Raw genomic sequence first — 128,436 nt, 5'->3', positions numbered from 1 at the left:
GTAATAGATGTACAGCTTGATGACATATATTGTAGCATACGTCACAGTATAGCATTCAAATGTCTGAGGAACTTTGAGAGGTTTTTTTAAAGTACCTACTTTACCAGTTGTGAACAGTTTTTGATATCTACTTATGTTTAGCCAGTGTGTGTAGTATACATTAACTCATTCAGCGCGTAAGGTTAAAGAAGAATTACAGTTGAATACATAATGGAACTCGTCACCCATTACTTGGCAGTCACACAATGTTCATATCTTTTGTTCTCGTCATATAATTCCCATCGACCTGTTTCTATTGGTAGTTTGTGCTTACCAGTTTCAGAAACAGTAAAAGTTTAGAAATATAATCAGTGAAAAGTAAATAGTATATATCATCCGGTTCAAAAAGACAACACTAAATATTGGAAAAACGTGGACACTTTTAATTTACTCAATAGATGTACATTTGACAAAATCGTCAATTCTCACACAAGATCCTCCAAACACAGCTGCCAGATCTCTCAATCCACATTTCCCAGTTTCAGAAACAGTAAAAGTTTAGAAATATAATCAGTGAAAAGTAAATAGTATATATCATCCTGTTCAAAAAGACAACACTAAATATTGGAAAAACTTGAACACTTTTAATTTACTCAATAGATGTACATTTGACAAAATCGTCAATTCTCACACAAGATCCTCCAAACACAGCTGCCAGATCTCTCAATCCACATTTCATCTTACTCAATGAAAGCTGCTGGCCGAACGACTGATTCTGATTTGGTGTGGTTGTTGTTGACATCCTGTAGGCTGGCGCCAGCACTCTAAGAGTTGCAAAGTAGTTCTTTCTGAAACCAGTTCAGACTTCAGATAAAATAATATCCATTTACTTCAATGGAAGTAGTGAATATATTGTCAACAAGAAAAGTAAAAAAAATACCCAAGCATCTTGCAAGTGTTAATTGAAGTGGTTTGTAGTTGTTTGGTAACAAAGGCTTACCTTTCTTATAAATTGGCTTAATTACACCCCATTTAACCCACCATTCTTCTAGTGTCTTACCAGTATGAAATATTATTTTGAAGAATTTAATCCAAACAGTCATATTTTCGCCTTATAATGCCGACGTGCCGTCAAATTTCAGGTTGACACAAGCCGACTTGGCGAGGTTCCTAGCTGTCGGACGGGCGCTCGTCTGAGTGATTGGACCCAAGCCGGGTCGGCTGGTCCCTCGCCGGCGTAACCCGTCGCCGGCGTTTCCCTCCCCGGCGTTACCCTCGCCGGGTGCTCCCTGGCGAAAATCCGTCTTTGTCCGGCGCAGGCGCACTCGTGGATTTTGGGGTTACGCGAAAAGCAAATGTTTTCCCAGGGACCTTTTTTATTTATTTTCCCTCTCTCTCTCTCTCTCTCTCTCTCTCTCTCTCTCTCTCTCTCTCTCTCTCTCTCTCTCTCTCTCTCTCTCTTATTACTCGACAACAACCATCGGTGGTACATGAGTTGTACAACAACAAAAACTACAGTAATAGATGTACAGCTTGATGACATATATTGTAGCATACGTCACAGTATAGCATTCAAATGTCTGAGGAACTTTGAGAGGTTTTTTTAAAGTACCTACTTTACCAGTTGTGAACAGTTTTTGATATCTACTTATGTTTAGCCAGTGTGTGTAGTATACATTAACTCATTCAGCGCGTAAGGTTAAAGAAGAATTACAGTTGAATACATAATGGAACTCGTCACCCATTACTTGGCAGTCACACAATGTTCATATCTTTTGTTCTCGTCATATAATTCCCATCGACCTGTTTCTATTGGTAGTTTGTGCCTACCAGTTTCAGAAACAGTAAAAGTTTAGAAATATAATCAGTGAAAAGTAAATAGTATATATCATCCGGTTCAAAAAGACAACACTAAATATTGGAAAAACGTGGACACTTTTAATTTACTCAATAGATGTACATTTGACAAAATCGTCAATTCTCACACAAGATCCTCCAAACACAGCTGCCAGATCTCTCAATCCACATTTCCCAGTTTCAGAAACAGTAAAAGTTTAGAAATATAATCAGTGAAAAGTAAATAGTATATATCATCCTGTTCAAAAAGACAACACTAAATATTGGAAAAACTTGAACACTTTTAATTTACTCAATAGATGTACATTTGACAAAATCGTCAATTCTCACACAAGATCCTCCAAACACAGCTGCCAGATCTCTCAATCCACATTTCATCTTACTCAATGAAAGCTGCTGGCCGAACGACTGATTCTGATTTGGTGTGGTTGTTGTTGACATCCTGTAGGCTGGCGCCAGCACTCTAAGAGTTGCAAAGTAGTTCTTTCTGAAACCAGTTCAGACTTCAGATAAAATAATATCCATTTACTTCAATGGAAGTAGTGAATATATTGTCAACAAGAAAAGTAAAAAAAATACCCAAGCATCTTGCAAGTGTTAATTGAAGTGGTTTGTAGTTGTTTGGTAACAAAGGCTTACCTTTCTTATAAATTGGCTTAATTACACCCCATTTAACCCACCATTCTTCTAGTGTCTTACCAGTATGAAATATTATTTTGAAGAATTTAATCCAAACAGTCATATTTTCGCCTTATAATGCCGACGTGCCGTCAAATTTCAGGTTGACACAAGCCGACTTGGCGAGGTTCCTAGCTGTCGGACGGGCGCTCGTCTGAGTGATTGGACCCAAGCCGGGTCGGCTGGTCCCTCGCCGGCGTAACCCGTCGCCGGCGTTTCCCTCCCCGGCGTTACCCTCGCCGGGTGCTCCCTGGCGAAAATCCGTCTTTGTCCGGCGCAGGCGCACTCGTGGATTTTGGGGTTACGCGAAAAGCAAATGTTTTCCCAGGGACCTTTTTTATTTATTTTCCCTCTCTCTCTCTCTCTCTCTCTCTCTCTCTCTCTCTCTCTCTCTCTCTCTCTCTCTTATTACTCGACAACAACCATCGGTGGTACATGAGTTGTACAACAACAAAAACTACAGTAATAGATGTACAGCTTGATGACATATAGTGTAGCATACGTCACAGTATAGCATTCAAATGTCTGAGGAACTTTGAGAGGTTTTTTTAAAGTACCTACTTTACCAGTTGTGAACAGTTTTTGATATCTACTTATGTTTAGCCAGTGTGTGTAGTATACATTAACTCATTCAGCGCGTAAGGTTAAAGAAGAATTACAGTTGAATACATAATGGAACTCGTCACCCATTACTTGGCAGTCACACAATGTTCATATCTTTTGTTCTCGTCATATAATTCCCATCGACCTGTTTCTATTGGTAGTTTGTGCTTACCAGTTTCAGAAACAGTAAAAGTTTAGAAATATAATCAGTGAAAAGTAAATAGTATATATCATCCGGTTCAAAAAGACAACAATCACGTTGTTATGTTGAAGAGAATCCTGAACAAGTCGAACAATATGAGGCCTGGCACTGTCATGTTGAAAGGTAATGCCGGTGCCATGACGTCGCAAAAAACGGTAGAACAACAGGGCTGATAATGTCGTCGCGGTAGCGCTTTCCATTGAAATTTCCCTCAACCACTATCAAACGATCCTCTGTCTTGCTGTAATCCCACCCCATATCATAACGCTGCCGCTCCCGAACCGATCTTCTTCCATGACACAATGATGCGTTTGGTTTTGGTTTGGTTTGTTGTTTAACGCCGCACTCAGCAATATTCCAGCTATATGACGGCGGTCTGTAAATAATCGAGTCTGGACCATTCAATCCAGTGATTGACATCATGATCATCGATCCACGCAATTGGGATCGATGACATGCATCAACCAAGTCAGCGAGACTGACCACCCGATCCCGTTAGTCGCCTTTTACGGCAAGCATAGTCACCTTTCACCTCGACGTCGGTACACTCGAATCCGTCCATCGCTGTGGCTGAGGTGAAAACGAGACTTGTCACTGAATAGAACGTGTCTCCACTGCATGGCCGTCCAGCGTAGATGCTGTCTGCACCACTGTAGACGTGCTTGGCGGTGGTTTCCTGTCAAAATGGGACGTCTTGCGGGTCTTCTGGCGACAATCTCTGCAGGCGACGGCGTACGGTTTGTGAAGATATTCGTCGAAGGCCAGAGATGTTTCTTGCAGTCACTGTTGCTGGCTGGAATCGATTTCGTAGGTGTGTTGTTCGAATCCAGTTGTCTTGTCGATTATTGGTTACGCGTGGCCTGCCACTCCGAGGATGGTCTCTGAATGCATTTGTCCGTTGCCAACGTTGCAATAAACACCAAATAGTGTTTCTGTGGACGTTAAATTGTCTTGCAATATCACGTTGACTCGATCCTGCTTCAAGCATACCAATGGCTCGCAGACGCTCATTTTCGGACAGGTGTGGCATTTCGTAATGTTGAATATTTGCATAATTTTGTTGTTTTTTTTCTGATCGATTGTTGTCAGCACGATGCTAAACAATGAATAAGGAATCCCATTAACGCACATGTTTTTATACCCATTCTTGGGTAGTGAAATGCATAAAAGTCAACTTTTGCATGGAATGCAAGCTTTCCTGTAGCAGTTGCGTTTTTGTGACTTGATTCCATACATTTACCACAATATTGAAAACTAAAACTAACTTGTTTAAAAAATACACTAAAATATTGGTGTCACAGAAACTTTTGTTGTTGAATATATATTAAAGTGAAACATTAGGTCTTTCATGATGGAAAACGTTTCGTCTGAGATTAATTTGTGACTGGCAACCTTTGCTCTCCCCTTATAATGGCGTCCTTGTGTTTCCCCCTGAAGTGAAATAAACGCGTAGTAGATCATGGGGAATGCACGACTGTACATTGTCCTCCAAAACATGAAATCAATGGAATAGTGTTAAATCTTCCCCTATCTTCCCACCAGGGCCTCTGTCCAGCCTGCTGATAGAGCAGTACGGGTGCCGGGTGACTATCATCGTCGCTGGTGTGTTGGCAGCTCTTGGCTTTTTCGTCAGTTCTTTCGCCCCTAGCTTGGCTTTCCTGTACTTCAGTTTCGGCGTGCTGGGAGGTGGTGGGGGTGCTACGACAACGCTCGCCGTAAAAGGCGACTATGCTTGCCGGAAAAAGCGACTATGCTTGCAGTAAAGGGCGACTATGCTAGTCGTAACAGGATTGTGGGTTCACGCTCGCTGACTTTTGATGCATATAAAAGTATCCCAGTTGCGTAAATCGATGGTCAGAATGTTAATCACTGGCTTGTCTGGTCCAGACACGATTTTTTTTACAGACAACCGTGATATGGCCGGAATATTTCTGAGCGCGGCGTTAACAAAAAACAAAAACTCGACACGATGCCCTACAGTGCGTATGTATCCAATCCTAGGTAATCTGAAATGTGATGTTTGTTCTCTGTTTCAACGCCCTGATTGTACAAGTTTCGGATTGACGAATACTTACAATAATCATCCGTAAGGTGTGCTACAATATAATCTTCACAAGACTGTATGACAAGAGGGATGAATTCAAGTTTTCAATGGTCAACTTCCTCTTTGTGGCGGGCAATATTCCTGCAGCTCCCTCCCTTGGTGTCTTCATGTCACAGCTGCAGAGGTACAATCCAGTATGTTCGAAGATCGAAAATATCTATGAGCGTCATACGACTCTGGCTCCAAAGCTGTTTTATCAGGGTTACAATATTCAAATATGAACCATAAGTGGCAAATATTATGTCCGATGAATTTACCAATTTCGACTTGGACAGCATGTTCTCGTGAGTTGTTTTATACGCAAAGGAATAAGGCTTGTTAATTTAGTTTTTGAATGAATGAGTGAGTGAGTTGGGTTTTACGCCGCTTTTAACATTATTCCAGTTATATCACGGCGTGTCAGCTGAATGTAGGAAGAAAGCCCCAAGGGATGCAGGTCTCAGACGTTTACCACTTCGGTGAAACCCACGAGCACAGGTATTGTGCTGACAAACCTAAAAACATAATTGGGGCGAACCGGGATTCGAACCCACAATCATAGGTTTCTGGCGTGCCCAAGGGACGCAACTCTGCACAGCGAATCGCGGCGCCTTTGACGACTGGGCCGCCCGTGCCCCCCAGTTATTGAATGGAATTAGCTATTATTATACTAATATATGAATGACATAATGATATATCAAATGGATTTGAATACTTATGCACAGTGTTATTCATTCTTTAGGAAAAATAGCTTTCCATAAATGAATCCCGTCCTTGGTCCAGTGGGAGTGCGTCCGCCCGAAGATCGGGAGGACGGCGAATCCCGGAAACGTCATACACAAAGATGGTACTTGTTGTTACCCTGTCTGTCGCTCGGCCTTGAGGGGCTAAAACAAGGGCCGGTCGGCAAGTAATCGCGAGACGGATGGCTCTATCTGACATGTAAATTAGTTATTAGATTCCCGTAGTCACTTTATCTACGTTCATATTAAAACAAACCTCGACTAGTAAACCAAGTTTGAAGCTTTTCCGACATGTTACAATTGTCAGAGGGGTACACAAAGTACGCGATCTACACGACGAGATGTCGGACTTTCAGCCTCGGAGGCTGAGTGGTTTAGATCGCTGACTTTGTGTGCTGGTGATAATGTGCCTCACTGTGGCAGTGTGGGTTCGATCCCCGGTCTCGACTCAACCCCCAAAAGGTAATACCATCCATACCAGACAATCCTGTGATGGACATCATGAGGACCGATCTACGCAATCGACCAAGTCACCGAGCCTGACCACCAGATCCATTTAGTCGCCCTTTACAAGCATAGGTTGCTTAGGCCATATACTGTTACCCGGATGCCTATCGGACCGACTAACATTTCCAACTTTTAGAAAAGTATCCAGACATTGCAGATAATATACGCCCGGAACAGAGAGTAGAACATTGTACATGATCATGACACTGGTTTCTTTGTTTGTTGTTTAACACTATATGCAGGTGGTGAGTAAATAATTGCGCCTGGACCAGACAATCCTGTGACTGACATCATGGTCATCGATCTACGCAATCGCCCAAGTCACTCAGCCTGACCAACAGATCCATTTAGTCGCCTTTTACGACAAGCATAGGTTACTGGGGACATATATTCTTACTCGGGCTCCTAACGAACCGATCATCATTCCAAATTTATTATCTGAAAAATGCAGTAATATATTATGCCGTTGTAGGACCATCGCTGTAATGACAACGTGATGGAAGGATGGATGCATGCATCGTGACACACGTGCACGTGACTTGCAATAACCCTGGCAAGCGATAATGTGCAATAATAACAGTACCAATCCATACAATAACAATCTATATCTTCTTTGAGAGGCATTTATAATGGTGTTATAACCTACACCTTGACATCGCCTCTTATTTTTATGAAGTTGTTCCTCCATATATCCTATCCTTACTTAACATTCTATATGATGGCAAAAAATCGCGATATGTAATCCTTGGATAATCGTGTTGTTTCTAAGAATATATGATTATGAAATCCTGCACTTCGCACCTTGCTGCAACAGTAGCTATATCGCTGCGGCCTGTAAGGAATTGACCCTGCATTTTGTACTTATTCAAATAGCCACAAGTTATCTTACATTATGCACGAAGACCCTCTACTGTCGTTACTTTCAGTTACTCTCGCTGATAATGCTTTTACTGGTCCTCGAGGCATCCACCTAATTACTCTATGAACATTAAGTATGTGTCGAATGACTGTAGAAAATGTATGTATTTTACTATACAGCTACATTTCAATGTTTGGTGGGTTTTAGTTTCATTTACATATTTTAATCCTTTACCACGCTGGATATTGTACTTTATTGCTTAAATAAAATGATATACGTTTTTTATGCACAATATGTGACAATCTTATCTTATCTTATCTTATCTTATCTTATCTTATCTTATCTTATCTTATCTTCAATGCGGGGGGCACGGGTGGCCCAGTGGTCTAAGGCGCCGCGATTCGCTGTGCAGAGTTGCGCCCCTTGGGCACGCCAGAAACCTATGATTGTGGGTTCGAATCCCGGTTCGCCCCGATTATGTTTCTAGGTTTGTCAGCACCATATCCGTGCTCGTGGGTTTCACCGAAGTGGTAAACGTCTGAAACCTGCATAACTTCGGGCTTTCCTCCCACATTAGGCTGACACGCTTGATATGACTGGAATACTGTTAAAAGCGGCGTTAAACCCAACTTACTCACTCACTATCTTCAATGCGATACAGGGCATTTCCATTGGACGAGAGATCAGTCACATGAACGCGAAATTGACATTCATAAGTGTATGAACGAGTCCATGTTCTTGTAATGACGTCCAGCTGACGAACCACTTCCACTTCCCTTGGGGAACACCTGGGAATTCCCTAGCACGAATACATCCAGAGGCCTTTTTCTGATCATTTTAGGCCCTGTTATTAGTATACATTGAGAAACGATTGAGACTTCGACTGCACGATCGTTTCCTGATCGTTTCCTCGCTACGACCAACCCAGGGAACAAAACGAATAAATGCACCTCCAAACTATCGTAGTATCAACTCGATCCGTGTCTAGGCTAACAGTTACAGTCAACAATCTATATATTTACATGCTTTCAGCATCTGAAATGATGAGGGGCGGTCGGGTAGCCTAGTGGTTAAAGCGTTCGCTCGTCACGCCGAAGACCCGGGTTCGATTCCCGTCATGGGTACAATGTGTGAAGCCCATTTCTGGTGTCCCCCCGCCGTGATATTGCTGGAATATTGCTAAATGCGGCGTAAAATCAAACTCACTCACTCACTCACTGAAATGATGAAATAGAAAAAAAATGATTGGTGCACGGATTTGATGAAGGTTGAGATAATCGGCAGTTCGTGTCATGCATGTTAATGACTATAAATATGTAGAGCCTATATCAAGGAACTGCCCAACCCGCGGACTGGACATGACTGCGTAAAGTCAAAGAGTTAGCAGCGACTTCCGTTGGTGAACCCCCAAAACCATTGTTATAACAGTCTATATATAAGTATTCCAGTCATCCGGTGTAAATGTTGAGTGCCAGTAAGCAGATCGTTTGTAGAAAACCTTGGAAGAATATCTACACACCTTGCTTTGACATGATTGGAGTGAGTTGGTGAGTGTATTTTAACGCCCCTTTTAGCAAAAGTCAAGCAATATCCACCAGAAATGGGCATCACACAGACAGTAACCATGTGGGTAGTCCAACCCGGGTCTTCGGCGGGATGAGTGAACGCTTAACCTCTTGGTGAGCCCCCACCCCAACCCCCACCCCCACCCCCCACCCCCCACCCCCGACACACCCCACACATCGTGATACCTCTGGCCTGAGTAGTATACTGTTAGACCACCTCTTGGAAATTCATCTCGAGGCCGAAAGCGTTTGGTTGAGGGGCTCGAATGAAAATTTCCAAGACACACGCATAGTATTTTTTCGATATTGTAAACCTATTGATTTATTTAGAAAAAAACAAACATGCGCACTCTTTAACACTTCGTACATCGAACGTCGAACATCTGTTGTTGCTGTGGTGATTGTGATTTTGGTAATTAACGTACACCGGTAATAAGACGCAAATATCATGATGTATACTTCAGCTGCGATACCTACATCCTTGAACTCCTCATATATTTTAGAATCAAGTGCCAAATGGTCTTTGTCATTAATATCAATTGTCTAGATGTAATGAAGAGCAAAATAAATGAGGTGTGAAAACGAACGCTGAAAAAAAACTGCACTTGCTGGAAATGTAAACAAAGCCATTCGTCATTGGCTCGAGATCTGCAGTTTCAGAATATACACGGGAAGAGAATCGTAGAAAGAATTTGGGAATTAAACATATATACATTGCAATAATTGGATATTTTCAACAGAACTTGTCGAAGTTCCCGTCCTGTGTGACGCCATGACTGACGCAAAATCACGCACAACGACAACGGTAAGTATAGGAATTTCTAACTAATTTCGTTGGTTTCAATGAAGTACAACAACAAAAAACAGTACACAGATTGTCAGAATGTTGCTGATTACTTACATGTCATATCTGATGAAAATACGAACCCTGAATCAACGAAAGTCCCCTCGTAAAGTCCCGCGCACTATTGACAGTCAACTCGCCATTTTGTAAAATTCGGTCACAGGTAGTGATATCAAACTTCAACATACTTGTTGTACATATTTAATAATTTCTCTGAGGTGAAGGTCCTTGAATGAAAGTACACACGATCATTGTTTATTGCTTTTTACTGTTTCACGATGTAGATTTTGCATATCTTTTGTACATTTGTTCACACAATTAATTTCACTTTGGGATATTAATCAATGTTCAATATGATATCATACGTAGAGGGGCGGTCGGGTAGCCTTGTGGTTAAAGCTTTCGCTCGTCACGCTGAAGACCCGGGTTCGATTCCCGACATGGGTACAATGTGTGAAGCCCATTTCTGGTGTCACTCACTCATACGTAGATATAGGCCACAACATATATGGAGGTTTGATAATCTCCTGTTTGTTTGAATAATGTTCACATATGAAGTTGATAAGTTTATAGTGTCGTATACAATATTTCTTTAATTTGAACAAGTGTTACAGGATGAAATGTAAATGTACCTGTCACATGTATGTATTTCTAGGGAGTGTAATAGTCAATATTATAAGTTCATATAATTTTTTTCCATGAATAGTCGTTTCATTTTATTTTGTAATTAAAACTGACGATATAACTTAACCAAAACGGATATTATTTTGCGTTAAATTATATGCACACATTTCTTGAAGAATTGGATTGGTCTTGGAAATTTTATGCCGTTTGATACAGAACAGTGGTATCTGAGGATTCGCCAGGTGTGCGTTAGTCGCTATGGTGATTGTGATTTTTTTTTAATTAAAGATTTAAAATACCAATAATTCCCAAGAATAGAGAAAATCAAAATATGTGTTATGAATGTTAATTTAGTATATTTAAATTTGCGTCAATTGTTCATTAGTATGCAAAAAAATGCTGAGTAATTATGTATTCCTACACAGTGATTCGGTCGCTTGCTTCAGGGAATGCAAATCATATTTTCACCCTTTGACATTCGGTCATGTGACCCAAATTAGCCAATCACAACACTAATCTCATTAAAATCAGATCTTAGTTCTCGCTCCCGCTAAACAAAGATCTGAGGACATCCCATTGCGGGTCACGTCAGACCGACCTTTCGCAAACTCTGACCGACCAATGGAATTACTGACAAGAAGTCGACATTAGCCAATCAGAAGGCAGCTTTCTCGTGCTTTACGGCACTAATTTCGAATTGGCGACAACGCTTCGAAACATATTTTGACAAATTCTCGCTTAACAATTTGAAACCTGAACAAAAGAACATTATTGAATGGCTAATATATGATCTTGATTGTATACATTCAGTCGCTAAGCCCGTAACTATCGTTCGGAGTACTCCGTTATAAAGTTTTCGAGGCTGCATGATGAGAAATCACATTCCGACTGTCACTTTCATGATTTGGTAAGCGACGCTCTGGTTGGTCGGATGAAAGGTCGTTCTGACGTGACCCCAAATAGCGGTAGCGGTAGTGACAACTAAGATCTGATTTTAATGAGATTGATCACAACACAGAACACACTTTCTATAGGTTTACAATTATGAATATTGTCCAACCATAGAGAAATACTTGCGTTGTAAGATTTGATAAAATGTCTTGTTCTCCAAAGGAATGTCCAAAGGCACATGGCCTGGTAAATGTACATAATCAGATGCGACACAACAGGACGTCATGTCACATCCAAACGCAAATGTTACGCACCAACCATAAAGCAAATATGACTGACATATATGAACTTAATGTTTCACATCCAAGTAAAGCAAGAACAACACTGCTGAACGCACACATGTCCCAAATGGATAGGTACAGAACGCAGAAAAAAACAAAAACAAAAAAAAAGAACGTGCCGCATTAGAGTAGCAGTTGTAGAAAGTTTTGCAAATGACACGTGCTATTTATTGTATTATTTGATCATAATGAGTCGAAATAAACATGATATATTCGTCAAACGTATATATGATTTGGGGGTCCTCCCATTTGTGAGACACCAAGTTCTCAGACAATTGAATATTTTTTAATTGTCATACACCCCTTTATTCATTATGATATGGCCCACACACTGGCAATCACTTTGATGTTTTAAGCACCTTGGTTTACACAAGACCAAATAGCGTCCATTCCAATTTGGAATGAACGTTGGAATGCTTCGGAAAGATCGCTCATTCCAAACTTTCCAAAGCTTGGAAAGATCGATCTTTCCAAAAAATCCAAAATTGGAATGGCAACATTTCCAAACATATTTCCAACACTGGAAATGTTTGGAATGACTTGGAATGGTTTGGAATTGTTTGGAAATGTTTGGAAATATGGTTAGAAGGAACAAGTTAAAATATGTTTTATCAGTAATTTGAACAATAAAAAGACTATGAATTAGGGGCTTTAGGGGTTGCTTATACAGTAATTTTGAAATTTTGAGATTTGAAAAGAATGCCAAGAGTGGGTGGGGGACGAACTAAGGGAGCTGTGTGTTGGGTGGTTTTGGTTTTATTATTTTATTTGGGGTTTAAATGCGACTTATTAGTCCTGTTTTAATTAGGTATAAACCTAAGACTTTGAATTTTTCTAATTTATTTTATGGATTTAGGATTGATTCTAGTGTAAGTTCGGTTTTAAGATTTAGGGTGGTCTGTAGTGTTGTTCGGTGTGTTTGGTGGTGTGTGCAGTGAATGAGTACGTGTTCTGGTGTTTCTTGTTGTTTGCAATGTGGGCAGTTTCCTGTTTTGTGTAGATTAGCTATTTTACGGTGATTATTTAGTTTGGTGCCGCCTGTTTGTAGTTTAGTAATAATTCTGTCGATTGTTTTGGATGGGTGTAGTATTTTTGGTTTATTTAGGTTTTTTTTGAGTACTTTCCTGATTTGGCTATTTAAGTTTTGGTATATATTTTGCCATTTTTTGTTGATTTTTTGTTTAGTGAGACCTTTGATTTCTGATTTTGAGCTGGGTAAGTTTAAGCTTATTTCTGGGAGTTAAAGGGATAATTTTGCTGCTTTATCTGCCTTTTCATTTCCAAAGATTCCTACGTGGGCGGGGGTCCAAAGGAACTCTATTTGTTTCCCTGCCCTAGTTAAGTTCTTTGAGCTATTGAGTATTTGATTTATTAGTTTGGGGTTGTTTTTTAGTGTTTTTGAGGGCTTGTAGTCCACTGAGGTAGTCGGTTAGGATGAGGATTTTTTGTTGTTTTTTAGATTGCTGATTGTCTAGTGCTGAGACAACTACTGACTGATATAGAAGATTTAACGTGCGCTTTCCGACTGCAGCGTATTTCGAACACGGGCCTGGCCGGACCATTTAGTGTATTCCGAAAAGGGTGAAAGTGGTGTGTACAACCCAAGAGTGGGTTTTAGGGGTTGCTTGTATTGAATTTTTGAGATTTTTAAATTTGGAATAAATGCCGAGGTGGGTGGAGGAGGGAACTAAGGGAGCCGGGTGAGGTGGGTGTTTGTATGTTTATTGGATTTTGGATTGGTAGATTAACTAGTTTTTAGATGCGCTTAATTAGGTCTGTTTTGATTAGGAATACGCCTAGGGCCTTGAAGTTTTCTAGTTTATTTTGAGGGTTTAGTAGTTCATCTAGAGTAGGAACCTTATTTAGATTGAGGTTGGTTTGTAGTGTGGTTCTGTGTGTTTGGTAGTGGGTGCAGTGGATGAGTGCGTGTTCTGTGGTTTCGGGTTGTTTGCAGTGGGGGCAGTTGCCTGTGGTGTGTCTTTTAAGTTGTTTTAGGTAGTTATTTAGGTTCGTGTGTCCTGTTTGGAGTTTTGTAATTAATCTGTCAATTTTTTTAGAGGGGTGTAGGATTTTAGGTTTGGCTAGTGGTTTTCTGAGCACTTTTTGGATTTGGCTATTTAAGTTTTGATATTGATTATGCCATTTTTTGGTTATTTTTTGTTTGTTTACACTTTTAATTTCTGATTTTGAGATGGGTAGGTTTAGGCTTATTTCTGGTATTTTGAGAGATAATTTAGCTGCTTTATCGGCGCTTTTGTTGCCGTAAATTCCTACGTGGGCGAGGATCCACAAGAAGGTTATTTGTTTGCCTGCTTTTGTTAGGTCGTTGGAGCTTTTAAGTATTTGGTTTATTAATTTAGGTCGTTTTTTTGTATTTTTGTTTTGGAGGGCTTGTAGCCCACTAAGCGAGTCAGTGAGAATTAGGATTTTATTGTTGTTTTTTGATTGTTGGTTATGCAGGGCTGAGGCAATGCCCATAAGTTCGGCCGTGAATATAGATTGGTTGTTAGGGAGTCGGTAAGATTGTGTGGATATAACTGGTTGTGTGGTATGGACTCCGAAACCTGTGTGGTTGGAGATCGGGTCTGAAGATCCGTCAGTGTATATGTGACACCAATTTGGCCAATTTTCGTGTATGTAAGAAAGTGTGGTGGTTTTAGCTATGTTTGGGTCGGTTTGTTTATTTATTTGGTTAGTTAGCGTTGTGTCTATTTGGGGTATTTTGAGTTTAGGGGTGAAGATATTTGAATTTTTGCAGTTTTGTTTAAGATTTTGAGTTTGGTGTTCATTGAGGTAGTTAGTTATTCTTTGGGATATTGGGGTGAGTAAGGGGTGTTTGCGAGCTAGAGCTTGGTTTCTTGGGCTAATGTTTTGGTTAATTAGGTTTTGGATGAGAGGGTTTGTTTGGGACGCGGCCCAGAAATTAAGGCTTAGATGTTCCCTGCGTAGATTTAGTGGCATTTCTCCTGTAAAGGCCTGAAGTGAGGTGTAGGAGGTGCCATGTTGGGTGCGTGTAATTAGTTTAAGGGCTTGGTATTCTATTGAGTCAAGTTTTTTAGATAGAGAGTTGTTTAGGGTATTGTATATGGCGCAGCCGTAGTCTAGTTTTGATCTAATTAGTGTTGTATGTAGTGAGAGGAGGGTATCTTTGGAGGCTCCCCAGTTAGAGCCGGTGAGACATCTTAATGTGTTAAGGTCTTTGCTGCATCTAGTTTTTAGGTTTTGGACGTGAGCCTCCCAGGTGAGGTGTTGATCGAAAATAAGTCCTAAGAATTTGGTTTGTTTTTGGAATTTGATTGTTTGGTTGTTTAGCTGGAGGATTGGGTAGGCAGGTTTCATGTTTTTATGTTTGAATACAATTCCTGTTGTTTTATCTGAGTTAATGGAGAAGCCCCATTTGTCTGCCCATTGTTGTATTTTATTTAGAGATTTTTGGATTAGGTTTTCTGCCATTTTAATGCTTTTAGTGCGGATCCATAGGGCTCCATCATCCGCGAATTTTGAAGTGTTTAGTTTAGGGGATAAGCCCTCGAATAGATCATTTATCATTATATTGAAGAGGGTTGGGCTGAGAATGCTGCCCTGGGGAGTGCCATTTTCTAGGGGACACTGGTCCGATAGCGTATGGTCTATACCCACGGTAATTTTGCGATTGTTTAGGAAATCTTGGATGAAGTTTATTATTTGGCCTTTTAGTCCTATTTGTTTTAGTTTTTGTATTAGCCCGTGGTGCCATACCATATCGAAAGCTTTAGAGAAGTCGAGGAATATGCCTATGGTGTATTGCTTGTTTAGCTGTCCTGTTTTTATATCCTGTTCTAGTCGGGCAAGGTTATCGAGAGTTGATCGGCCAGGAGTGAAGCCGCTTTGGTCGGGGTTTATGATGTTGTTTTGGTCTAGGTAGTGCTGTAGCCTATTTTTAGTCATAAGTTCCATTATTTTGCAGAGATGTGAGGTTAGGGATATGGGCCTATAGGAGTTTGCCTGATCTGCTGGTTTATTTGGTTTAGGTATTGGGATTACTAGAGCTTCCTTCCATGAGGATGGGACATGTCCGTTTAGGTAAACTAGGTTGTATAGTTTAAGTAAAGTTTGGAGTAGTTTGGTAGGTAAGTGTTTGATTATTTGGTAAGAGGTGAGGTCTAGGCCAGGGGCTGTTCCTTTTTTTCTATTGTTTAGTACGTGATTTAGTTCTTCTATGGTGTAACTATTGAACTGCATGGCAAGTATTTATAAAACGACCGGGGGAGGAAATATTCTGGGGGGAGATTTTATTTCGTAGGGAGGGGGAGAATTTATTACGAGAGGGGCGGAACTGTACCGGTATTATTGACACCGGCCACATGGAACTCTGGGTTGGAGAGTGTAGTTGTCGCAGCGCTCATTGATCCGGGAACCAGACCGGAAGTGACAGTTTGGACCGTCGCTTATGTCATTTCAAAAGGAGAGTTATTTCCCTTTGGAACAAAAAGATTGCCCAATAGTCAGTGTTGATAAGTCAATAATGATCGGTTAATCATCACACGAACAGTGATGATGGCGTTGAAATATGAGCACATACAGCCGTGCTGTGACTCGTTTGATTGAATTTGTTGTTATTTATTGTCAAAAAAGAAAGACGATATTTGCAATTGCAATAAGCTCCCAATTTATGCATCACACAATATGTTATTGCAAATTTCCATTTCATCTACCCTGAGCCTTTTTCCAATATTAAATGTTCAGCTCTTACAAGGAACGTCACAGAAAGTAGTATAGGTAATGGTGATTTGCCGCAACCCCACTGGAGCCAGATTTATATACCTATACTGCTACTACAGGGGGGATTTTTTATGTGTAAACGCTGATGCGATTCAACGATCGTCATGAGATTAAGTTAAATTGACTCTAGCTCACCACTACCTTGAGTCAATCAATGATACCATAGAGGGAATTCCTTTTGGCGTGAACGTTGACAATAGCGGTACAAATATATTAATGGATCACTGAACATCTGTTGCCTCCGATGAATAGATGAAGTTATGCCGCAACAGTAAGCTCTTAGAAGTCTTGTTTGCCAGCTGGGACCATGTCAATATATCAGGTATGAAATACATTTACACGTTGAACGCATTTGACAGAGAGTATTAGTTATCTTGAACGGTTGGTGAAACCGCGCAAATCGAAACAGTTCATGTATGGTGTAGTATTGTCCACATGTTGATATAAGACTTTATCACTGACTTCAATTCAAAAATGTTAGATATAAACTTTCGGACCCAACACAAGCCAAACACAAGTATTTATAAAAATCCCTACGAGAATTTATTTCGTAGGGTGGGGGAGAGTTTATTTCGAGAGGGGCTGAACTGTACCGGTATAAATTCGCCGGGAGGGGTGGGGGTGGGGGGTGGGGGGTGGGTAGGTGGGGGGGAGTATTCTGGGGGCGAATATATTTCGTGACACCGGAACTACTGATGCAACTGATTTCAGAGATCTTATTAATCCTCGCAAACATTCGGTTTTAACACTAACTACGTAAAAACTGTCAACATATCCACGCCGTTATACTCTGATTAAAGATCTAAAATATATTCCTTAATACAGGCTACCATTTGAAAATGGTATCAGTGTAATACCAGGGCCTAGAATATCATGGTGCAACCAAGTTTCTGTTAAACATACAACATCATAACTATCTAATTCAGCACTGATTAAATCTACTTTAAAATCTACTAAGACTGCGTACGTTTACATGTATAATCTTTATAAGCAAAGTAACCCAAAATATAGATAATGTGTATCATCTTCCCGAAATGATTAGCATGAAGAATAGATTCGAAAACACCTGTATTGAACAACATCAACCGGCATCGTCAAAGCAAAGTGTACATGTAATTGTTACAATGGTGCTGGCGGTGAATATTAATGAAGAACATCTTGTTAAAAAGACATACCGAAACTGATTTGCATAACTGATGACCACAACATATTGCAAAATATCAAAATAGTAAAAATGATACAGTTTAACCTAACACTGAAGAGAAAACAAGAACGACACAGAAAAGTAAAATAGTACGTCATATAGAACTGAGATAAAGTAATCTGAGAAGGGATTCATACGTTATATACAACTTAAAAATATAATATTATGAAAAACGAAAGGAAAGGTGGGACACCCCCCACCACACACCCCACACAAGTAACTAAATGTATAATTCAGAAAAAATAAAGGAGATAAAAAAAAAAGAATAAAAAAACACATAAACAAATGAACATTAAAACTATTGGCAACTGCATGGCAAGTATTTATAAAACGACCGGGGGAGGAAATATTCTGGGGGGAGATTTTATTTCGTAGGGTGGGGTAGAGTTTATTTCGAGAGGGGCGGAACTGTACCGGTATAAATTCGCCGGGGGGGGGGGGGGGGAGATTTTATTCTGGGGGCGAATATATTTCGTGACACCGGCCGGGCCCTGTAGTGGTTGATCGGAATGTCTGACTTTTCCACTAGTAATTAAAGTTCTTTGGTATGACCTCTTTTATCCCTGCTGACGTTATCCTAATGTTCAATTTCAGTCTGCCTAACCAAGCGTAAGAAAGCATTGTACATGTTCTGATAAACCACACTGATGCAATTAAGCAAATGAATATTTGCTGTGGGCAAATATCTATTTTCTATATATATAATTTTTGGATATGAAGCATTCAAGTTAATTGTGGATACACTGGGCAGACAGAATTGTGTTTATTTCCAGGCCATCCTGATCGTCGTTTACTACTATAAGGTGTATGTTTTGAGGCAAGATCAAAGGCGCCGCACAGCATTTATTAGATAACAGACGGGGTCGTCCGTTTCGCTTTAAACAACCACCCCACCCTGTCTGTAGGAGTTATATAATCGGTGCGCAAATAACTGTGTCAAGTCCACTGCCGGGCTGATGCGGTGTCAGTGTCAGCAATGAACATGAATGCTCAAATTATAGTCCTGTAGCACTCACAAGTTGCTCAGCCAAAATATTTGAAAAGTGTATATTCAATTCTCTGATAACAGCATATATAACCTTAGAAATAGATTCAACATACAAACAATCAAATGTAGAACACAGACCTATGCTTAATAATAATTTCTTCTGGATATGATCAACCTGCGGAACCCTCTATCCGATGAAGTAACTAATGCTCGCTCATTAAAAGAAATCAAATCATTAATTAATCGTTCTGATGCAATTACTAATAATTTTGACTTCAAATATTTTCATAGATCATGCCAAATTGTCCACTGTCGACTTAGGCTCGGATGCAGTGACTTAAACGCTGATAAGTTTAGACGACATGTATCAGACATACCAGACTGCACTTGTGGATATCACCTTGAAGATGCAATTCACTTTTTCTATAACTGTCAAAAAATACGATAATATCAGAAACACTGTATTTCTACACACATGGGTATGGTCTAAAAATGATACTACGTGGCAGTAGTTAAGCAGTTCTACGAACATGACTCTTCTTAAATCAGTTCACGACATCATTGTCAAAAGAAAAAGGTTTGAGTAGCTTAATTTTATGCATGTAGTAAAGGAAAACTGCATTACCTTATTTCACAGACACCACTTGCTTCAGTGTATTGGCTTCGTGTATTTCATTTGTGCATTTTGTATGTTTATGTTCATCACTCTCTTATATATATCCAGCTGTTGTTAAGTTGTTACCTGGAGAGGTATTACATAAGCAAGTTATGCTTGTTTACCGATCCAGATTTCTTTTGAAATAAAAATACGTTTAAGCCAACACAGCTAACCCTAAAACACATGATTGTAAACTATTCAAAAAGGGGCATTAATCTCTGGCTTCTTCTCGGATGTCGGACTCAAACTCAAACTCATTTATTCTTAGAATAACATGACATACAATTATCTACAATTTTTATTATGTACAATTTAACAAAAATAATAAAAATAGGATACGTGGATACTAATACAATTTACCAATTGTAGTGTACACATTGTTAAGGAATTTAAATAGGCCTTTTAGATTTCTTACACTGTTAGTGGTCATAATTTTCTTAAATGTTTGGAAACTTAAGATATTGCTTATTTAAGAGTTCATATCGCCGTTGGTGAAAAGCTTCACATTGGAATAAATAATGCAATTCATCTCCCACAGCGATAGATTCGCAGAGTGGACACTGGCTGTCTTCCCTGGGAATGTTCAGCCATCGACCTGTTTCAACTGGTAATCCTTGGTTAGAAAGTTCTGACTTTAATTTTGAGAGCAGTAGATATTTCGCAAATAAAGGTTGATTCTTCAGGTAATACGACCTTTGGATTTCCGCTTGGGCTTTCTAGCTGCCGTGAGTCAATTTGCTCGTTAACGCAACCGAGCGTGACAAGAGACTGGGCTACCAGTCTGCAAGGACAGCTAAATAAGCTTACGCATTTTTGAAAACTGATTGGTTACCCGTGATCTATGAAGATTTCAACAAAGGGCGCATGGTAATTAATTTCATCAGCCTAAACAAACAGACAAATAACGGCGAAAGCTCATCGGATGTCGTTATTTGGAAATACCCCTGATGGTTACAGTTTAATAATAAAAAAGTATCCCTGAGTGAAAGCATTTGCGGATTTCGGATTGCGTGGATGATACAATTACTACTCCCTTGTTGTCATCCACATTTACTGGTATAACCCTACACTTGTGTATTTGTCGTAATTCACTTGCTGCTCAGTTAATGACTTTATAACATGTATACTTAGTTGTAGCACCACTCAGATTATAAAGGTTCAAATTTGGTCTTTCTTGTACCTGGGGTAATTATTCAATCTAAATCCAGGTTTGAAGTGAGGTGGAATGTGAGTTATGTGATATGCACGTGGCAGCCCAGCAAGAGATGTATGGTCAGTTGCTTTACTTTTTTGTAAATCAACTGATCATTCCCAGACATCAAAGGATCAACAGGAAATACGTTGATTGATTAATTACTGTTATCTTGCACAGTGGATATGTCAAAAGTAAGTGTTTACATGTGAAGGTAGGTTTACTAGACCTAGGCAATACACTCATATCATGGCGTGAAGTACAGATGTAAAAACAACATACTTTGTTCAAAGAGTAACCGATATTACACTGACTGGTTGTTCATTGTTATCTAACACAATGTATGTTTTTAAGAACCGAGGACATTATAAAAATAGTTGTCACGTGGGCTTTCTCAGCAAACTTGGCACCTATGTGAAACAATTGAAACAAACTAAGTCATCAGTTAAGAAACAAACACGGGTTATAATATTCGATACATTTAAATAACGTTTAAAAACGATATATTTAAATATTTTAATATATTTCATATATATTCCAAATATTGTTTCCAAATAATTATTATTAAAGTATTTGATTCTCACATAGACATTTGACATCGGATAAGTATTTTTGTACAGCTGCAGACGCAATGGATATTGTTCCTTTATGTTGATATTCCCGGATACATTATAACTTTGGTAGGTTGTAATAATTATATTTGCATTTTGTTTTCATTCATTCGCTGCAGCTTTGAACAGAATCATTCTTGTTCCTTTCCGTTTGGTTGGGAAGTTTTTCGATGCGCGATAGACGTTGTTTTCGCAAGTATTTTCTTTTGTAAGCGTGTATATGTTACAGTCAATGTGTAAAATATGATTCACTCAGGCAATTTTTTAAATATCTAAATATTTCAGTCATTTTACAAATTGACTGAATAATCCATTCATTTATTTAACCGACTGACTAAAAATGATAAAGACGATCAAAAGAGCTTAAACACATCACAATATATTAATTATGCTAAGAAAAGAAGCCCAACAATACAGAACTGTACTTGGTGATGATATTAAACATAAACAAATATTTGGAATTCGTTATCATATTAACAAAGATGGACATATTTTTCAGTTAATTTGTAAAATAAACTGAATATTTAGGCGTTTAATAAATTTCCTTAGTGAAATATGTTTACATTTTGAATGTAAACATATACACACGGTAAAATAAGCAATGTTCAGATAAAATATTTACTTAGTGTTGCAAGTCAAAATAGTGTACACAAAGATCGCACAATTACCAAGCAAGTCACTTACCAAAACTGCATCACCATTACCGATGCTCCCCACAAATGTACCTACATTTCCAAAACTGTATTTCATTTTTGTTGATCAATGTCACCATACGTCCTTCTACTATCAATAAAAATGCGCTTACGAATGGCGAGCACAGGTCGCGAACAAGTCTAGATTTCTGCTATATCATCCGGGTACTCACTGGGAAAATACAGTGATGCACAGGTAACAACTACTCCCGCGGAATTGCTTTAGATCAGTGCTCCTTTGTACGTTGAAATACTATATATTGTGAATGCCAAAATGATGTATCAAGGATCAAGTAGAAGATACATTGACCGTAGCGCTGGGAGTTTATTCAACAGACCCGTGAAAATAACACTGCTGTATCTTACTATTTATTTTAGATGACGCAGTCAAAGCTCACTTCTCCTGGCGGCCATTATCGAACGGCCAGCTAAAACACAACCCCGCGCTTACGTCTACAGGTCTCTTCCTGTAGTACGGTAATTAGTATTCTCTCCCTCAAGTGTATCCTCAATGATATAACCCACCCTCATTAATTACATGCTGCTCTTTTCCAGCCTCGCGGCTATGGAGCTGAGATAAAGAGTCCAAGTCATCATAAAGTAATTAGGGTCCAATAAAAACAATGCGCCGCCAAACCTCATACGTATTATCACTGAAAGTCGTACTACAGACGGTTAATGTCAAATCACAAAAAAAGCATTTTAATTGCAATAACATGTTCCAGGACCATGTATTCTCTTAACACCATCGGATTTAGAAGCAATGGTCGTATAAAACAAGACAGATCTATTTAAACACAACAGTATTCATGTTATTCCCACAAAATCACATAAAGAAAGGAGACATTGGCAAATACATGTGTATTATCATTTTTCGTCAGGATAACAAAATTTTCTCTCCTTGTTACCACCTCCAGGTTCAGCTTAAGACGGGTCCTCCTTTGGTCAAAAGTTTGTTCCCCCTCTAATGAGTGTGTCACGCGTTGCACACGAGTGGCGGTCGGGGTGCACACCCGTGTGCAACGCGTTGCACACGGGTATCACACGCGTGACCAACCCGATGCACATTGGTTGCGTAACGCGTTGCCTATGCGTGTAAGGGGAATGGACTTCTAGGCAGTAGTGTACACGTACACAGGAAGTCGGCGCTGTCGGAGGCTCCAGGTAAATAAACATCGTGGTTTTATGACGGGAGATCAGACGAACCGTGAACCAGGGGCATGCGACGTAATTACACCTAAAGGTGGTAGAACCAGGGTATTGTCTCTTGGACTTGCTAATTGACCGTACGTATAATTGGTAAATATATTCGTTTTGACACCCGTGTTTCATGCGCATCCCGGCTCATAAGCAGAATACAGACAAATGAGGCCCCGTGATCAGCGGAGCGTGAACAACATGGATGCCGCCTTTCGGCCGTACCGAACAGTCAAGCTGCGATCTCGGAACTGAATCCAATTGCAAGCGGAGACAAGATTACATCCTTTACCCAAACATGATCGTTGCTCAGAAATGTTCAAATCTATCTTCAGTAAATCATGAAATTAATGCGAGCATGACATTTATGCGAAAAATGCGATCGTCAGTCCCTCTGATTATTTTAATATGTTTCATTTCATCATGATAATACAGTTAGTCACTTATAAGGTTACCACGTTGAAAATGGAAACGATCATTTACAAAAACAACAAAATGTATTCTCTCATCACTCAGCCTAACAGTGATATAACTGCAAATTAAACAATCAAGTACGCTAAAGTATTACACATGGTGGGTGGAGGACCAGGGGCACTTTGAGTTTGACAGGTGTCATCAACTGGTCAAGTAACATCACGGTTTGTATATTCACGTTGATTGGACAGTCTAGACTGGCGCCAACTAATCATGACGGCGTCTTCAGAACAGAACACAACTATATTTCTCTCAGGTTTAGGCTTCCGGGGATAACGGAAAATTTCGTTTAAGTGATAGCAGTTTTGTAATTCAATCTAATATACTTTCCTTGATTGATCATATGGCTGCGGTCGTAGATCCGGATGTATCTAAATATGCTCAGTATATACACAGGGTTTATTGTTATACTATTAGGATTAATAGAAACAATTGAGTATTTATACCCTTGATCATAAAGTTAGTCACTACTTTCACACTTTGATTTGTATGATTTGGGTTATGATTAAATTGTCAACAACAAAAATCAATCCGTGTATATGTGTATTATATAGTGTACCCCAATACGTAATTAAATTGTGTATAAATAAGGACACTAGGTTAATTACTGTAATTGATTATTTGATAAACATATTCACATTTAGTTGTGTGATATGTCACAGAAGTAAAGCTAATTCATAACAACTAATTGTCCCATTTATTTGGTTTCTATCTTTTATATGAAACAAATGCTATAACATGGGGTGATAAACTTCATTGGAAATAGACGTAGCATATAATTGTCCACATGAACAGTCTACTCTGTTCCAGATATGTTTATTCATTTTTTCAGCATTTAAATCGTTGCATTCCTGGCTCAATAATTCATTTGACGAAATATTGTTCCCTGTTTTGAATTACAGTCAGATAGTTCCAGAACAATTATACAATTTTCAGCCCTATGTGTTGCGCATAATTCCGAGATAATTCGCATTTCATATTCTTGTACTAACACTTATCAAAATTCATTTATACCTAGTACTATTATGTACATATGTATATTAGTTCAAATTATAATAATGAGGCCCTCTATATTCTCGAAACGGTCTTTGTTCTACGACAACCGTAAGTCGGTATGGGAAAACAAAATATTTGTTTAATTGTTCAAAGTTCAAAGTCAATGTCATATGATTATAGGCAAGGAAGATAAGAAATTAGATATAAAGAGTAGCCACTTTAAATGACAGAATTTCTTTTAGTTAAATTTGCTCATGATTTGGTCTTTTTCGTGGAACATAGTGCCAAAATACTCTTAATTATTTACTTTCATGTCATTACTAATCTCACATAAGGTCAAAAGTTGTACAACGTTTAACAGATATGATTATGACATGTTGTATCCAAATATTTCCAAACATTTCCAAACAAATCCAAACAAATCCAAGCTTGGAAATATGACCTTTCCAAATATTGGAATGGTCATATTTCCAATTGGAATGGTGGTATTTCCAAGTTTTGGATTTTTTGGAATGGATGATATTTTGTCCAGTGTTAACTGTAAATGTTGGTTGTCACTGCAGTTGGTGAGATTGTGCTTATTGCTTGTTTTTAATAGGCTTCGTTAAAATAACCAGTTTGTTTTTGCAAGTAAGTAGGCCAATTAAAAGTAATCTGTAATGCATTTGAAGTGTGTGTGCTTTATATTTTACTGTTTCACGGTTTATTGTCATTGATATGTTCACTGAGCAGAGCTGTCTAGTCTCATAGCTAAATTCATCCGAGTTGTTTTTACTGAAATTAACGGTTATATTATATAAGGCACATGATCAGAGCTCACGTATATGTTCATGGAGGTGACAAGGACAACTGATGACAGGGACGTCCCCTGATTCAATGATGGAGATCTCAAGGAGATCCTATCCTTCTCCAGCCTGGAACAGCTGGATGGAACCATCACATCTGTCACCTACTTACTTGTCTTCGTCCTGCTTCCTGATCACTAGGCCACATCCTACACCAGGCTGTTGAACAGACTGAAAGCTGACATCAACAAAGACCACATCGACCCTTGCCTCCTTGAAGATCCAGACTTTAATTTGCTGCCATTCGAGCCGTTCAGACAGAATTCCCTCAGGCTGAAGTAAAGGGATGCTCCTTCCACTTCACTCAAGCTATCTGGAGGAAGACCTTAGACCTTGTATTGACTGTTCTATACCGAGCAGACCCCCAAGTGAAGAGTTGGATCCGGAGAGCAGGTGGTTTGGCCCTTCTCCCACTAGGCATGGTTCAACAGTTGTGGCTGGACAACATACCATCTCAGTCCATATGCAACTGGTTGACAAATGATGTCATGTCAATAAAGAATACTCTTCCCTCTTTTACATGTCTATGGCGGTCGGGTGGCCTAGTGGTTAAAGCGTTCGCTCTTCACGCCAAAGACCCGGGTTCAATTCCCGACATGGATACAATGTGTGAAGCCCATTTCTGGTGCCCCCTGCTGTGATATTGCTGGAATATTTCTACAAAAGCAGCGTTAACACATACTCCCTCGTTTACACAGTTTTACATGTCTGTCACTGAAAGTCTTTCGTCATCACGGTACAAAAGTACTGACAGAAATGTTGGACAAAGTCCCTGCAGAACAAGATGATGATGGCGGGTGCGACTCTTTCGATTGTGCCGTGCTGCGTGATCAACCCACAGCTATGGATGAAGCCGATTACTCAGTGACTCGGGATGAAGAAACATCAAAGATAAGACTCATTAGGTCAGATAGGACTCCACTCAAGTATGACTGTTCAGACCAGAACATCAACATAAGGTCATGTTGTACACACGTACACATACAAGTGTATGATTTATCCATTGTTTTAGGGGTTGGGAAGAAGACACAAAATATTTCGTGAACACCACTTCCTAGCTTGTCGTCCCAACCACAGCCAAAAAAGTGTAGGTTTCTGTTCTCCGGAAATCTTCCGGGTACCTAACCACTTTGGATCCGGCCCGCATACCTTACAAAAAAATGTCAAAATTTTGGGGGTGCATTTTGTTCAATTAAGTGTAAAACACATACAATTATTTCTGAAAATTACCAAGAAAATTGAAGGTTGCTGAAGGTATCTTGAAGTTTTCCGGATGCAATTTTTCTTCATGTCTTGTTTCTGGTGAATAGCGTTAGTCTGTGCATATCAGATAGCTTTAGTAATATTCATTGTTATATTAGTTGTAAATATCCTCCTAAAACTGAGATCTATGGACATGCATTTTTCAATTTCATACATTGTTCTTTTCAAATATTAAGCGTATTTAACGAACAAACATCAGTTCTCGTAAAATGATATCCTTAAATGTCATGTTCGGACTTCTAGTTTGTACTGAGAAAAAAGTTAAAAGTCATCGACAATGTGCTCATTTGGTCCTTTGGTCCTTGTGAGAAGACAATAAGATTATTTGTATCGGCACACGTACTTGTTATATCAAAACATACTACGTCATTAAAGTTTGCCCCACCCTAGTTTCATCGTACTCAGTTACTGTGAATTCTTTTACTGAAAGAGATTGAAAGTTTAACACTGTGAGTTGTGTGAGACTATTTCCCACGGGCATTTTGTGAGCCCTAACAACTGCACTGGATAGTCGTGCAACTGCAATGCATAATTGACCAGCTCAGCAGAATAATAATTGGTCAGCTGGCGTACTTATATAAGCAGTATAATTGCTGTCATAGCAAATGTCAAGTACTTATATAAACATCAAACTTGGTGACATAGCGACTGTCAAGTTGATCATAAGTGACTAGCTCAGCAGAATGATGATCGGGCAGCTGCCTTTAAAAGCAGCAGGTTGTGTTAACAATGGAGAACCGGCAAACCATCGGAGGAGCGCAGTCACAGTAGTAGAGAGGAAAACCAGGGACAAGGATAGACCAGAACTGACCAGCCAGTCCAGCCCTCAGCTGCCCAAGTGTCAACGTGACTTCCTCGTCTTCCTATGTTCGACTCTATAACTACTCGTCCGGTTCTGTAGTTCTACTGAGTTTTTAAAAAAACAAAAACATTCTTTGCCACCACCACGACTTGTCGTTCTAACTGCTCGGAGGTGTCAGTTGTAACCGCTGCTCATATATGTGTATTCAAATAATATAACAACTGCATGCTTAATACAAATGTCACCAGAAATAAGCAGTTTAGTTACGAGTTCTGGAGAATTATGTATAAAGATTTTAGCTATCAAAAATAATTGTTGCCACATGTACTTACACATAGAAGGCAGCCAAATCACAAATCAAGATTATGTGTGTGTCTTGTTAGATGCCAAACATTTAATATATATATTTTTTCCATGTTGATGAGTTGAAACAATCCTTAAATCTCTTAAAAACATTCCCAGCAACATATGCTTGTTATACTAGCCAAATTAATAGATCAGGTAGTTAGTAGGCTCGTTGATCGCACCCAATCATACCACAGTGATGTGGGATAGTGTCCATCACAGTTATCATCGGTTTGTCTGGATTGAGTTCATAACATTAATCACTGGTTTGTCTGGTCGAGATTTGAGAGGTGATTATTTACAATCCTTGTCATAAAGTCAAATTATTGCTGGATGCGGTGTTAAATGAGTGAGTTGGGTTTCACACTGCTTTGAACAGTATTCGAGTTATATCACAGCCTGTCAGCTTGATGTGGGAAGAACGCCCAGAGTGATGCAGGTATTTCATGAAAACCACGAGCATGATTATAACGCTGACAAAACTAGAAACATAATCGGTGCGAACCTGGATTTGAACCCATGACCATAGGTTTCTGCCAAATCAAAGAGATGCAACTGTACACATCAATTTGTGGTGCCTTAGATAAAAGGGGCACAAACTGAAGAAATATTTGCAAAATAGCCATATGCACCAAACAGAATCATTTCTGAATATTTATCACTCACTGTTGCACTTCTCTTGTTACTCATTGCTTCTCTTCTATGGTCTTCTTTCTTTCCACTGATGCGGCGCAGATGACCGTCTCTTTTATTCATCCAGACATTCTACAAACATAAGTAGCATTCACATCACAGAAATGTCCAAACTGTATATGTTGTACATTTGATTCAAATGAAAAGTCCCCAGTCCTGATTCCCGACTTAGAATTGCCCTTATTAAAATATTTCATGCAGAAACATTCAGAGATAACATTTATCCCCATAATTAATAAATGTCAAAACAATATTTTGACAACGCAGACGGGGTCATTCAACACATACATTACATAGGGAATCACTTCGACGATGCAGAAACATTCTTACAAAGGTAAATTTTCTTGAAATGCAGATTAATGCAATGCAGTATTTACTTTTAGTTCTAGGTTGTTTGTTTGGCTTTTCCATGGCACTGTTTTGACAGAGATCTAACCTTACTATGACAATATGTTCAGAAAGGATATGGATAAGATGATACTTTATTATTCTCAAGGAAATTTAGGTTACCTTGTGAAAGCACAGAAAAACAAGTAACAGATTCATGATTTAAGTTTAAATATTGCTGAAATATTGCTAAAAGAGGCGTAAAACCTCACTCACTCACTGACTCACAATATAATACGCTTGTTTGTGCCACAACACAATAGCAATCTAACCTGGAGTTCGTTTAACAGTTGCCCAAATAAGTCTGGAGCACAATCGAAGTTAATTCAACTTTGCATCGTTTAAAATTTACAATTGGCCCGAAAACTTCGAAAATGTGAAAAATGGATACATTAAAAAAATATTATCATATATGTTGCATATGATCAACTGCTTGAAAAACACATTCGTGATAAGTGATGTCTGCAAGGCAAGTTCTTTGAACAATGAAATTATAGCCAATACTGCATGATAGTACAAACATTATATATGGACAATTTGGATATCAAAGAGGTAATGTGTGAGGTATCTGAAGCTACTAGCGGTAATTAGTGTGTTCTGAGATGAAAAAAATATATATACAGATAACAAGATAACCTTTTCCACGCTCCATTGACGGTGATATTAAACACAATTACCGTCAGTGTAGGGAGAGCGAAGCTTTGGAGATAATTGGTGTATTCTGAGGTAATAACACAAGGTCACAATATCATATTTACAGAGATAGTGGATCATATCTGTCTCAGGCCAGATTCATTTTGTTCTGCCTGTATTGTATTTTCTGACGTCTGTGTTTTGAAGTCGGTATATTATATTTGAAAGGGAAGACGATATAGGGATAAGGACTGGCTATGTACTTTGGTGTGCTAACTGTATTGGGCTTGCTGTGCTTCAAGGTAAGTGTGCTACAGAGGTTTTTGTCCTCATTTCACTAGGTCTCGAATGTCTCTCAATCTTTCTGTTATTTAATTGTCTGAACATACGGATAATTGCATCTCTTCATGTCGATTCCTTGATCTACTTATTGCCCTCACTCACTCACTCACTCACTCACTCACTCACTCACTCACTCACTCACGCACGCACTGGCTCACTCACTCACTAACCCCCCACCAACGCACGCACGCACGCACGCACTCACTCACTCACTCACTCACTCACTCACTCACATCAACTGTGTAACACTGTTATTCTATGCGACCGGGTGTTATCAGCTGACTTTCACTGTCTGCTTCAGTTCAGAGTATAGGCGGGTGTGAACAATCACGCAGAAAGACATTTCACAAATGAACTTGTACGTCATTCCATAGACGTCACATAAATAATGGTGTGTGGTATTCCATATTCCATTTGAAAAACCAAAACAATTCAAACTGTTACGTATGTTTTTTTTATTCTCCAAAAATCAAGGTTATAAACACACAATGATAATAAAGTAAACTATTCAGCAAATGTTGTTTCTGTGAGAGGAAGAAGGATGTACGTTTTAGTGGCTGCTGTAGTTCTTGGTTCAGGTCATACAAGTAGTCGGGTATGGACACCCACGCATTAAGACAAGTTGAACTTTATCTTGTACTTTAAGTTGTAGTATTATTCCACTTAGACATTCAGACGCATCGAATGTAAACATCAAATAAAAGGAACAAAACCCGTCACATATTCGGGGCGGTGGGGTAGCCGGGTGGTTAAGGCTTCGGCTCGTCAAACCCCGGGTTCGATTCCCCACATGGGTACAATGTGTGAAGCCCATTTTCCGGTTTTGCTTGAACATTGCTGAAAGCGGCGTAAAACCATACTCACTCGCTCCTTTCCATATTCATAAGAAATCTCTGCTAAAAGCGCGTCGATTGTTTGATTCCGACTATAGCATGAGCATGTGGCTTTTTCATTTTGTCGCTATGATGGACATCAGACAGCATTCCGCCATGACAGGTCCGGCAAACTCCGCGATAGAAGGCTAATTACTCTGGCCGGCGGACTGACCGATTTCCGCAAAAGGCGATCACTGATACTGGAAAAAATATGGAGTGGGGTGGGGGGTGGGGGGCAAGTGTTTTGCCCCCTACCCCATTTATCATGACCCACCTCATACATGTAACAGTTGTTTTCATTGACCCAACTATCATAAATGACCAGTACCATCTATAAGGTTTGTTTGTTTAACAAAACGGACTGTGTCATGTTTCCTAACACACCCTAATTAGCCACGCCGTGCTTCAACTGTACAGACATGGCTCGGGTATATTGTTATAGCTCCTGATGGTGTCATGGTTGACAACGGCCCATAGCACAACAAGTAGCAGTAACACAGAAACACAAGTTTAACGTAGGACTATCAACGAGTACTTGGGAGGTGAAAAGGTATTTTCCTTTGCGATCGGGATTTGAACGTCATTTGTAGTGCGCGAAGGCATAAAAGGTGAAGAGAATGTTACCACGAATACTCTGCATAAACATTAAGACAGCTTCCCGATAAATCGCAAAAAAAATTGACGAATAAAACGTGGTATATTTCATGATAAAACGTTGTTCTGTCATTTCTGGAGATTCGAACATACGCTCGCAACATGATGACGTCGCATATTGGAGGACGTCAATGTTTTAAGGAATGTGTCTAGTTGTTCCCCAGGATGTAGCTGGGCTACACAGGTAATGTCAATGGTCGCACGATCGCGTCCTAAAGTGGGCGAGATAAGACAATCGGTTTGGGAGAAACGGTACAGATAATCGACGTCACAGTTCTGAGAATATCTGGTAAATACCAAACTTCACTCCCATGATCAAACTGTGTCCAAGGAGTCATCATTATTTAAACAGGGGTAAATATTTTCAAAACTGGTACATCTTTTTAACGTCTTAGGTTCGTGGTCGTTGGTTATCGTACAATGAAACACTACAGGTAGAATAATCCCCCACCTATTGGAAGATTATATATAGATCTGATATTATTTAGACCATAGTCCTTTCAACAAACCATAGTGCACTGGAGTTATGCAAATGATGTAATTTTCCTTTAAGCTTTTATGTTTTGAACATCTCTATAGAGGTTGTAGATAATGTTGATATTTGATATACAAACTAAACGACTCGTGGTCGGTGGTTATCTCACAATAAAACAATACAGGGAGAATAAACCACTACGAGAGAGAGAGAGAGAGAGAGAGAGAGAGAGAGAGAGAGAGAGAGAGAGAGAGAGAGAGATTTTTTTATTTAGACCATATTCTTTTCAACAAAACATTGCGCACTGGATGTAGAGTTTAGAATACAATATTAACAAAATACATACATTGTACCTCTTCTCTGTACACAGACAGGCATTTACAGTCAACCTCGTTTCACATGCAGCACGTTTGCTAGTTTGTTTCTTTGTTCGTTTGTTTGTTTGTTGTTTGCTGAAAGAGTAGATAATGGAACCCAGGTTAGAATAAATCTTCAGCAACCCATGCTTGCCGTTGTTGATGCATGTCACCCTATCCCTATTGCGTAGATCGATGCTCATGATGTCAATCACTTGATTGTCTGATAAACACTCAGTTATTTACAGACCGCTGCCATGTAGCTGGACTATTGCTCAGTGCAGCAATAAACAACAAAACCAAACAAAAGATAATGGAACACAAGAAGCAGAGTAACACAAGCGAATTATGAGACATATCCATAAATTCTAAGGCTATATAATGTTATATACTAGCATTTACCGAATAGGACCTATAGTTTACGTACTAGCATGTATATAATACTAGCTTACACACCAATAAATAAACACACATGACTACCATGAGTAAACGTGGTAAGAAATTCCGCTGCAGTGGGCAAGTTTGTTTGTTTGTTTGTTTGTTGTTTAACGCCGCACTCAGCAATAAACCTGCTATATGACGGCGGTCTGTAAAGAATCGAGACTGGACCAGACAATCCAGTGATTGACATCATACGCATCGATCCACGCAATTGGGATCGACGACATGCATCAACCAAATCAGCCAGCTTGACCACCCGATCCTCTTAGTCGCCTCTTACCACAAGCATAGTCGCCTTTTCTGGCTAGAACGGGTTGCTTAAGACCTCTTCACGGGGGAAAGACAAGCAGGGATTGCTAAAGACCTACCGGATCTTCATGGGGTAAGACAAGCATGGGTTCCTGAAGACCTAATCTACCCCGGATCTTCACGGGGGAAAGACAAGCATGGGATGCTGAAGACCTACTCCACCCCGAATATTCACGGCGGAAGACAAGTATGGGTTGCTGAAACCCAATCTACCCCAGACCTTCACGGGGGGAAGATAAGCATGGGGTGCTGAAGACCTATGCTACTCCGGACCTTCACGGGGGGAAGATAAGCATGGGGTGCTGAAGACCTATGCTACTCCGGATCTTCACGGGGGGAAGATAAGCATGGGTTGCTGAAGCCCTATTCTACCCCGGATCTTCAAATCTTGAAATAACAAAAAAATAGAGCTGGAAAATGAACAGGAGGCTTTGAAGTTACAAACCAATTATTACCAAAATAGTTAGTCGAAATCAGGAATTGCATCGGTCATCATTTTTGTCACTGATGCGTCAAATTTTGAAATGTCCCCCACATGTCTATCTAAACCGTTTGAAACCGAGGCCCTAAATGTAGCCTTGCTTTAACAACGTTTGAGCTAGCGTTATATGACGCTGTTTGAAATGATGATAGAAAGAGCATGCTCGATTGTACCTAGACACCAAAGGTTGGGCCTGCTGGAGTATTGCTCGACATAAAGGGAAAGTTGACTGTTGAAAAGTTGAAGTCATCCACCCCTCTTGTCTCGTGGAGTGTGTTTAGTCACTCTGAATCTTCACGAATAGATCTAAATATGAAAACTATGAGGCGACCTCACTGGTCTCCTTAAGTGCCAGTTCAGGTGGGTAAATCTGTGGAAGGAAATTGGCTTTTTTACCGTAATTAAAAAAATCAGACCACCAATACACCAGAAACTAAATCTTCTTGGCCAAAACACCCTTTTTTGACTTTGCCCAACCGAGCAGGAATTCTGATTCCTATGCATATTGATTAACCAATCAGTCTCGAATGTCTGTCGAAACAGTTTCCATTGGGCCGAAAAAAAAAGTGAGTGAGTATGATTTTACGCCGCTTTTAGCAATATTCAAGCCATATCACGGCGGGGGACACCAGAAATGGGCTTCACACATTGTACCCATGTCGGGACTCGGACCCGGGTCTTCGGCGTGAGGAGCGAACGCTTTAACCACTAGGCTACCCGACCGTCCCGAAGAAATAAGTAGCAGTGACGATTGTAAAAATGGATCGCAAAACAATAAGCCATGACGCCAGGTGTTCGAGAAAAGGCTAACCGTGTTAAGTACATCTGGTAGCACCCACCGTTCATACATGTTGCACGAAGAAACAGATCAACAAGAAGGGAGCACAGTGGCTTCCTATGGCACTTTTTGCCTAAATGTCTTTTCCCAAATTTTCATGAAGATGTTACCAATGATGGAAACTAGCATTTCAAATGTTGTTTTCTCTGTCAAGTTCAGGTGACATTTGCTTTCATTTTGATTGCCCTGAACCTTTCAAAATAGAGCTGTAACTACAAAACATATACACTTGGCGTGTATCGATATCTAATCACTATTTACCTTCGAATAAATAAACTGCCCATGAATGAGGCACATGACATATATACTTGCCTCGTAATATCAAAGTATAATCAGCATTCTTATCTATGCTTATTGGACGGCAGATATTATTTGTTATAGAAAACATAGGTATACATTACAATGCCCCAACACCATGCCAGAGCTTTTAAAAAGGAATTTGTTTGTTTTGTCGGGTTGTTTTTTTTGCTGCTTAAAGCCGCTCTCAGCTGTATGACGGCGCCCTGTAAATAGTCGAGTCTGGGACGGACAATCTAATGATTGACATCATGAGCGTCGATCTACGCAACTGGGACAGCGTGTCATATTTTATAAGACAAACTTGATCTGTGCATGATCTAATTACTCGCGAATGACTGGTCTTTGTCTATACACAGGGACACACGATGAAGCTGACCTGGCTGATGCTAGCAGTGTGTGTGGCGCGGGGGACGTTCTACTTGGTAAGTAACACAGTGTGTGTGGCGCGGGGGACGTTCTACTCGGTAAGTAACACAGTGTGTGTGGCGCGGGGGACGTTCTACTCGGTAAGTAACACAGTGTGTGTGGCGTGGGGGACGTTCTACTCGGTAAGTAACACAGTGTGTGTGGCGTGGGGGACGTTCTACTCGGTAAGTAACACAGTGTGTGTAGCGTGGGGGACGTTCTACTCGGTAAGTAACACAGTGTGTGTGTCTCGGGGGACGTTCTACTCGGTAAGTAACACAGTGTGTGTGGCGCGGGGGACGTTCTTCTCGGTAAGTAACACAGTGCGTGTGGCGCGGGGGACGTTCTACTCGGTAAGTAACACAGTGTGTGTGGCGTGGGGGACGTTCTACTCGGTAAGTAACACAGTGTGTGTGGCTCGGGGGACGTTCTACTCGGTAAGTAACACAGTGTGTGTGGCGTGGGGGACGTTCTACTCGGTAAGTGACACAGTGTGTGTGGCTCGGGGGACGTTCTACTCGGTAAGTAACACAGTGTGTGTGGCGTGGGGGACGTTCTACTCGGTAAGTAACACTGTGTGTGTGGCTCGGGGGACGTTCTACTCGGTAAGTAACACAGTGTGTGTGGCGTGGGGGACGTTCCACTCGGTAAGTAACACTGTGTGTGTGGCGTGGAGGACGTTCTACTCGGTAAGTAACACAGTGTGTGTGGCTCGGGTGACGTTCTACTCGGTAAGTAACACAGTGTGTGTGGCTCGGGGGACGTTCTACTCGGTAAGTAACACAGTGTGTGTGTCTCGGGGGACGTTCTACTCGGTAAGTAACACAGTGTGTGTGACATGGGGGACGTTCTACTCGGTAAGTAACACAGTGTGTGTGGCTCGGCTGACGTTCTACTCGATAAGTAACACAGTGTGTGTGGCGCGGGGGACGTTCTACTCGGTAAGTAACACAGCTTGTGTGTTGCGCGGGGGACGTTCTACTCGGTAAGTAACACAGCTTGTGTGTTGCGCGGGGGACGTTCTACTCGGTAAGTAACACAGTGTGTGTGGCTCGGGGGACGTTCTACTCGGTAAGTAACACAGTGTGTGTGGCGCGGGGGACGTTCTACTCGATAAGTAACACAGTGTGTGTGGCTCGGGGGACGTTCTACTCGGTAAGTAACACAGCTTGTGTGTTGCGCGGGGGACGTTCTACTCGGTAAGTAACACAGCTTGTGTGTTGCGCGGGGGACGTTCTACTCGGTAAGTAACACAGTGTGTGTGGCTCGGGGGACGTTCTACTCGGTAAGTAACACAGTGTGTGTGGCGCGGGGGACGTTCTACTCGATAAGTAACACAGTGTGTGTGGCTCGGGGGACGTTCTACTCGGTAAGAAACACAGAGTATGTGGCGTGGGGGACGCTCTACTCGGTAAGTAACACAGTGTGTGTGGCTCGGGTGACGTTCTACTCGGTAAGTAACACAGTGTGTGTGGCGCGGGGGGGCGTTCTACTCGCAAAGTAACACAGTGTGTGTGGCTCGGGGGACGTTCTACTCGGTAAGTAACACAGTGTGTGTGGCGCGGGGGACGTTCTACTCGGTAAGTAACACAGTGTGTGTGGCTCGGGGGACGTTCTACTCGGTAAGTAACACAGTGTGTGTGGCGCGGGGGCGTTCTACTCGGTAAGTAACACAGTGTGTGTGGCTCGGGGGACATTCTACTCGGTAAGTAACACAGTGTGTGTGGCTCGGGGGACGTTCCACTCGGTAAGTAACACAGTGTGTGTGGCACGGGGGACGTTCTACTCGGTAAGTAACACAGTGTGTGGCGCGGGGGACGTTCTACTCGGTAAGTAACACAGTGTGTGTGGCGCGGGGGACGTTCTACTCGGTAAGTAACACAGTGTGTGTGGCTTGGGGGACGTTCCACTCGGTAAGTAACACTGTGTGTGTGGCTCGGGGGACGTACTACTCGGTAAGTAACACAGTGTGTGTGGCTCGGGGGACGTTCTACTCGGTAAGTAACACAGTGTGTGTGGCACGGGGGACGTTCTACTCGGTAAGTAACACAGTGTGTGTGGCGCGGGGGACGTTCTGCTCGGTAAGTAACACAGTCCGTGTGGCGCGGGGGACGTTCTACTCGGTAAGTAACACTGTGTGTGTGGCGTGGGGGACGTTCTACTCGGTAAGTAACACAGTGTGTGTGGCACGGGGGACGTTCTACTCGGTAAGTAACACAGTGTGTGTGGCGCGGGGGACGTTCTACTCGGTAAGTAACACAGTGCGTGTGGCGCGGGGGACGTTCTACTCGGTAAGTAACACAGTGTGTGTGGCTCGGGGGACGTTCTACTCGGTAAGTAACACAGTGTGTGTGGCTCGGGGGACGTTCTACTCGGTAAGTAACACAGTGTGTGTGGCGTGGGGGACGTTCTACTCGGTAAGTAACACAGTGTGTGTGGCACGGGGGACGTTCTACTCGGTAAGTAACACAGCTTGTGTGGCGCGGGGGTCGTTCTACTCGGTAAGTAACACAGTGTGTGTGGCGTGGGGGATGTACTACTCGGTAAGTAACACAGTGTGTGTGGCGTGGGGGACGTTCTACTCGGTAAGTAACACAGTGTGTGTGGCGCGGGGGACGTTCTACTCGGTAAGTAACACAGTGTGTGTGGCGCGGGGGACGTTCTACTCGGTAAGTAACACAGTGTGTGTGGCGTGGGGGACGTTCTACTCGGTAAGTAACACAGTGTGTGTAGCGTGGGGGACGTTCTACTCGGTAAGTAACACAGTGTGTGTGGCGCGGGGGACGTTCTACTCGGTAAGTAACACAGTGTGTGTGGCGCGGGGGACGTTCTACTCGGTAAGTAACACAGTGCGTGTGGCGCGGGGGACGTTCTACTCGGTAAGTAACACAGTGTGTGTGGCGTGGGGGACGTTCTACTCGGTAAGTAACACAGTGTGTGTGGCTCGGGGGACGTTCTACTCGGTAAGTAACACAGTGTGTGTGGCGTGGGGGACGTTCCACTCCGTAAGTAACACAGTGTGTGTGGCGTGGGGACGTTCTACTCGGTAAGTAACACAGTGTGTGTGGCTCGGGGGACGTTCTACTCGGTAAGTAACACAGTGTGTGTGGCGTGGGGGACGTTCTACTCGGTAAGTAACACAGTGTGTGTGGCACGGGGGACGTTCTACTCGGTAAGTAACACAGTATGTGTGGCGTGGGGGACGTTCTACTTGGTAAGTAACACAGTGTGTGTGGCGTGGGGGACGTTCTACTCGGTAAGTAACACAGTGTGTGTAGCGTGGGGGACGTTCTACTCGGTAAGTAACACAGTGTGTGTGGCGCGGGGGACGTTCTACTCGGTAAGTAACACAGTGTGTGTGGCGCGGGGGACGTTCTACTCGGTAAGTAACACAGTGCGTGTGGCGCGGGGGACGTTCTACTCGGTAAGTAACACAGTGTGTGTGGCGTGGGGGACGTTCTACTCGGTAAGTAACACAGTGTGTGTGTCTCGGGGGACGTTCTACTCGGTAAGTAACACAGTGTGTGTGGCGCGGGGGGTGTTCTGCTCGGTAAGTAACACAGTGTGTGTGACGTGGGGGACGTTCTACTCGGTAAGTAACACAGTGTGTGTGGCTCGGCTGACGTTCTACTCGGTAAGTAACACAGTGTGTGTGGCGCGGGGGACGTTCTACTCGGTAAGTAACACAGCTTGTGTGTTGCGCGGGGGACGTTCTACTCGGTAAGTAACACAGCTTGTGTGTTGCGCGGGGGACGTTCTACTCGGTAAGTAACACAGTGTGTGTGGCTCGGGGGACGTTCTACTCGGTAAGTAACACAGTGTGTGTGGCGCGGGGGACGTTCTACTCGGTAAGTAACACAGTGTGTGTGGCGCGGGGGACGTTCTACTCGGTAAGAAACACAGAGTATGTGGCGTGGGGGACGCTCTACTCGGTAAGTAACACAGTGTGTGTGGCGCGGGGGACGTTCTACTCGGTAAGTAACACAGTGTGTGTGGCGTGGGGGACGTTCTACTCGGTAAGTAACACAGTGTGTGTGGCTCGGGGGATCTTCTACTCGGTAAGTAACACAGTGTGTGTGGCGCGGGGGACGTTCTACTCGGTAAGTAACACAGTGTGTGTGGCTCGGCTGACGTTCTACTCGGTAAGTAACACAGTGTGTGTGGCGCGGGGGGCGTTCTGCTCGGTAAGTAACACAGTGTGTGTGGCGCGGGGGACGTTCTACTCTGTAAGTAACACAGTGTGTGTGGCGCGGGGGGCGTTCTACTCGGTAAGTAACACAGTGTGTGTGGCTCGGGGGACGTTCTACTCGGTAAGTAACACAGTGTTTGTGGCGCGGGGGACGTTCTACTCGGTAAGTAACACAGTGTGTGTGGCTCGGGGGACGTTCTACTCGGTAAGCAACACAGTGTGCGTGGCGCGGGGGCGTTCTACTCGGTAAGTAACACAGTGTGTGTGGCTCGGGGGACATTCTACTCGGTAAGTAATACAGTGTGTGTGGCTCGGGGGACGTTCCACTCGGTAAGTAACACAGTGTGTGTGGCACGGGGGACGTTCTACTCGGTAAGTAACACAGTGTGTGTGGCGCGGGGGACGTTCTACTCGGTAAGTAACACAGTGTGTGTGGCGCGGGGGACGTTCTACTCGGTAAGTAACACAGTGTGTGTGGCTTGGGGGACGTTCCACTCGGTAAGTAACACTGTGTGTGTGGCTCGGGGGACGTACTACTCGATAAGTAACACAGTGTGTGTGGCTCGGGGGACGTTCTACTCGGTAAGTAACACAGTGTGTGTGGCACGGGGGACGTTCTACTCGGTAAGTAACACAGTGTGTGTGGCACGGGGGACGTTCTACTCGGTAAGTAACACAGTGTGTGTGGCGCGGGGGACGTTCTTCTCGGTAAGTAACACAGTGCGTGTGGCGCGGGGGACGTTCTACTCGGTAAGTAACACTGTGTGTGTGGCGTGGGGGACGTTCTACTCGGTAAGTAACACAGTGTGTGTGGCACGGGGGACGTTCTACTCGGTAAGTAACACAGTGTGTGTGGCGCGGGGGACGTTCTGCTCGGTAAGTAACACAGTGCGTGTGGCGCGGGGGACGTTCTACTCGGTAAGTAACACAGTGTGTGTGGCTCGGGGGACGTTCTACTCGGTAAGTAACACAGTGTGTGTGGCTCGGGGGACGTTCTACTCGGTAAGTAACACAGTATGTGTGGCTCGGGGGACGTTCTACTCGGTAAGTAACACAGTGTGTGTGGCGTGGGGGACGTTCTACTCGGTAAGTAACACTGTGTGTGTGGCACGGGGGACGTTCTACTCGGTAAGTAACACAGCTTGTGTGGCGCGGGGGACGTTCTACTCGGTAAGTAACACAGTGTGTGTGGCACGGGGGACGTTCTACTCGGTAAGTAACACAGTGTGTGTGGCACGGGGGACGTTCTACTCGGTAAGTAACACAGTGTGTGTGGCACGGGGGACGTTCTACTCGGTAAGTAACACAGTGTGTGTGGCACGGGGGACGTTCTACTCGGTAAGTAACACAGTGTGTGTGGCACGGGGGACGTTCTAGTCGGTAAGTAACACAGTGTGTGTGGCACCGGGGACGTTCTACTCGGTAAGTAACACAGTGCGTGTGGCGCGGGGGACGTTCTACTCGGTAAGTAACACTGTGTGTGTGGCGTGGGGGACGTTCTACTCGGTAAGTAACACAGTGTGTGTGGCACGGGGGACGTTCTACTCGGTAAGTAACACAGCTTGTGTGGCGCGGGGGGCGTTCTGCTCGGTAAGTAACACAGTGTGTGTGGCGTGGGGGACGTTCTACTCGGTAAGTAACACTGTGTGTGTGGCTCGGGGGACGTACTACTCGGTAAGTAACACAGTGTGTGTGGCACGGGGGACGTTCTCCTCGGTAAGTAATACAGTGTGAGTGGCTCGGGGGACGTTCTACTCGGTAAGTAACACAGCTTGTGTGGCGTGGGGGGCGTTCTGCTCGGTAAGTAACACAGAGTATGTGGCGTGGGGGAAGTTCTACTCGGTAAGTAACACAGTGTGTGTGGCTCGGGTGACGTTCTACTCGGTAAGTAACACAGTGTGTGTGGCGTGGGGAAGTTCTACTCGGTGAGTAACACTGTGTGTGTGGCGCGGGGGAAGGTTTACTCGGTAAGTAACACAGTGTGTGTGGCTCGGGGGACGTTCTACTCGATAAGTAACACAGTGTGTGTGGCTCGGGGTACGTTCTACTCGAGAAGTAACACAGTGTGTGTGGCGCGGGGGACGTTCTACTCGATAAGTAACACAGTGTGTGTGGCTCGGGGGACGTTCTACTAGGTAAGTAACACAGTGTGTGTGGCTCGGCTGACGTTCTACTCGGTAAGTAACACAGTATGCGTGGCTCGGGGGACGTTCTACTCGGTAAGTAACACAGTGTGTGTGGCGCGTGGGACGTTCTACTCGGTAAGAAACACAGAGTATTTGGCGTGGGGGAAGTTCTACTCGGTAAGTAACACAGTGTGTGTGGCTCGGGGGACGTTCTACTCGGTAAGTAACACAGTGTGTGTGGGGCGGGGGACGTTCTACTCGGTGAGTAACACAGTATGTGTGGCGTGGGGGACGTTCTACTCGGTAAGTAACACAGTGTGTGTGGCGCGCGGGACGTTCTACTCGGTAAGTAACACAGTATGTGTGGCGTGGGGGACGTTCTACTCGGTAAGTAACACAGTGTGTGTGGCGTGGGGAAATTCTACTCGGTAAGTAACACAGTGTGTGTGGCGCGGGGGACGTTCTACTCGGTAAGTAACACAGTGTGTGTGGCTCGGCTGACGTTCTACTCGGTAAGTAACACAGCTTGTGTGGCGTGGGGGGCGTTCTACTCGGTAAGTAACACTGTGTGTGGCGCGGGGGACGTTCTACTCGGTAAGTAACTCAGTGTGTGTGGCGCGGGGGACGTTCTACTCGGTAAGTAACACAGTGTGTGTGGCTCGGCTGACGTTCTACTCGGTAAGTAACACTGTGTGTGTGGCGCAGGGGAAGTTCTACTCGAGAAGTAACACAGTGTGTGTGGCTCGGCTGACGTTCTACCCGGTAAGTAACACAGTGTGTGTGGCGCGGGGGACGTTCTACTCGGTAAGTTACACAGTGTGTGTGGCGCAGGGGAAGTTCTACTCGGTAAGTAACACAGTGTGTGTGGCTCGGGGGACGTTCTACTCGGTAAGTAACACAGTGTGTGTGGCGTGGGGGACGTTCTACTCGGTAAGTAACACAGTGTGTGTGGCTCGGCTGACGTTCTACTCGGTAAGTAACACAGTGTGTGTGGCTTGGGGGACGTTCTACCACGTAAGTAACACAGTGTGTGTGGCTCGGCTGACGTTCCACTCGGTAAGTAACACAGTGTGTGTGGCTCGGGGGACGTTCTACTCGATAAGTAACACAGTGTGTGTGGCTCGGCTGACGTACTACCCGGTAAGTAACACAGTGTGTGTGGCTCGGCTGACGTTCTACTCGGTAAGTAACACAGTGTGTGTGGCTCGGGGGACGTTATACTCCGTAAGAAAAACAGTGTGCACTATCGGAGGACCTATTGAGTACCTACATCAAAAATGTTGTTTATCCATCACAATGGTATTGCAATAATAAGAACGTCATCGCTATTCAGCCCTTTTGTTGAACGGTTGTCGTTACCACTGTACGTGCGACTGGCGTCTCGCTGCATCTGGATGTGGGAACTGTGTTACAATGTGTTGTGTGGATCTGTGACGTGAAGGGATGAGACTTGTGCCACGGCCTCCCCACCTCAGTGTTTGTTTCAATGTCCTTCCAGAGTGCATCCTCATCACCAGAGAGTCACCGAGTTCAGAAACGTCAAGCCACAGTCGTCGTTACTCACGGCGTCGTCAACATCGATAGGCCAGGCAACTCGGCTGATGTAAGCTAACTTTTAAACTGCGCCCCACTGTGTTGCAAAACGACTATATTTCTTAACGTTTCTCTTACTTATAAGCAGCAATTCTCTGCACTTGTACACAGCAGATTTAATTGAATATACCGTTATTATTAGATTCAACAAAATCAGTGATGGTACTCTCGTGTCACATAACTTTCATGTCCATTGATCACTGGATTGTCTGGTTTGTTTACAGGATGACACTGATAGGACGTGTGGCAACACAATGAGATTCAGAAAGCAAACGATCTGAAACATAAACAGGATGTGTGGCAACAGAATGAGCTTCAGAAAGCTAACGATCTGAAACATAAATAGGATGCGTGGCAACAGAATGAGATTCAGAAAGCTAACGATCTGAAACATTGATATGATATGTGGAAACACAATGGTATTCAGAAATCTAACGATCTGAAACACTGATAGGATGTGTGGCAAAACAATGGTATTTATAAATCTAGCAATCTGAAACATTGATAGAATGTGTGGCAACACAATGGTATTTAGAAATCTAACGATCTGAAACACTGATAGGATGTGTGGCAACACAATGGGATTCAGAAAGCTAACGATCTGAAACACTGATAGGATGTGTGGCAAAACAATGGGATTCAGAAATCTAACGATCTGAAACACTGATAGGATGTGTGGCAACACAATGGGATTCAGAAAGCTAACGATCTGAAACACTGATAGGATGTGTGGCAACACAATGGGATTCAGAAAGCTAACGATCTGAAACACTGATAGGATGTGTGGGAAAACAATGGGATTCAGAAATCTAACGATCTGAAACACTGATAGGATGTGTGGCAAAACAATGGGATTCAGAAAGCTAACGATCTGAAACACTGATAGGATGTGTGGCAACACAATGGGATTCAGAAAGCTAACGATCTGAAACACTGATAGGATGTGTGGCAAAACAATGGGATTCAGAAATCTAACGATCTGAAACACTGATAGGATGTGTGGCAACACAATGGGATTCAGAAAGCTAACGATCTGAAACACTGATAGGATGTGTGGCAACACAATGGGATTCAGAAAGCTAACGATCTGAAACACTGATAGGATGTGTGGCAACACAATGGGATTCAGAAAGCTAACGATCTGAAACACTGATAGGATGTGTGGCAAAACAATGGGATTCAGAAATCTAACGATCTGAAACACTGATAGGATGTGTGGCAAAACAATGGGATTCAGAAAGCTAACGATCTGAAACACTGATAGGATGTGTGGCAACACAATGGGATTCAGAAAGCTAACGATCTGAAACACTGATAGGATGTGTGGGAAAACAATGGGATTCAGAAATCTAACGATCTGAAACACTGATAGGTGGTGTGGCAACACAATGGGATTCAGAAAGCTAACGATCTGAAACACTGATAGGATGTGTGGCAAAACAATGGGATTCAGAAAGCTAACGATCTGAAACACTGATAGGATGTGTGGCAACACAATGGGATTCAGAAAGCTAACGATTTGAAACACTGATAGGATGTGTGGCAAAACAATGGTATTTAGAAATCTAGCGATCTGAAACATTGATCGAATGTGTGGCAAAACAATGGTATTTAGCAATCTAACGATCTGAAACACTGATAGGTTGTGTGGCAACACAATGGTATTCAGAAAGCTAACGATCTGAAACACTGATAGGATGTGTGGCAAAACAATGGGATTCAGAAATCTAACGATCTGAAACACTGATAGGATGTGTTGCAACACAATGGGATTCAGAAAGCTAACGATCTGAAACACTGATAGGATGTGTGGCAACACAATGGGATTCAGAAAGCTAACGATCTGAAACTCTGATAGGATGTGTGGCAAAACAATGGGATTCAGAAATCTAACGATCTGAAACACTGATAGGATGTGTGGCAACACAATGGGATTCAGAAAGCTAACGATCTGAAACACTGATAGGATGTGTGGCAACACAATAGGATTCAGAAAGCTAACGATCTGAAACTCTGATAGGATGTGTGGCAAAACAATGGGATTCAGAAATCTAACGATCTGAAACACTGATAGGATGTGTGGCAACACAATGGGATTCAGAAAGCTAACGATCTGAAACATTGATAGGATGTGTGGCAACACAATGGGATTCAGAAAGCTAACGATCTGAAACACTGATAGGATGTGTGGCAAAACAATGGGATTCAGAAATCTAACGATCTGAAACACTGATAGGATGTGTGGCAACACAATGGGATTCAGAAAGCTAACGATCTGAAACACTGATAGGATGTGTGGCAACACAATGGGATTCAGAAAGCTAACGATCTGAAACACTGATAGGATGTGTGGCAAAACAATGGGATTCAGAAATCTAACGATCTGAAACACTGATAGGTGGTGTGGCAACACAATGGGATTCAGAAAGCTAACGATCTGAAACACTGATAGGATGTGTGGCAAAACAATGGGATTCAGAAATCTAACGATCTGAAACACTGATAGGTGGTGTGGCAACACAATGGGATTAAGAAAGCTAACGATCTGAAACATTATTACTATGTGTGGCAACACAATGGGATTAAGAAAGCTAACGATCTGAATGGGATTCATATTTGTTCATTTCAGTTTGACAATCTAAGCAACCACGTACAGATTATAGACACCAGATGCCATGACGACACAAAGGACCACAATGTCACATTCTATAATGTTTCAGTAGTCTTCTTAGAACTTGAAATACACAGAGAGGGTATACTGTGGCGGTGCATGTAGCACTAGAAGGATGTGAGGTTGGCTTGTCTTGTTATATCCAGATCGAGTGTGAGTCTTGTTCTCCTGGGGTGGGTGGGGTTGGGGTGGTGGGGTTGGGGTGGTGGGGTATTGTTTATACGTGTGGATGGAAGGGGTGTGCGGTCAGATGAAAGGTAAATACCCGACGCTGTGATAGAGTTGAACTGTTCCTGACCGCCATGTAAAACAACACCCAAACAAACTTATCTCAACTTATTGTCTGCCCTTTCGCTCAGAATCCAGTTTCAAATATAATAATCCGTAATAATAGCCCTAGCGGAACAGTAGAAATATTCCTCACTCATTTTTGCGTCGAACCAATATGGGTTGCATACTCCTCGGGGAGCTGAGAATGCTATTTCAATGCCACTGAACCGTTGGTCAGTGTCCGGTCAGATTGAGGATAAATAACCGCCGCAGTGATAGAGTTGAAATATTCAGAATCTAGTTTCAAATAATAATAATAATCAGTAATAATAGCCCAGTTGATAAGAATATAGATTCTTTTCACTCATTCTAGCGTCGAACCAGTATGGGTTACATACTCCTCGGTGAGCTGAGAATGTTATTTCATTGTACTTTGAGCATACGTTAATGTGATGATGATGATGATGATGATGATGATTGTTGTTGTTGTTGGTGTTGTTGTTATTATTATTATTATTATTATTATTATTATTATTATGTTTAATCATTATTATTAGTATTATTTTTAATCATTATTAGTATTATTTTTATTCGCGGTAGTACATGTTTTTATTTTTCTCAGGATGATTCAGTTGATGAAGCGGAGGATCCTTCCCATTTCAATGACACGAAATCAGAAGAGGTTAGTATTCTGTGCCCCTTCCACAAAACCATCGTAGCGCTACGACTCTCACAGGTCTATGTTAAAGTATGGGAGGTATGATCATCTTAGCGCTAAGATCGCATTGTTGTCCCTGACAATTTAGGCGTGTCAGTTTACTTCGTGAGAAGGTCCAGGGTGAGTGAGTTAAAGGCATTACCTCGGCACAATGAAGACCCGGGTTCGATTGACAACATGCACAACATGTGTGAATCTCGTTCTGTCGGCCGCCGTGATATTGCTAAAATACTGCTTACAAAGTCCAGCTAACAAACAGACGTAAAGTCCAGCTAACAAACAGACGTAAAGTCCAGCACAACAATGGGAATTGTTTGTCTTCTCACGTATACGTCACAGCTGCCCGGTGTATTTGAGGTTTTTGTGTAGTCTGATTAAACTGAAAGCGATCTGCAGTTCGGATCAATTGCAGATGTTCTGCCAGGCTACAGGGAAGACCCGGGTTAGAATTTATCTTCAGCAACCCATGCTTGCCGTAGCGGGCGACTATGCTTGTCGTAGAGGCGTCTGACGGGATCGCGTGGTCAGGCTCTGTGGCTCGCTGACTTGGTTGATTCATCTCAGTGTTGCCCAGTTGCGAAGATCGATGCTCATGATGTCAGACTCAGACTCAAGGATTCCCAATTTACAGTATTGCTAACTGTGGTGTTTAACACTCACTCACTCACTCACTCATTTACTCACTCACTCATTCACTCACTCGCTCACTTGCTCTCTCACTCACTCACTCACTCACTCACTCACTCACTCACTCACTTTGTTTATTGCAGGAAGAGAATGAAGACGAAGAATTTAGCAATGGTTCAAGGTCACGTCGACTTATTTTCAAGGACAAATCCGACCTGTGGCCTAAGGGCATCCTTCCATACATCTTTGAGGATGATCTAGGTACGTAACTACAGCACGACAATGGCTTCTATTCACGGAAAATATTAGCAAAGAAAGCCTTGGTCCGTGTGAGATGATCTTGGTTCCCTACTGCGATATATGTCTGCTACAATAAATTGAAAATCATAAAATGTAAATAGTGTGCCCGGATTACCCGTGTAGAGTTGTTTCCCTTTGTAAGAGTCAGATGTTGTTATCCAGATGATATTCTACCTTTGTCAGCACCATTCTCATGTCCGTGGGTTTCTCTGTTGTGATTAATGTCTGCGTCACTGTAGGCTATCCTCTCTCAATAAGCTGTCACGCCGTTTAAAATACAGAATACGGGCCACGGTTGATCTCGCCCATCACTCACTTGAACAACAGAGAGCACACACTCACACAGACACACACACACACACACACACACACACACACACACACACACACACACACACACACACACACACACACACACACACACACACACACACACACACACACACACACACACACACACACACACACACACTCACACACACACACTCACTCACTCACTCACTCACTCACTCACTCACTCACACAAACACAAACACACACTCACTTGAACGTATAACGCAGCCATCCAACCCACAGGATAACAGAGAGCACATACACTCACGCACGCACACACTCACTCACTCACACAAACACACACTCACTTGAACGTATCAGGCAGCCATCCAGCCCACAGGATAACAGAGAGCACATACACACTCACACACACACTCACTTGAACGTATAACGCAGCCATCCAGCCCACAGGATAACAGAGAGCACACACACACACACTCACTTGAACGTATCAGGCAGCCATCCAGCCCACAGGATAACAGAGAGCACACACACTCACACACTCACTCACTTGAACGTATCAGGCAGCCATCCAGCCCACAGGACAACAGAGAGAAAACACACACACACACACTCACTTGAACGTATCAGGCAGCTATCCAGCCCACAGGACAACAGAGAGAAAACACACACACACACACTCACTTGAACGTATCAGGCAGCCATCCAGCCCACAGGATAAAAGAGAGCACACACACACTCACACACACACTCACTTGAACGTATCAGGCAGCCATCCAGCCCACAGGACAACAGAGAGAAAACACACACACACACACACACTCACTTGAACGTATCAGGCAGCTATCCAGCCCACAGGACAACAGAGAGAAAACACACACACACACACTCACTTGAACGTATCAGGCAGCCATCCAGCCCACAGGATAAAAGAGAGCACACACACACTCACACACACACTCACTTGAACGTATCAGGCAGCCATCCAGCCCACAGGACAACAGAGAGAAAACACACACACACACACTCACTTGAACGTATCAGGCAGCTATCCAGCCCACAGGACAACAGAGAGAAAACACACACACACACTCACTTGAACGTATCAGGCAGCCATCCAGCCCACAGGATAAAAGAGAGCACACACACACACACTCACTTGAACGTATCAGGCAGCCATCCAGCCCACAGGATAACAGAGAGCACACACACTCACACACTCACTCACTTGAACGTATCAGGCAGCCATCCAGCCCACAGGACAACAGAGAGAAAACACACACACACACACTCACTTGAACGTATCAGGCAGCTATCCAGCCCACAGGACAACAGAGAGAAAACACACACACACACACTCACTTGAACGTATCAGGCAGCCATCCAGCCCACAGGATAAAAGAGAGCACACACACACACACTCACTTGAACGTATCAGGCAGCCATCCAGCCCACAGGATAACAGAGAGCACACACACTCACACACTCACTCACTTGAACGTATCAGGCAGCCATCCAGCCCACAGGACAACAGAGAGAAAACACACACACACACACTCACTTGAACGTATCAGGCAGCTATCCAGCCCACAGGACAACAGAGAGAAAACACACACACACACACTCACTTGAACGTATCAGGCAGCCATCCAGCCCACAGGATAAAAGAGAGCACACACACACACACTCACTTGAACGTATCAGGCAGCTATCCAGCCCACAGGACAACAGAGAGAAAACACACACACACACACTCACTTGAACGTATCAGGCAGCCATCCAGCCCACAGGATAAAAGAGAGCACACACACACACACTCACTTGAACGTATCAGGCAGCTATCCAGCCCACAGGACAACAGAGAGAAAACACACACACACACACTCACTTGAACGTATCAGGCAGCTATCCAGCCCACAGGACAACAGAGAGAAAACACACACACACACACTCACTTGAACGTATCAGGCAGCCATCCAGCCCACAGGATAAAAGAGAGCACACACACACACACTCACTTGAACGTATCAGGCAGCTATCCAGCCCACAGGACAACAGAGAGAAAACACACACACACACACTCACTTGAACGTATCAGGCAGCCATCCAGCCCACAGGACAACAGAGAGAAAACACACACACACACACTCACTTGAACGTATCAGGCAGCTATCCAGCCCACAGGACAACAGAGAGAAAACACACCCACACACACTCACTTGAACGTATCAGGCAGCTATCCAGCCCACAGGACAACAGAGAGAAAACACACACACACACACTCACTTGAACGTATCAGGCAGCCATCCAGCCCACAGGATAAAAGAGAGCACACACACACACACTCACTTGAACGTATCAGGCAGCTATCCAGCCCACAGGACAACAGAGAGAAAACACACACACACACACTCACTTGAACGTATCAGGCAGCCATCCAGCCCACAGGACAACAGAGAGAAAACACACACACACACACTCACTTGAACGTATCAGGCAGCTATCCAGCCCACAGGACAACAGAGAGAAAACACACACACACACACTCACTTGAACGTATCAGGCAGCTATCCAGCCCACAGGACAACAGAGAGAAAACACACACACACACACTCACTTGAACGTATCAGGCAGCCATCCAGCCCACAGGATAAAAGAGAGCACACACACACACACTCACTTGAACGTATATCAGGCAGCTATCCAGCCCACAGGACAACAGAGAGAAAACACACACACACACACTCACTTGAACGTATCAGGCAGCCATCCAGCCCACAGGATAAAAGAGAGCACACACACACACACTCACTTGAACGTATCAGGCAGCTATCCAGCCCACAGGACAACAGAGAGAAAACACACACACACACACTCACTTGAACGTATCAGGCAGCCATCCAGCCCACAGGATAAAAGAGAGCACACACACACACACTCACTTGAACGTATCAGGCAGCTATCCAGCCCACAGGACAACAGAGAGAAAACACACACACACACACTCACTTGAACGTATCAGGCAGCTATCCAGCCCACAGGACAACAGAGAGAAAACACACACACACACACTCACTTGAACGTATCAGGCAGCCATCCAGCCCACAGGATAAAAGAGAGCACACACACACACACTCACTTGAACGTATCAGGCAGCTATCCAGCCCACAGGACAACAGAGAGAAAACACACACACACACACTCACTTGAACGTATCAGGCAGCCATCCAGCCCACAGGACAACAGAGAGAAAACACACACACACACACTCACTTGAACGTATCAGGCAGCTATCCAGCCCACAGGACAACAGAGAGAAAACACACACACACACACTCACTTGAACGTATCAGGCAGCTATCCAGCCCACAGGACAACAGAGAGAAAACACACACACACACACTCACTTGAACGTATCAGGCAGCCATCCAGCCCACAGGATAAAAGAGAGCACACACACACACACTCACTTGAACGTATCAGGCAGCTATCCAGCCCACAGGACAACAGAGAGAAAACACACACACACACACTCACTTGAACGTATCAGGCAGCTATCCAGCCCACAGGACAACAGAGAGAAAACACACACACACACACTCACTTGAACGTATCAGGCAGCCATCCAGCCCACAGGACAACAGAGAGAAAACACACACACACACACTCACTTGAACGTATCAGGCAGCTATCCAGCCCACAGGACAACAGAGAGAAAACACACACACACACACTCACTTGAACGTATCAGGCAGCTATCCAGCCCACAGGACAACAGAGAGAAAACACACACACACACACTCACTTGAACGTATCAGGCAGCCATCCAGCCCACAGGACAACAGAGAGAAAACACACACACACACACTCACTTGAACGTATCAGGCAGCTATCCAGCCCACAGGATAAAAGAGAGCACACACACACTCACACACACACACACACACACACACACACACACACACACACACACACACACACACACACACACACACACACACACACACACACACACACACACACACACACACACACACACACACTCACTTGAACGTATCAGGCAGCTATCCAGCCCACAGGACACATTTGTGTGACCAGTGCAGGCTTAATACGCCTGAAACATTCCATCATTCCATCATTATGACAACATAAGACACAATCTTAGAAGTACAGTGCTGGAGAAAAGAGAAACGATTATCCTTGCTGCAATGTTGGGTGATACATGGTATATAATTCAAATCAAAAGACTCTCCGAGCGTAAGTGACTACATCGGGCTACAATCTAATAATATGTCTCTGACAGAAATAGCAGTAAATATTAATACAAAACGTATGTCTCACTTTTGAATCGTTTTGAGGTTTATTTTTTCTGGTTGATATTTTGCTTTCTTTTAATTAAATATATTTCTTATTAAACGAACTTGTGTTTGCTTGATGTATTAATCCATGTTATTAAGCAGATGATTTAAATTCACAAGAGAAATGGTGTTTAATGCCATACATTTAAATAAATGGTAACTTCCTATGGTGTGGTAAATATACTTGTATTTTTGATTGTTAATCATCATTAGATGTATTGACCTTGTTTTTAGTCTAAGTTGCTCCTAAACAGTAGCACCACCGATATCAAATTTCATGTATGACGGTTGGGTCACAAGACCAGTGTAAAATGTGATTTCACAGCTAGTGTTTCGTTAAAGGCAGCGACGCCCGCAACGAAATCTCCATAACTCAGCGACGGATCGAGAAGTACACCTGCATCCGGTTTGTACCATGGGTCAAGGGCGTCACCAAGGCAACGTACAACCTATCCCACGAGGGTCATCTAAACTTTGTCGATGATAGCGGGTATGTCTAAGGCGACTTTTACCACGTTGGCAGAAATCTGTAAAAGGTAAAATAACCTTGTGTGAAAACAACAAACAACAAAACAGTGGTATACAATCAACAAATGTATTAACTAGGTTTCCAAAAAAAATACAAATTACTGCACAGCAATTCAAATGGCAGAAGACAATAGAATGGTAGTACAATATTCAACGGCAATAAATAATATGATCGCAGTGGTCAGTATCAAATTCAGAAATACAATGATGATAACAAAAGTCAATGATAATGATGGGTTGGGTTGGGTTAGGTAGGGAATTATAATTAGGGATGATGAGTGATCCTCACATTAAAGCTGGTCCCGAAGTGATGAAAATGCGTGAGAACTCTTGTCCAACTATAATATTCAACCTACCCAGCCAATGGAAAATTCTACAGTGCCCCCACAAGTCTAGCAGTACTGGGACATTCCAGATTCGCCCATGACCATCGTCACGATGTACACACCACACTAACATCTACAAATAGTAACTTCCTGGCGACTGAACACTGCCCAAACAAAATGCATTATCATTGTCAAGTTCAAGACGTTTTCATTGGTGACTGTGAAGTTCAAGACATTTTCATTGGTGACTGTGAATTCCAAGATATTTTCATTGGTGACTGTTAAGTTCAAGTCATTTTCATTGGTGACTGTTAAGTTCAAGGCGTTTTCATTGGTAACGTTAAGTTCGAGATATTTTCATTGGTGACTGTTAAGTTCAAGACATTTTCATTGCACTTACAAATGTAACATTATTGTTGTGGGTAATACTAAGAAGAAAAAAATTTGAATATAGCAGTGTACCAACGTACCAGCATCGGCCAATCTTCTATTTCTCGACTTGAAAATCACATAATGAAATTGACTTGTCAGGATCTTCTTTATGAAAATTTCGTGAGTGGCGGGAGCTTGACAGGAGATGCTAACCCTCTTCGCGAAGCCCTGGTTTCATCGCTGATTCTCAGTGACCGATTTATGGAAACTGTTTCGTCAGATAATCCAGACTGGTTATCCTGTGGCGTTGTCGTTTTCTATCATGAAGGTAATCATGGCTCATATGTTATTCATTCATTGCTTCAGCTGCTGGTCGTATATCGGATTCGGGTCCAGCGCGAGTGGCAGGAACATCAAATGTTGCTCCAGGGTATGGCACGCTTTTACCATTATTACAGTTCCAAATGCGGCTTCCGGGTCAGAGTTGGTCCAAGCAACCTCTGGTTGTCATGGAGACAGCTCATGGATCGGATGGTGGTCATTCTGGTTGACTTGGTTGATTGCGTGTCATCGCACCCTGATGGGCGGGACGTTACAGCTCGTAATGCGTATCAACATAGATTCAATATGTCCCATGCCCCGCCCCTATATTTTCTTACTTTTGTTAAAACGAGTTTAAACTAATATTATTTCACTTTTTATAAATTTAAGGTGTTAAAACATAATTACAATTCTGATATTTGCGAATGGTTCTGAACCTGGTTCTGGGTATCATTACATTAATATCATACAAATAGGCAGAATATTAATTTGACATTTGTATTATTTCCAGCACTACTGCACGCACGAGTTGGGTCACGCTCTTGGATTTCTTCACGAACACACGAGCCCAAAGCGAGCTGGATATGTCCGTCCCAATTTCCAAAACGTTGATCCTTGTGAGTAATTTAAGTGATGTCATTTTAAGGAGTCTACAACATGAAGCAATATTTTACTTTATACCTCGGGTGGCAAGATTTCACTGCAAACCGCATACCGACCGATAGTAATATTCGAGCAATATCACGGCACGGGACACCATAAATGGGTCCCGATTATATTTCAAGGTGTGTCAGCCATACCCAAAGGGTTGTTCAACCCAGCTCACTCACTCACTCAAATATAATCGAACAAGACAAACCTGCCAGTGAGAGCACAAGATTATCGCAATCGCTGCATGACAGGCAAACAGCCAGGTCACACAGCCTGAACCCCCATATACCCCTGTTAGCAGCTCCCGCGACCATCATGACACACTGGGGATTATACCGGGACCTCGAAGGGTTCATTGTACTGTGCAGGGGTGGTTGGACGTTGCATTTTCACGCACCCTGCGACCTAGATCACATGGCATTCTTGATACTCTCACATATGTCCGTCACTCTTACACAAGTACTTGCAAAAATGACGTTTAACAACAACTAGCTTGAGTTTTGTCTCTCGTGTTGGCCAAGTGCGTTAAGATGGTATTCAATACTCTGGTATTTTCCAATGATGTTTAATCATGAAATACCTCTACAGATAACAGATAAACATCGGTCTCCTTTTTTGTGGTGAAGGTTAGACTCTGTCACATATCATAAACTAAGAATAAGTGTTTTTAATCTTTGTTGTGAATCATCTGTCGTTAAATCTGTAACAACCTTGTCATCTCCTGTGTAGATGTTTTGGGACACAATCAGATATTGACCTGTTGTCAGTGTCACAGGGGACAGGCGGGGATCAGCTGGGCACTGGAGCATGTAATGTGGGAAGTTACAGGGGGACACCGCCATGAGGCAGATGGTGGTGATTGGCACAGTGTGGGTTGCGTGCTTGTGTGGTGCTGAAGTCTGGGTTTAAATCCAAGCAATTATAAATCAATCACCTTGTATCCCCAGTAGAGATATGTGCTATAACTGCTTTTAATACTTGCCCGTGAAGAGATCACCCGTTTAATAAACATACAGCTGTATTACACATTGTGTAATACCAAAACGCGTGCATTTGTACTCTTGGAACACGTTTCCCAAACAAATATGGAAAGCTCTCAACATCCCTTGGCTTACTCAACGACATCGCTCGTCAGATACCACAACTATTCACTCGTTTCATAAAATTGGTATGACACGGGAGTTCCTTTAGTATTTTATATATTATCCTCTATTCCATCTACTTACCAAGTTTGCCAGACACCTGTCTGTGCCATCCGGAGGTCAATGGTTATGTTTCACATGTCACATGATATGTGTTGATTGTTTTCTTTTTGTTTGTGTTTCCACAGCAAACTGGGGAATATACGACATTAAAAGTCAAAGCGACTATGAGGACCTGAGGTTTGACATGACCAGCCACATGCATTATAACCCTACGGTATGTGAAAACTGCGGTATTCTCCTTCCTATAATGTTTCAATAATATATGATTGCTTCCTTGAACCAATACAAGGGCAGTGCTCGGTAATCCAGTAATACATGGTTGCTTCCTTTAACCAATACAGGGGCATAGATCGGTAATCTAGTAACACATGGTTGCTTCCTTGAAGCAATACAGGGGCATAGATCGGTAATCTAGTAACACGTGATTGCTTCCTTGAAGCAATACAGGGGCAAATATCGGTAATCTAGTAGCACATGGTTGCTTCCCCTAACCAATATAGGGGCATAGGTCGGTTATCTATCAACACGAGATCACACATTTTAAAGAACATAGTTCAATATTTACATTACATATTGCGTTTCTCAAACGATTCCTTCAGGGTTACTCCAAGAATGGCTGGTACACCCAGACAGTGTTGTTCCGAGACCTGCAGCCTATGCTACAGAACAGGGGCAACGTCTACTACTCCTGGCACGCCCTGGCCCACGCCTACACCTGCACGGGTACGTCCACACATGACCCCTGGGGGTCAGGTCATGATAGGCCCCAGAAACCTGGTGAGCTAAGGACGGCGGGTAATATTTGAAAAAAACATCTGTACCTGAAAACACTCGAAATAAAATAAAAATTATATGCGGTTATGCTAAACGAAAAACTAAATTATTTGTTGAATATGCTGGAAGTTCTAAAAAAGAAAGTGTTGTGGGTAAACAAAATAGCTCCTCCTATCTGTAACAATTGGTGGATGTTTTGAAGCAATCAGAGTTAAGTGGAACAACCAAACGTTAAATTCTGTGATTAAGAACATTTATTGAGCACGTGTTGTAGCTAGGGACACATAATGCAGTTCATACCATGGCAATCAGAGTTTAGTGGAAAAACCAAAGGCTAAATTCTGTGATTGAGAACATTTATTGAGCACGTGTTGTAGCTAGGGACACATAATGCAGTACATACCATGGCAATCAGAGTTAAGTGGAAAACCAAAAGGCTAAATTCTGTGATTGAGAACATTTATTGAGCACGTGTTGAAGCTAGTGACACATTGATATCGGCGACACTTGGTCGAGTGAGTGAACTAGTAGGGTTTTACGCCACGTTTAAGCAGGTGTGATATTTGCATTTTTCAGTGACACTGACGCATGTTTGATTCTGTTTGATCAAAATTAATTTTCATTTTCACAAAAAAATTCAAGTGTGAAAAACAATTTGTCGATAGCCTACGCAAAGATGCATAGATCAAATGCTGTCCATAACCTATTACAATTGTATACATCTGATATCGGAACAACAACTCAACAAACATGATGAAATATGTTATTTATACATTTGTTTCGGCTTATCTTAATTATACCGCTTTCAAGGCAAATCATTAATGTTAAAGATGTAGACCTCAAGGTGATGGAGCCTCGGTAATACAACAGTTAGATGCTTAGTGTACTGTATTCTAAGTGCGGTCTATTTTCAGAGGAGAAGTGTCCAAGTGGGGCAGCTGTGACTTGCGTCAACGACGGTTTCGTCTCTTACATCGACAACAGCACGTGCGCATGTATCTGCCCACCAGGTCTGGATCCAGCTAAGGGCTGCTCTGACGTCATAAAACAGGGTGAGTAGGGAATCATGGGCTTCTATTACGGCATAAGACTGTTATGCAGGGCTGCGTGTGACTTAAAACCTTCAGATCAGCCTGAGAGTGTGCGAGATACGCTAAAGTGTAATTTATTACATGCGGAAAGCGCACGTTAAATCCCCTAAAATCCAATCCAATCCAAGCCTGAGAGTGGGGGAAATCATGATACGTCTAGAAGAGTGCTAAACGTTGCGTAATGCGCACCTCACTCACACGTGGCTTCAACAAATTCCAAAAATGTTGACCAACTATTTCGGACATAATACAGGGTGTGTAGACAATCAAGGCCTGCTGTTACCTCATAAAACAGGTGAGGAGGAGATCGATGTTTTTTGCTGTGATATAAAAGATTAGGTAATTAGGGGCACTATTGCAGTCATACCAGTCCTATGTTGTGTCAACGCACGGGCTCTCGGGGGAATAAAGGACAAATGGACATCACTGCCCCGGAACGCGTTATGCACAACATGTAAACAATAAACAACAATTGCACATGAGCGGAATACCTGCTCTGACAACACAAACACAGCAATGAGCGGACCTTCCAGCTCAGGCGTACAAGAGGTGAGCGGAGCTCCAGCTCACCCCAGGGCGTTTCCTACGAGCGGCACATCCTGCTCGAGGTCATCCCTATGCCAGCACTCAGAATACCAAGCCTGACTAACCCCTAGTAACTGTGTAATGGTAGCATATATATAGTAATGAACAACAATGGAAATACAATGACGTTGCTCTGGACATGGGACTTCCGGGGGTGACGTACCGACACTGTACTTGCATCACCCTTGCGAGCTACAAGTCAGATAACCCCGAACCTCTTCCATTCAAGAAGTGATGGTACAAGTGTCATCAGATTTGAAGGTGTTTATTCTGTTTATGAAGGTTCTCATAAAGGGTAAAAGGCTGTAAGAAATACAAACACAAATGATTACTTAACCTGGTCGCTAGCATAAAATATCATGTGTTTAACAAAAGGTGTCCACATTTTAAAATCATTACGGTAATTTGCTATTCAACAAAAATAACAACTTTTAGTCCACAATGCGCTAAAACAGACTTTAAAGACACACCTAAACAACGTAAGAAATATCCATTTACATATAACCTTATGCGACAATAATTATAAGGGTAACTCAAACACATAAATTGAATGCGTCAGCATATTCAAAAACCGCGCGAAAACTTAGTCACATTACAAGGCTTGTCAAAGCGAATTCCCGACATATCATCCTATGACAGCCCAATTAAACTGTACACAAACAATCTTAACCATACTATCATAAATATACTGCCAATACTCACACTGTGGTGTGTCACAAGTGGTCAAAACCTAATTTTCCTGATTGCGAGAGCGAACGGCGTGGTTTGCCTCGGCTACCTTTACGCAACGACAAATTTGACTCGTGCACAGGAGAGTTCCAACAGCCAGGGAGCATACATTGCGGGAAACTGTTACGCTGTAACAGCACACTCCCCGCCTGATATCTCACCGAGATATCACCTCTAGTTCAGCAACTAAATCTAATAAATCAAATCTACATCTAAAATAACTAATATAACACATGAAAAAGTACTTTGGCACTTGAGAGTTCATCTTGAACTGGACAGTTTGTGAAGTATCAGAGTTTGGAGATAGCAGTGTTACCAACTCTGTAACTGGACGAATGTACCTCGTAATCTTTCCTCCTCTCATTATTCGAAGTTCAACCTTTCGTACTTTCCCATCACTGCTTGGGAAGGCTCTCTCGACAACTGCCATTGGCCAATCATTTCTAGCACTGTTCTTCTCATTCAGTAGAACAAGATCACCCTGTAACACATTACGCTGGTCCTGAAACCACTTTCGTCTTGGCTGTAGAGTGTGGAGATATTCCTGTCTCCAACGATTCCAGAACGTATTTGCGAGGGATTGAACTCTCTGCCATTGCGATCGAAGCAAGTCCTTGGAGTCACAAAGTTCCATCTGTTCCACCTCATGATTAGTCTTCTGAGTCAAGAGAATGGCAGGGGTAAGAATTTCTGGCGACTGAGGATCCGAGGAAATTGGGACGATAGGTCGCGCATTCACAATCGCAGATACTTCGGCCATGAATGTCGATAGAACTTCATGAATTAAATGCCTATGGCGGGTTTCTGCCAACATAGAGTCCAGAATTCTTCTTGTGACTCCTATCATCCTTTCCCAGACGCCGCCCATGTGTGAGGATTGTGGTGGATTGAAAATCCATTTGGTCCTTTCATCATCTAGGAAACGCTTGATAGAATTGTCCTCAACATTCACAACATTTACCTTGAGGGCATCTGTTGCTCCAACAAAGTTTGTTCCGCGATCCAACCTCAGTTCCTTCACTGGTCCCCTTATTGAAATGAATCTTCTGAGAGCGTTGATGATTGAAGAAGAAGATAATTCTTCAACAACTTCGATATGGATAGCCCTTGTGGTAAGACATGTGAATAAAACAGCCCACCGCTTGTTATTAGCCTGACCCCCTCTAGTGCGACGTGTAACAACAAACCATGGTCCAAAGGTGTCTAATCCAACGTAAGTGAAGGGAGGACTTGGCATTAGACGGTCACTAGGGAGATCAGCCATCTTCTGGTATTGTTGTCTTCCACGGAGCTTCCGACATGAAACACATTTGTATATGAGCGAGGAGATCACCCTCTTAGCTCCAGTGATCCATAAACCAGCCGACCTAACTGCTCCTTCTGTGAACGTACGACCCTGATGTTTGACCCTTGAGTGATGGTGATGCACTAGGAGCCTCGCAAGGTGAGAGTCACCAGGAATAATGGTCGGGTTTTTCAGGCGAGCATCAAAATCTGATTTGTTTAGGCGTCCGCCAACACACAGAATACCATGTTCATCCAGCTTTGGATCCAAGCTCAATATAGTGCTATTCCTTGGGATGGGCGAATTTGCCAGCAGACAGTCAATCTCTGCTCCAAAGGTTCTGTACTGTACCGTCTTCATTAGAAAGCGTTCAGTCTCTTTCAAGGTGTCCGAATTGATTCCCAATGGATCTTTGTTTTGGATTTTGCGAGCCATGCACTTGAGTAGAGTGAAAGCGCGTACAAGACTTTCCCATGAAGAAAATTTTTCAAGGTAGCGTGTGTCCAAAGATCCACTAGTGTCGCATACCTTTGTCTTCATGGACGAAGGTGCAGGTCTCAGTTCCTTGTCGTTTTCCTCATCAGTAAGGATGAAGGTATGAGCACAGGAATCTTGGGAAATTGGCGTTGGACCTGAGAGCCAAATTGATGAATTCAACTGCGAAGCATGGATGGATCTGGTACCAATATCAGCCGGGTTCTTATCCGAATGGACATAATGCCATTGTTCTGGTTGAGAATATTTCCTGATACGGTCAATCCTGTTAGATACATACACATAAAACCTTCTTGTTTGATTGTAGATGTAGCCTAGGACTATCTTGCTGTCTGTGTAATACTGAACAACATCAAGAGGAAGTCCGAGATGTTCACAAACCAGATCCGCAATTTCAACTGCAAGTACTGCAGCACAAAGTTCCAACCTTGGTATGGTGTGCCCATGCATAGGAGCAACCTTTGCCTTGCCAAGAATGAAGCCTGTCCTTTGGTCTTTATCTTTATCAACAGTTCTCAAGTAAGCCACCGCAGCTACGGCCTTCTCTGATGCGTCTGAGAAGACATGTATCTCTTTTGTTATGACACCCTGAAATGAGACAGGTACATACGTGCGTGGTATCTTCAGTTCCTCAAGCAATGTTAACGAGTCCTTCCAATCTTCCCATTCTCGTTCACTGGCAGAAGGTAATGGTTGGTCCCAGTCTGAATTTCCAGATATCAGATCCCGAAAGAGAATTTTTCCACGAATGGTCACAGGAGCAGCAAATCCCATAGGGTCGAACAGACTGTTGATTGTTGATAGAATTCCTCGCTTGGTGTAAGGTTTTGGGACTGCAGACACTTTGAAAGTAAAGGAGTCAGATTGCAAGTCCCACGCCATTCTTAGGCTACGCTGCACAGGAAGCAAGTCTGACCCTAGGTCCAGGTCTTTTAGGTCTTTCGCCAAGTCGTCTGATGGGAATGTTTTCATAACCTCTGGATCATTTGATGCTACCTTGTGTAGTCTCAGATTTCCTCCTGACAGCAATGCTTGCTGTGTTCTCTTTATTAGGTCAATTGCTTGCTCGGTAGTTTGTAGACATGTTAGCCCATCATCAACATAGAAGTCTCTTTCGACGAAGAGCTGCACATCCTTTCCGTATGTTTCTACAACAGACTTGGCAGATCTCCTCAGTCCGTAAGTGGCAACAGCTGGTGAAGGGCTGTTTCCAAAGACATGAACTTTCATCCTGTATTCCACCAACTCTTGTTTTATGTCATTATCCTTATACCATAGAAATCGTAGGAAATTCCTGTGTTCCTCTTTAACGAGGAAACAATAGAACATTTGCTGAATATCTGCCATTACAGCTGTCGACTCTCTTCGAAAGCGTAGAAGCACACCTACAAGACTGTTTGCTAAGTCTGGTCCTTTCAGCAGCACATCATTAAGTGATGTCCCCTCATGATTTGCTGAAGAGTCGAACACTGCTCTTAACTGGTCCGGCTTCTTCGGGTGGTAAACCCCAAATAAAGGTAAATACCAACGTTCCTCATCTTCCGTCAATGGTGGAGCCAACTCTGCATGATCATTGTCAAGAATTCTCTGCATGAATTCCAGGAATTGTTGTCTTTTGATGGTGTCTCGTTTCAGGCAGCGATCTAGAGTCTTGGCCCTGTTCAAAGCTTGGCTCCTATTGTTTGGGAGCCGCCTTCTGCCATTTCGGAAAGGAAGTGGGGCAATCCAGTTACCTTCTGATGTTTTGACCATTTCATTATCCATGATTTCAAGGAACTCTCTGTCCTCCACAGATAATCCTAATTTGTCATCCTCTTGAGTGGTAACAAATAGCTTGTCCTCATTTTGTCCATTTCTTTCACGTGCTGTGAAGATAACCTTGTTTTTCTCATTTCCTGATGACCAGCCTTCCTTTACTTGAAAGTGATTGTCACAAGGCTTAAATATGGATGGGCGTCCATCTGACAGAATGTAAGTCTTATTTACCGTGACTTGCTTGGGCTGATGAACTTTGCCAAGGCAAGTTTCGCCTACAATCACCCACCCAAGAGAGAGTTTTTGTCCATAGGGAGTCTTGTTTGGGCCAATCCGTTGGTCCAAAACATGGTGGGCCTCTATTAGGTCCCTACCAATCAGAAGGAGAATTTGTGCGTCATTGTCCAGAGGGGGTATGCAATTAGCAATGTCCTTCAGGTGATTATAGTGCATTGCAACCTCAGGTACAGGTATCTCTTCTCGGTGATCCGGAATCTGATTACATTCTATCAGTGTGGGAAGCTGTAACCTGGAATGTCCATCAAATGACTCTACGATGTAGCCTTTGGCCCTCCGGCCAGAAGTATCTTTGCGTCCAGCACAAGATGATAGTGTGTAAGGGATTACTTCACCATCTGCCTCCATGTTCGTAAAGAATTCAGACTTCACTAAAGATGCATTGCTCTGATCATCAAACATAGCGTACATTCTTGTAGCCATATCAGGTCTTCCCTCTGGATAAACTTTCACTAGGACAGTTTTTGAACAGGACTTTCCAGCAAATCCATCTCCACATATCTGAGTGCACTTTGAAGCAATAGGAAATTTGCTTGTGTCTGAAGGTGAATCTTTCCTCTCCCCGCCATCATTCACTCGGGGAGAAGGTGTTCCTGTTTCTGAGTTCTGTTGTTCCCAATCAACAACATGCAGTGCTGTAGCATGTCTTCTGCTTCCACAAAATGCACATTTAACAAATTCCCTGCAGGCTTTGGCTAGGTGTGTCGATGTCAGGCAGCACCTGTAACAAATACCAAAGCGCTTGATTAGTGCCTTGCGGTCTTCAATAGTCTTGAGCTTGAATGCCTTACATTGATTTAAAGAGTGATCAGTCTTGTGAACAGGGCACAGTTTTGACCAGTCCTGGTTTCCTCTAGTCTCCTGGGTGACCTCTGTCTTCCGATTTGCTACGACCAGAGGTGGTTGTGAGAAAGGCGGTTTAGATCTGTCTTTCCTAGGGGAAGCTGTGTAAGTTTCATGTGCAAAACTTGGATCATTTTTCTCCTTGCTTATGTCTCTTACAAAATCCACAAAAATTGAAAATGGGGGGAACGACACTTTGTTAGTTCTTTTGTATCTGGTGGCATGAGATGTCCATCTCTCCTGGAGGCCGTAAGGCAGTTTGTTGACAATTGGTATCACCCCAGCTGAGGAATCAAAATAAGATAGAAGTGCCTTGTATTCATCCTGACCCTTGATGGATTCAACTTCCGAGAGGAGGTCTGAAAGCTCGTATAACAATTCACTATTCTTGTAAGTCAACCTCGGGAAAGCAGCCAGTTTATTCTTCAGCGCAGCCTCAACCATCTCTGGGCATCCATATCTTTCATCCAGCCTTGCCCATATTCTTTCAAGGCCTCTTGAAGGGTTTTGCACATTAGCAGCTCTCAAACTGTTGGCGTATTTCGAGGATGCAGGGCCTAACCACTTCACCAATAAGTCGAACTCTTCAACGTCTGTAGCCTGCAGTTCGGCAATGATCCTGAGAAAGCTTAACTTCCAAATGGCATATGATTCAGGCCGATCGTTAAAACTTGTGAGCCTTGTAAGCAGTAACTCTTTCTTCAGCAGGAAGCGTGACAGTTCAGTAGCAACAAACATGTTGTTGCCCTCATCCCTATGAATGTTCTCAATTCCATCTCCTTGATGTGCCACTGAGTACACTAAATCTGCCTCTGCACATGGAATATTAGTGTCCGGCAATACATTAACTGGTCCCTGTTGAGCCAGTGGGGGAGAAGGTGAAGTCAGACGTCTGTTGGCTTCTCGTTGAAAGTAGTGCCGAGGCACAGATATGTTACTCGTTTGGTTTTGTGAGTGCCTCGCTACGTAATCCCTTGTGCGATCCTTGGCACCTTCAACTGGTAATGAGAAATGACTGCTTGATCCCTGAGAATCTTCCTCTAACTGCAAGGCCCTTACTTCTGCTTCAGCCCCAGCTACTTCTTTCTGTTCTTTGAGAAGTTTGAGGTCAGCATCCATGTCTGCCTTCTTACGAGAGGCATGAGCAGCAGCAAGTTGTTGCTGCTCCTCCAGAAGTGCACGCTGCTTAAGAATCTCTGCTTCCTTGACAGCATATTCTGCCCTTGCACGTGCTGCCTCTGCCTTAGCACGCTTCCTAGCAAGCGACGAACTGGTGTTGCTTAACCCAGATTTGCTGGTGCGCATAATTGACTTTGATTGATAGGATGATGAATCAATGAGTTCCCGGACGTGATGATCTAAAAGTTTGCCCGTGATTTCAATTTCACTTTTCAGTACCTGGTAGTTCTGCAGATGTAGATCTAGGTCATTGTTGCTATCAAGAGTGTTTGTACGACGTAAGAAGTCTATATATCCCGATGACAGTTCACAGTAATGTGTATGCACTTGAGCCAAGCTCCGTTCAGTAAGTCGTAATGACTTGAGGTCGCCTTGGTATTGACTACAAGCTTTAAGAATTCCCTTAAGTTCCTGTTGGGCTTTAGCTAGTTTAGCACAGTGTGCATCCTTGGTCTCCTTATACATTCCACTTCCTTTTTCTGTTAGAGTTCTTAATCTGTATGAAGTTCCAGTGAGTTCCTCTTTTTTAATAGTTTCCGTCTGCTTCAAACTCATAAACTCCTCAGACCTTTCTGCTTCTGTTTTGTCTATGTCAGACATGATGAATTTTCTCACAGTAGTTATTACTGTATGTTGTAATCAGCTTCTAACTCCTGTTGTTGCCTGAAGAGGGTTCCTGTCCTATTGCACAGTGTAGATATACACAAATCCCTGTGGTGGTTGCATTTTCCTGTTAACGAGCTTGCAGCAGTCTTATGCTAGTCCTTTTACTGTACTTGCATCACCCTTGCGAGCTACAAGTCAGATAACCCCGAACCTCTTCCATTCAAGAAATGATGGTACAAGTGTCATCAGATTTGAAGGTGTTTATTCTGTATATGAAGGTTCTCATAAAGGGTAAAAGGCTGTAAGAAATACAAACACAAATGATTACTTAACCTGGTCGCTAGCATAAAATATCATGTGTTTAACAAAAGGTGTCCACATTTTAAAATCATTACGGTAATTTGCTATTCAACAAAAATAACAACTTTTAGTCCACAATGCGCTAAAACAGACTTTAAAGACACACCTAAACAACGTAAGAAATATCCATTTACATATAACCTTATGCGACAATAAATTATAAGGGTAACTCAAACACATAAATTGAATGCGTCAGCATATTCAAAAACCGCGCGAAAACTTAGTCACATTACAAGGCTTGTCAAAGCGAATTCCCGACATATCATCCTATGACAGCCCAATTAAACTGTACACAAACAATCTTAACCATACTATCATAAATATACTGCCAATACTCACACTGTGGTGTGTCACAAGTGGTCAAAACCTAATTTTCCTGATTGCGAGAGCGAACGGCGTGGTTTGTCTCGGCTACCTTTACGCAACGACAAATTTGACTCGTGCACAGGAGAGTTCCAACAGCCAGGGAGCATACATTGCGGGAAACTGTTACGCTGTAACAGCACAGACACAACTCAGGGGATGAACAATTAAGGCAATAAATGTCATACTATAAATAACAGTAATGAACGGGAAGTGATATAGTAGCCCAGTTTGGCTGTCAGTCAATATACAATGAAATGTTGGTGAGGATTAACAACGGGGATTAGCGCCTAAAACGTACTGACAATTAAGTTATGGAGACATGGCTACAGGGTAATTTGCCTTTGGAGTCAAATGTACTTCAGACAATGGTAGTCGTAAATCAGTCGCTATGACAGTTGTAACCTTGCTGTGTCTCTCCTCTGTAGTGCCCGCTCCCACTAAATGGCCTGCAGGGACGTACGCCATGCCGTCAGCTACGGAAGGATGCCCCGGAGATGTATTCCTGGACGGCTATGTACAACACACCAGTGATGGGGGCAGCACACAGAGCGCCACCGTGCACGTCAAGGGGGCGTTCACACCCAGCAGCTCCAAGTACCACTTCTGTGTAAAGAACAGTTCCACCAGTGATGACGCTGACACAGCAGAATGGGGACCCGGTAGATACTGCATACACAAGAAAGGAGATTGTCCTACAGGTAAATGTTATATTCAAATTAAAGTTTAACATACAATGGAGACATGAGTGGCATGCATGGCGGTTCAGGGTCCTGTGTTCATAGGGTCTTATCCCTTTGCTTATGTTCTAGTTTTGCAAGGACTATTCCCATGTTCATTGGCTCCACTAAAGTGGTAAACGTCAAGAGCCTACATTACTTCCCCCCACATTAAGCTGACACCCAGTCATATAACTGAAAGAGGGATACAATACAGATCCACGTCAAACACACAATTTCATGAGGTCTTGATATCCCCGTGTTAATAAACTATGTGCCAAGCACCCTGATACCGTACCATGTGATGTAAGTCTGTAATTCGGGCACCGTGAAAGCGGAAGGTCTGTGGTTCGATGGCTGACAGCGTCTTACCAAAGGTAAAAAAATAGACGTATTGTTACCCTGCCGGGCGCTCGGCATCGAGAAACAACACGAGGACTGGTCGGCTCAGAGTCAGTACACCGGGCAGTACATGATGATCTGGTATAAGATGGCGCACACACATGCACGTCATCATATGAGTTAAATAATGTTAAATGCGACGTTTAACCCCGCTTCACCTCACCTATATTCCGCTGTAAGGCATCAACACTATTTTCCTTATCTGTATTTTGGGAGTGATGCTTTTTTTAGCAAATTTAGAACAAAACACGTCCATTCATTTATGAAAAAGACACGTCCAGGTTATTCCTGTGTGGTATCTCAACATGTCCACAAAGCTGACAAGCCGTGATGTAAATGACATACTGTCCAAAGCAACGTAAAACCCAACCCACTCACTCATAATAGTTTCGAATTCACCCCTTGTATCGTCATGAGGCTCATTTTCACAACCGCCTTTTCAGGTTTTGAAAGTGGATACGTCAAATACGACAACCTTGCCGGAACCACAACAACGACATCTGGGTCCCTACCCGACGGCGTCTATGATGCAGACACTCGTCTTGATTTCTGTTGCCGTGACGACGGCTACCCTATTGTCCCACTCAAACTCCCCAACACTAAACCCTTCATCTTGTTCCGCCACAAAGGAGAAGCCGACTCCTGTCAAGAAGTTGATGGTAATACGGCGTCTGATCATCTTCAGGAGTTTGTGTCATGTTTGTGATGGAGCTGTCACGCCACTAAATCAGTAGTGAAATATCAGATTACTGTTGATGGGCAATTATTTTACTTGTGACATATACCAGAATGGATATTTACAAACAGCAAAGATGTAGCTACTAAAATGGCAAGTTCACACGGAAATGAACCTATTTTTCTTGTATCTTTTCTACATTAAAAGAGTTAACATAGAAGTGTCATAGACAAAAATATAAAAACATCATAATTAATTAACATATTTTTTGCATTAAAACGATTTATATTTGTCACATTTACCAAGTGTTCTATTTCCATAACAAAAACACCATGGCTTATGCCCCTTGCAACATGACGTCATTGGTGCCAATTGATAAACATTATGACGTCATCATGCTTTGTTAGAGCCGCTTCACGTAGTGTAGGTACAGTTTTGTGATTCTAGCGTCTCAGATGCCAGCCAGCATAGTGTTATGCTGAGTCACAACTGCGCCGGAGTGTGTAGTAGGCCATGTTGTTTTACCGTAAACTGGTACTTGATATCGTTTGCGTTGAGAATAGACAGGGACCCAGTTGAATTGGCACCAATTACGTCATAATCTAAGGGGGATAACTCAGACCTGTTTCGCTCGAAAAACGAAGGCCTTATAACGGCATATCAGTTTCACACTATTGTGAGCTTCCTACTTTCACTGTGAAAAAAATGAGTGTATATTTTCAAACACAGATACTAACTAATTCTAAAATTGCGTTTTGTTTAGAAAAAGAAAGAAAGTGATTTTTGCGTGTACACTTCCCCTTTAATGGTAAGAGTGCGCTAATGAAATAAGGATTGTCTGTTGACGGTGAAATTTGCATCCACGGAAAACATTTAATATTACCCACAACCACAGAGTGATCGTATATGATGTTACAGTGTGTCATTGTTATTAAAATAAGACATGATATACATCGCTTCTTTTGTGTCCATATGGAAATTCAAATAAATAAGTTTTTTAGTCTTTGAGTGTCATCACTGTGTATGAATTGTGCGTGTGTGTGTTATAAGGTAACATAGTAAGGTAACACATTTGGAGCTTCTTAGCTTCAAAGCATGCATGTGTGCATGGGCAGCTTTCTTGATATTAATGTTTAAATCCCAAAACTAACAAATGCTATGTTTTCTCACGATCCCCACATATCTTACCGTCTCGATAAATATATATATACACCCATAACGAATATACATAGTTTTCCTTATCAGTATCATTGAAACTATAAAGTTATTCCCTCTTTAAAAATAACATCTGTAGATAGCAATACTTATTAGTTGTGACACAAAACATTTCGAGTTGTACATAACCTTTCAGAATACATATACATATATATTTATGTATATGTATTCTGAAAGGTTATGTACACCTTCAAAAGATTGCATAAAAAAGTATAACTTGTAAAAACAGATATAAGTTGACTTAAAATAAGAATAATCTATCGGAGAGTGAAACATTATAATGATATTCTTAAACGATACCGTTTACCTTAAATTATTATCTAAAACTGCTGCTCCCGCAGGGATGTTGGCGAATCCGGAGTTCCTGCAGTTTGACGATGACAGCGAAGGCCAGGCAGCCTTCAGCCCGAGGTTACTGGCAAAGAGATTCATTTACTGCTACTATGTGCCAGCTGAACGAGGTTCGTCAAGCCATTTCCTTCTCTTCTGTACCAGGGGCTACTCAGTTTTCTCAAATCCACCCTAGATATTATTTCGTATTCTATAAAGAGAAAATGTCATTCACTCACCTTCCTTTAATGCTCACGGTATTGCCATTGAGAGATTAAGTATGACAGTGTTCGCGGATATACATACTTTTCTCCACAACTCCGCAGCTTGTGGTGGCCTGTATACCTTGACTAAAGAGAACCCCACACAGACCATCACATCACCTGGTTATCCCAGCTTGTACCCAAACAACTTGGACTGTTTCTGGATATTTAAGGTAAGATCAGAAATAAGGTAAGCCGTGATATACATGAAATACTGTCCAAAACTGTCACTCACGTCTAGTTATAGAAAAGCACTCACATATAAAGCCAGTTTCATTTTTTCCACATTTTGACATCTATTTTCCTTTTGTTAGTTCGTCAAAAGTCCCTGTTTTCTCTACACCTAAAAAAATCCGAAGAAGTGATGTATCACAATATTTCATAATACAAAGTTAATATTGCCGATGCGATGTAAACGTTTACCTCACTCACTCACTAATACAAAGTTACTAAAAGAGAGATAATAGAACATTATTCTGGTTCACCGACAGAGATTTAATGTGTCCATCAGGTTAGTGCACTTTGGCCCAACACGGACATCTTCTTACACTTCTACATCGTGGGTTGGAATCCGGGTCCGCCCTGATAATAATTCCTCGTTTCCACTTTTTACCCTGGTGTCACCAAAGTATCAAGTCTTCATCACTCAGGCTTTCCTCCCACTCCAACTTGATCTGTTTCTTGTAAAAAAGTTTGAAGGCTGACGGCATTGTACTGTACAGGGTTACTATTATTTAGTACAGTGTTACTTTCAATTAAGACAGAGGAAATAAAAAGAGCATAATATTCACTAAAAGAACATGACTGATTTAAACAGGCACCAGAGGACTCAACTATTCTGCTGAATTTTGATGACTTTGAGATCGCTACTTCATCAACATCGGAATGTGAAGATGAGCTTTGTGTTAGATCTGTACTGCTCGGCGAAAACCCCTTCACGTAAGTTAAGCGGCAAAATTTGAAATCAGCACTGACCAATCGCAGAACTCCTTGGAGAGTGTGTTCCTCATTGTATTGCCGATAGGGGGCAGGGGTGGCACAGGCGTCAATGGCGCTATGTTGTGTGACGTCCCTAAGGCATGCCAGAAGCCAACGATCGTGGTTCTCCTTGATTATCAGTCTTGGTTCGTGGGCACCATACACGCCACCGGTGGAGCAGGATATATTCACCTTTTCGCAACTACCTGGTGTCGTCATTATTTGTTAGTGACTCATAAACATATGTTATAAATGAAACAAGGAATATTTATTTCCCCCTCCTCCATCACTTGTGTCTTTCTTCCACATTAAGCTCTGATGCCACTGAAAAGAACTAAAAGGAAACGGCATAAAAAGAAAGCCGAAAGAGAATATCAGCTTGACTTCTTTATCATAATAATCTTCTTTACATTCTCTGCATATTCATTACATATAGTTTCAATAACAGGAACTGTTAAGCAAGTTGCCAAAACGGCAACTAAATATACTGTGGGGTACCGTAATTACTGTAAAGGAATATATGTACCTTGTCACCTCTTTCATCTACAGATGCTGTGGTGTACCGTAATTACTGTAAAGGAATATATGCACCTTGTCCCCTGCTTCATCTACAGATGCTGTGATGTACCGTAATTACTGTAAAGGAACATATGCACCTTGTCACCTCCTTCATCTACAGCTAATGTGATGTACCGTAATTACTGTAAAGGATTATATGTGCCTTGTCACCTGCGTCTTCAGATACTGTGATGTACCGTAATTACTGTAAAGGAATATATGCACCTTGTCACCTGCGTCTTCAGATACTGTGATGTACCGTAATTACTGTAAAGGAATATATGTGCCTTGTCATCTGCGTCTTCAGATACTGTGATGTACCGTAATTACTGTAAAGGAATATATGTGCCTTATCACCTGCTTCTTCAGATACTGTGGGGAGTCCCTGCACCGCACTATCCGGACTGTACGGAACACGCTGTCTCTCAATCTCCGGACTACACCCGAGGGGCAGAGGAAGGGCTTCCAGGCCCAAATCAGTCTGGTCACACGTACGTTTGTTTATACATTTGTTTGTTGTTGTTTTTTTTCTAAATATATCCCTGTAAACTGTATTTAATCGAGTTATTGTCAAGTGTTTGGTGCTACTGACTATAACTATTTCTACATTTACAACAGTCTCTACTGCCACAGCAATGTTTCCGAGCACGCCCAAACATAATGAGATCAGGTCATTTGATTAGGTTCACTTCTTTTACACGCGTTCATGTCAAGTATTCCTTCTGTGAATTCTTCAGCTGAAAATCACTGCTACAGGATGGATGACAAGGGCGTCACGTACAACGGGAATGTCTCGTTCACGCGAGGTCGCAAGACCTGTCTTCCTTGGAGTGAAACAACCACGTGCCCACATCACCTGTTTAATCCAAGGTAAAATCCCTCTTTGAACTGAACATGAAAGTATCAACTGTCACAATCAAGAATGCAATGTAATAAAGCTTGCTCGCACAGTCAGGCTGGTTAGGTTAAGAATCAGGTCAGGACCCTTTCCCCTTGCACGCAGTCCAGACAGCGAATGCTGCCTTGTGGAACCCACAAAGAGCTTTCTCGGGGTATGTGAAGACTTAACAACGCTGCAGCTTTCGGCATTACCGACAGCGTCAGACGGGCTCTTATCCTGACAGACTCTCCCAATGCCAGTCAACAGATTTGGAGGTACCCCGAGAACAATGGAGTCGAAAACATTGATACTTGGCATGCAAGCGAGGTCAGCACATTTGCAATGTTTTTCCCTGAATCTTGTCAATCACATTAGTTTCAGATTGGACAGAGACTTCAATGATATGAATGATTCCATTTAGCTTTATCAAAAGGGACAAGATCAGGTTTGTTGGCTGGATACGTCTGAGGCTGTATACGGTCCTATTCCAAATAATTTTATAATTATCATTTTCCATGACGCCCTCTACACATTCTGGGTCGTACATGGATGGAGTCACAAGCATGGCAGTGAGGGTAATACAAGAATCCAGCAAAACCAGCATGTCCTTTAAGATACTGTGTTTGTGCCAGAGCTAGGCATCCACTGACAATGTGTTGGACAGTCTCATTAAATGCATTGCATGATCTACATTTCATATTTCCATTTTGATGTAAAATCACACATTGACGGTTTCGATTGGGAATTCACTGGTCTTGAGCAGCAAACAGAAAGCCTTCTGTGTCATTTTTCAGGCCGGCCGATTTCATCAAAGTGAAGGACTCTGCAGGGTTACTTACCTTCTCAAACGATGCAGTGGTCGTTCAGAGAGCCACAGTAGCAGTAGTAGTAGTAGTAGTAGTAGTAGTAGTAGTATTAGTAGTAGTAGTGGTGGTAGTGGTAGTAGTAGTAGTAGCATGGTTGTTAATATTCTCAATAGCAGCATCGTCATTGTCGTTTATGTTAATATTATTATTATCATCATCGTCATCATTTGTTCAGTGACTTTGATGCCAACTTGAAAGAGAATTATTGCCGTAACCCCGACAACACGTTCCGGCCGTGGTGCTACACGGGAGTGTACGAGGGGCAGTGCGACAGGGACTACTGTGATGTGTGTCAGCTGGGTGAGTGTCCAGTGTTTGTCCATCAGGGACTACTGTGATGTGTGCCAGCTGGGTGAGTGTCCAGTGTCTGTCCATCAGGGAGTACTGTGATGTGTGCCAGCTGGGTGAGTGTCCAGTGTCTGTCCATCAGGGAGTACTGTGATGTGTGCCAGCTGGGTGAGTGTCCAGTGTCTGTCCATCAGGGAGTACTGTGAAGTGAGCCAGCTGGGTGAGTGTCCAGTGTCTGTCCATCAGGGACTACTGTGATGTGTGCCAGCTGGGTGAGTGTCCAGTGTTTGTCCATCAGTGTGATGTGTGCCAGCTGGGCGAGTGTCCAGTGTCTGTCCATCAGGGAGTACTGTGATGTGTGCCAGCTGGATGAGTGACCAGTGTCTGTCCATCAGGGACTACTGTGATGTGTGTCAGCTGGGTGAGTGTCCAGTGTCTGTCCATCAGGGAGTACTGTGATGTGTCCCAGCTGGGTGAGTGTCCAGTCTGCCAATCAGGGAGTACTGTGAAGTGTGCCAGCTGGATGAGTGTCCAGTGTCTGTCCATCAGGGAGTAATGTGATGTGTCCCAGCTGGGTGAGTGTCCAGTGTCTGCCAATCAGGGAGTACTGTGAAGTGAGCCAGCTGGGTGAGTGTCAAGTGTCTGTCCATCAGGGAGTAATGTGATGTGTCCCAGCTGGGTGAGTGTCCAGTGTCTGCCAATCAGGGAGTACTGTGAAGTGAGCCAGCTGTGTGAGTGTCAAGTGTCTGTCCATCAGGGAGTACTGTGATGTGTCCCAGCTGGGTGAGTGTCCAGTGTCTGTCCATCAGGGACTAATGTGATGTGTGTCAGCTGGATGAGTGTCCAGTGTCTGTTCATCAGGGAGTACTGTGATGGATGCCAGCTGGATGAGTGACCAGTGTCTGTCCATCAGGGACTACTGTGATGTGTGTCAGCTGGGTTAGTGTCCAGTGTCTGTCCATCAGTGTGATGTGTGCCAGCTGGGTGAGTGTCCAGTGTCTGTCCATCAGGGACTACTGTGATGTGTGTCAGCTGGATGAGTGTCCAGTGTCTGTTCATCAGGGAGTACTGTGATGGATGCCAGCTGGATGAGTGACCAGTGTCTGTCCATCAGGGACTACTGTGATGTGTGTCAGCTGGGTTAGTGTCCAGTGTCTGTCCATCAGGAACTACTGTGATGTGTGTCAGCTGGATGAGTGTCCAGTGTCTGTTCATCAGGGAGTACTGTGATGGATGCCAGCTGGATGAGTGACCAGTGTCTGTCCACCAGGGACTACTGTGATGTGTGCCAGCTGGGTTAGTGTCCAGTGTCTGTCCATCAGGGAGTACTGTGATGTGTGCCAGCTGGGCGAGTGTCCAGTGTCTGTCCATCAGGGACTACTGTGATGTGTCCCAGCTGGGTGAGTGTCCAGTGTCTGTCCATCAGGGAGTACTGTGATGGATTCCAGATGGGTGAGTGTCCATTCTATGTCCATCAGGACTACTGTGACGTGTGTCCATCGCCCTATCTATCTGTCTCAGGTTGATACACTTTCAACTCCAATACAAAATACTGTATAAGGACATTAACAGGGTTTATGTTGTCTTACAAGAGCTGTAATATTTCAGAAGTCAGAAGATCCTTTCCCTGGTGTATCTAGCTACTCAACACATAACGAAGATTAAGGCCATATACCTGTAAAGTGATGCATGTCGAAGCAGCTCGATATTGGGAGAAACGTCTACGAGCATCTTTCAGGAAATGTAATGTCTGGGCTGTTCAGAAACATTTCATATCATAATGTCCTGTGTTAAGTGATCTCCGGAAACTATATATCAAACCATATTGTCAGAAGAACCCATGTCGTCATACTTGTACCGTGCCTACATCTATAGTCCACCAACTGTTTAATTAAGGTAAATGTATTCGGACTGACACTGATAATTGATGTGGTGTGATTGTGTACGTTCTCCATCTCATGGCCCACCTGTATTATGTATCTATCAAATCTGATGAGCTGTAAGCAGAAATTAATTTAATTGATATTTCGAGTGTGATGCTTTTCAAGAGAGCAAGTTCGACAACTACCCTGACTGTGCGGAACTAAAGGAGGCAGGCTTCTGCGAGAAGGATCAGACGAAGGCGAGGGCTGGCTGTGCCAGAACGTGCGACACGCCCAATGTACCTGTAACCCCAGGTAATATTTACCTGTCCAAGCCTCACACCTGTGTGTCCATACTTCACTGACACTTATACATAAGACCCATGCAAGAAAACGAAGTCCCACAACCATGCTTGATCCTAATATATCGTGATCCTTTCATCATAAGGTTATAAGTAAGGAAAGTCTTAAACGTTTTTCGTGAATGACTCTGCGTATAACGCAGTCTTCACCAGCATGTCAGTCAGCTTGATGTAGGAGGACAGCTTTAAGAGATGCAAGTTTTAGACGTTTACCATTTTGGTGATACCCGAACACGGTTATTGGGCTGAAAAAGATTTTTTAAAAACAAGTAGCAGGGCGAGCGAGAGTCGGATTCACAAATGTCATCTACACTATCACGTATGTTTGTTCATATAATTGCACATTTGAATCTTACAGTAACGACATGTTCTGCACCCAACGTTGCTGCTGACGCTGACCCTGTGACGACGCTGAATTGCAGCTACAACCCCGGGGATACCGTCCAGTTCAAATGTAAATCTGGTACAGACACCCTCACCAGGACATGTTTGACAGACGGGACGTGGTCCCCCGGAGGATATGTGTGTGGAAGTGAGTAGAACTGTCTTCCTAGCATCTATGCTTTTTATATACTAATGTTGGTATGCCATGTATACATGGATATATCTGGGTTTTCTGTGTATGTATTTTGCAATGTTGTTTAACGCCGCACGTTGCACTATTTCACCTTCATGACTGTGTCTTCAAATACTCGAGTCTCAACCAGACAATTTTTGAGTGATTGTTTTGGCAACTATTCAGGGTACGATGACAAGTCATTAGCGAGAAACTGGTAAGAAGTCATGATATCGTCGAACAATCAGCCATCATCTATTGTGACTTGCTTTAACAAACAGACAGTCAGACAGAAAAGCATTGTTGACACAAGCGAAAATCAATTTCTGGTCATACATGTTTGTAAAAAGTAAGTATTGCACTGACGACGAGGATGCTGGCAATTCATAAATTGTAGATACATAAATATTCAAGGATATTGTGCTCTAAAGTATACACTTACAGTCTATATGTATAAATTATTGAGACCCGTGAAGATCCGCGGTAGAGTAGGTCTTCAGCAACCCATACTTACCGTAAAAGGCGACTATGCTTGTCGTAAAGGCGACTAACGGGATCGGGTGGTCAGGCTCGCTGACTTGGTTCAAGCATTACATCGATCCCAATTGCGTGAATTGATGCTCATGATGTCACCTACTGGACTGTTTAGTTCAGAATCGATTATTTACAGACCGCCGTCACACAGCTGGAAATACTGCTGAGTGCGGCGTTAAACAACAAACAAACAAACACAAGATGTTTTTCATGAGCATACTTCAATACACTCAAAATATCGCATGAACAAAGCATCTATGCTTTTTGTTTTCTAATGTTGGTCTGCCATGTACATATGGATATATCTGCGTTTTCTGTTTATATGTTTGTTTTTTTGTTGTTAAGCGCCGCACGTCGCACGATTCCACATTTATGACTGCGTCTTTAAATATTCGAGTCTGAACCAGACAATTCTTGATTGCTAGTTTGGGCAACTATTCACACCGTCAAGTACGATGACAAGTCATTAGCGAGGAACTGGTTAGCAGACATGATATTGTCGTACAATCATCTATTGTGTCGTGCTTTAACAGACAGACAAACATACAGACAGACAGCTTTATTAACACTAGCCAGAATTGGCTTCTTGTCATCCATGTTTGTGAAAAGTTATTATTGTACTGATAACGAGGATGAGTGAGTGAGTGAGTGAGTCAGTTGGGTTTAACGCCGCTTTTAACAATATTCCAGTTATATCATGGCGTGACAGCTTAATGTGGGAGGAAAGCCCGAAGTGATGCTGATCTCAGACGTTTACCACTCTGGTGAAACCCACGAGCACGGGTATGGTGCTGACAAACCTAGAAACATAATCGGGGCAAACCGGGATTCGAACCAACAATCATAGGTTTCTGGCGAATCGCGGCGCCTTAGACGACTGGGCCACCCGTGCCCCCTGATAACGAGGATGATGGAAATATATATATATATTGATTAAATGCCTACCTTTGAATTCTATACATATACATACTAAAGTAGATATGATATTGTTTTTTTCATGATATGCGTTTCATAAGCATACTCGCTAAGGGACTTCAATACACTCAATATATCGCATGAAGAAAGTTGTATAAACTTATTGCAGATAGTTGTACATGATAGGGCTTCGGAAAATTTGTAAATCTTCAGTTTCAAACAGAGGTCAGAGTAGAAAATGATATTCATCCTCTAAATCACAACTAACAAAATACAATATATCATATCCTTTTAATCTGCTACTCTGTACTCCCTACTCCCATGTGTAAAGAGTGTGAGGAAAGTCTCAATCTTGGTTGTACAATTCTAATGTTTGTGTTACTTAACTTTGTGCAGATATGGTTCTATTCTCAACTTTAGTTTATTTGTTTATATACTGGCATTGAAGAAAGTTCTCGGACATTTCAGAATCAATCCGAAGTGAAATGATCTTGTAAACTATGTTTCAAAATATTAAGGAAACATTGACTGTTGACATCTTGTGGGTGTAACCATACATCTAAAAACATTTCTCTCATATACTTCATATTTCATTTAACCACTGACTTCTTGATTCAACTGATGCCTTATGCATTTCTTGCAAACTAACATTGGAATTCTGTGAAGAACTGAGTAAAGTAACTTAGTAAAGTACAGATTCTAGTACTTTTTTAGGTTGAGTCCATGTACTTGACAAAGAAAGTGTTATCTCAAATATAACGTAGAATTAATGTGATATTTTAAATAATCTAAAGCCTAAAACGTTGGTAATTAATAAATAATTTCTCAAAATTGCTCAACAGAGTTATACCCCTTATTTTTTCCAGTCACCCACACTTCCCTTCTTTATGTAAAGGTACCACAGCGCCAACTGACCAAACTGATGAGAAATGACCACTATTTAATAAACAATTAAAAAGGTTGCTATATTTGTGTCTGACTTTCCCAGGTTGCCCCAATGGCTGGAAGTTCTACAACGGCGACTGTTTCGTGTACGTCAACGTGGAGAAGAACTATGCTGATGCCGTTTCCCACTGTCAGACGCTGGGAGCTATAGTTGCCCCCACCAAGGACATGAAGGAACTAGAATTTGTATCAGGTTTACGGTAAGAATTAGCCAACAGGATTGATATAGCCGGCTATGATCCTCTCAGTAACTCGCGAACTATTGGCGATCTCGTCGCGATCTATTGGCGATCTGGTCGCGAACTACTGGCGGTCTGGACGTACAGACGAGTAAGAAAATATAAGATAAATAAAGAATATTCGCCTGTTCTCGTCAAGCAACATTCTGGCCACGCTTTCCAATATCAACTTTGGCAGGTCACTCCATGAGATTAACATGCTTTTTGTTAAGAAAAGATAAATATATATCATATATATAACAACAACCGAGCTTCGCTTTACAATAAGTGTTAGTCACAGTCACCTGCATGAATATAAACAACTGCTGAAACGATGACACATGGGTTTCAGGGAAAAGAAAAAATTGATTTGGATCGGTGGCACAGATATTGACACTGAAGGGTCGTTCAAGTGGTCGGATGGTGCCCCCTTTACCTGGACCAACTGGGAAGGTGGTATGTCGGTGCATCTTTATTCATTTCAAGGATAGTATGCAGTATGTGCAAGGAAAGTACGAAATGTCAATGCAAGAAAAAACCCAGCAAATCACTGATGCGTCAGTTTTTGGAAATGTTTTAAGCTTTTTGAAACAAGCTATGCACATGTATCTAAATATGAATGCTGATGTTTCACTGGTCCCTATTATTTCTAGTTCAGGTGGGTAAATCACTCGAAGGGACTTGGCCATTTGACAATTATTCAACGATAACAGATCAGCCATATACCGGAAGCTTGAGTTAAACGTCTTGGATAATTTCCTGTGTCTTGATTTTGCCAATCCCTGCAATATCCCGATTCATATGCATAAAGAAACTATTCAGCAAGAAGGGGAGCCAAAGTGATGCCAATGGGGATATCTTATCCCAAATTTTACACATATGTTTTCAACAAGGAAGTCCATTATTTCAGATAATGTCTTCTTCTTCTTCAGTTGTCATTTGCTTTCATTTTTGACAAATTGTGCTGAACCTTTGAAGAGGTGCAAGTGAGTGACAAATGTCCCATGGATCAAGAATTTAACTTACGTGTTTTCTGAGATTACACAATTTCAAGATGCTTTCATATTTTTGCAAATTCACATGGCATTATTACAATTTATTTCAAATACATTAAGTTAATATATTGAAATATACAACGTCAACGACAGAGTATAATCAGCCTCAAGTAGGTGTAAAAGGCAAAATAGTGGTGACAATTTCGCATGAATGAATCACTGAAAATCAGTTGTTTGATGGGCATTACTTAGAAGTTGACGGATGACAAGATAGACACAATTTAATGGATAACAACGCCCCATTTTAATTCTGGAAACCCATTTGTCCAGAAACTCTCCACGCTGTGGCCAGTCTCTGTCAAAGGTAATTACAAAATTGAACATGCTTTTCTCATTGGTACATACAAAGGAAGAAAATAATCTTCAAAAAACTAAAAAAATAAACTATGTATTTAAACTTTGATTAACACGAGCTTTTGCGCAAAGGAAAATATTCTCGCCCATGTTCCAAACCTTTTCGCCCATTTGCGAAATATTATAATAACGTCTCAAATTAGTTGGATTAAGTAAAAATGAGTTAAATCATGTGTCACGATGCTTGTAGACAAACCTTTATGTATTTGCCAAAGAAAAAGATGAGTTTTGAGCAAATGAAAATATTCTCATCCATGGGCGATATAGTTTTAATTTTGAGTTTTCAAAAACAAAATTACATTTTTTCTTCCTTTTTATGGACCAATGAGAACAGCTTGTTCAATTTTGTAAATACCTTTGATAGAGACTGGCCACAGCATGGAGAGTTTCTGGACAAATGGATTTCCAAATTTAGAATGGGACGTGTTTTACGTTAATTTAGAATTACGTCCTTTCTTGATCCATACCTCAGTCGTCGAATTTATCTTGATTCACTTCTATCACTCTCAATCACTTGATTGTCTGGTCCAGATTCCATTAATTACAGATCGCCGTCATATAGGTGTAATAAACCCAAAAAACAAAACAAAACAAAAACACTTTCTGGGGGTAATAATAAATGTTGACATTGAACAAGCACAACTATAACATGTAACTGAATACTGTTTAAAGCGGCGCTAAACACTCACTCACCCACTACTTCTGTCCAGGTAAGCCGAACAACTTCGCCAACAACCAGGACTGTGTAGAAGCTTATACAGAGAAACACCAGCATCTGTGGAATGACATGTACTGTTTTTCTGAGCGTACGTTTGTCTGTAGCAGGAAGAGAGACAGTGAGTATATAACACCTTGACTTAACTTTGGACCATAACAATACTAACGGGCGGAACAGCACACCGCAGTGTACATATGTACTTTCCAAATGCATAGGATGAACCTTTTGCTGAAAGTAACCTTAGTGAAAATATGTCTTCTGTGAAGACGTTCATCATTGCTTGTACCTGCAGCCCATATGGACAAGATGTATCATCCATACAAGTTACTTTTGTTCATCATTCATCCTACAAATAAAAGCTTGGATGAACAATACATCAATGTTTCTTTCATGTTGCCCCTGAGGTTTCACAAAGTAGCTTAGATGTACCAATGCAATAATATTCAAATAGTAGCCTGTATGGATAATATATCAATATTTCGTTATGTTGTAAAATGCAGAGAGTGACCTGTATTCAGTTATATCATTCTGTCTTGCGTGCATCCCATGTCGACAAAGAACGATTTCCTTTGATAATATATCTCAACTGTCCTTGATACACGCGTATATGATATATGTGATGTGAGCTGATCACACCAGACACAAAGCTTATGTTTCTTAGAGGTATAAGGCAGTTGGTTCATGTTTCTACTGGTGAGCAGGCTGTACATGTAATCTGCATTTACATCTTTTATGAGCCATATCTAGTTTTATCTTCATCCTTACCTAAAATAATATACACGCTGTGTGGCTTAGTCAAATGGAATTATCAGTATTATTAGAACGTCGACTGGTAGAGCAATTCTTTCAATCGAATCTGTTTACATATAATAATGACTTCAGTCTTTGGGTTGTTTGCTACTGATGAAGTTGTTGCCTTCAGTCAATGTGTTGTTTGCTACTGATGAAGTTGTTGCCTTCAGTCTTTGTGTTGTTTGCTACTGATGAAGTTGTTGCCTTCAGTCTTTGTGTTGTTTGCTACTGATAAAGTTGTTGCCTTCAGTCTCTGTGTTGTTTGCTACTGATAAAGTTGTTGCCTTCAGGTCGTTCCATCTGTGTGGACCGGAGACAGGACTGTAACACAATCCTGAAATCATCGCCTAAGGCCTGTGTGGAGTATGACAAGTTTGCAGGGGAGCAGTGCCCTCTAACGTGTGGAGTTTGTAACGAAAGCGGTTCATGTATGTTATATTCTTGTCTAAAACAGTTTGCATTTCAAAAGTCCATTGCGGTATAGGACTTCCCTTCATTTCTTAACGTGCATCCAACATTCCGTTGCTACCATCTGGTAATGCTCATATGTCATGTAGTACATATAGCTCCCGTGTAATACTAATTGTTTGAAACTCGTTAATAGTTCTGATATCTGACGAGCGAAACAGTACTGTCCTGCACAACAAAGTTTACAATCACAAGATCCTGTGACATAATTTGTGAACTTTTGTTGCAAGACACACCGACGAAGCAATGTCATGTGACGTCAGGCTATCAACAAGGTTGTTTGGGCCATCGAGTGTGAATAAGCCCCCGTCAGTGATCTATCATCGCTTCATGCAATCTCGTTGAATAAGCCGAGGGATAGTTGGAGCTTTCAATATTTATTAGTGAAATTTGTTCCCTCAGTGCATATGCACGCGCTTTTGTATTACACAATGTGTAATACAGATGTATATTTATTAAACAGTTGATCTCTTCACGTGCGTGTAATAGAGTTATGTCTTTAGGTGTTACCTCCCGGAAACACTTGTAGACCTCATCACAGTTTCCATTCTATATTATTCTACTTTTGGGGCTGGTTACATCACCCAGACTTGGTCATTTAAGGGCAACCGTGACATAGGTAAAGTTTTGCTCACTGCTCTTCCACCTACCCACCCTCTCTCCAACATTGTAGAGCAGATGTCTGCACTATACTTTACTGTACTACACTGTACTCTCTATTCCAGCCCTCACCTGTTTGGTAGCCGCAGCCTCAACTAACGTCATATTGGAGGGGGCGACCGACAAGGTTCCACGTGGTCATGTGGTCCAGTACAGGTGCAAGGATGGCCATGTACGACAGAGTGGTCATCCAGAAAGGGCGTGTCTTGCTAGTGGTCAGTTGAGTGGGGAAGACCTTGTTTGTGAAGGTACGTAAACATAAACCTTGGTGAACGCTTTATGGATAACAACTTCTTCATTGTTTATAACGACGTTTCCAACCTATTTCTTACCTCTTCATCATTTACATGAATGGTTCTGACAACGCCTTCTGCAGAACCACAATGAACCATTACAATATCCAATGTCGATTGCCAGGACATATTACATACTTCCACAAACCACAATGAACCATTAGATTATACAATGTTCAATGCCAGGACATATCACATACTCCCACAAACCGCAATATACCATTACCATATCCAATGTCCATGCCAGGACATATAACATACTTCCACAAACCACAGCAAAACATTACAATATACAATGCTCATATTACATATCTTTAAAAGACCAAAATGGACCATTAAAATAAACAATGGTCAATGCCAGGACCTATAACACATTAACAGGACCACAGTGAACCATTACAATATACAATGTTTAATACCAGGACATTTAATATATGTTTGCATGATAAAACTCCAGCTACAGTTGTGAACGCCTGCATATGATTGAAGGATGTGTACTACACACAAATGAAGTTGTTTCCGTACGATTTCAGTAGGCATTCCTATTTACAAAATGCACGCTGTGTCATGTTTAACGAATGCTGCTATTGTCGTAAAATAAATTTCTTTCTCTCTCCTAAAAATGGACCCATGAAGATCCAGGATAGAATAGGTATTCAGCATGCTTGCCGTAAAAGGTGACTATGCTTGTCATAGAGCCGACTAACGGGACCGGGTGGTCAGGATCGCTGGCTTGGTTGATACATGTCATCGAATATTGTTCAGTGCGGCATTAAACAACAACAAAACAAAAATTCTTAAAATATGCCCCGCAATAGTAATTAGATCTAACTAATTTTACCCCACAGGACAACACAATCAGGTTGGTGAATACTGAATTGTAAAAATCGGTTGGATCCAGAATCGAGTTGTTTCAGTTGACAAGAAATTCTTGAGCGTGACATTAGTCGCTTAGCAAACAAACTATCCAACATAAGAAGAACAACACTGCTACCTATTGGCTGCAAATAATCAGCTGATGAACACACATTCAGATTACAATCCCTTGTTGAAACAGACTGATGATTGTGCATATATCCCATCAACAATCTTCATGTTTATTTCATTATCTCACAAATAATGAATGTTAAATGGTTTTATTTCGCCCCCTTTTGGTGAAACCATTTAAGTATGTTGTTTGAGTTGGTTTGTTATTTAACGCCGCACTCCAGCAATATGACGGCGGTCTGTAAGACAATCCAGTGATTTATATCATGAGCATCAACGCAATTGGGATCGATGACATGCATCAACCAAGTCAGTGAGCCTGACCACCCTATCCCGTTAGTGGCCTCTTACGAAAAGCATAGTCGCCTTTAACGGCAAACATGGGTTGCGGAAGACCTATTCTACCCCGGATCTCCACAGGTCCGGTTTAAGTATGTAATTTGACAAATAACCCTCACCACATGCACAACTTTTGCTGTGTTAAGCTCTGTACAATTACATGAGTATGCATGGGTAGTAAGTTGCTGGACTGCACTGTGGGTACCTAAGAAGCATGTCTTGCAGTCGAATCACATTAATCTGGAATGCCGTTATATAACCGGCACACTGTTCAAAGCAGCGTTAACCCCCCCAAACACGTTTTATTGTGATATTATTTATGCGACGCCCATGTCCAAATGCGTCTCCTGTTTGTTTCAAAGCCCTGACAAATACATAAATATGTATTGGGGTTACATTTCGCTTTAACGCCGTTGCACTAAACATGCAGCTGTGGCAACGTCAGTAACTCCCAGCAACAACGTGGACCTCGTCGCCCGACTTGAATACGGTAATAAGTACTATGCTTACCTCGGTGACAACGCCCTCATGAGGATCAACCGTGAAGGCGATCTTACCCAATGGGAATATTATGCTACAACAGCAGGGAAGGCAATGCTCCAGGTGTGGCGGCCAAGAAGCGACGTGGGAGAAAGAAAGTAAGATATCAGTTCAATAGTTTCTTTTGTTTCTTTGTCCTATGTCTCTGTTGACAGCCTCTAAGACTCATAAACCCCATTCGCTTTGTGGAACAGAACTGCAGGCCGTTCCCGTCATTGAACGTTAAGCTATTTGTTACAGTTATGGTCAACTTTGTCACTGAACATCACTGTAGATCTAGTCCATACTTTGTCGTATTCATGGTGTTGAGGTGGCGAAGTGGTTAAAGCGTTCGCTCGTCACGCCGGAGTCAAGGGTTTCTTTTCCCCACATGGGTACAATGTATGAAGCCTATTTCTCGTATCGCCAAGTGTGATATTATTTTAAGGTTTCTGAGAGTGGCTTAAAGCCTCACTCACGGCACATGTCCTCGATATGATATATGTGTTATATCGCACATGTAATTCTCGTGTGTAGGTTTGAGTTCATTGGTCAGAACCTACTGGACACAAAGAAAACTGGACGTATGGAGGTCCTGAATGTCCCCATCAACGATCGCATCCCTGTTGAACCTGGCGACGTGATCGGCATCCACTACTTTGACCCTCTGATTGGTATAACCTTCACCAAGTGCAACAACGAACTGACGCCCGAGGCAGCCAACATGTCGTGGATCAACCAAATAATTTCAGACATGGACTACTTCACTCCCGGCCAACATTACACACGAGCAAACAAGAACAAGTGCTTCATCATGTCCTTCAGAGCCTGGGTCGGTCCTGTAAGTATCTTGACTTGAATCAGGTAAACTACTCGTTGTAGTCTATCATGAAAACTAATACTATAATACTTTGTAACAGAGACTCGAAGAAACATAGAGGTGAAAGTTATAGGGAGGAATCTCAGAAAAGCAGTGATGACACCAGTGTTCGCGAAATGGCCAATGATGTCATTCCCCACCGTAAAGCACCCGTCACTCACACAAGTTACCTCAGCAGAACAAAATTCCCTAACTGATGACGCTATTCACTCACTGTGCGATTTGTTGACGAAGGTGGTCACGTGTGATGTTCCTCCTGCCCATCCTAACGCCATCTTGAAAACAACAACCAACCCCGTCCGGATTGCTACGGTAGTCAAGTATGCGTGCAAAGGCGGATATGACCGACTGAGCGGAGACGCGCAGAGGAAGTGCCTGGGAAGTGGTCAAATGGAAGGCGAAGAACTCATCTGTGAAGGTAAGGGGCCGTCCATTAAATATCCCGAGGGAGGGTGGTTGTTCTTTTGAGGTAGAATATTTATAATTGTTCTCTAACAAGATGCCAAGTGTTTTTACTTGGACACATAACAAATTGCTTTTCAAAACTTCCAACATGTCCATTAAACGTTTGTATAACAAGACCAAAGGACAAATGTTTATTACAGCATTTACAGGAATAGAATAGGCATATAAATGTAGAAAAATGTTATATCGTGGCACGCCAGTATCCGCTAATAGATTCGTCCGATAATGATGATTGCGGGTTCCAATTCCAGATTCGTCCTTTTAGTGATTCCTAGTATTGTCGACATCACACCATACAAATCTTGAAGCATCATGGGCGTATTCACTCAATCTCATGTCGTCACAGTGTATGCACTACATGTAATCATTCTACATCAGCTGATGGAATTCCCACACTGGAGTCAGGAAACAATGTAATTCATAATGATACCATTTTAGACACATCAATGTCAGTAACGCCCAGTAACAACGTGGACCTGATAGCGCGTCCTACCGACGGCAGCAAGTATTGGAGCTACATGGGCGACAACGACCTGATGAGAATCAACAGAGATGGTGAGGTCGTGCAGTGGCAGTTCTTCTCGACCAGACAAGGGAGAGCACTGCTGCAGGTCTGGAGACCACGGTCTGATGCCGGAAGTCGAAAGTAAGTTTGCTGTTCATGCATTTGAATAAGTGGTGTAGACAATTTCCGCTTCATAACTATCTAATTTCGATTTAACTGAAATACATACATTGTATTATATATCCATTTTCACCCTCACGATTACCCTGAAGATCTGAGGTAGAATAGGTCTTCAGCAACCCATGCTTGTCGTAAGAGGCGACAAACTGTGTCAGTTGGTCAGGCTTGCTGACTTGGTTGATGCTTGTCATCGTATCCCAATTGCGTGCATCGTTGCTCTTGATTACAGTCACTAGATTGTCTGTCGATTATATACAGTCCGCCGTCATAAAGCTGGAGTATTGCTGAGTGGGACGGTAAACAACAAACAAATAAACCATCAGAATGGGTAAACGACGTTGAGTGAATCATTTTCGATTGTTCAGAGTGTTAGATTCAAAGTCACCATTTTATTATTGTCATACCGTTCTACATTATAGCTTCGTGTTTGAGTCCTTTAAAATGAATTGACACAACAACTAGTCGATAAATCCAATTACACTACATTTAAGTGTAAGTTACGGAGACGGTGATGGGGAACCTTCCAATGCGTATATTATTTTCAACAGTTCATTTGGGATGGTAACCACATCCAGCCTCAAGCACGTCATTACATAAATGCAAGAATCTTGAACGCCACGTCAAAGACTATTTCAGCTTACCTTCACCATTGAATCGTTCGACGATCTATCGTCCTTCTTCCAATCGACACGCCATACTGAACTAAGTAATGCTTAAGTCACTTGGAGCCAGTGCCAGGCGTCACACTGTGTATTTCATAGTTTTATAAAAGATATGTCATATATATATATGACCTAATGAACAAACGAAAAAATGCACATCCAAACTATCGTCAGCATCGACTCGATCTGTGTCTAGGCTGACAGTGACCGTCTCCAGTAATCTACGAATTTACCTTGGTGTCTGTTTGACGCATCTTTAATCACCTTTCAATAATCGGTCAGTTGATAAATGATGACTAACACATGTAACCGCCACAGGCTCGTTAACAACTTCTGAAATCCTCCCGTCACGTTTATCGCGTTGGCCATTTTGACGTCTTGTACTTGATGTAAATGTATTACGACGCGCTGTCATTGTGGCTGTCTTACTGAGGTAGTTCATTACAGACCTTTCTCATCTAATGGGGATATTATGTGAACACACGTGTTGCATAAGATGTTTCTGAAGAGCAAGTTCTGCATCCATACGCTCATGTCACCTCTCTTTTGGGGGAACTATTTTATTCCGTGATATAGCTGGTTGTCGTTTGACTGTCAGTGTAAACATGAAGTCACACGAACTAAAAAAAAACGTGTTTAGATCTTGGCTAACATTCTTTGAGGTAAGAAATTGTGATTGTGTCGCAAGCTCCGACGTTCATACAGTTTGTCCCTCACTCTATGAAGGTTCATACTCCAATGAAGTCACACAAAGTAAAGGTCAATTCTTAAATATATATATATATATATATATTGTTACCAACGAAAGTGCCAAAATGAAGCGTTGATGATACTTAATGAATGTGTTTTATTGCTGAGTGAATTAGTACTGTTCCAAAATAGATCCTCACTCCTCATGAACCAGGTTTAAATGATTAAATAACTATGCATATTTTTTTGGACCCTTTTTCGTATGTATTGCTAATACATGTATTGACAACAGGAGGTCTAAACATGCCATAATTAGTTGTTAATCCAGTCTACCCGTGAAAGGACAATAGTATAATGTTATGGAAATAAATAGGAGTCAGTGAGTCAAGTCCAGAGATTGTGAAAATATTTGAATGATTAGAAGCCTACATTGGTTGCATACTTGGCAGGATGCCTGTCTGTAGTTATTCGCCGAATGTACTGTTTCAGGATCAGACTAATTTCTGGTTATCTTTCGATTCAGTTTTGGTTTAACCGCCTACTTAACGTAATATATGTACGTATCTCCTGACCAGATTCGAGTTCATTGGCCACAACTTGGTGGACAGTAAGGTGACCGGACAGGTGGACACATTCGACGTCCCTGAGTATGAGCGTATCCAGGTGAAGAAGGGAGACCTGATCGGTATCTACTACTATGACCCTCCCCTAGGGATAGCCTTTACTATGTGCAGTGCCAGCAAGCATCCTGAGGCTTCACAGATATCCTGGATTAACACAAAGGTGGAGAATCCCTCTTACTTTGTTAGTGGGGAGATATACGACCAGGCGGTCAGGAAGATGTGTTTCATCATGTCCTTCAGAGCAATTGTCGGACCGGTAAGTATCTTACAGCACGTACCGTAGAGTGACAAACGCTGACATATACAGTTGCCATTATAAGCAGACCCGCCACTGGGGCAACCCGAGAGAGTGAGTGACAACAAAACATACCCAATTCGAAAATCCAAAAACGTTATTCAATTCGAACATGGACATTTTACAGAGTTCCCTTTACAAGCCAATTCTAATTAATGTTCTGTTTTTTGTCGTATTCATCTCTGAAGAAGGAACTGAAGTGATTATACCGTCTGTAGGTACTTCAGAAATTGGCTTCAAGAATCAAACAAGGACCTTCAGCATGATGAGCGAACGCTTTGGCCACCTGTTGGTTGAGTGAACATGGGAGTGAATGAGTGAGTGATGGAGTGAGAAGCGTTCTGCATAGCTTTTAGCAATACTCCAGAAGTATCATGTCAGGAGACACCAGAAACTGATTTACGACTTTTTTGACATATTTGAATCCATCCCGGGTCTTCAGGATGTTTTTCTTTTTTACGTACCAATAGTACACCACCGTGGAATTTGTTACACGTTATTCATGTCAGTAATTTATCAAACAACATCTTACGGTTATAGTACAATGAAAGGCAACATTTTCCACGATATCCTAAATACAAAGAGAATCAGTAAAAACAAGTTACTGTCGTGGGTGTCATTATATTACATGCAACGAGCAATGTCAGAAGGTAGGGAAAGAAGCAGCAGTTTGTGTGAAGGGCGCTACTGTCATATGCACATGGGTTTCAGAGGCCAGTTCATACAGTCAGTGACGAGTATGTCGTGATAATAACAATAATAACCCACTCACAAGGGAGAATCAATTAAGATCCGATGGATGAAATACGAGTATAACCATCAAATTATCACTCGTTATATCTGGACGAAATGTCGGCTACTACTTTCGGTTGTCTATATTCTGAAGGAGTTTCAATAATTGTACAATGACATCCCTTCAAATGGTCTTCATAAACAGGATTTGACATGCTGAGTGATTGCTTGATCATTGTTTGGAACCGAGCACCTGCTTGTGGAAGATGTTTACATGAACCTGTGAACGTTTATTCTTACATCTTCAGGAAAGGAAATACAAGTTGTACCCTACCAACTGGCTTCCACTTATAAGTCGAGGGAGTGTAGGACCGGGGCGGTATGTGTATTCAGGCATCAACGACAACTTCCGTATCCAGCACGGTGGCCAGATCATCCAGTGGAAGTTCTTCTCCAAATATGTCGGAGACCTCGCGCTGCAAGTGTGGCGGGAGGTGAAGACAAATCAGTGAGTCCTGTTGAATATATCATCCAATTCTACCAAGCTGTGTCTTGTTTTTTATACTTGAACAGCCAATGTTTGCTGCCTGAAAACTACAATACCATGTCTACATTCCTCGGTATATCTCCTTTCTCTCTGATGTGTGTTTCTACAACATGTTCCTTTCCTGCTTCATAACAACAGCTGCAAGTGCTTAAAGAGCCAAGGTCACTGAGGAATAACACGGTCTAAGTGGTTATTGGACTGATTGGATCGGATGGTCAGGCTCGCTGACACGGCTGACTGCATGTCGCTGTGGTCTGACGGCCTGGAACGGTTCACATCAATAGAGGATATTTCATGTGTCGAGACATGTGTTATGTGTAATTGCGACGATTTCCGTGTTTGCAAAATCTTCTAAAAAATATAAGCAAAAGTAATATAAAATATTTTAGGTTGTTAATACTCTATATCATACATTTTGATAAGATGATATATACAAAATCAACTTAGAAATATCCTTAAAAGATTCGAGACCACTGTTGCAAGTGAAGCTATGCACGCGGATCATATACAAAACATGGCGTTTTGCGAAACGAGCATTCACCTTAACGAGGTAAATGAGCAATTTATAGCTTATAACTAAACAGTTTTAACGAAACAAGTTTATAATGAAACAAAAGAATTAACAGCAAGAGGCGAAATTAACTCCATAAATGGAAATCTGTCAATATGGAACTTACCTAAAATAAGCCCACAGTTTATGTGCAGGCCAGACATTTAAGATAAAGGGAGACAATTTGCGGGAGGTAACTCTTGACAATAGTTCTGAAAAAGTGTTCTCTGAGCTGAAACATAAAGTGTTATGCTCACTTCGGTGAAATATCAAATCTTATGTTCACTGCAGTAATATATCAAGGGTTATATTCACTGCAGTGATTAAGCACTTTTCTTAACGTCAGAAAACTCAGTCGTTCACTCTTAAGTATACAATATTGTTACACCTCTATTTCGAATCAGACGTTAAAAGATGGTACTTGTTGTTACCCTGTCTGGCGCTCGGCATTAAGGGGCTAAAACATCGACTGGTCGGCTCGGAGTCGGTATACTTTGTCTGAGTGGGGTATTCATGTAAAACTGCGACATGGTGTCTCAGTGAGTTAGCTCTATAATTCGGAATCAGTCCAGACTAGAACACACACACAGACATACGTTCATGCACGTCGCTATATAAGTGCAATAATCTTGAACGCGACGTTTAACCCCATTTCACCTCACCTCACCTCACCTCACCTCACCTCACCTCACCTCACCTATTTCGAATCTTGCAATACCCTTGGTTAATCTGTACCACGTGACGAAACAATACATTTCATTGCAGACCTCCAAATCTTATTACCGAAAATGAACTCGAATATTGACTCGTCACATGATCAGTATTGAACTGTCACGTGATGAACATTGACTTGTCTGCTCGAAAACAAGATGGCGTCTGGCACAAACATTTTTTTATGAGTAAACTTTAAAAGTAAATTTTTTTTCGGTATAACAGAACGAATGATTACGCATGAAGGGGTAACTATTGAAGAGAAGTGCCCTCGGGCCCGATCCCTTTGTTGGTTGGACCGGACCTCAGACCACCTCAGGGGACGGGTCCTCGGTCCTTCGTTTGCAAAATGACCCCATCAAGTGTCATTATTTGTATAATATCAATCATTTGTGTGTTCATCATTTACACACCGTCGTCATATAGATGGAATATTGCCTACTGAGCCGTTTAACAAAACACAAACCCGCTCTCTTCTACTCCAGGTTCAGCCTTGTTGGGCAGAACATAGTAAAAACCATCGACAACGCGGTACAAGTGGTCAACGTCAGCGCCAGCGACCGCATCAGTGTGGAAGCTGGTCACCTGATAGGGTTTCACTACGGCAAGAACAAGGGCGGCCTCTGTTACACCTACTGCAACGGTCACAACAACCCAGAGGCTACGAACGTCAGCTGGATGGAACCTAGTATATCCAATTCTGCAGATATCACACCAGGTAAATGTAAATGGGCGAATGAAGTTTTTGTAAGGAGTATTCAATATATTTGACGAGAGAAGCAAAGTGACATTGAGTGAATCTAGGCCAAAGGTGTCCTCATCGATGAAAGATTAGCATATATCTGGGATTCAGGAAGAAACAGCTTCAGCTCCAATGATCCATTGAACTGCCACTGTCATCAGCCCCATCATTAAAATGTGTCGATTAGACTCAAACGTGGCATGTATTTAATGCAGTACATTTGTGTTTAAAGTTTTTTAAATGATCGAGATCAAGGACTTCTGAATGAAAAAATTGATATTATGACCAGATATTGAAATCAGTTTAAGATGTCAAGTTAACCAACAAGCAAGACAAAGAAATGTTTGCAATTACTGCGCCAATGTGTTACAGGGGGTTGGGTTACATGACCTATGTGTTAAACAGGGTAGGGCAACATGATCTATGTGTAACAAGCAATAGGGCAACATGGCCTATGTGTTACATGGGACTGGGTTACATGACCTATGTGTTACACAGGGTAGGGCAACATGACCTATGTGTTACATGTGGTTGGGTTACATGACTTCTGTGTTACACAGGGTAGGGCAACATGACCCGTGTGTCACATGGGGTTGGGTGACATGGCATATGTGTGACACGGGGTAGGGCAACATAACATGTGTTACAGGGGGTTGGGTTACATGACCAATGTGTTACAGGGGGCTGGGTGACATGACCTATGTGTTACAGAGGGTTGGGTTACATGACCTATGTGTTAAACAGGGTAGGGCAACATCACCCATGTGTCACATGGGGTTGGTTGACATGGCATATGTGTAACACGGGGTAGGGCAACATGACATGTGTTACAGGGGGTTGGGTGACATGACCTATGTGTTACAGAGGGTTGGGTGACATGACCTATGTGTTACAGAGGGTTGGGTTACATGACCTATGTGTTAAACAGGGTAGGGCAACATGACCTATGTGTCACATGGGGTTGGGTGACATGGCATATGTGTAACACGGGGTAGGGCAACATGACATGTGTTACAGGGGGTTGGGTGACATGACCTATGTGTTACAGAGGGTTGGGTGATATGGCCTATGTGTAACACGGGGTAGGGCAACATGACACGTGTTACAGAGGGTAGGGTTACATGGCCTATGTGTTACGCAGGTAATGAATTTATTTACTGTTTATTGTTACAGACATGGTGTTCACTTTCCAAAGGAAGACTTGTCGAATTTTTTCTCTCACTGCCTTCATCAAACCAGTAAGTATTATGTCCAGGTCGTGTCATTATACTCCAGTCATACATTCATGACTACAGAACCTCATGTCATTGTAGTCCACTCTTGATGTTTGTCATTCAGTCAAATATTATAATTATGTGTTACATCATATTTTGTCGTTTTTCCCTGGACATAGTCATATATCCTAGGTTATAGAATATTGGGTCATTGTAGACCAGTCATACATCCTAGGTTATGGAACCTTGGATCATTCGAGACCAGTCATATATCTTAGGTTATAGAACCTTGGGTCATTGTAGACCAGTCATATATCCTAGGTTATGGAACCTTGGATCATTGGAGACCAGTCATATATCCTAGGTTATGGAACCTTGGATCATTGTAGACCAGTCATATATCCTTGGTTATAGAACATTGGGTCATTGTAGACCAGTCATGTATCCTGGGTTATAGAACCTTGGATCATCATAGACCAGTCATATATCTTAGGTTATAGAACCCTGGGTCATTGTAGACCAGTCATATATCCTAGGTTATAGAACATTGGGTCATTATAAACCAGTGATATATCCTAAGTTATAGAACATTTGGTCATTATAGACCACTCATATACCCTAGGTTATAGAACCTTGGATCACTGTAGACAAAATTTCCAACTATGGTTATTGTTTACAGGTGGACTGATCTGACGATGCTTCCGACTGACTCTGTCTAGAAAGTTTAAAGAATAAACGAATCTGAAAGCACTTCCCTGTTACTGTGTTTTGTTGACCCACTGTGGTGATGATACGTAGTCTTGACCTGATGGATGTCCGTGAAGGAAGGGTTGTAAGGATGTTCTCTTCCCATGCTTCACGTTGCTGTCCATATGTCAGGACAGCGTGTCAGATAGAAGTGGGGGGAAATCACCAACTGATGCAAATCTTATAGTGAGTGAATCAGTGAGTATGGTTTAACGCTGCTTATAGCAATATTCTAGCGAGGGACACCAGAAATTGGCTTCAGACATTGTACCAATGTGGGGAGGGGAACACAGGCTACGGCGTGACGGATGGACGCTTTAACCGCTAGGCTACCCAACCGCCTGAGATTCTTAATTAAGACGTTTATAAGTTTGCTGAGGCCCACGAACATGACGATGAACCCATCATACACGTGTATGTCTCCCTCTTTTAAGACTGCAAATAGTCTTATTTCGAATTCAGAATACACATATATGATATTGGTTTGAAATTACATATGCATTAAATTTATATGCACACATTTCATTTGTTCATAATACATATGAGGACAAATAATATTGTGCCATGTAGTTGACAAACGATAAGTTTCCAGATGTGTTTCCTAAATGTTTTTTAACTCGTATCTGCAGTGGTTGTAACACTTGCTCTTCAGTGGTCATTGAGTATCGGCTCTGTTCGTCACATAGATATTTGGTGATACTCTACATAAATAAGGGCTGGCTCTGGATTGCCGTCTCTGAGGCCTTTTCTGTTTCACTCTTGGTCAAACAGCTTCTGAGCAAGAGTCGAGAGACGCTCTCTAAAATCTTGGTAGAAAGAACATGGTCCCTTGTGAAATGTGGACACCAAGGGCTGGAGCTGCAGGAATATTGCTCTTACCGGCATTCGTGATTTGACTGAAACATTTCCACCCCTCTATGTCAGCCATTCTGGAAAGATGAATTAGATTCCACGCCAGAAAGATTTTGTGCGGATGTGTCCTTCACTCAGGGGCTTATTTGTCAGCCATTGTATCAAACAGTTACATGATTGACACTCGACAGTGTATGCAAAACATAAGCAAGCCATCAGCCCCCTCGTGCGCAATAACTTGCTGACATTTTGTATACACAGTCCCGTATCGTCATGTAACCATAGCTCATTGCACGATATCAAATAATAGATAAACCCAAAACTTTAAGTTAAACTTCTTTGCCAAATTACCTGTTCTTGTTCTACCACTATGTATGCTGCTTGCACACTATCTGGACAGTTAAATAATACCATCACGTCCATGTGCAGAGGTTAGTCACTGTGCGGGACAGTAGATGTTAAGTGTTTGTTTGTTGTTTAACGCCGCACTCAGCAATATTTCAGCTATGTGACGGCGGTCTGTAAATAATGGAGGATGTTAATACCATCGGACAACTGAACGCGAAACTAAATCACTTAAGCATCAGTACAATGAGAAAATAGAATCAACAAGCTTTCAATTTGTTCATGAAATATTTCATCTGTTGTTCTAAAGAAAGTGTAACAGTACAAAGAACAAGCCATAATAAAATGGGTTTATCTTCTAGCCACGAGTAGAACAAAGCGACAGAAAGGAACATCTTCACAAAGCAGACCATTATACGAATTCGACTATGTCATGAGCCTATGTTTACAAATTTCTTACTTAAAATACATACATTCCTTTGAAGGAAATGCACACAGTCACAAAGGAACTTTGTAGAGAAGGACAGCCTAGTACATATTTTGTTGAAACCACTGTGTGTAAGTAAGTTTATTAATATGTTTCAGGGATAACGCAGCAATATTTCTAGTTGTGTGATGTAAATAATCGCACCTGAACCAGACCAACCAGTGACTGATATTATGAGCAACATGTCGATGAACCTGACAAACTGATACATTTGGCACACTTCATATTTGGCAAGTGCATTATACACACCCTATATATATTAGACTGGTGAGTTCGAAACCAAGGTTCGCTACACTCATGATCGTGGATCTGTCAGCACCATCCTATGCCTGTGACCTTCTCCCTACACTGTGGGGAGACCCCAATATTAAGCAGGATTGTGTCAATGTACTCCAGTCATATATTCATGATTACAGAACCTCATGTCATTGTAGTCCAGTCTTGATGTTTGTCTTCAAGTCATATATTCTAATTATGTGTTACATCATGCTTTGTCGCTTTCCCTGGACATAGTCATAAACTGCAATATTTTGATATTAATGCAATGCCCTGATAAAATTATTTGATTGCGTTACATGTCGATTCTTTAATTGAAACACTGGATTTATCTAGTTTATCGATCCCTTGATTGTCTGGTTTGTTTACAGGCTGACATCGCATGGCAGGAGCACTGCTGTGCTGCGTCAGGCAATAAATATTTACTTTTATTTCTTAGTTGTATGAATGGCGGGTGCTACCGGTACGGCGGAACATGCTTACCCTTTTCTCAAACACATGGTGTCATCTCTGATTTTCAGTGTTCCATTTACATAATTTCCACAGCTATTGCCCCTTTACGTCAAGTGTTTCGGCAGAAAATCTAGGCTGGTCATTCTTTTGCATTGACAATTTATATTAAACCACATCATCAACCACAATGGACATCTTAAATGCCTCATTGCTCGTGTCACCATAGCCAGCTCTTTGTCATTACACCAAGCCCAATCACTACACTTTCAACGTACCCTATTGGCTTCTCTAATGACAATCTCACCGGCGATGTCAATATATTGCTTGGACATTTGCCCTACCTTGTGTTATTTAAACATATCATCATGATAGACATTGTCATCCCATGGAAGCAATAAGATCCCGATTTGTGGCCAGGGGAATGCTCACCTACTCTGCCTGCAGCGTTTGTGGCAACAGTAGGAGGTTATATGGCTCGCAATCATTACTTTCCATTAATGTTCGCCTGGGTTTCAAATCTGGAGAAGCGGAGGGCCATGGCAGGACCTGGATGTTGTAATTCTTAAAATAAGCTGTTGCCAGTCTTGCCGTGTGTATTCGGGCGTTGTGGCAGGCGAGCTTTGTGAGCTTTTTTGAATGCTTCCTCAGATAGCATGGTTAGCTTACTACATGCCAGAAAGTAAAAAAAAACTATATATAAAGTCAAATATATAGTCAGTGTGTGATGGAAAGAAATAGTAACAAATCAAATTATGGCAGTATAAATCTGTTGAAATACAAGATAGAAAAATGTCAAGATAGCGACAAAACCCTTTTTAAATCCAATAGAAATATCTGCATAAAGCAACATTGTATGATTTCAACTATATCATTGTAATAAGTGAGCAATGTGGGACTTTAATAAATGTTATGTGTATTGTCTCCAACAATCTGAACTTAATTATGTGAGGGTGGAGAGGGAGAAGAGTGTTTTGGTTTTTTTGCCAGCCCTTCCCGTTTTTCTCTGGATGTTATGGTTGCAGAATAAACTGCATTTCGTTGAGACTGCAGTGTTGACTAATCCTTGTCGCAGCATTTCACAAATTGTTCTTAGTATACATTTGATGGCAATTAATCTCCTTTTTGACACATTATCCTGATCGTTTGAAGACAGAGATGTAATGACAGCTATCGCTTTCACGTTTACTGACAAATTTCACATGGATCAAGGAATACCATTTTCCCTTAACAACTCGTTGACGACACAACAAACTGCAGGCTCTTGCAGCAGCTGTGTCCATGTACTATGAATACGATGTTTAAAACTTTTCAACCAAACACCAGATGGCAGTGCTCGTTTTGAAAGTTAACTGACATAAACGACACTCTATTATCTAGTTTATGGTAAAGAAATCATACGTTCTTTCGTTTGTATGGAAAACGACATTTTTCCTGACAAATTATAACAGCATTGAAAATGTGTGAATAATCCTCGGAAAACTGTAATCTTATGTTATCAATGTGTAGTATTTTTGGAATTACGGATACGCAAAGACAGAAACGTGACTCATTAATATTCCGCAACATGTGCTACCTGAACATGGAGTAGCCTGACTGCTGTCTTCTAACGTTCACTGTTTGCTTGGAGGATACACTCGTGTAATGTGTGCTGGAGGCTCAATCACAGGTGAGGGCAGTTGGCCTGGACAATGAAGGAGATCAGCAAGAAGCTGACCACTGACCTGAACCTGGAGGAAGTAACGCCGCTGGACTATCCCACTGATGACGTCACGGCAATTCAGATCACAAAGAGTGTTGAAAAGCATGTGAGGATGTGGACACACAGCCCCCCTCGGATGGGGGTTTGGGTATTTTTGTCGGTGCAAGGTTTGTGGCTGTGTTTATAACTTTTAGTATCGTCTACAGCATTTGGAGTGATCTATGTGGAACTGGTGGATGTGTTCAACGCTACCAGAGCAGAGGTGGCCTGGGTGGGGTCGATCGCAAGTGGAGCTATGCATATGGCAGGTAGGAACGAGGGGGTGGGGAACGGGTTGATGATGAGGGGGTGGGGGTTGAATGGGGTGGGGTAAATGGTGGTGGTTTGTGAGCGGGGGCTGTCGTAAGTTCAGCTTTAGTCATGGAAGGTAGGAATGATTTTGGATTGGGGAAGGGGTTGATGATTAGGGTAAGGGCTGGATGGGTGGGTTTTTCGGATGGAGTTAATGGTTAATGGGGGACGGGAACGCCGGGAGTTCTGCTGTGTATAATTCAGGTAGCAACGAGCAGTTAAGGTGGTAGGGATCGGTTGATGATGATTGATGGGGGTTGGTGTGGGCTGATGTGGTGGGGGGGGGGGGGGGGGGGGGGGGGGGGGGGGGGGGGAGGGGGGGGGAGGGGGGGGGATGGGAGGGGGTAGGTGTTGATGATGATGGATCGTAGGTAGAGGTTGGGGTGGGGTGGCGGTTGATTGTGAAGGATGGGGAGGGTGATGGCTTGGGGTGGTGGTTAATTGTGAGGTGTCGGGTACTGTTGATTGTGAGGGTTGGGATTGGGTGGGGTTAGGGATGGGGTTGTGTTAAAGGGGAGGTGTGGGGAGGTGTTGATGGTGAGGGATGGGGAGGGTGATGGGTTGGGGTGGTAATGGTGGTGAGGTGTGGGGTACTGTTGATTGTGAGGGTTGGGATGGGGTGGGGTTAGGGGTGGAGTTGTGTTAAAGGTGAGGTGTGGGGAGGTGTTGATGGTGAGGGATGGGGTGGAGATTGGGTGGGGTGGTGTTGATGGTAAGGGGTAAGGTGGATTTGAGGGATGGGGGTGGTTGGGTTATTTGGGTTTATAATAAGTAGTATATAATGGCAGATGAGGTACGATACAAGGCCCGAGCTGGTTTTCCTCGCCTTTGTTCAAACACACACACACACACACACACACACACACACACACACACACACACACATATATATATATATATATACACAAAAATGAGGAAAATGTTCACTCGGTGTACATGTAATATATAATAAAATAATAAAGCCCACGTTAGTCCAACATCTTCTTTATATCAGTTTCAGACATAGTACTTTCATTGTCATGACAGCTCTTCAGTGTAACTGACAATGACATATGAATGACGTCATATTCGTGCAAGCTGGTTCTAAAGCGATGACATGCGTACGAGACGAAATGTGTGAGAGAATGTGTGAGAGATGAGTCAGGCACGCTCTTCTCCCGCTGTATATACAGTCTTACTGGCTTCCAGAACGTTGAAGACAATGCTGTAAGGCTCTATATAATGCTGGACCAGTCTCGCCGTTTCCGGAAATGTACACACCACACTGGAATCTAAATATAGTAATTTTGTGACCACCGCTTAAATTAAATAGTACTACATTCCGGACGACTAATCACTGCCAAAACACAATGCAACGAACGTCTACCGAATCTCATTTGAAGCAATATAACTCAGCTACAAACATTGAGACACGTGTGACATTGACAAGTACCGTTTCAAATGATATCGGGGGCGGTCGGGTAGCCTAGTGGTTAAAGCGTTCGCTCGTCACGCAGAAGACCCGGGTTCGATTCTCGACATGGGTACACTGTGTGAAGCCCATTTCTGGTGTCCCCCACCGTGATATTGCTGGAATATTGCTAAAAGCGGCGTAAAACCATACTCACTCACTCACTCACTCGAATATTATCGGTTTAAACGTTGATTACATAGGAAATATGTCATGCCATATACTTATTTCAGAAAATAATTGAATGAATGCTATCCAATGCCATGTTGTAAATGTAAGACTTTTCTTTTCATCTATTGCCGACAGGGTGTAATTTCGTTTACATGCCATTTCTTTGCCGGTTCGACAAGTACATACACCTGATTCGTACTTTTGTAGCCTCGTGCTGTCCGTGTGTTGATGGTGTGCCATGCCTTGCCGATACAAACATACAGCACGATACAAACGTCACACTGTCAGTAAATGGTTTGGACCAACGGCCGCAGACTTCTTCTATTTCTATTATATGTCCTGAAAAAAGATGATGTCATGTTTAAAACTGAATCATGTACATATTACTGGAATGTTCATTTAAACAGGTTAATAAATAGTCAATTCATTTTACCTTTAAACTAGATATATTACCTTATCACTTTTTTTCAATTATTATTTTCTACGCACACCTTTTGTAAAGGAACAAATGTTTTACGCTTGTGTTTGGTCAGTTGATAGAGACAACAATGATGTTAGATGCGTGTTTATCAGAAACGATTCAAATAGTTTATCACATGGTCAACAACTTCTGAAATTTTGAATTCAAAGAAGGATTTGTTTATTTTATTTCTATAAAAACGGATTAAAAATACTTGACCTACACCCTAATGTTGTTAGATTGTATGAGTGAGTGAGTGAGTGAGTGAGTGAGTGAGTGAGTGAGTGAGTGAGTGAGTGAGTGGACGGGTTTGGTTGAGTGAGTGACACGAGAAATGGGCTTTATACATTGTACCCATGTCGGGAATCGAACCCGGTACATCAGTGTGACGAGCGAACGATTTAACCACCAGGCTACCCGACTGCCCTGTTTTCTTAAGACTTAATATTTTACTTTAATATACATGAAACGATGGCACGGTTGTGCAAATGGGTCGGTAGTTATTTAATACTTCATCTACATACATATTCATATCAATAATGTTAACTAATGAAGCGCATGGTTTGATTATTCACATAATTTCTCTTTCGATGCATACAGAACTAGGCTGAATATTTTATTTCCGCATTCATACAATGTGCATTGTTCTAACAGTGATGCTGAGATTGCTAACTATCACGCTGAGAGGTCAGTAGGTGCCGACAAGTCCGTGCGTGTTCCGTGACTTTAATGAGGACATAGTCAAAACAATATGTGAATGTCACCATAACCCGATCTTTGATTGTACAGTGGTCTGCTTGGTCGTCCATTCGATTATCACCAGTTCTTTGTGATTTAGCTGAAATACTGCGGCGTCAAACAACATGCACTCGGTGGCTGTGACTAAGTACATCACACGTGTTTTACCAAGGAAGCTAATTTCAGATTATCCAGGTCCTATGCTCACAGTCCTCACTTCTATGGACGATTCACAATATGAACTAATGGCGTTTTATTATAAATTAGTTGATCATTGATATTCAGACCAACATCCCTGCCAGCCGTGTTATGTCGGCTACGTGTTGTGACTTTGTCAACATAGATGTTCACTTTCATATAAATAGTTTCCGTAATAGCGCAAATATTCATGTAGATAAAACCTTAATTTCGAATATTCGCCGGAACAGATTTTAAAAGGCAAAATAGTGATGAAATTTATATGGATGGATCACTGAACATTAGTGGTGACGCCAGGTGTTCGTGAAAAGGATAAGCACATTCTGATCTACTGGTGGGAATCCGCTCTCAAGCTCCCTTGAATTGTTCGGGAAAATCTGTTTTAAGCTGTAATCATAATTCAGCCTTATATTACAAGTGAGTGAGTGAATGAGTTGGGTTTAACGCCGCTTTTCACAGTATTCCATTTATATCGCGGTCAGCTTAATGTGGGAGGAAAGCCCCAAGTGATGCAGGTCTTAGACGTTTACCACTTCGGTGAAACCCACGAGCACGGGTATGGTGCTGACAAACCTAGAACCATAATCGGGGCGAACCGGGATTCGAACCCACAATCATAGGTTTCTGGCGTGCCCAAGGGACGCAACTCTGCACAGCGAATCGCGGCGCCTTAGACAACTGAGCCACCCGTTCCCCCTAACATTACAAGTACACGCATGACAATCGTGTGCACCTGTGTCCCGAGGATATTTTTCGGTGTTAAAGAAAACTGACATTTATTTTAACACTGGTTACGAGTAAGTGGGTAGGTGTCCAGTACTAAATGAACAAATCGATTTATACCATTGCAGAATAACATATGAATACAATTGTGAATGTTATGCTCCGAATATGTATATGTATATATGTAAATGTATAATCTGCCATGGCTCCAGCTACGCGTGACACAGTAGTCATGGTTACCTGTACCGAGATTGTATGTGTTTGATGCATTGCCCATGCCGGCACTGACTCATTGCTCGATTGATGTGATCTGAGATGTCAAGGGGATTTCTTAAAACTATAACCAAACAAAGGCAAGGAGAACCCCCATCCCCAAAATCATCATCACACCATTACCTACCACCATAAATGCTCTTTGCTGCCCTAACTACTACCCCAATCCCACGACATCATTCCCACCTGTCATGTGTGTAGCTGAACTTACGACGGCCCCGCTCCCTCAACCGCACCATAAGCCACACCCCATCCGACTCCACCCACCTTAACCCAACCCCCTCGTCACTAGCCCTATCCCCATCTCCACCTCACCCCCTCATTATCAAGCCTATCCCCATCTACACCCTACCCCATCATCATCATCCTTTTTACCCATAGTCACCCCATCCCCTCATCACCAACCATATCCCCATCTCCATCCAAATCCCTCATCGTTACTACTATACCCATCGTCACCCCACCCCCTCATCATCAACCCTATCCCCATCTCCAACCAAACCCTTCATCACCAACCATATCCCAATCGCTACCTCGATCCCCCATCAGCCCAACTATACCCATCGACACCCTACCCCCTCATCATCAACCCTATCCCCATCTCCAACCAAACCCTTCATCACCAGCTATATCCCAATCGCCACCCAAATCCCCCATCATCACCACTATACCCATCGTCACCCCACCTCCTCATCATAGATTCTCTACAACAGCTCTGTGATCCTTTGCTTTAGTTGATTCGCCTGAACACGCATCGATTGTTGCAGGTAGGGGACACATATCGAGTTAGGGTAAAGCAAAATATGAATCGAGGGTCTAAGGACTTAGTTTACACCGAGGACAGGGCTCGCGAGTTACTGACATTACGGACACAAGTAAACACAATCTCAGTGCTGGTCGGGCATGTCTGGTCACATGTACCTCTTCTCCACATGAAGTCAGTAAAGATTGACTGAACACACGTATATCACAACCCATCGTGATCCTGCATGTGTGATATTCTGACTTGCCACACATTACCTTTCAGAGTTGCTTGTAAATGTTCATCAGAGCAGTTGTTTTAGCAAAGCAGTCTTCTTGTGTGTCGACTACATTGTACCTCTCTCGAGATGGCGCCCCTATCCTTACCTATTCATAGTATTGTCTCGTTCTGGCATTTCAAACTGGGCTTGTTGCTCCTCCAGTCAACTTGTGTAAATAACTATTAACTTTTAGAATAGATATAACTGAAAATATTTTTTTCACAGGCTGACTATGCATTGAGGTTCCATATTAACATCACCTTGAGGGCTTATGTTGATCAAACTGGAAGCAGACTGTCACGAGGCTGTATTCCAATAATCATGGGTGACGTTAAACAAGAATAAAACGTGTTTGTGTATTTGTTTGTTGTATAATGCCGCACTCAGCAATATTCCAGCTTCATGATGTTGGTCTGTAAATAATCGAGTCTTGACCAGACAATCAAGTGATTGTCATAATGAGCATCGATCTTCGCAACTAATCGATTACCTGCATCAACCAAGTCCTCGAGTCTGATCACCCGATCCCGTTAGTCGCCTCTTACGGCAAGCATAGTCGCCTTTTACGGCAAGCATGGGTTGATGAAGACCTATTCTATCCCGGATCTTCATGGGTCAAGAACCAATAAGGAAAACGTGGTAATAGGTTCACAGGTTTATTACAAGCAGTAATTGTATCAAAGGACGACAATATACAATTTATACCGACAATGATAGCTGATTAAAAAAATCAGAGCAAATACACAAGCTGCTTAGCTAAGCAAATGTATTATAGATATAAAATGTGAGTAGCCAATACAACACTTTGACAAAATATTGACAAGATGAGTACACTGCCAACTAAATTAGCTGCGACCAGTTAACATCAGAGTTAATTAACGCAACATTCTAACTAGTGAGTAACTTCAGCTGGGTTAAATAGCGGAAATAGACACAGAGGGCCTATCCCTAAAACAAGTCACTCAGACAATAAAATAGACGAGAATTTCTGAACATGAAACGTGTTTGACTGACTGAATACTCAGCTGCTTTGACTGAGCAAGGAAAAACTAAACTTCACTTATAGCTTGACAATCACAGGATTATTCACGGCTTTCTAGAAAACCCCAGTAAGAAACCCTTGCTAATATGTTTAGCTTAATACAACCAGAGTAAGCCAATACGAGATCAAACTTCGGTTTGTACGACCAAACACCAGATGGCCTGTGATCTTTATGAATATTCAATGACATAAATCACACTCGTTTTGTTTCCTTTGTAATTAAACCATTTTTATTCCACAACATGTGCTACCTGAACATGGAGTAGCCTGACTGCTGTCTTCTCACGTTCACCGTTTGCTTGTAGTATACACTCGTGTAATGTGTGCTGGAGGCTCAATCACAGGTGAGGGCAGTAGGCCAGGACAATGAAGGAGATCAGCAAGGAGCTGACCACTGACCTGAACCTGGAGGAAGTGACGCCGCTGGACTTTTCGAGGGATGATATCACAGCAATTCAGATCACAAAGGGTGTTGAGATAGCCTGTGAGGATGTGGACACACCGTCCCCCTCGGATGGGGGGTGGGGATGGATTTGTGTTGGTGCAAAGTTTGTGGCTGCGTTTATATGTTTTGGTATCGTGTACAGCTTTGGAGTGATCTATGTGGAACTGGTGGATGTGTTCAACGCTACCAGAGCAGAGGTGGCCTGGGTGGGGTCGATCGCAAGTGGAGCTATGCATATGGCAGGTAGGAATGAGGGGGTGGGGATGAGGATGGGGATGATGAATATGTGATACTTGTTTGTGGATGGCAACTTCTTTTATTCTTTGTACGACGTTTCAGAGATTATTCTTGTTCCTCCATCAGGTGAATGCGTAGTTAGTGCATAGAGTACTATATATAAATCATGATGTTTACCCCACATAAAATGGGTTGGTGATGAGGGGGCGATTGGGATATGATTGATGATGAAGTGTTGGGGTGATGATTGGGGTAGGGTTGGTGACGGGGATTGTGTTGATGATGGGGATTGGGGTGGAGGTTGGGATATAGTTGGTGATGTGGGGTTGGGGTGGCGATGGGGATAAGGTTGATGATGTGGGGGCGACGATTGGTATAGGGTTGATGATGAGGGGATTTGAGTATGGGGAGGGTACTTGGTTTGATAATAACTACGAGTTAATAAAGGCTGAGGTCATTACAAGAACCCCTTGCCCGAGCAAGGTCTGTTTTCTTTAACACTTTAACTCGGAACACAGGTGCACACGATTGGCATACGTGAACTGGTAATGTAAGGCTTAATTATGATAAGGGCTTAATACAGATTTTCCTGAACAATTAAAGTGAGCTTTAGAGCGGATTCCCACCAGTAGGCCAGACCGTGCTTATCTTTTGTACGAACCCCTGGTGTCACCACTAATGTTCAGTGATCCATCCATAGAATTGTCATCACTATTTTGCCTAGCAAATATTCAAAATGAAGGTTTTATGTACATGTATATTTGCAGTATTACAGAAACTATTTATATGAAAGTGAACATTTGTGTTGACAAAGTCACAACACGAAGCCGACATAACAGGGCTGGCAGGGCTGTAGGTCTGAATATCAATGATCAAATAATTTATAATAAAATGCCATTAGTTCACATTATGAATCGTCCATAGAAATGAGGACTGTTTTGACATTGTCAACATAGGTGCTAGGGAAACTGATATTGTCTTTCCTTGGTAAACCACACGTCTGATGTACTTAGTCATTGCCGCCGAGTGCATGTTGTTTAACGCTGCAGTATTTCAGCTAAATCACAAAGAATGGACGACCAAACTGACCACAGTACAAGCAAAGATCGGGTTATGGTGGCATTCACATATTGTTTTAACTATGTCCTCATTTAAGTCATGAAACACACATGGGCTAGGGGGCACTCTCCTCTCACAATGATAGTTAGTAATCTCAGCTAGTCATGTAACCTAGTGGTTAAAGCGTTCGCTTGTCACACTGAATACCCGGGTTCGATTCACGACATGGGTACAATGTGTGAAGCCCATTTCTGGTGTTACCCGCCGTGATATTGTTGGAAAATTGCTTAAAGCGGCGTAAAAACAAATTCACTCGCTTACTCAATCATTATGAAAACGATCATTTTATGTCTTTGCTTTCCACCGACAAAGGCGTATTCGAGTTAAGTGTGTTTCCCCACGAAGTGAAATGGCTGGAAATATAGGAATATTGTTAAACGCGCAGTGATCATGAGGAATGCACGACTCTATATTGACCTCCAAAACATGAAATCAGTGGAACATTGTTAAACCTTCCCCTATCTTCCCACCAGGGCCTCTGTCCAGCCTGCTGATAGAGCAGTACGGGTGCCGGGTGACTACCATCATCGCTGGTGTGTTGGCAGCTCTTGGCTTCTTCGTCAGTTCCTTCGCCCCTAGCTTGGCCTTCCTGTACTTCAGTTTCGGCGTGGTGGGAGGTGAGTAGGGGACACGATGCTACACTTACATAGCACTGATTATCTGGCCCAGACTCGATTATTTACAATCGATCGTCATATAGCTGGGATAGTTCTGAGCTCGACATTAAACAACAAACACACGACACGATATGACGCCCGAGTTCAACATATTTCTTGTTCAGCCCAACCTTGTTAATCTGGACTGTGTTGTTTGTTCTCAGTGAAAACGCCCCCATTGTACAAGTTTTGGATTGACGAATATTGACAATAATCATCCGTAAGGTGTGATTAAAAATACTCTTCACTAGATTGTATGACAAGAGGGTTGACTTCCAAATTTCAATGGTCGACTTCCCCTTTATGGCGAGCAATATTCCTGCAGCTCCATTCCTTGGTGTCTACATTCAAAAGCTGCACAGGTACAATCCAGTATGTTCGAAGGACGAAAAAATCTTAGAGCGTCATACGACTTTTGCTCCAAAGCTGTTGGATCAGGGTTACAATATTCAAGGCATTAGTAAAATTTTCAAAGAGTTTTATAGCAGACATGAGGAGGACATTTCCAAATCTGATGCATGAGTGGCAAATAGTATGTCTGATGCAATTCCCAGTTTAGACTTCTACAGCATGTTCCTGTGTTTTCATGCACAGTTTTGCTGTGCAAGAAAGGAAGCGATGAAAACCAGTCTTAGTTTAATATAGTCAGGACAGATCGTATAAGATCTGACAACAAGTGTGTAGTTTTTTATAAAACTATCAAAAAAACATATCCTGGTTTGAATTCAATATTTCAGAATTTGTGGACCAGCTGATAAGCTATTACAACACCTGAATCGTTTCTGATAAACATGCATCTGGCATCATTGTTGTCTCTATCAACCGACCAAACACAAGTGCAACACATTTGATCCTTCAAAAAATGTGTGTGTAAATAATATAGATTGAAAAGAATTGAGAAGTTAATATTGCTAACTTAAAGGTAAAATAAAATGACTATTCGTTATCGTGTTTAAATGTACATTCCAGAAATGCGTACATGATGCAGTTTTAAACATGACATCATCTTACATATAGTGGAAATAGAAGAAGTTTCCGGTAGTTATATTTCCCTGTGGCATCCTGAGTGTTAAGAACATATTTCAACCAATCAGATCCAGTTTACAATGCTATTATACTCTGCAGGGCTTGGTCTTGGTCTGTCCATCGTGCCCAGTGTTGTGGCACTGACCGTCTACTTCAGGAAGAGGAGGAGTCTCGCCATATCCATATCAGCTATAGGTGCTGGAATCGGGACAATGTGCCTGCCCCAGCTGTACAGGGCGTTGATCAACCAGTACGGCTGGCGAGGCATAATGATGGTGTTGTCAGGGGTAGCACTCAACCTCGTCGTCTGCGGGAGTCTCTTCAGAATGCCACCTCATACCATTGCACAACAGCGGAAAAGTAACTAATTCTAGATGCAGTAGATCTCTGCAACATTATTGTTTACTACATAAAGGGTTAATATTTCATTCTGAGAATGTAGAGGAATACGTTCCCAGATATATATGTTCGACGGCATTCCTGGGCATAGCAGAACGACGCAGATTGCAGTGCAAAGTTACTTCCCTTAGTCATGTACAAAACATCTGATCGTGGGCTGGAGTCGCCCTTCGTCAAGAGATTTCTTCAAATTATCTGTTTATCACAAACGTATCCGTACCATGACGGCTTAGCCAAAATTGTTAACGTAATTTGGGGGTTTCCTCACTAATCAGAAAAAAATAAAGTACAGATCCCAAACATAACTGATTTTACAGATAAAACTTAAATCAATTACAGTAAACTACGGCTCTAAAGATCTCACTAATTTTACTTCCTTATAACCGTAGTTCGTTATAAGCATATATACAGCAAATGGACGGGCCTAAAAGCAGTTCGTTATATCCGTCAGTTCGTTATTATGGTATTTGCTGAAAACAGAATCTTAATTATTTGATCTTGTCTGCAGGAACACACCTAAAAAGACGTCATCCACGTTGTGTATCCTTCCAAAGCTTGTTCGTGGTGTTAAACCATCGCCCGTTCCTCATCTTCCTGACGGCCACAGCATTCACGCACCTCGGTGTCATGGTGCCGTATGTGCACCTCCCCGACTTGGCTCGTCTCACCGGGGTTGCCAAGGGCGACGCCTCCTTCCTGGTTTCCATCATGGGTCTCGTGGGCATTCTGGGAAGGCTTGTGTTTGGTTACGTCGCAGACTTCAGCTGTGTCAATAGGATCTTGTTTTATGCCGTCCTGTTGTTGATTTGCGGCGCAGCCACTTTTTTATGCACGATGGTAAAGACGTATGCATTGTTTGCTGTTTATGCTGCAGTTCAAGGAGCGTTCATAGGTGAGAATCACGTGGTGTTCTCACTCACTCACTCACTCACTCACTCACTCACTCACACACACAATCTCACTCACTCACTCACTCACTCTGAAACTCACCTTAAAACTCACTCTGAAACTCACCTTAAAACTCACTCTGAAACTCACTCTGAAACTCTGAATCTCTGTATACACGTGTGTCCCCAGGGACGTGGACGGTCTTCACCGCCATTGTTGTGACTGACATTGTTGGAGTCAACCATACCGGCAACGCCCTTGGACTGACCAACTTCTTGAGTGGGATATCAGTCATCGTTGCCTCTCCTATTGCAGGTATGTGGCTTGCTGGTTACTGTTTCTCGTAGAAGAAAGAAGGAAATTCCAAATGAATTACTTTACGATTTTAGCACTGGAGCATTCATCAGTTGAGCTGATTGGTCTGTCCAAGCTTCATGTACAGGAAGGGACACTGCTCCAACACTGAGAACAATATCATGTGACGTCATCCCTTGTCATAAATTGATATCATTACGTCAGCGGAACAAAGGGATTTAAGTTTGGCTGTTGAATATTCTGCATGTCTCAGAAGCTCCGAATTACGTTTTGGCTTTTCCTCCTGAATGAATACTGCTAGTCTACCACTCCGATTCAAGCTAACACCCTTCATTCACATTCAGATGACCTGTAATTCCTTGTACATTATTCTGACATACTCCAACTCTGGCTCCAACAGGTGATGCTGCCGGTGGACATTTTTAGAAGCAGGAGGGTTATATGAAAAAAACTAATTTTACTTATTCCTACTATATCATGAGCTTGTGTCTATGACTCACTATCAAATAGTGATGACCCCAGGCGTTCGCGAAAAGGTGAGCATGTCCTGCCCCATTCGGGGCACCCGTCAACAACATATGCAAAAGCAAGTCAATTGTTCATCTGAAAACAACCCACGGGAATGACCAGGTGTTCGAGAAAGACTAGTACTCGCCTTTCAAATATTTTCATCAGAAAAGGAAATGTCAGTGTGGGAAGATATTTGCAAGCTCTACGTAAACGTCATAGCAACATGTCATATTTAGTAAGTTCTTCTGAATGTCCACCATCACATATCTAGAATGACTTCACCCGGCAAGTGATCATGAAACCTTGATTGACAAGCTTGTTTGTCAACAAAACGTGCCTTTGCGTGCAAATGTCAAAATTAATTTTAATTTGTTTTCTATGGGATGCCTTTATTATGTTAAGACGATCTACACAACAACGTTGTTAATATATTGTTTTAGCTTCTTGGTCATGGGTCTTGCTTGTTTAATCGACTCACAAACGTTTACCAGCATGGTAAAACCCATGACTATGGTATGGTGGTAACAAATTAAGAGTTTGCAAATCCTTGTGCGCCTAGGTGACACACGAGTGTCTGTCAGATACCATTTACCTTACAACGACTTGTTTCAAAACGTACCTAACGAGCGAAAGCGAGTTACATACGCTTTGAAACAACTTTTTAGCACTCTAATTGACATTTACAAAAGGGCGTGTTCACTGACAACGGTACGCGGGTTTTCCAGAGGAGTATTTTTGTTGATCGAGGGATCGTATGTACATAAATGTGTCATGTAAGTGATCAGAAACAATCTGACAATCTTCGTACTGTCATTTGTTCTATGTTTTCCTACGTAACCAAGGAAATTAGTCAGAAATGCAGATAACTACGGTCATCGATGTGCGTGACTTTCCGTCAGTCATGGCGTCACTCAGCACGGAAATTTGTACGATTTCTGTTGAATTTACTTGGTCATTGTAATGTATATATTTGTAATTCCATAATTAGTGCTACGATACCCTTACCATAAATAGTCTCAAACGCGTGAGCCAGTGTATGCAATATCAGACAAACGGAAAGCTCTAATAGGAGAAAATGCTACACAGTGTAAAACTTGAATTTTGCTTTGTTTACATTTCAACAAGAACAGTTTTCCGAGCACAGTGTTCTTGCACACGTAATATATATCGTTTGATTTCATCTAGATAATTTGTATTGGTGACATTCTAAAATGTTAGAGGAATTCAGGGATGTATGTATCGCGGCTGAGTGTGAAATATACGTGATCTAATACAGGACTCTCAATAATAATCGGCACTTGAAACGTGATTTTGTCAACACTATCCAATATGGCGGAACGAACACTTCGGCGTTTTTGTTTGCGTATTTTCCAAAACATTTTAATCCATTCTAGGCGACGTTTCAAAATTATCATATGTGAGTTAATGACAAACACATACCCTTGATCACTAGTATGCTATTTCATAATTCAATTCTTCGAGTAAATATCCGATATTTGGATTTTTTAAAAACAGAATGAAAAAAACCGTGAATGGTTATTTAGTAATGTGTCAAAAATGCCGAGATTTATGATATACTGAATTTCCATATGTAATTTTTTGCTTTGCCTAAAATGGCAGTGAATGATTTTTTTTAATTTGATTCGACTTCGATGTGAGGTTTGAAGAGGAGGAACATATAATGTGGATGTGGCATCAAGAGGGTTTACACTCTAAAAGTCATAACGTTCAACACAGACGTAGGTGAACATTCGACTGAAGCACGAGCAACTTATCAATGAATTACAATCTGGAAAGTAGTCTTTCATAATCTGACCTCAGGTCATCACCGCGGTCACAGGTGGCCCAGTCTTCTAAGGCGCCACGATTCGCTGTGCAGAGTTGCGTCCCCTGGACACGCCAGAAACCTATTCCCCCGACTATGTTTCTAGGTTTGTCAGCACCATATCCGTGCTCGTGGGTTTCACCGAAGTGGTAAACTGCATCACTTCGGGCTTTCCTCCCACATTAAGCTGACACGCCCTGATATAACTGAAATATTGTTAAAGGCGGCGTTAAACCCAACTCATTCACTCACTCAGGTCATCAACATGGAGTAGCTAATCACAGCCCTGGAATTCGATCTCACACATATGATTGATACCAATTATCTCAAATGGGTTTCTCAGTCACAGATGTGTAAGAAATCTCAGTTCCCAAGACATAATGACATCTAGTAAACCAAAAATGTAACTCAACGATACTGTTGTGCGAATAGAAAATGAAGTCTTGTAAAGATGCCTTTGTACTTCCTGTATCCCTACTTTCATGTACATCTTCTTACTGTAACAGGATCCTCGTGAATCTGTCTTGACTGTCACGTATATTTTCAACGTTTATTTGTTTCCAGGTTCCCTGTTTGACTTAACAGGCAGGTATGTCACGTCCTTCTACCTGGCTGCGTGTATATACCTCCTGGGTGGTTCGCTCAACATGGCGGGTTATTTATACATCAAACTGAAACATGATAAAGGCATTATCGATTGACAACATATGTTTTAGTACGAACGTGCACGTGTAAAGCTTTAATTGTAAACCTATAGAAAGAGTGTTCTGTGTTGTGATTGGCTAATTTGGGTCACATGACCAAATATCAAAGGGTGAAAATATGATTTGCATTCCCTGAAGCAAGCGACCGAATCACTGTGTAGGAATACATAATTACTCAGCATTTTTTGCATACTAATTAACAATGGACGCAAATTGAAATACAAAATTAACATTCATAACAAATATTTTAATTTTCTCTACTCATTTGAATTATTTGGAGTTTAAATTTTTAATTAAAATTATTAATATCCAAAGTGAAATTTATTGTGTGAAAAAAAATGTACAAAAGATATGCAAGATCTACATCATGAAACAGTAAAAAGCAGTTAACAATGATCGTGTGTGCTCTCATTCAAGGACCTTCACCTCAGAGAAATTACCAAATATGTACAACAAATATGTTGAAGTTTGACATCACTACCGGTGACCGAGTTTTACAAAATGGCGTGTTGACTGTCAACAGTGCGCAGGATTTTACGAGGGGACTTTCGTTGATTCAGGGTTCGTATATACATAAATGTGACGTGTAAGTAATCAGAAACATTCTGACAATCTGTGAACTGTTTTTTGTTGTTGTATTTTTCATTGAAACCAACGTAAATAGTCAGAAATTCCTATAAATACCGTTGTCGTTGTGCGTGATTTTGCGTCAGTCATGGCGTCACACAGAACGGGAACTTCGACAAGTTCTGTTGAAAATATCAAATTATTGCAATGTATATATGTTTAATTCCCTAATTCTTCCTACGATTCTCTTCCCGTGTATATTCGGAAAATGCAGATCTCGAGCCAATGTACTCAACGAATAGACGAATGGCTTTGTTTACATTTACAACAAGTGCAGTTTTTTCAGCGTCCGTTTTCACACCTCATTGATTTTGCTTCATTACATTTAGACAATTTGTATTGGTGACAAAGACCATTTGGCATTTGATTCTAAAATGTATGAGGAATTCAAGCATGTATGTATCGCAGCTGAAATATACGTGATGGTATTTGCGTCTCATTACCGGTGTACCAAAATCACAATCACCATAGCAGCAACAGAACGTTCGATGTTGACGCATCACAACCGAGAAAGTACGAGGTGTTAAAGAGTGCGCATGTTTTTTTCTAAATAAAACAATAGGTTTACAATATCGATAAATACTATGTGTGTGTCTAACGCTTTCGGGTCTCGAGATGAATTTCCAAGATGCAAATACTCGATAAAATCCCGGAAATAGACACAAACATTGTATTTATCTTCTAATTATTCTTTGAATTCATTTGAATAAACAAACATGAAACACAATGCAATGTAGAAAGTGGTCAAATGTAACAAATGTTATGCCCTACACTACCAGTTGTCGAAACCTCAGTGGCTGAGCTGGTGAGATCGCTCACTTTGTGTGCTGGCGAATAGGTGCCTCACACAGGCAGTGTGGGTTCGAATCCTGGACGGGATGTAACCCCCAAAAAGTATTTGCATCTGTACTTTACTAAGAGTGCTATACCAAATATAACATTTGTTAAATAAACATATATTCATTTTTATTTGTCTCTTTGGTAATCACAGCAAAAAAAATGCAGTTTCCGGTATCCGGATACCTGCCGGATACCACCGGACACTTACCCAAAACGCGTCCGGGTATCCGGTGGCAGATACCTTGCCGGATACCAGATCTGTGGTATCCGGCATGGACACCTCACCGGAAAGTATGTCACCTGGAATCCGGGTATCCGGCACCGGATACCTCACCGGATACCTCAATCTGGGTGTCCAGGGATCCGGCACCGGATACCCCATTCTGAGTTTCCAAAAACATGTCACAATTTGGGGGGTGCATTTTGTTCAATTAAGTGTGAAACACCTAAAAATATATTGGAAACTAACCATGAAAATTGAACATTGCTGAAGGTATCCGGCAGGTATCCGGCAGGTATCCGGATGCAATTTTTCGAGATGTCTTTCTCCTAGTAAATAATGTTAGCCTGGGCATAGCAGATAGCTGTAGTAATATTCTGTGCTATTTTAGTTGTAAATATCCCCTTGAAGTTGAGATCTATGGGCATGTACTTTTGGTGAAAACATTTTTCAAGTTCATATATATTTCAATTTAGATGTTCAGCGTATTAAATGAAAAGCATTCAGTCCTGGTATGATGGTATCCTTACATATCATCTTCATATTCCCAGTTTGTTTTAGCCTAGTGGTTGAAGCATTCGATTCACCACATCGATACATTGCTTGGTGTCACCCATCATGATATTGTTGGAATTTTGCTCATAAAGTGGCATAACACCATACTCACTCTGACAAAAAAATGAAAGTCATTGGCTATGTGCTCACTTGGGCCTTTGTTCCTGGAGAGATTAAAAGTTTATTTTGGAACTGTATCAATACTTGTTACATCTTGACAGACGAGTTTCATTGAAGTTCGAAACAGAATATCATTAACCCAAATGGGTGCATAAGACTAATGGCATCCACAGAAAACACCTAATAAAGTACTGGTACATAAAAATATCAATGTAACTTTTCTACTGACATGGAACTAAAAACTTCGTTCAGTGAGCTGTATTAATTGTAGGAAAACATTCAGGGCATTAGTATATTTGATATATGTTAGCACCTATGTTATGAATGATCAATATCATATTTCTTTAAAGAAGCAAAACAGAAAAATTGTTAAGATAAAAAATCATATTTATTGATTTTATGACATTTCATTGGTTCAGTAACCAGAGGTGTTTGCAAGAACATTCAAAAACAGAAACAGATGCTTCAATGCCATTTTCTAAATAAACAAATTAGTCAAATCTCAGAAGAATTTCAAGGTAGAAGAATATCTAAAGTCAATTATGTTTGTGCAGTAAACCACAAAAGTCATTCAGATTTGTATGGTCAGCGTCAGTGTACACCACATAAACAGTCTCACTGCTGTGGTATTGATTCCTTTAGACTTGATTTATGTCGTAATAAAACAACCTACAGAATCACACTGATGTGGCATTATTCATTCAGAATCATCACTTTCTGAGGTGAACCTGTTAGTTGTTCTGGGGAGGATTATTCATCATCCGGAGAGTCCTTTGTATGACTTGTCTGATCTGGTGTCATTGTGAAATCCAGGTGCCTGAAACAATTTATAACATCTTTAAAAGCTTGTTATTAAAAATATAAGAAACACACATATATTGACAAAGGGTAAAAATTTGGTTTCTCAATGAGTAAGGTAATGACAATTTATCAAGCAACTGTTAACCAAACCATGTTAACCAATGTAAAAAAGCCATAGCAAACAGTAAATTGTACAGAAAATACAAAATTGTAATTGATCTTCTGAAAACAATTCCTGTAGTGCCATAAGGCAGGCTCACCTGAATTTTTCTCAAATGTTTGCATTACATCAAAACATAAGGAAAGGTAAACAAGGCAATGCAAATTGCATAAAATAGGTTCTTATACATAAAAACAGAACTAAAGTATTTGACGTAATAAGCGCCTCGCTCTAATAAGCGCCCATGGGAATATTTGCTAATATATTGGCTAGTGAACAATCCCAATTAGGACCCTTTCCAATTAATCAATGTATACAAGACTTATTTATTTGCGTATAATAGACACTTGTGTGTGATATGCATTATCATATTTTTATCATTTATCCTATCTTTAATTCAGATTAACAATAACGGCAAAAACTGCCAAATATATTGGTCAAGTGTAATCATAATTTAAGTAGTTCTATTTGGTTTTGGAACTTTTCAAGGGTAATTGTAAATCATTTGATTGTTATAAAGTTACACAGTATTGCATCTATCGTCTGTTTCTAAATACAGTGGAACCTATCTTTGACTTGTGTGACATAATTGAATCATACCCCAAGTTCATTATGCATTGTTATGCATCTGCACAGAGTGGTCAAAGTCCTTGTCACACACATAGTTTGCTACAAGGCAGAATCCAATAAGTACAGTTGAGACATCAGGCTGTATCCAGACAAACTGTCTGATAACCTCAAGTATGCTCTTGGTTGCATCAAGGGATGTAGCTAATCCTAAATAAACATTAAACAAGTGGCATAATCTCTTCTACAGAACACTTGATCAAAGCCTGCCCCACCTTTGATGTTTATCATCTCGTTACGCTCACAACAGCTCATTAGCAAGATGAGCTCAATGTCAACTCATGGTGGATTAGGGATTAACAGGGCAATTAGTGTCAGGTGGGTATTATCACTTGCAATTGTCTGTTAATTACTTAATTGAGTAGTGACGGCTTAATTAGTTTCCAACCACACTGACTGTTATGCTACTTATCAAGTCAGTTTACTGGTACATGTGTCTGTGGACCAAGGAAATGTATCATACCAGATACTTAAAAAGTTCTACTCATAAGTAATAAAATAATGACAGTTTTGATATGCAATTCTCCCTACAAAGACATTTAACATTTGATATACATAAACTGTCTGTTGAAACTATGATGATGCTAATATACAAGTCGCACTAAACAACTTATTCATATACTGGTACCTAGCCAAACAAACATTTTTTTTTCATGTGTATGCACATGCTTGTACACATATACCTCTACTGGCATATCACACATACAAACAATCATTAGATGGATGTAATCATTCAAAAATATTTTACATACAAAAACAAGTGAACAGATTCTGTAATAGCATGGTTAATATTGGGAGATGTTTTAGCATTTCCATTTTCACAGAATCGAAGGCATATCCTTTCATGACTCAGATCAGCTTGTAGTGATTTAAATTCACATAAAACTGATTCATGTCAAATGACCTATCCCGCATGTGCGGGACCTGTTATAAAAATACCATTCATTACTTATTTGTGTGTCCAAATTATGCTATTATTAGAAATAATAGGTATTATTATACAGTATGGATATGATATAAGAAAGCTTTATATGGAATTGTTGAAAATTATGTACAGGAAAACATTGAAATAAATCAATCAATACTTGCATTTATCTCAGAATCTGGTAGATTTAATCAATATGGACTTCTCCTTCATTATCTACTTATAATCAGATGATTACATTATTGCTCAACTGATAGTTTGCAATAGTATAGAATTAGTATTTTATTAATACTTATTTTGTATTTCAGCATCATTTAGATAAGCCATCTGCTTGTTTGCAAATCCAGTTCACTATAAAAAAAATATATGTTTAAAACACATGTAGTAGAACATATTGCAATAGTTAAGACCCGAAAAGAAGTTATGTGTAGGATCTTCAAAATGGTATCCACAAGAGCAGGTTGTAGAATCATGTTGGTGTTTGTTGTTTAACTCTGCACTCAGCCATATTCCAGCAATATGACGGCGGTCTGTAAATAATCAAGTCTGGACCAGTCTATCCAGTGATTGACATCATGAGCATCGATCCACACAATTGGGATACAATGACATGGATCAACCAAGTCAGGGAGCCTGATCACCCGATCCATTAAGTTATCTCTCACAACTAGCATAGGTTGATCATGTTGATGGGGACTAACTTCAACCTGGAATCCCCACGTGAGTAAGTATGCGGCTGTTAGCTTTGTTTGATGTTTAACGCCACACTCAGCAATATCGCAGGTATGTGGCAGGAATCAAACCTGGGTCTTCAGCACGAAGAGTGAACGCTTCAACCGCTAGGCTACCCCACCACCAAAAATTCCCCCATGATAAAGTTGTCATCATGGTTATTGTTCAACTAGTTCAAGTGAAAATGTTCATACCCTTAAAATGTCCTTTCTTCCACTTCACGATGATCTCTGATGCAAAACTTCCCTGTTATTAAAGCTGTTCTTGATTCTTCACATCTGGAAAAATATGTTGAGGCTATTAATCATTCTCACAGAGTACAGGGAGTATATGAAATAAGACAGTGAGTCACATTAGCATACAAATTATCCAGTTAAAGTAAACATATTTCTACATTATATACATAAGCAAATACTAACATATGATAGACAGGCTACTTGTCATATAAAAATATAATTATACATTTACTTACATGTTGGCTATAAAAGTTAATGTGTAACATGTGACAGGCTTACATGTGGTAAATTACTTTAATACGTGATCATTGTAATATTCACATATTCCTTACCTTAATGTGTCACTTCAGCTGCCAGCATGACCTCAGCTGCAATCTCAATATTTGGCCAGTTTTGACGAAATGACCGATCGTGTTTAGTGTAGAAGCTGGGCCTCGTCTCTAATATAACTTGGCGCAAGTTGACGACGCGCATAGAGAGACGGGAACCAGCTTATGTCGTGTTAACCTGGTTCCCGGCTCCCTATGCGCGTCGTCAACTTGCGCCAAACAATAATGTGATATTAGAGACGGGGCCCAGCTTAGTGTTAACCCGGAACAAGCCATTTTACCCATATTCCCCTACGGTCCAGGGCGCCATTTTAGAACATGGATGTAAACAAACCTCGTGTATCGATATACACTGTGATTCTTGATTACGATAAGCTTACCTCGTGTATCGATACATTGTTCTCATTCACCTCCACCACGGAAATGCCGGCCGAAGTTCCTCTCAGCCATCCACAACGCGGAAGTCAACAGTATTTGGAAAGGCGATTGGCATTGCCAGGTACGTAGCAGGGCTTCGAGGCCTTATGATTTCTGTGCAGAGATCTTATGGAACGGATTGATGTAGATATTTTCCTGCTCTACATACTTTACCGTAAACGCCAAGGGTCCTTTTTTTAGTATTATGGTCAACTGTTTGTTAGCATAAGGGGCGTAATGGATTTGTGGTCAAAACAAGATGATCCAAATTAGATCCGCTTTTTTTATAGATAATGAAGAAAAGTACCAAGATCTAGGAACGATTATTAACTCTTAACTTTCGTGGGATGCTAATACAGATTATAATTTACAATAATGGCCACCAAAGACTTTATTTTTTTTACGCTTAGGATATTGTTATAATTACACTGTTATGTCCTTGTTTTGTATAAGCTTCATAACTTAATCATTCAATATTTCATGGAATGACTCTGACCTTGGCGAGGATCTTTTTTGCAACAAGTGATTCCTTAAGTAAAGTGTATGTTGAATGACCCTGGCTTTGTTGTCAAATAATTGTTTGACAGTTGTTTAATATGGGGTTATGTTTTATCTCTGAATGTTTGGGATGAAATATTTTAATAAGGACAGTTCTAAGTTGGAAACTCAAATGGGGCCTTTTCAATTGAATTCAATGTACAGCATGTACAGTTTGGACATTTCTCTAATGTGAATGCTACTTATGTTTGCAGAATGTCTGGATGAATGAATGAGTCAGTCATCTGCACAGCATCAATGGAAAAAGGGAAGCAATGAGGAACAAGAGAAGAGTAGCAGTGAGTGGTAAATATTTGAAATTATTCTGTTTGGTTCATCATGTTCATGTAGCTATTCTGCAAATATTTCTTCAGTTTGCTTGTTCTTTATCACCTGTTGGCATGGATGGCCTAATTATCAAAGGCACTACAACTTGCTGTGCATAGTTGCATCTCTTGGGCTTGACAGAAACCGATGGTCGTGGGTTTGAATCAAGGGTAGCATCATACACTTGCTTGTGGGTTTCATCAAAGTGGTAAACATGTAAGACCTGCATCACTTCGGGCTTTCTTCCCACATCAAGCTTACATGCCGTGATATAACTGGAATACTGTTCAAAGAGGCGTTAAACCCAATTCACTCATTTAACACCACATCCAGCAATAGTTCGGCTAAATGACAAGGATTATAAATTAATCAAATCTCAAATCTCAACTAGACAAACCAGAGATTAATGTTATGAGCTCGATCCAGACGCACCGATGATGACTGTTATGGACAACATCCCATGTTATTGGGTACGATTACGAGCTTTCAATGAGCCCACTTGCTACCTCATCTATTACTTTGGCTTGTATGGCAAGCATAGGTTGCTAGGAACATTTTTAAGAGATGTCAGTTAATGATTGTTTCAACTCATCAGCATGGAACAACATATATCTCAAATGTTTGGTATATAACAAAACTCAAAGATGATAAATTAAGTGAATTTGCTGCCTTTTATCTGTAAGTACATGTTGCAACAATTCTTTTCTTTTGCTACAATCTTTATACATAATTTTGCAGAAACTGAAGTCCAGCTTGAGATACCCGGATGACAGGTTGACAGTCTGGAAGGACCCTTCCAGATATCCGAAGTGATTGGCAGACAGCGATGAGGAGAGTCCTGTTATTTCAATGGGAGCCTACCGAGAAGTTATATGCCAATTGACACTGGGACACACTCACAAAGGGTGGTCAGGCAAATGTGAGAAGACCAACCAATGCCAAGTCGGAGTGGGATCCTTCAAGGACGTTGAAGAAATTATTGTCTTTGGCCATGTGGTAATCACTTGAAAGGAATGATGTTTGCGACTACTTGTCTATAAATGTGGACCCAAACACCAAATAGAATGTTCACAATTCTACTAACACAATGCAACAGGGATAGAGCCCATCTGGCCTCCCCTCATCCTGGTTCCTGTTTTTCCATGGCAATATAGAAGGAAAAGGATGTTTGAGGGCAAGTAACTCTGAACTGGTGAGCATGGTCTGCTGATGCTTTCAAGCGAACAGTTATCCCGCTCTGTTATGAGTATTGAAGAATAGGAGGAAAGTGCATACTGCATCAGGAACCATTATATGAACACTGTTCAATGTGTGATATATGCATATAAATAAAAGAAATTGATAATTTGTTTGTTGTTTGTTTCTTTAGCCAGCTGTGTAAATGGGGATTTTCCAATATTTTGCCTCAGTTTGATAGCCACATTTATCGTATAAAACCATGCATTGCTTGGACATCTTTGGAATAACACATTGATCTGCTATGTCAAAGGTCAATGTCACAGCCAGACAAAAAAATTGTTAATGGCCAAACTCTTCCTTAGGGCAGGGATAGAAGTTGGCAACAGGTCATACACTTACTTTTTATCCCCCGGCATATAATACAGGGGATATAGTGATCAGCCTGTCTGTCCGTCTGTCCGTTCTGAATCATTTCCTTTTCCGGGGCAGGATTCCCAAACCATTCAGTGTATTTGATCGAAACTTGGCAACTCTTATCAGGCACATACTGAAGTGGTGCCTTTTGATATTTTGGGATTTTTCTAATTTTTATTTTTTAATTTTTTTATGGAATGAAGTTGGACATAGACTCAATTGGGGATGGGGTTCGTTTCCGGGGCAGAATTCGAAAACCATTCAGTGTATTTGATCGAAACTTGGCAAAGCTATCATGCACATACTGAAGTGGTGCCTTTCAAATTTTGGGATTTTTCTAATTTTTTTTTTTTTTTTTTTTTTAATGGAATCAAGTTGGACATAGACTCAATTGGGGATGAGGTTCATTTCTGGGGCAGAATTAGAAAAACATTCAATGTATTTGATCGAAACTTGGCATTCATATGGATGTGACCATGGTGGATCTTTTGTGGGTAAACAATGTATGCTTCTTAAAGAACATTCAACTGTTGACTCATTACATACAGAAATGCACTAGTGGTTACTTTACAGACAGCTGCCGGGGGGATATGTCATCTTTCTGATGACTCTTGTTCTCTAATGTGCCTTTTCCCGCAGAAGTCTAAATAACTCTTATACACATAGTTGTATATCATTGTCATATGTTTGTCAATATTACACTGAATGAAGCACTTTACAATTGTTTTTGAAATAGTCGCAACTGATATTGAAGGTCAATTTAGCTTTCAATGTCTTTCAGTAAAAATGTTCACAGTAACTGAGGAACAGCTCTCTGTAGTGTGATGAAATCTGGTACATGTCACCCTCAGAGTGAGGCATATTGTGTTTCAAACTTAAATGAAGCTGGTATGCTCATAACAAGTATTTGTACCTTTACAAATATTCATATTATCATCTCACTAGGACCAAAGGCCCAAGTGAGCACACAGTCGAAGAGTTTATACTTTCACTCAGAATAATCTGGAAGTCTGAACATGAAATTTAAGGATATCATCATACATGTATTAGAACTGATGTTTGTTCATTAAACAGCTTAACATCTAAAAAGAATTATAGATGAAATTGAAAAAAATTGTCTTCTCCAAAAGTACATGCCCATAGATCTCAACTTTAAGGGGATATTTACAACTAAAATGACACAGAATATTACTACAGCTATCTGATATGCCCAGGCTAACATTATTTACCAGAAATAAGACATCTCGAAAAATTGCATCCAGATACCTGCCGGATACCTGCCGGATACCTTCAGCAATGTTCAATTTTCATGGTTAGTTTCCAATATATATTTAGGTGTTTCACACTTAATTGAACAAAATGCACCCCCAAATTGTGACATGTTTTTGGAAACTCAGAATGAGGTATCCGGTGCCGGATTCTTGGTATCCGGTGCGGATCCTTGGACACCCAGATTGAGGTATCCGGTGAGGTATCCGGTGCCAGATACCCGGACTCCAGGTGGCATACTTTCAGGTGAGGTGTCCATGCCGGATACCACGGATCTGGTATCCGGCAAGGTATCTGCCACCGGATACCCGGACGCGTTTTGGGTAAGTGTCCGGTGGTATCCGGCAGGTATCCGGATACCGGAAACTGCATTTTTTTTGCTGTGAATAAGTTGTATCTTTTGGATGTATTACTTTGTTGGTGAAGAAGGTTCGGGATACAGTGTGGTTTGAGCCTTTACAGCAGCTTCCCAGAGTTGTGTCCCTTGACCTCAAGGATCTGCTGATTTGGATTAAAGGTTGACCCCGAGCTTCCATGTCCACTTTAGGTACCCATGGCGGCCGTGATTAATTGAATCAATCGGGCTAGATAAAATCAATCTACTCACGAACGGTTTCCACGCAAACGAACCTCTTGAGGCAATTCATTACAGTTGATGCGTACAGAATAGAAAAATACATATTGAGAACATATAATTAAAGTATATATATGGCAATCACGGCAAGATGACAATCGGATGACTCGCATTGAATATGTTGGCATATCATACAAAACAAACACATAAAGTATATAACATGGTATCAATTTTATGACAAACATAGATATAATTATTCATATTTTAAAAAATCAAGAAATTAATATGCAATTATATCAATATACCGAACCGCAAAAGAACCGTCACCATTGATTTTTATATGAGAAACCTAATTTGTCCAAACACTGTAAACATACTTTGAGACATATAAAAAAAATGAAACTGAAAAACTGATCATCAATGTTGAAATTAAAGTGTCAAATGTTCTTAAAGTAAAACACAACACTAGTCTCTGACAAAATGTCATCACAAGTTAGTATCTCGTGTGTCAGTCATATGCATTGATGACTGTCGTGCAACATCGATACATGGAATGGATGAGGCGGTTAATGAAAGCCAAAGGCGCTTGACCCCACACTCTAAGGAATGCCTGACGCGGTTCAGCTGCAGTTGTCAGCCTTGGTCGGACGTCATTCAGACGTCTTTGAATCTCGTCCTGAAGAAGGTCCTTGAAGGTGTTCAATGGGATTTAAATCGGGACTGAGGGCAGGTCACTGCATGGTTCTGATGTTCTGCTGGAGGAAGTCTCTTGTTGCTCTCGCAGTGTGGGCACCGGCGTTATCATGTGTGAAACTCGTGGTTGCGGCGATGTGCCAAATGAGGTATGGCGTGTGGTCTCAAGACTTGATCAATGTACCGAGCTGCTGTGACACCATTGCCTTTCCCAGGACCGATGTTCTGGAAGACCACAGGGCCGACCCTCTTTGCAAGACCAATTCCACCCCACACCATGATGCTCGGACCGTCCCACGAGTCTCTCTCAACAACACAATATCCAATAAACGTAAGGCGTTGCCAGACACTCCCTCTGCCATCTGCTGTTGACATACAGTCTACGGCTCTCGTCTGAGAAGTGGACTCTTCTCCGCTGCTGGTGGCGCCAATGCTGGTGCTGTGTTTACCTATCCCCAATGGTGGCAAGATTGTTACCATGTACCATCGCACTCCTTCCTCTCATCAAAATACTGAGCAAAACCCGTAACAATCCACTGACCACTAAATACATATTCAGCTCTCTGCAACAACACGGTTGGTCTGACCTCTGTCCTACATACTAGATAGAGTTGAGTTCCATCTTTCATGAATAGGGCTACCACACACGTGTTACTGAGGTTGGTGGTTATTTCGCAATACATTATCATCGGCCTTGCACATTCTGATAGTTCAGTCTTTAATGATAAAGTATCAACCTCCATTTTTTATTGATTTACCATATGAACTAGTCAATTTTCCTTCATTTCGTTTATCAATATTGACGTGGGCAGATTGTGTGCTTTATATAGTTTAAATCCGCCACCTGCGTCTCATATCGGAATTGCGGTTATCACTAAGATCTTTGATTATCTAAGATTGTGGACCTGTAAAAAAAACACCTGATAACTTGAGCCAAGCAGCATCATTTTTCTTAATAATGGTCTCAGATGGCTTAGTATTATGGTTCTTGGAGAGAAGTGTCCCGACACTTACAAACAAGTGTTCCAAATAAGATGTCACAGTTTTGCTATAAGTCTCTTATTTTATCAATAATGAGTTTAAGAGTTCAAGTTGAAGATTTTTTTTTACCGGTTCCACATTTATGATTCAACCTTCTTTTGTTCAAATAACATTTGTCATTTTCTCATCAGTGATATGCAAAGCACCCACTGTCTCCTTTAATAACATGTCTGTTCTGTGACATGTATGACAAAAAATATGACGTCATAGTGTGTCCATATCCTGTGTGTCCAACCGTTTTCACAACATAATAGCATTATGCAGGTTGCATCTAAACGTGCGCATGTGTTAATGGGCGTTTGTATGTGTGTTTGTGTGTGTGTGTGTGTGTGTGTGTGTGTGTGTGCGTGTGCGTGTGTGTGTGTGTGTCTGGGTTTGTGTGTCTGGGTTTGACAGGGTGTGTCTGTTTCTGTGTATGCGTAGGTTTGTTGCTTAACGCCGCATATGACGACTTCATGTAAATAACATAAGAAGCAAATATGTAGCTTTTAATGCTGACATGTAGCCTTCAAAGCCTTCTAGTAAGCTGCGTAAGGCGTTCAACATATCACACACTTTCACATATACCTCAACTCCATGTTAACATTAACTACCACACAACAATATTAGTGTAAGAGTAATCACAAGTAGGTAGGTGACTTGGGCATAACGCCGTTTTCAGTGTCAGCTTGATGTGGGAGGAAAGCCCGAAGTGGTGCAGGTCTCGGACATTTACCACTTCAGTGAAACCCACTAGCACGGGTATGGTGCTGACAAACCCAGAAACATAAATGGGGCGAACCGGGTCTGGCTCTCAGGATCTCACAGTAATATATTATGGCGTTGTATGGCGTTGTAGGACAAATGCTGTAATAACAACGCGATAGAAGGATGGATGCATGCATCACGAGACATATGCACCTGACTTGCAATTCCCCGGGCAAGCGATAACGTGCAACAGTACACCATTCTATATGAGGGCAAATAATTTTCTTAAGAGGCGACAAACGGGATCGGGTGGTCAGGCTCGCTGACTTGGTTGAGGCATGTCATCCTATCCCAAATTGCGTAGATCGATTCTCATGATGTCAATCACAGGACTGTCGGGCCCAGACTCGATTATCATTCTACAGACCGCCGTCATATAGCTGGAATATTGCTGAGTGCGGCGTTAAACAACAAACAAACAAACAAAAGAGACTCAAGTTGTTAAAGGCCTCACTCAACAATATTCCACTATCAGGTGGCGGTTTTGTCCAGAATCGATTACTTACAGGCCGTGTCACATTGCTTGAATATTGCTGAGTGTGGCGTGAAACAACAAACGCACTTTAGCGACTACATACCAATGAATCCTCCGTGTACGGCTGCGTACAAGGCTAGCCCCCAGTAGGTGTACAGGAAGGGACAGATGAGTGTTGCCATCACACACCAGCAGCGACAGCGTGTGGATCAGCAGGCGACTCACTGACCGGAAGTCGCTCACCCACGCAACAGGAAGTCGCAGAAGGACGCCAGAGATCCCCATGATGGAGAGGAGGAGCGCCACATTTGCCTTTGAGAATCCTCTCTGCAACGCCATATCGGGAAGGTGGACGAGGGGTGTGGCGTATCCGACGTTACAGAAAAATGTCCCCAAAGCAAACAAAACAAAACGTATGTTTTTCATCACAGAGAAGAATCCCTTTGCTTGGGAACTCTTTTTTTATAGCTTTGGTTTCAACATCTGAAGCAATGAAGTAGAAACATTACTGAAGATGTGATGAAGATTGAGATAATCGGCAATTCGTGTCATGCATCTTATTGGATATAAATATGTTGAGCCTAGTTTAAAGAACAAACCGCGGACTGGGCATGATGGTATAAATCTAAAGAGGGAGCAACGACCTCTGAGAACATTTACAGTTACATAAATATAGTATTTCGGCCATCAGGTAACTCTCGAGTTACTGTTGAGTCCCAGTAAGCAGATCGTAGATTTATAGATATAACTGGCAAGAACCAGCATTGATTTATTGGAGTAACTGAATATATATCACAATATATGAATAACAATATCACGGCCGGCGACACCAGAAATGTACTCCCCACATATTGCACCATGTGTGAATCGAACCCGGGACTGCGGCGTGACACACCATCCCATTCAACACAAGACCTGCAAGTATCCAGAGCGAGCCATGCCATCCGTATTCCTCAAACATGTGGATGTAAAACAGGGGTAGGACCATCGCACCAATACCCCCTCCAGTCGAGAAATTGCAGAAGCAAATCCCCGCTCCTTGTCAAAGTAGTGGAGAACAATCACGGGGGACGGGATGAAGGACAACCCCAGGCCGAGTCCTTCAAGTATACAGATCAAAATACAGCTCTACTGGGGGGCAAAGAAAGTAGTGTAAAAGATTGCGACCTCCATGTTTCTTGAGACGTCATTTAAGCACCAACTAGATCGATGTGTACATTATCATGCCTTTTATAAGCTAACAACAAGACCGATACCCTGTAAATAACTGAGTGGTAGTACATTGTCCGGCAATAAATGAACCCCCAACCCCAACCCCCGGGCAAAAAAAACGCCACCAAAAAATGTTCTGGGCTAAAATAAAACAGACGCAAAATTTAGTAACAGTTGATGTATATTTATTAAAAAAACAATTATTCTAAAACGGTATTTGAAAATGACAAGATCAAAAACCATGTACTTACAATTCTGCAGACACGTTCATCATGCTGGGAGCACTGTCCAGTATTCGATCACACCCGCAGTATCGGATGTAACCCCCTCCAGCATAGACGTCGAACTGAGTACACGAATCTCCTGACATCCTGATTAGGGATCCTACGCCATTCTTCCTGCAGGGCAATTGCCAAGGCATCCCTCGTCAATTGCGGCTGTTGATGTTTCCGAATCCTGCGTCCAGGTTGGTCCCAGAAGTGCTTTATGGGCGACAGATCCGTTATCTGGCTGGCC

General features: G+C 41.9%; 2 protein-coding genes across 3 annotated transcripts; both read left to right on the top strand.

Annotated features, from left to right (window-relative positions):
- The first annotated feature begins 29,661 nt into the window (after window positions 1–29,661).
- Window positions 29,662–94,202, top strand: LOC124119955. Its single transcript, XM_048386843.1, has 35 exons — window positions 29,662–29,819; window positions 34,945–35,010; window positions 42,807–42,911; window positions 46,465–46,524; window positions 47,331–47,448; window positions 52,482–52,629; window positions 53,732–53,795; window positions 54,198–54,303; window positions 55,668–55,756; window positions 56,142–56,265; window positions 57,231–57,368; window positions 66,333–66,605; window positions 67,469–67,684; window positions 69,258–69,377; window positions 69,573–69,682; window positions 70,327–70,448; window positions 71,415–71,536; window positions 71,783–71,915; window positions 72,967–73,091; window positions 75,128–75,256; window positions 75,662–75,835; window positions 78,297–78,453; window positions 78,824–78,927; window positions 80,591–80,716; window positions 81,681–81,818; window positions 82,584–82,766; window positions 84,568–84,775; window positions 85,194–85,497; window positions 85,771–85,954; window positions 86,440–86,647; window positions 88,614–88,917; window positions 89,997–90,196; window positions 91,982–92,214; window positions 93,412–93,476; window positions 94,132–94,202. The coding sequence occupies exons 1-35, from the start codon at window positions 29,775–29,777 to the stop codon at window positions 94,138–94,140; spliced, it is 5,010 nt and encodes a 1,669-aa protein (XP_048242800.1). The 5' UTR covers window positions 29,662–29,774; the 3' UTR covers window positions 94,141–94,202.
- A 10,125-nt stretch (window positions 94,203–104,327) lies between these two features.
- Window positions 104,328–114,277, top strand: LOC124119966 (monocarboxylate transporter 9-like). Of its 2 annotated transcripts, XM_048386901.1 has the most exons (7): window positions 104,328–105,427; window positions 107,014–107,157; window positions 108,322–108,582; window positions 109,130–109,513; window positions 109,699–109,824; window positions 112,724–112,899; window positions 114,173–114,277. In XM_048386901.1, exons 1-6 carry the CDS (start codon window positions 105,106–105,108, stop codon window positions 112,858–112,860), a joined length of 1,374 nt encoding a protein of 457 aa, XP_048242858.1. In that variant the 5' UTR covers window positions 104,328–105,105; the 3' UTR covers window positions 112,861–112,899; window positions 114,173–114,277. The 2 variants fall into 2 exon arrangements, with proteins under 2 accessions (XP_048242858.1, XP_046338631.2); XM_046482675.2 differs by lacking the exon at window positions 114,173–114,277 and having other exon boundaries at window positions 112,724–113,391.
- The last annotated feature ends 14,159 nt before the right edge of the window (window positions 114,278–128,436 follow it).

Source organism: Haliotis rufescens, unplaced genomic scaffold, assembly GCF_023055435.1.
Source record: "Haliotis rufescens isolate VD_foot unplaced genomic scaffold, xgHalRufe1.0.p SCAF_61, whole genome shotgun sequence".
Lineage (NCBI taxonomy): Eukaryota > Metazoa > Mollusca > Gastropoda > Lepetellida > Haliotidae > Haliotis > Haliotis rufescens.
The sequence above is the reverse complement of the archived record's forward strand: the minus strand, read 5'-3'. Positions and strand labels throughout refer to the sequence as shown.

What these genes read in the sequence shown, in the direction of transcription:
- LOC124119955 (XM_048386843.1), top strand. Translation starts at nt 29,775, where the DNA reads ATGTACTTTGGTGTGCTAACTGTATTGGGCTTGCTGTGCTTCAAG. An exon ending in CTGTAGCAGGAAGAGAGACA is followed by an intron (nt 80,717 to 81,680) that starts GTGAGTATATAA and finishes TGTTGCCTTCAG; the next exon opens with GTCGTTCCATCTGTGTGGAC. An exon ending in GGAAGACCTTGTTTGTGAAG is followed by an intron (nt 82,767 to 84,567) that starts GTACGTAAACAT and finishes CTAAACATGCAG; the next exon opens with CTGTGGCAACGTCAGTAACT.
- LOC124119966 (XM_048386901.1), top strand. Translation starts at nt 105,106, where the DNA reads ATGAAGGAGATCAGCAAGGAGCTGACCACTGACCTGAACCTGGAGGAA. An exon ending in CATTGCACAACAGCGGAAAA is followed by an intron (nt 108,583 to 109,129) that starts GTAACTAATTCT and finishes TCTTGTCTGCAG; the next exon opens with GAACACACCTAAAAAGACGT. An exon ending in AGTTCAAGGAGCGTTCATAG is followed by an intron (nt 109,514 to 109,698) that starts GTGAGAATCACG and finishes GTGTGTCCCCAG; the next exon opens with GGACGTGGACGGTCTTCACC.